The 144,179-nt window shown below is 36.0% G+C and overlaps 2 protein-coding genes across 4 annotated transcripts; one reads left to right on the top strand and one right to left on the bottom strand.

Moving 5' to 3' along the window:
• Positions 1-62,779: 62,779 nt before the first annotated feature.
• Positions 62,780-75,696, top strand: LOC149826689 (uncharacterized). Its single transcript, XM_090018948.1, has 4 exons — positions 62,780-63,120; positions 74,779-74,829; positions 74,911-75,044; positions 75,137-75,696. Exons 1-4 carry the CDS (start codon positions 62,833-62,835, stop codon positions 75,213-75,215), a joined length of 552 nt encoding a protein of 183 aa, XP_089875074.1. The 5' UTR covers positions 62,780-62,832; the 3' UTR covers positions 75,216-75,696.
• LOC149826690 (1,4-dihydroxy-2-naphthoyl-CoA thioesterase 1-like) lies at positions 63,492-101,961 on the bottom strand. Of its 3 annotated transcripts, none has more exons than XM_090018945.1 (4): positions 101,786-101,961; positions 101,490-101,681; positions 89,945-90,084; positions 63,492-63,750 (listed from the first exon to the last, which is right to left on the bottom strand). In XM_090018945.1, exons 1-4 carry the CDS (start codon positions 101,909-101,911, stop codon positions 63,603-63,605), a joined length of 606 nt encoding a protein of 201 aa, XP_089875071.1. In that variant the 5' UTR covers positions 101,912-101,961; the 3' UTR covers positions 63,492-63,602. The 3 variants fall into 3 exon arrangements, with proteins under 3 accessions (XP_089875071.1, XP_089875073.1, XP_089875072.1); XM_090018947.1 differs by lacking the exon at positions 63,492-63,750 and adding an exon at positions 64,909-65,260; XM_090018946.1 differs by lacking the exon at positions 63,492-63,750 and adding an exon at positions 67,348-67,917.
• Positions 101,962-144,179: the final 42,218 nt, after the last annotated feature.

Here is a 144,179-nt window from a genome sequence, read left to right on the forward strand (position 1 = left end):
GCACATTTACTGTTGTGGAGCCTGATTCAAAGTTTTTACCCTTACAGGAGGAGGGTCTGGGGGCTCCTCCCAGCGTGGGTAGCATCATTCAACTTGAAGAGTTGTGGAGTCTGATTTAGAGTTTTTACCCTTACAGAAAGGGGGGTCTGAGAGCTCCTCCCAGTGTGAGTAACATCATTCAACTTGAAGAGTTATGGAGTCTGATTCAGAGCTTTTACCCTTACAGAAGGAGGGTCTGAGGGCTCCTCCCAGCGTGTTCATGGCCTTTTGCCCTTACAGAAGGGGGGATTTACATTTCGTAGAACACCCGTCACCGGAACGAGATGAACACCCGTCACCAGAACGACGGCTCCGCTGAGACCTCCTCGCTAGGGAGAGGAAGACGACGTGGTGGAGCTTCTGCTGGCCATCCTCAGCGCGACTGCACCGACTGGGTTGCTGTCGAGGAGGAGGGCGAGAACGGTGACTCTTAGCTTGGGCAATCTTTCTTTTGATGATTGTGGTTGTAATGTATCATTGAAGTTAAAATGGGGAATGAAATGACAATATAAATTGCTGAAAATTTACAGAAATAAACTAGACTCAATAACGAAGGCACCACTTTTTACGAATTTGGAATATGACCTCCGGTTAGGAAGATATGGCTCTGACAAGTTGGTCCTAATTTGCGAAAGACACTACAAATCGCTATAGCGATTTGCGAAAGACACTACAAATCGCTATAGCGATTTGCGGAAGACACTACAAATCGCTATAGCGATTTACAGAAGACACTACAAATCGCTATAGCGTTTCGCGATTTACGAAAGACACTACAAATACTACAAATTGTTGTAGGAAAGCCCGATAATACTACAAATCATTGTTGGAAGGCCCAAAAAAAATTTGGTCAGAGGGCACTGCCCCCCGAGCCCCCCGCCAGGGGCGGCCCCCCCTGGACCCCCGCCCGCTGACCGCGCAGCGGGATCCGCGCCGGGGGGGAGCCCCCGGACCCCCCTCCTGTAAGGGCAAAAACTCTAAATCAGGCACATAAGTAGAGAGAGAAGGGAGAGAGAGTGAGAGGGTTGGTGTTCATGGCCTTCTATAGGAGGAACCCTTTACCTCCCTTGATTTCTTCTCTATAGAGAGAGAGGGTTTTACAGTGTTTTACGAAGAAGGAAGAAGAAGAAGATGACGATGAAGCAATGTAGGATCGTCTGTTGGATGTGCACAGAAGTAGAGAGAGAAGGGAGAGAGAGTGAGAGGGTTGATGTTTATGGCCTTCTCCAGGAAGAACTCTTTGTTTCCCTTGATTTCTTCTCTAGAGAGAGAAAGGGTTTTACAGTGTTTTACGGAGAAAGAAGAAGAAGACATGTTTGTCCTTTTTTTGAACAGAAAAAGAAGAAGACTTTGAAGAGTCAACATCATCCTCGACTTTCTGGATGGAGGACATGTTTGTCCTTTTTTTCAACTATTTGTTTTTTCTTTTTTAAATAAAGGGCATTTTTGTCATTTTTTCAAACCATCACTTTATGAGAAGAATAGCAATAAAGGGTACTTAAGTCTTTGCAACAACACCAGAGTCCGATGCAAAGTTATGTCAACATACACGGGAATACGAGCCCCATGTGCATGAATACGTGGCGCTCATTCGATCCCCCGAACACGGACGTGGGATTCAGTGAATCATCGGGGGCGAACATACACAACCCTCTCGTATATGGCATACTAATTTCTTCATTCTGTACTTTTTTCCCCATAAAGTGGCAGTCAATTTCTATGTGCTTCGTTCTTTAATGAAAGACTGAATTTGTTGCTATATAGATCGCCACTTGATTATCACAGTGCAGAGGAGTAGGAGACAAAAACTTGAGCCCAATTTCTGCCAAGAGAGTTCTTACCCAAGTGATGTCACTAGCTGTAGTGGCCATGGCCCTATATTTTGCCTTAGTGCTCGATCTAGAGACAACCTTTTGCCATTTTCTCCTCCATGAGACCATATTATCTCCCACATAAATGCAGTACCCAGTGGTAGATCTACGATTCAAACTCCCTGCCCAGTCTGCGTCTGAATATTCTCTGATGTCAACATGATTATTTCTCTTGTACCATAACCTTTGACCTGACGCCTTTTTGAGATATCTTAAGATCCTTTCTACTACATCAAAATGGTGTTTGCATGGTTTATGCATGCGCTGACTCACCCAACTAACCACATAGGTAATATCTGGCCTGGTCATTGTCAAATAAATGGGTCTCCAACTAGCCATTGATATCTAAAAATGTCAGATATTGGTTCATCCTCAACACTTTTATCCTTGTAATTTCATTCAATAGGAGTATCCATTGGCTTACATCCAAGCTTCCCTATTTCTTTCAGCAAATAAAGAGTGCACTTCCTTTGTGACATGAAGATCCCCTTTTTTGAATGAGAAAATTCAATCCCTAGAAAGTATCTCAGCCTTTCCAAATCCTTTATATCAAATAATTTTTTAAGCAACTCCTTGGTAGCATTTATATAGCTATCATTACTATATGTGATGATCATATCATCTACATAAATAAGCACCAAAACCACATCATCTCTATTTTTATAAATAAATAGGGAATTGTTGGTTTTACTTCTAATGAAGTTGTTTTGCTCAAGGGCCTTGCTTAATTTCAAATGCCATGCACGTGGTGACTTCTTTAACCCATATATTGACTTCTCAAGTCTGCACACCATGTTTGAAGACTCTTGGAGATGTTTTGGCGGCAATCTCATATATACCTCTTCATGTAAATCACCTTCCAGAAAAGCGTTTCTAACATCCAATTGAGACAACGGCCAATTATAATTGCAAGCAATAGAGATAAGAATACGCACCATATTCATTTTTGCCACCGATGCAAATGTCTCCTCATAGTCCACCCCTTGAGTTTGTGTGTATCCTTTGGCAATAAGCCTTGCCTTGTGCCTCTTCATAGAGCCATCACTATTATATTTAGTCTTGAACACCCATCGGCATCCCACAACTCACTTTCCTTCAAGAAGTTTAGTTATATCCCACGTATGATTCTTGTGTAAGGCATTTAGCTCTTCTTGCATCACCTTCACCCAGATGGAATCATTTTTTGCCTCTTCATATGTGGTTGGTTCCGGCTGGTTCCCAATGGCACTTAAATAGGCAAAGTATTCGCTTGAAACATTTTTATAATTCATATGTTTCTCAATCGGGTGTGAGATAACACTATAGGTAACATAATCACTCAAATAGCTTGGAGGCTGGATGACACATTGAGATCTTCTTAACTCAAACATGCTAGGTGCTATCTCATGACTTTCATTTGTCCTAGGTTGACCTTCAGTGTTGTTGGGAACAATTTTAACCTGTTCACTAATAACTGGGTCATACAATTTGAAAATTGTCAATATGTTATCATAAGAGTTCATGCTAGGGAGCACAACCTTCCCTCATCGCTAAGCTTTTCCATAGTAATTTTTGAAGAATGGTATAGATTCATCAAATTTCACATCTCTTGAGATATAAACACGCTTCTCCCACATGTTGTAGCATCCATATCTTTTCTTACTTGTTGAATAGCTGACAAACATGCATTTTCGAGCTTTTGGACTAAGTTTGTCATGTTCAGTTTTGTCAACCATTACATAAACTGTACTCCCGAAGACTCTTAGGTGGTCTATATTAATCTTGTAGCCCTTGAGAATTTGAAGAGTTGACTTACCTTTTAACCGACTGCTAGGCAGTTGATTTATGAGAAAGCTTGATGTCATGACCGCATCACTCCAAAAATGCTTAGGCGTATGGGATTGAAAGAGCAACGACCAGACTGTTTCGAGAAGGTGACGATTCTTCCTCTCGGCAATCCCGTTTTGCTTAGGGATTTTAACACAAGTAAACTGATGTTCCATGCCATTATTGTTCTCAAAACATTCAAAAAAGGTGTTTTCAAACTCAGATCCATTATCCATCCGTAGAATTTTTATCCAAGTGTCAAATTGAGTTCTTATTATATTGTAAAAGGACTCAAATTTTTTAAAAACTTAATCTTTGGATTTCAACAAATAAAGCTAGGTTACTTTAGAACAATCATCAATAAAAGTAAAGTAATATTTGAAACCATTGTAGGACTCTAGAGGAGTTGGGCCCCAAACATCAGCATGAATAAGATTAAACTATTTTTCAGCCACATTATTAGACAAAGTAAAGGATGGTCTAGACATTTTTGATTACTGACATACTTCACAAATACTATGATCAGAATCAGAAATATGAGGCAGCAGAATTGAGAGAGTTTTATTTGACGGATAGCCCAATCGTGAATGCCATAGCTTGCCATCCTTGGACATACGAGTTATCAATGCTATGGAGTTTCTTTAATCTACCACGTAGAGGCCATTTTTAATCTTTCCTTCACCAATCATCTGGTTCATCGACCTATCCTAAAATATCACTCCAAAAGGTGAAAAATGGCATTATAATTTAAATCTTGAGTCAACTTTGATACCAATAGGAGATTTGAGGCCATATCTGGCATATAATAGACTCTCAACTTATTTTCAAGTAGACAAGTTTTACCTGTTCCCTTGACATTAATGGTGGATCCATTAGCTATGGTTACCAGTTTATGGCTATTTACATCTTCCAAATTTTCAATTTTAGCATTTGAACATGCCATATGTTCTGAGGCACCAGAATCAACTATCCAAGTATTTAAAAAAAGAAGAGGATGAAACCATACCAAACTCAATATTATTGGAGGCCGATGTGACTGTCATAGCTTGTGAGTCATTGCTACTCTGTCCAAGGTTTCTAATTATTTCTACAATGGTAGCCAAAGTTACCTCACTTTCTTTCTCTTTTGTTCGGACCATATGAGCCTTCATCGGTTCCTTAGACTTTTCATTGCTACTATTGTTGGGTTTTCCATGCAATTTACAGCACCAGTCCTTCATGTGACCTTCTTTTTTGCAATATGTACATGTAGAAAGTTTTCCCCTCCAATCTGTGGTATTTTTTATATTTCTGGTTTGGGCTACTATAGGCATTAAAGACCACCTTTTCACTTTGATCTTCAAATGTTTCTTGTTTCTTGTTTCTTGTTTCTTGTTTCTTGTTTCTTGTTTTCTGTTCATAACTCTTCTACGGGATTCCTTCCTCATAATCATGGAGTAAACATTAGTCAAAGAAGGAAATTTAGGGGCCATTAAGATTTGGCTACGCAAATGTTCATAATCGGTTCCTAAACCAGCCAGCACTTGAAATGTTTTCTCCTTCTCTCGAAGTTGTTTGAGAGGTACAAAATCATGATAAGAACTAGTAAGAACCTCTAGCTTGTCCCACATGCTTTTTAATTTTCCCAAGTATGCACCAAATGACATCATTCTTCTTATGTTCATGAATACGCTGTGTAAGTTGGTACATCCGCGTTGTCATTTTTTTCAATATATAGATCTTGCACAACATCCCAAATTTCTTGGATAGTATTCAAGAACTGAAAATCTTCTGCTATAGATATCTCTATGGAGTTCAATATCCATGACATGACTAGATCATTAGAACTCTGCCATTCTTCATATTTTGGATCGGTATCATCCGGTTGTGGGCGTTTCCCAGTGATATAGCTTAATTTGGATTTACCACTGAGGTAAAGCCTCACCAATCTCGCCCATGACAAGTAATTTGATCTATTCAACAAAATAGATGTGATCTTAAGATTTGGCATTACCTTCTCATGAATTATAAACTTTTCACCATTGCTGCTATGATTATCCTTAGATCAGCTATTGGAGTTTTTTACAGCATCCGAGTTTGGTGGAGTATTGTTTGCCATCGAAAGAAGAAGCAGATAACGACACCAAGAAAATGATTTGCCTCGGAAAACAACCTGCAACTCTGATACCATGTTGAATAAAAAATCAAAAAGAAATAACGAAAGAAGGCAGCCACAATTAACGTAGTTCGGATTTGTGATCCTACATTCACAACCATGCAATCACGCAAAAGCGTGGTTGTTTCACTTCATTAATTTTTTATACACCCATTTTATAAGGTATATATAGAAAGGCTCACAATGATAGGAATGTAGGCTATCAATACAAAGAAGGAAACTAAAAATGTGAAAACAAAATATATTATTGATAACATAATGGAAACACCTAAACTGCTCCTCCGTGATTGCCTGGATACACAATCGACTTTCCATCATTTATCTTAATAATATAGTAGGCTTTCAAAGTTCAAAGTACATCATCTAATAGGTGGAGGCTAAGAATGCGTTAATAAATGAGATCCAACCAACCATCGAAACCAATTTTCCACTCTAGCTTTCTAAACTAGGTTGTGTCTTAATAATGAGAGCAGTACGCACATGAGCCTGAAATTTGTCAGTGGAGATAAAAACTCCCAAATATTTAAATAAAAGTTTTTTTTAATGCCAAGTCTAATTAGGGTTCCATGCTTAATCTTCAGCAGTATGACCAAACGTATACATGACATGTATTATATGAAAGGAACCCCTACGCTGACTGGTTATGCTACTTGCTTATCAAGCATTATTATTCCACCTAAAACTAAACAAGTGAAAGAAAAAAAAAAGAGAAGTTTTAGTTAATTGAGTATGATTATGAGTATTAAAGCAGATAATAAATCCATTTTTCAAAAACACTTGTTATATATAATTAGCATCATATAAACATCACACACGAGGCTAGAAATATCTTCATGTCAAAGGTTTTCGCCATCTAGTGACAGTCACGACTAAAGTTTATATGGTAATTTCTTGTTTTTTCAAGATACCGAAGAAACCTTCGTTAAGACGGCAACGGAAGATGAAGAAATTCAACGAAAGGATAGAATCGCCGTGTGGCAAACGATATCAATGAAAACATCATCTGTCCGACGTATATTATTGTGGATATTAAGGGTATGCTTAGTTTTTAAGTAAAACGCTGCCTTAGTCATGAACTCCATCATTTGTTCATCATCTAGCATAACCTTTCAAGTTGTTCATGGCTCGCATTTACCAAACACACTACAGCTCGAGCTTGGAATTCATGCACTTGGTCATCTTTTTATAGGAGGAACCCTAGAGTTCATTAACTTCCTATTTTTCTATTGAGGAAGGTTGGGTTTCATAAATATATATGGTCCAAGTTTCATGTGATGCTCAACTCAATTTAGTTTGGTTAAAACGTTTGGAGTCAGTGAGCTTGATCATGCTTAATTCCAAGGAAGATACACTAGAGATTCCAAGGAAAATATCTTAAAAGTTCATGAAATTTGGTTTCACTTAACGCAACATCGTGCAAATTGGCAACTTGATGAGCACCCGAAAAGCTGAATATATATCATGAACTTGGTCGAGCTTAACTTTCCATATATGTTATTCACAAACTTGGTGCCATTTCATGGGATGCCAAACACACCTCAATTCAGCCAACACCTCAACATCATGGTCATTTAACTGGTACCCACCCACCACCCCCAAATGGTATATGACTATACTGTCACGGGGCCTTCACTATGACCTGTATGTGAATGTGGGTGGTGAAAGTCAAGAAAGGGAGGAGAAGAGATGGGCCTGCCGTGCAGCAAACGATAGCGGCGCCCACACCTTCACTCCAATGCTACACAAACATCACCACATGACTAACAGTTGTTGTGGGGTGGACGTAAACAAAGTCTCTCAACTTCCATCTCAACATAGAAGAACCAGTGGACTTCTCTTTTTCTTCGTTTACTTGAATTTTCTTATGACCTGATTCTTTTGTGTGCCTGTCTCATTCCATGCCCTATAACATGCTATAGTATTTTCTATTTGATATATTCTTCTTTCTCTTGTCTCTTATTGTTGCATATATTTAGGGATTATTATTAGGATCAGAATACAAAATATTTTCATATATGTGCATGGGATGTTAGGTTAGCCACTTGGAACATAGGATCTTTAACTGGTAAGTTGGTAGAGTTAATAGATGTTACACAAACATCACCATAAAATTATCGCCGACCCCAATTGTTTTGGGATGATTTTCTTTGTTGGTTCATATCGCCGACCCCAATTGTTTTGGGATGAAGGCGTAGTTGTTGTTGTTGTTGTTGTTGTTGTTGTGCATGGGATGTGCATGGGCAAGAAAGAGAATCAATACTCGTAAGGGCTGCTCATTTGGTAGTGGTAACTTGTGAATGTCACCAAGTTGACGAGACGTCACAAGTTTGAAACCTACGGGAGCATCCTTTGCTGCAAGGTGGAAGCTAGGTATTCTTTCAGATGGCCAGGGGAACCTCAAGGGTTTTACCAACTGGAGGTCAGCCAATGTGTGGCGTTGCAATGCACCTAACCTCTGTTCTTTCATGATCTGCTAAGACCTGGTAGACCTGTTAATTATGTTATGGGTGGATTTGGACTGGCCACTCCATATCAACCGATTCTATTAGTTACCATGTTCGGAAGCCACAACAAACTCTTAGCCCAAGATTCTGAGGCATATTACCTTTTCACATTGACAATATGTTTGCATAACCCCAAAAAGAAAAGGGAAAAGGACGAAAAAAATAATTAATATGTGGGCTAAAAGACTTGGGCATTCATCTAGGAGGACCAATTACAAGCCGTATCGTGCCAACTCTGTCAGGATCGTGTGACCCACTGAGCCCACCCGAGCCCTGACACAGAAGTGGGTCCTGGACCGAGTCAAGGTCTACCCAGGTCCCAGTTAGGTCTAGATCCCTGAAACTTTGCTTTCATTTGATGGATGAAAGTTGACAAAGAAATATTTCTCTTTTCGTTATCAATTAAGTGCTCATCAATCGGTTAACTAATTGTTATAGTTGTTGTTGGTACCTAGATGAATAGGTTGGCACTATCCTAGGCATCTCCAGTTAGAACCCCACTTGAGGCTGTGCTACTAGCTTGCCTAACAATATTAAAATTGACCACCGAGGTGGTATCCCATGTGGTAAGCGGGGTCCTGTGCCAAGTTGAAGGCCCAGGTTCGAATCCCTCTGCCACATGGGGGGCTTAAGAATTATCTGGTAGGGGTCTGCCTAACCCCAGCTTGCCTTTTCGATATATATATATATATATATATATATATATATATATATATATATTAATGACCTATGGCACAAGTCACAAAATTTTTTTTTAAGGTATAAGCTAGGGTTAGGCAGACTCCTGCCAGTTATACAACTGTATACCATTGGGTTTTGAACCTGCAACGTCCCAGTACAAGGTGGCGTGCACTAGCTGCCCCTACCAAACAAGGAGGGCCCCCCGGTTGGTCACAAGTCACGTTTATACATACACAAGTTAAGACATAACTGCTTTACGGTGGTAATTGGTCAGTCGCACCATCGTTGTACTTTCAAGAGAAATTTACAAAATTCCGACTGACTTATCTGCTATTTTCAAAAAGCGAATCAATGTTTCATTTATTACATTTAAAATGCCTGCACTGCAAAATTGATGTTTTTGTTATTTTCAGGTGAAATAACTCAGCTTCCGCTCTTTCAATTTTAGCCATTTGGTTTGAGTAAACTAAGTCAAACTTAATTATTTTAAAACTAAGCGTGTATTTCAAACATAAATACAAAAATGAGCCATTGAATGTAACAATCAAAATGTTAGACACTTTTTTGTAAATAGCTTTTAAGTTAGACACTTTTTGTAAATTATTACTCAAATTTGCCCTGGCCATATCTGGTGTAGGATAGGGCATTGGGCGTAGCTTTTTGCAAGCCACTTTGCTGCCCATATCTGCTAGGATAAAGCTACATGAAAAAAATTGGAGTTTGGTTTAGGGATGGCAGTGGACCCGGGGAAAGCGGGGCCCTGCCCCGCCTCGCCCCGTTTGGACCAGGGATGAAGGGTATGAAACGGGGATGGAGGCGGGGACGAAGGTTAAAATCCCGGGGGTGGAGGCGGGGATGGACATGCACTTTTCCCCGCCCCGATTCCCGCCTCATCCCCGTTTGAACAGGGGATGGAGGACATGAAACGGGGATGAAGGCGGGGATGGAGGATAAAATCCATTCCCCGACGGGGATGGAGGCGGGGGTGGAGGATAAAATCTTGAGGCGGGGCGGGGGTGGAGACCTTGTCCCCCACCCCACCCCGCCCCGCCCCACTGCCATCCCTAGTTTGGTTTACGAAAATGGAAAATGGATTGTGACCACCTTACTACATTTGAAAAACAAGCATCCATCAGGCATGTTGCAACGTAGACCTTTCACTACAACAAAGCAGTAGATTAGCGACGACCACATTCCGTCGTTAATCCGTCGCTACGCATGTTAGCGACGGATTAGCGATAACGAGGCAACGGTATGCTTACGTTGCGAATATTTCAACGCTAACTGGCGACGAATTTATTCTGTCGCCAGGTCCGTCGCTAATTGCGACGAACTAACGAGCGCTATATTCCGTCGCCAATCCGCCGGTACTAAACGGCGACCACGGCTTGGCGACGGATTTACTTCTGTCGCTGTGCCGTCGCTAGATTTATATGAATAGCGACGGATGGTTTCGTCGCAAACACGAAAAAAAATTAAAAAAAAATTATTTGAAAATTAAATACCGAGAACGATACAATTTATATTTCCTGTAAATAAAAAACAAACCACACAAAAATTTCATATAACAAGAATCTACAACAATTAATCGTTTCACCTTAAAATTAACAAGTTTAATTATTTACAATTCAACAATTACAATTAGGAAACATAAAAAAATAAAACTTCTTCAACACAGTTCTCTAATCATCGCCAAAATTTTATGCATCTTCTTGTTCATTGTCTTTATCTGTCCCTTCAGCTCCACTACGCTGATTATCGCTAGCAGCCTACACAAGAAAAGAACAGTCAGTATTGATAAACAAAATATAATGAAATAAATTACACACTATATGTGATTTTATCATGTGCTCATGTGTGATCTAAGGCAATAAAAAAACTCTATATGTGATTCTATCATGCTCATATGTGCTCTAAGGCAGACAAAAAGTTATATATATATATATATATATATATATATATATATATATATATGTGTGTGTGTGTGTGTGTGTGATTCTATCATGCTCATATGTGTGCTAAGGCAGTCAAAAAATTGAATATGTAATTATAGCATGTTCATATGTGTTCTAAGGCAGCTAGAAAAACTCAATATGTGATTCTACCATGCTCAAATGTGCTTTAAGGCAGGCAAAAAACTATATATGTGATTCAATCATGCTCGTATGTGTGCTAAGGCAGTCAAAAAATTGAATATGTGATTATAGCATGCTCATATGTGCTCTAAGGCAGGCAAAGCAAAAAAATGTATATGTGATTCTATCATAAATGATATATGTTCTAAGGCAGTAAAAAAACTCTATATGTGATTTGTGCATGCTCATATGTGTTTTAAGGTAGTCAAAAAACTGAATATGTGATTATAACATGCTCATATGTATTCTTAGGCAGTAAAAAAACTGAATATGTGATTATAACATGCTCATATGTGCTCTAAGGCAGGCAAAAAAACTTTATATGTGATTATAGCATGCTCATATGTGCTCTAAGGCAATAAAAAAACTCTATATGTGATTCTATCATACTCATATGTGTGTTAAGGCAGTCAAAAAACTGAATATGTGATTATAACATGCTCATATGTGTTCTTAGGCAGTCAAAAAACTGAATATGTGATTATAGCATGCTCATATGTGTTCTTAGGCAGTCAAAAAAACTTTATATGTGATTCTATCATGCTCATATATGTTTTAAGGCAGTCAAAAAAACTTTATATGTGATTCTATCATGCTCATATGTGTTCTTAGGTAGTCAAAAAACTGAATATATGATTATAGCATGCTCATATGTGCTCTAAGGCAGTCAAAAAAACTCTATATGTGATTATAGCATGCTAATATGTGCTCTAAGGCAATAAAAAAACTCTATATGTTATTATAGCATGCTCATATGTGCTCTAAGGCAGGCAAAAAACTCTATGTGATTCTATCATGTTCATATGTGCTCTAAGGCAGACAAAAAGTTATATATGTGATTCGATTATGCTCATATGTGTTCTAAGGTAGACAAAAAACTGAATATGTGATTATACCTGAGAGGGACCTGGAATCGAAGATCCCCTGTTCAGAACAAGATTGTTGATCTCATTTCGAAGAAAGGGGGCGACAGTGTATTGGAAGTAGTTATTCAGTAATTCATTAACGATCTGGCGTACATCATCATCGGAAAGAATAGTCGGCTGCTTGGAGCTTATGTCGGCGCAAGAAGTCGGTGAGCCGTAACTGGAAGAACCAATAACTGGTGAAGTGTTCATATTACTCCCAAACCCGAACACGCGACCTTTTTTGGGTTCACCTGCTGCAGTCACCCATGCTGTAGGATCAAATGATGGATGCTGAGTAGCATCATCGCCATATCGCTCTACCATCTGTTGCTCATATGCCTCCTACAAAATAATGTTTAAAGTATTCATTAATAATTAATGATAACATTATGATAACTTGCATATATATTGCAATGATTATTAATAGAATTAATACATACTGTTGTCGTTCTCGCCTTCTCTGATACGAAGACTCCCGTGGTCTTCCGTTTATGTATTTCAACAAACACATCCTTATATGGTACACTGTCTCCTTTTTCTGCTTCCTGCGAAGTTAAATAACAAAAGATTTAGTACACAAGTTTGCAACAATACTTATAAAATTAATATTATATATTAATGAGTTACCATTTTCTTCAGGTGGCTCCCAAATGTCCTAGATCCATCTGTGTGTAAATGGGCTTCGGGCATCTTCGATCGATTTTGTGCAGCCTTCGCAGAGCGATTTCTAAATGCATCTCCCGCCCACTTATCACATATTTCATCCCAGTAATCTCTCCTGATAGTAATAGGACCATGGCCCTTCCACAGTTATGGATCATCTACTACGCCAGATGATTTTTTTGCTGCAGTCTTCATAGTGTGCAGCATGTCTGCAAATCGATTGACAGTCACCTTCTGCCACACCTTCCTTGCATCATTTTCTTCCACCGTAGTTGCAAAGCGATTCGAAGCCTACAAATATTTTCAGAAAGTTAGTAGACATTACTTAAATAAATTAAATATGAAACACATTAACTATGAGGAACAACTGTATACCATGAATGAGGACCACAATCTGTCTAACACCTCCTTTGGGTACTCTTTCCATTGAGCAACTGGTCCTGGTAGATGTTGAAGAAGTGAATTCCTAATCTCCCGTACTACTTGTTGTGGCTCAAACCTCGTGTTGCACATGAATTGTTACATAGTAAATATCAATATAAATATTTAAAAGATATGCAATAATTGAAAACAAAATACTTACGGTCGATTATCGATATACACTATTCGAATGAGTCTTCTTGTGCCAGCCTGAGAAGACTCTGTTTCCTGTGTTGGCTCTTGACTTGTGTGATCAACTGGTGTAGGTGGGTCGTGTACAGGCGCAACATCATCTGTAAAAAAATATATTAGAAATTCTCAGAATGCGCATTTGAACTAATCAAGCATCCAATTAGTTATATGATATACCTATCACAGGAGCCCGTGAAGATGAAGGTTGAGCCTGGCTACTACTGGATGAGCGACCACTATAACCTCCACGAACCATATTCTAACAAATAACATATGTCATACAATACATTCAAATAATTGACATCAAGTATTACAATGCATTCAAGTCATTCACATCAAGCATTGCAATGCATTCAAATCATTCGCATCAAGTATTACAATGCATTCAAATAATTCAAATAATTCACATCAAGTATTGCAATAATTCAAATCATTCGTTGCATAAATTATAATACATTCAAATAATTGAAATCATTCACATCAAGTATTGCAATGCATTTGAATCATTCGTATCAAGTATTACAATACATTCAAATAATTCAAATCATTCACATCAAGTATTACAATGCATTTGAATCATTCGTATCAAGTATTACAATACATTCAAATAAAATTTTTAATCATTCACACCAAGTATTGCAATACAACTCACATCAAGTACTCCAATGCATTTAAATAGAGGTTTGTAGTATAAGATTTTGTTCACTAGCTTGAGAATTCTTCCTCGTCACTAGTTTGACTTTCTTCTTCTTCTTCTTCTTCTTCATTGTTTGCCCATCCACTTGGTACATCATTTGGATCACATTCCTCTATGAATGTTTCATCGGCCAATGGAGATATGACATGCATATCATGCGCAACATCGTGACCATAAGCGAAGTCATAGACATCATCTGATTGATAGTAATCGTTGTCTTCAGCTAACTCATCTTCCTGTAACTGATCATACTCGGGGTATAGTTTGGACTTCACCTTGCAAACTGCCCACCATTCATTTCTATCTGACTTTTTTATACTCGGATATGAAGTATAATAAACTCGTTGAGCTTGTGAGGCTAATATGAATGGTTCATATGTTCCAAACCTGGATTTATGATTCACCTCCACAATGCCTGAAGCTTTGTCGAGTCTTGTTGCAGTTGGATCAAACCAATGACACTTGAATATCGTAACCCTGTTATTCATGCCTATGTAAGTCAACTTTATTATTTCCTCTATAACACCGTAGTAATCATGTTCATTTTCACCGTAACTGCTACCCTTGACACACACGCCACTATTTATCGTTGATTTGTTTATACCGTAGTCTTTTGTATGAAATCGATAACCATTTACGATATACCCGTTGTAGCATTGCACAACTTTGGTTGGACCATTTTCTAAATCACATATTCCTTGATCTTTAACATCACCATGGCGAACCTATGCACAGACATAAACAATGATTGTGATCACGATCAATTAAGTAACTTAGTGTTGTTTATAAGTACAAAATTTATGTTAGCTTCTTTACCAACTGTTTCAACCACTCCACAAACTTAGTTTCGCGTTCGTTTTGTACTTCTGCATCAGTGAGATGTGAAACTTCGCTTTGCAACTCCAGATCAAATCGTCTGCAAACCACAAATACTTATATTACCGAGCCATGTATCCACACATAGAACATAAAAGGATTTATAATTGAGTTGCATATACATATACTTACTCGATGTATGGGTCGATCGCTGAGCAATTAAAAAGAATATAGATGTGTGTTGCATCTTGCCCTCGATCTGTCAATAGCCTTGATCAACAACTACCAAATGCATGCCCAAGTGGTTGAAATATCGACAGCTTGTCAGCTACAGTTACTTTTTCTCCATCATCGTTACGGGGCGGGCATGTGTAACGTGTTGGAATATGAGGTTCGAAGTACATAGATGAGAAATTTGAAATCTCTTCTAAAGTGTACACCTCACAAATAGAGCCTTCTACTCTTGCTTTATTACGAACCTTTTTTTTTAGGTCGAACATGCATCTGACAAGAATATACATTTCAAATTTTAAATATCTGTCATTAAAGAGACAAATATAAAAAAACATATACCTTTCAAATGGGTACATCCATCGATATTGCACAGGGCCACCAACCCTTAGTTTATATGGCAGATGTATGATCAAATGTTCCATAACATCGAAAAATGCTGGCGGAAATATCTTTTATAGCAGACAAACAGTGGTGATGACAGAGTCCTCGAGATTCTTTACATCTGATACAACGACCTCCGATGCGCACAATGTTCTAAAAAATCCGCTCAACTCAGACAATACCCCCCATATAGGTTTGTCTAACATATCATGGAATGCTAGGGGTATCAATCGTTGCATAAAGATATGACAATCATGGCTCTTCAACCCATATAACTGTCCATCGTCAATCTTCACAGCCCGAGCAATGTTAGAGACATATCCATCTGGAAATCTCAGTTGTCTCAACCATTGACATACATGTTTTATTTGATCAGGTCCGAGCATGTACTTCGCCTTTGGTTTCAGTACTTTGCCATTATACTCTTTGAGTTCCAATTCTGGTCTTTTACATATTAATTTTAAATCCATACGGGCCTTCGGATTATCCTTCGTTTTTCCTTTAATATTCATTACTGTATTGAACACATTATCAAACACATTTTTCTCTACATGCATCACATCCAACTTTGAGTTCCAATTCTGGTCTTTTACATATTAATTTTAAATCCATACGGGCCTTCGAATTATCCTTCATTTTTCCTTTAATATTCATTACTGTATTGAACACATTATCAAACACATTTTTCTCTACATGCATCACATCCAAATTATGTCGTATCAATAGGGTCGGCCAATATGGTAGTTCCCAAAAAATAGATTTTTTCGTCCAATTGTGATCATTCCCAAATCCACGGAAGGGTGTAGAACTGCGGGCATCTGTTAATACATCTGGAAAGTATCGCAATCTTCTTAGAATCTCTATGCCGGACAATCTTGAGGATGAACCTTCCGTTTCAGTTGTGCCTGCTTTAAATGCATTCTTTTGATGTCGGAACGGATGATCGCTGGGTAGAAATCGATGATGGCACTCAAACCAGCAAGGCTTCCTTCCATGCCTCAATCTAAAAGCTTTGTAATCCTCCATGCAGTACGGACAAGCCAACCTCCCATGTGTGCTCCAACCAGATAACATACCATATGCAGGGAAGTCACTGATTGTCCATAGAACAACGACCTTCATGTTGAAATTTTGTTTTTTGTGGGCACCATACGTGGTAACACCGTCATCCCACAGTACTTTTAGTTCATCAATCAATGGCCTTAGATATACATCAAGATTTTGGCCAGGTGAGGTCGGACCAGGGATCAACAGAGACAAGAAAAGATTTGGACGTTTCATACACAAGCTTGGTGGAAGGTTGTATGGAGTTACAAATACTGGCCAGCATGAGTATGGAGTTGATCTACCCCCAAATGGATTAAATCCATATATACATAGACCGAATCTAACATTTCGCACTTCCATTGCGAAGTTCTGATGAGTACGATCAAAGTGCTTCCAAGCTTCAGTGTCAACAGGATGCGTGATCTTGTTTTCATCGTGTCGAACTTTATTTGCATGCCATCTCATGTGTTTAGCTGTGCTTGAAGACATATACAATCGCTGCAATCTAGGAGTGATAGGAAAGTAGCGAAGCGACTTATATGAAACTTCCTTTGATCTCGTGCTACCATTGCCTCTTGTCTTTGGCTTGAACCGAGGATGCCCACATGACGGGCATGATATGTTGTTTTCCTACTCCTTGAAATACATGCAGTGATTTGGACAAGCATCAATCTTTTTGTAACCCATACCTAGAGCGTTGACCATAACTTCCGCACGATAGAAATTTTGTGACAATTTCTCATCTTTGGGCAACATACTCTTCACAATCATGCACAAACGGTCAAAACATGATTGACTCAAATTATACTCGGACTTCAAATTCATTAGTTGAAGAACTGCAGACAAGATAGTGTGACTCTCACAACCGTTCCAAAGTGGCTCATCAGCATCTCTAAGTAAATCATAAAATCTACTAGCTGCATTGTTTGGTGATTCTTCATCTACGGCAGTTCTTATATCACTAGAACTCATAGCATAACTCAGTTTTGTTCCTGCGGCATCAAATATCAAATTCGTATATGGATTATCGTGCACCACATTCACCCGTGCATCAAAATCGTTTCTAAATTCTTCTTCATGAAACGTCCAGTTCTGATAATCACTCACAAAACCCTTCCTGTATAGGTGATGTCTAATGCCATGAGGTTCTACAAATCGATTATTCTTACAAATCTTGCAGGGACACCTAATCCGACCTGTGGGATCTACTGTACTGACACTTGCCGTTGCAAATTCAATAAAACTGTCAACACCATCCATATATTCATGCGATAACTCATTGTCCACTATCCTACGATACATCCATTCACGGTTTGTAGTCATTTTGTCGTATGATATTACGAATAGTATCCTAACCAGTTAAAAGAGAACCATCAGAATGCTATGATGAAGAAAATATCAAATTTATCATGCAATATATGATGTCCTACAATCACAAGAATTATGATGCATGCATTGATAACTTAATATTTTCATGTGCAAACTATTCATGACACGATACATTCATTTGAAGCATGCTTTCAGTATACAATTTCACATGGAAGACATAATCAAATTGAAAGTAACTACATGTAAGCATGAATACAATCACATCAAACATTGCAATACATCGAAATAATTCATATCAAACAAATGTCAAACATGTACCTGCAGCAAACACACTTCAATATCCCACTAACTACTACCATGTCTAGCATGGACTCCGTACTCCAAAAATAAGAACACTTCCATATTCATACATTAAAATCATGCTCAACATGATCTCCGAACTTCAACAAAGCAGTCCTAGATATCAACAACTAAGTGAGTGTGTGAACAATAAAGTGTTACATTCAATAAATTAAATAACATGTGATGCGCTTGCATCACTTACTCACCACGGGTATTTACCCAATTTGCATTGTTTTTGTCACTTACTTACCACAGGTGGCGGGGCACAAGCGAGTTCCGTTGAGAAATCTGCAAAAAACACTGTGTTAAAATGAATATTGAAGCTAATTAGGGAAACACAAACACTTATGCAATGCAAAAAACAACTAAACTGATGATGATATATCTAATGATGAAATGCGATGAAATAAAGTGTGCAAGTAATGTAGTGCAATGAATATTGAAGCTAATTAGGGAAACACAAACACTTATGCAAAGGAAGCAAAAAGACTAAATAGAACTTTTACAAGAATGAAAAACTAAAAGATTAACAAAAATTAGCAGAACAAGAAATGCAGACAAAGAATTATCTAAACATGAAATGCAATGATGAAAAGCAAACACAGAAAAATGAAACAAGAAAATAACGAGAAAAACACAATTGGAAATTGAAATACTGGAAAACAGAAAAATGAACTTGTAAAAAAATTCAGGAAAATAAAATTTGAATGAAATAGACATAAAAAAATCAGATAAAAGCATGAAACATAAAACTGGACAAACAGAATTTTGAATGAAAGAAAAGAAAACAGGTAAAAATTAAAAGCAGGAAATTAGAACCAGAAATTAAAAGCAGGAACAATTAGCAACAGAAAAAAAAAAACTAAAAACTATACCTAATGTAAACAGTAAAGCAAACAGAAAATTACTGAAAATTCAGAAAAGAAAATCAGGTAATGCAATGCTGAAAAAGAAAGCAAACAGGAACCGACTCAATTGAAAAGCAGGAAATTCAACAATGATAAAAAAATTAAAAATTGACATCAAACAAGACATAAAATGAAAATCAGATTTATGCTAAAGATGAAAACAGGAATTGGAATAGTTTGAGAATTAGGAAACACAAATCTATTACGATGACTGAATCATAATGCAGAAACACTGAATTAAAAACAAATAGAGACAATTGAATGTAAACTGAAAGTGTAATGCAGAAAAAAACACAAGAAATAAAAAAAATATGAAATTGACGTCTGTAAAACAAGAAAAATTAACAATGAACAACAACAATCGACAAACAATGAAAATAAAAACTCAGATCTATAACCGATTAAAAAAATTTGCACATGCTTAAGACGGGAAACAGAGAAACAAATGTTAATTCGATCTATTGTTTTTTTCTTTTCTTTTTTATTTCTCTTGTTTTTGTTTTTTATTTATTCTGTTTTATACAGAATTAATGGAAGAAGAAGAAAATGCAGATGAGGAATTAGAGGAAGAAGAAGAAGAAGAAGAAGAAGAATGAAGATGACTTACCTTACCAGAAATGATTACCTGTGCGTCGTCGGGCGGTGGCGGGAGGCTGACGGGGAGCGGCGACTGGCGAGCGGTGGACGGCTGGCGAGCGACGGCTGGCAAGCGGTGGACGGGGAGCGGCGGCTGGCGAGCGGCGACGGCCGGGTGGTGGCGAGAGCCGACGGGCGGCAGGAGGGAGAGGGCGGCGGGCGGGAGCAAGACAGCGAAACAGGAAAAAGAGAAAGAGGGATGGGATTAGGGATTTACGCGACATTTAGCGACGGCTTAGCGACGGAATTATTCCGTCGCTAAGCCGTCGTAAATCAAAATACCAAAACAGCGACGGAATATAGTTTGTTGCTACGTCGTCGCTAATTAGCGACGGATTAGCGACGATAGAGTTCCCTCTCTAAATCCATCTCTAAAATGGTGTTCTTGTAATAAGAATTAGCGACAAAAAATTGCAGTCGCTAATCCGTCGCTACGTAGCGACGGATTAGCGATAAAAGTTGTTTCCTCGCTAATCCGTCGCGAATTAGCGACAGATTGTTTCTCTAGCTAATCTGTCGCTAATTCGCGACGGAAAAAATCTGTCGCAAATTTCTGTCGCTAATTAACAATTTTCTTGTAGTGTTTCTTACTAAACATTATCCTTTGAGCTGTTTGCTAGCTCACAACACCATTGATCTACATGCGGCAATACAACAAATTAGGCATGTTTTGTGCATGAAAATTGTCATTGTACACCCAAGTGCATTATGTGCATGAGAATAATTGGTAGGAGCCAAATGATACTTGTTAAATGGGTTTTGCTGCTCTTCTGGTATGTTTTTTTGCAGTTCCAACCCCATAAATGTGTTGGGCATGGTTGATTTACGAGGAATCTACACCTAGATCATGTGTTTTTGATAAAAAAAATGATATTTAGAGCCTCAAAAATTTATAAATATTTTGGACCATTGATTTTTCAAACCTTATAAAAACTCACCCATGTGTCAGAATTGAATGCTTCAGGAGCTGATCCTTATAAAATTAAGTACATAGATCACATCTGTATGGTCAGAATTTATAAATAAAATGAAAAAAAACTGAAAACCTCATTTAGCACGCTCATCCTAACCTGTAAGCTGCTACCAATCACTTTTGTGCATGATATGATATACTTTAGCATATTTTTAGCACCATCATGCGTTTGCAGGTATGTAGAGGTAGGCAATGGGCTGGGAGGCCCGTAGGCTGGCCTGGCCCAGCCCAGCTTGCCACAGGCGGGCTTGGGCCCATAAATTAGGCCCAAGCTTGGCCCCAACCAGGTTGACACAGGCTTGGACCCATAAATTAGGCCTGGCTCAGCCGGCATCTCTCTCTCTCTCTCTCTCTCTCTCTCTCTCTCTATATATATATATATATATATATATATATATATATATATATATAGTGATTGGTAGTTGTACAACTCTTAGGTGCACAGCTACCAATGAAATTATTTTAGTCGTCCATCATGCACTGTCCCAAAAATGCAAACAAGATGTTAAAATGTATTGTTTATGCATTTTAGCACCTTTAGTGGCACTTTAAAGTGCCGTTAAAGATCTCAATTTTGTTGAGACCTTGAGCGAAGCATTGTAAAAGTCTTTTTACAAAAGGTGTGTGTCCCTTGTGCCCAAATAGTGACGCTAAAGCTTAAAACTCACAAAAATAACAGCATTTAGTGAGTTTTTTTTAGGCGTTGGCGAATCCCACCATGTGACAGATGGGCAGGCTCATTCCACTGTAGTTGCACACATTTTTTTGTATATATATAATCAATCGATAGATAGGTTGTAGGCTTTACTTACTCATTTTTACCCTATAGATGTGTTTATCATGGGCAGCTTAATAAAAAAATTTATTGGAAGAATTAGTGACCAAAAGCATGATTTAGGAAAATCGAGATCCCAAGCCTAGAAGCACGTTCTTAAGATCGCTATCTTCAGAACTTCAATCACACCACTTCAAAAAATTCGAATATGCGAAAAGGGTTTGTTATGATTGAGTTTCTAGGATACAACTAGGCTTGAACCTCAAAAAAGTCATTGCTTCGCAAGTTCAGGTGACTTCTTCCACACTTAAACTTGGTAAGCTAAATCGAGAACAAAAGAATAGAAAGAGAAAGCTTGAGAATCAAAAAATATGATGATTCAAAAGACAAAAAAATGAAGAAATTTAGACTTTAGGAAGGCCAAGATATTTTTGTGATAAATGAAATTAAAGGCATAAATCTAACGGTTTGAAAATTGGATGAAAATGACCCTGAACGGTCACCCACCTTTGACTAACGATCAAAGACCTCCAAAATCATTCAAGAGTCATAATGCCTCATAAATGCTATATAAATGCATTTTTAAAGTGTTTCAAATGGTCAGACCATTCAAAAAATAGAAAGTCAAAAAATGGCTTGGTCAAACCGGACCTCAACATCTTACATGTGTCGTTGCTCCATTAAAATGTTGTATTGTGCCTCAAGCGCCCTTGCACACACACACGTGTGTGGATTCTTTGTAAGGTTCAAAAAATCAACAATCTAAAATCTTTGCAAATTTTTTAGGCTCCAAATATCATTTTTTCATCAAAAACACATGATTCAAGTATGGATTCTTTGTAAATTGACCATGCCCAACACATTTATGGGGTTGGAATTGCGAAAAAAATACCAAAAGAGCAGAAAAACCCATTTAGCATGTATCATTTATCACCTAATGTGTGAGCAGCTATCAATCTCTCTCTCTCTCTCTCTCTCTCTCTCTATATATATATATATATATATATATATATATATATAATGATTGATAGTTGTGCAACTCTTAGGTGCACAGCTACCAATGGAATGATTGTGGTCATCCATCACATATTGTCCAGAAAATACAAAAAGATGTTAAAACGTATTGTTTATGCATTTTAACACCTTTAGCAGTGCTTTAAAGTGCTGCTAAAGGTCCCAATTTTGTTGAGACCTTCAGCAAAGCTTTGAAGCATTGTAAATGTCTTTTTACAAACGGTGTGTGTGTCCCTTGTGCCCAAATAGTGACGCTAAAGCTTAAAACTCACAAAAATAGTAGCATTTAGTCAGTTTTTTTGGGCGTTGAAGAATCATGCCTCGTGATAGACGGCCAGGCTCATTCCACTGTAGTTGCACACCTAAGGGTTACACATCTACACAAATATATATATATATATATATATATATATATATATATATATATATATATATATATATAATTGATAGATAGATAGGTTGTAAGCTTTACTTACTCATTTTTACCCTATAGATGTGTTTATCATGGGCAGCTTAACAGAGAAAACTGTTGGAACAATCGGTGACCAAAAACAGGATTTAGAAAAATTGAGATCCCAAGCCTAGAGGCATGTTCTTAAGATCACTATCTTTAGAACTTCAATCACACCACTTTGTGAATTTTGAATATGCGAAAAGAGTTTGTTACAACTGAGTTGCCAGGATACAACTAGGCTTGAACCTTAAGAGAGTCACTGCTTCACAAGATCAGGTGACTTCTCCTACACTTGAACTTGGTAAGCCAAATCGAGAACAAAAGAATAGAAAGAGAAAGCTTGAGAATTAGAAAATCTGATGATCCAAAAGACAAAAAAATGAAGAAATTTATAGACTTTAGGAAGGCCAAGATGTTTTTGTGATAAATGAAATTAAAGGCCATAAATCCAACAGTTTGAAAATTGGATGAAAATGATCCTGAACGGTTAACCGCCTTTGACTAACGATCAAGGACCATCAAAAGCGTTCAACAGTCACAATGCTTCATAAATGCTATATAAATGCATTTTTAAAGTCTTTTAAATGGCCAAACCATTTGAAAAATGAAAAGTCAAAAAATAGTTTGGTCAAAGTGAACCTCAACACCTCACATGCGCCGCTGCGCCATCAAAATGCCATATTGCACCTCAAGTGCCCTTGCGCACACACACGCATGTGGGCAAATGACGCATTTGTTCCTGCATAAAGTGCAACAATGTCCGCAAGTCACCCTAATACACAAGGTTTACCAAAGTAAAGAATATAGAACAAACACTCTATTTAAACCACACACAAAAAAATCCCCTCTTAGATATGAGATTAAACATTTTCAAAGCACTTTTGGTGGAAAACAATAAATCACCAAAAGCTTTACAAATATACTATATTTTGAAACTTTTTCCAACAAAAACATTCTTTCGATTGAAGTGTTTCATGTAAATCTTTTTACTCTTTAAATCGCATCAACACTTTCTTGATCTAAATGATTGATCTTCACCAAAAACCCTTAGACATCGCATTTGGAAATTTAGATTTGCAACGTTTAATAGAAATTTGTGAAAATCAATGGTTACATCATAGAATACACCTGTCACAGGGACACGCCATTTTGGTTGTGTCCCCGGTGACACAAGCAAACACACTTGGACACACCAACACATATGACATTTTTTTAATATTATTTTATTATATTTTAATTTTATTTTAATAAGACATTTTTTAATGTTAAAATAATCAAAAACAGGTTTTTATGTCTTAACAAAATTAAAAATTCTTGTATCCTCTTGTTTTATTTTTGAAAAACAAAAATCAAACTTTCTAATCAAATCAGAATCATGTGTCCTCGAGCTCGCAAATTATTGTGAATAGACACACACATGCACACCCACACAAAAATGTTTGCTATTAATAAAGGTAAAAGTAATGATCTAAAAGTCGTAGGTGCACGTTGTAACAACTTGATCTGACCATATAGATATAGATGTGTTCAACATGATTTTATTGGCAAATGAAGCACTTAAAATACCTCCTTATAGTTGCAATCACATCATTCTAAACTCATTTGTAAAAAAACATGTAGATCACAACTGTGAGGTCTGATCTACAAAAAGGTGATTAAATTGAGGTGGTTTTTACTCTATAGTTTCATACCTTCGTTAGTATCAAATTATTTGACATGTAGCCCAGAAGGGGTTGGCGTAGTGGGGTTGGACCTTGGCTATCAAAAAAGGTGGTCAAGGTTTGATTCGAGTCACCCTCTCGCGCAAGCCGGCTCCCAGCATAAGCCCTTGGGCGAGGGTCCTAGCCTCATAGTTTTACGCCTCTAAGACAACGGCAGCAGGTGTATCTAGCTGAGCCAACAGTTTTCTATCTGATACACTGTTTCTTTGAGTAATAAATCGGAAAAAAAAAACTTGTATTTTTTTTTAAAGGCAAGCTGGGGTTAGGCAGACCCCTATCAGTTATACAACTATATCATTGGGTTTTGAACCTGCAATGTCCCGACACCTAGCTGCTCCTACCAAACAGTTGGTAGAAAAAAACTTGCAGGCCGTCATGCAGGTAAGTGTTGTATTGATGTAACGGGTTCACCATGCAGGTCGTCAAAGCGTTGACAACTGACGGCTTAGGTCCTCAATGGAATCCAACGTTTCATAAGAAAAATATGGCCCACGTAACTGGAGAGATTGGTGGAAGAATAAGATGTAACATGAACATGCAAAGGACAACCATGTTTTGTGTTTTACTGTAGTTGAGCTAAATAGCATAATTAGAACTCTAGAGACTCTTCACGGACGTCACAAATGCAGCCTATGACATTCTTGTAAGCAGGGGTGGAACCAGAAATTTAAGCTAGGGTGGCATGGATCTTTGATTTTTGAAAAACAAAAATACAAGTTTTTCATCAAAAAATATTTTAGCAAATGGATCTGAGATCTGGATTCAAAGTTTAGAAGGTAATGAGAACTGTTCTTGGAAAAATACATAAAACAAATACAATATGTAAAAAGGGATAGAATCTCACTATGGGCTATGGGTCGCCCTCCTATAATCGATGAGTGCGAGAACATGAATGTCACGAACGGGTGTGGGTTCCAAGAGATAATGTGAGATATAAAGGATCTGGGTTCTTAGCTAGGCTAGGTCCAAGTAGATGAATCCTAGACTAGTCAACTAGGCCAAAGTTGGCTAGGATATATTTAGTCTTTTGGCAGCATTTCAGCAGAGTAACAGTACTAAGAATGTAGGGGTCGTATCTCCTTTTTCCAATAGGGGAAAAGGTATCCCTATTTATAGATTGCTAGTGGATCCAGATATATTTTTTATATATCCAAGATCCAAGATAAGATGAATGGTTCTCATTTAGAAGGATTCGAATGAGAGGCTAGGATTAGATTTAAGGGGTGTTTATTAGGATGGTTTATTAATTTTGTAAAGAGGATTAAGGGGGAAAGATATTCGAAAACTATTTTCGAAAGTCCAGTGGCGTGGGTGAGGGTTTAGGCATGCATTTTTTAAACTCATAGATGAACCGGTGAGGGTACTGCACGAGGCGATCAACTACTTGAGGCAATTTCTTCATCTGCTTTATGGTGGCTGGATAGGGGTGCCAAAGGCAAAGGATAGATAGAAGGGAACCTGAAAGTAGGATGTAAGATACAACTTTCTGGTTGGGAAAGATAAAAAAGATTGGAATGGAGCAGCATCTATAAGTTGGTGGGATTGAATGCCCTAGCTCTCTCCTAAAAAAAGTTGAACTCTTTTTTTGGGCAGGAATGTCACTTGAAAAGGTGTTTATTGTTAAACCTGATCGTTAAAAATAATTTATGGGTGGGCTAGACAATAACTACAATTGATGTGTTGTTAAAGATCCTCGGACAGCACAACCAGAAAAAGGACAAAGATGACACATTATGGGGGGTTTAATGATAATTCCATGAGTAATAATGATAGTTCAGGTACATTAACGATAATTCAAGATTTATTAACAATTCGTTAAATCTTGAAACTTGCTTTGGCCATAATTTTGTCTCGGTGTCAGATCAACCTGATTTTTTGTGCGTTGGAAAGCTAAAAGCATTCTTTTCAACTTTTCTTTTGATAAAAAATCTTGAAAATGAGGTTTTGAATATCCAAAATCAGATTGAAATATGCATTGATAGAAAATAAAGATTTTTGGTATGACAAATTTCTCGTTCCAAATTTGGGTGTCTATAGGTAGGCACAAATGCATAGTAAAAAGAAAAATAACTTCTATGACAATAAACTATACTCGCAAGTGCAAAAAAAAAATTGAATAACTACAAAGTGTTATATTCATAACCTTGCTTGAAACTAAACATATTTTCAGTAATAAAGAAAATTATTTAAGAACTGCAATGTATCATAATAACATGCTTGTATACTTCAAAATTTAGCTTTGTTTGATATAAAGACCAAAGAAAGTACATTCCATGAATAATGCATTATCTAAGCTCAAATTTCGATCTTGAAATGCAATAAACAAGACATGACAGGAACATAAACATCCTAAAAATAAATAATCAATTAATTAGTTAATCTTCCAAAAAAATCTACAAAAGACATCATCAATGTTTTATAAATAATTAGAAAAAATATAAGCCACCCAAAATGAAGAGGAACATTAAACATATTTAACATCAATGTGCATTTTTTATTTATCATTAACTACACACTTACTTTTTGATAAAAAGACATTAATGTGCATTTTTATATTAACGTATTTAAGTGAAACCTATTTAATTATTTCTCAAATCAAATCACTAGCCAACAAAAGTTTTTCAAATTTCTAAAAAAATTGTATACTAATGATTACTAACAAGTAACAAGTATTTAATAACTGAATAAGAAGTGAATTATATGAAACAAATACGTGCTAACTGAAACAAAAAATAAATGCAAAAAAAAACTTAAATTCTTATGTATGCTAATTCAAACAAAAAAACATAAAATTTTAAGTTCTAACCAAATTCAATTATTAAAAAAAAATACATAACAACCTAAAAGCATAATTCAAAAATCATGTCATTTAAACAAATACAAAATTGAAACCTTAATTCTTACATCATCATTTTTGCATTTATTCTATTCAAGCATGTAAAATCATGTTTAATGTTAATTAAAAATATAAAATACCCATATTAAATATTTATCATATTTAAAAATAAAATAAAATTTTAAATTATATTTAAAAAATATAAAAACTCTAAAACCTAATTAAATACTCATGCTATTAAAAAAACTAAATGAAAACCTCAATCTTAGCAAACATCATTCATAGTTTTTATACATATAGTAATTGAAATAAAAAATAACAAAACCCACAAATTTTTTACTAAAATCAAGCATATGGATTATGTTGATTAAAAAATATATAAATAACTAATTAATATCCATCTCATTAAAAACCTAAATACTAATTGAAAAAAAACACAAAAAACCCTAAACTTAAATGCTAATTGAAACCCTAATTCTTACATAATCAATTATGCACTTATGCTATTAAGGCATGTAGAATCATGTTTAATGTTAATTAAAAAAATATAAAAGTACCTAAAATATATATTCATCTTATTAAAAATAAAATAAACATCTAAATGCTATTAAAAATATAAAAAAACTCTAAAACCTAATTAAATATTCATGGTATTTAAAAAAAAACTAAATAAAAATGTCAATCCTAGCAAACATCATTCATAAATTTTATACATAAACTAATTTAAACAAAAAATAATAAGACCCCCAAAATTTCTAACTAAAACCATCCATGTGGATCATGTGTAATATTGATTAAAAAATATAAAAATACCTAACGAATATTCATCTCATTAAAAACCTAAAATTAATTAGAGAAAAAAACACAAAAGCCCTAAACCTAAATGCTAATTGAAACCCTAATTCATATATCATCAGTTATGCATATATGCCCCAAACACAAGAGAGAGAGTAGACCTCATGCATGTTGTGGCAACAACGTGCATGGTGTGCTAGTCTGTTGGGGGGAGGGGACCACAGAGAAAGTTGAGAGAGAGAGAGAGAGGTAGGGGTCAGCTTGTCATTGTGGGTGTGTGGCTTGTGGGGCCGCGGGCAGGGAAAGACCCTTAGAGAGAGAGATGGGCCTATAGGTGGGGTCGTAGAGAGTATGGAGTTGCAGAGGGAGCGTTTGTAACACCCCAAAATTTTTATCCCAAAAATCATAATTTTTTTTTCAAATGGTTTTAGAAATCACAGTGGAAATTCAAAACAAAATAAAAGCTTTGGCATATTACAGATCCATCATATCATTCACACATAAACTTAAAATTTAACATCCACATTTAATAAAAGTCCATTACAAAATTTTAATAAATAATATCAGAGTATTATTCAAAGTCCTTAAAACAAATGTGAATGTTCACAATTCAAAACAGTAGAAAAAAGGGAAAAGATTTGGCTCGGTTTCTGCCGCAACCTTCCACCATCGCATTGGTCCTCTAATCGCTCTCTAAAAAACAAGTTAATAATATGGTCAAACTTTATAAGTCCATAATATGAAAATGCTATTCAATACACATAAATTAAAACAAGCATGCAAAGGAATATTTCAATACTCACACGTACATATATCAATCAACACTTTAAGAATATATATGATGCAGTGCTTTATATGATTTTCAATCATTCACACTTACATAATTCTTTCAATAAGAAGCAGTTACAGATTCATAAACATTTAAACATGCATGAACAATTAATTAATGCATGCACTTACCATTACAGAACGATCAACCCCTAATGCATGAGTAACTTTAACATCTTTAATTAGATTTTTTTTAAATAATGCATGTCATGCTTAACTAAATGCACAGTCAATTTAGGTTTCAGTTCTTAGCCCTATGGGTACTAACATAGGCACTAACCAAGATCAGAGCCATAGCACAGGTGGTGTTTTCATATAATTATGGCTTTGGTCTGGCCGGACACCTTTCACTAGTGTCAGGTAAGGGATGGCCAAAGTGAGAGAAGCTTTCAACACCTCCAATCTGATGCATCAAACTTTACTCATGAGATTATGTCATCCATGTTTTAGTCTAATGTAAAGGGTTCTCTTATCTTCGTGGTTGGGGATTAAAATTTTTATAGATTGAAGTAGACACTCTGATGAAGATGTTACTTTTTATGGATTATCGATATGATCTTTGGTGAGGGAGATATGACCTCAGAAAGATGGTCCTGGATTTTCACAGTGTTTTCCCAGTTTAAAAAACAGGTTCCGACTTTGATTTTTGAAAATGGGGTTACAGACTTCAAAAAAATATGATTTTTTTATTGAAAATCGTGGGAATATGCATAATTTCACCATAAAAATTTAAGATTTAATTAACAAATATAGACTGGTAAAATAATTGCATTAACAGACGACCAGAATTGAAAATATGGAATCTAAAACTCTAGAATGAAATTAAACTAATTAAGCATGCTAAAATCACTAAAAGCGTGTAACTAATAATATGGATCATGATTTGATGCATGAACAACTGAAAATAAACATGAATATGATGAATCAAAGATAAAAAAAATTAGGGAAGCATGGTCACAAATTTGATTTAGAAATTAAAAGAGAAATTTGATCCATAGAAGGGTTGAATCTTGTTCTTTTCGGGGATTAACATAATAAATGAATTGCAAACATTATTCATGGATCAAAAATGTGTAAAACACATTAGATGATCAGTGGATCATCATCTTGAATCATGTGCAGGGTCTCTTGAACAAAAAATAAAGAAGAATATGCATAGAAGTGGGCAACAATGGTGATTTTGATGGAAAAATAAAATTAATAAAAAGAAGAGAATAAGAACTTACCTTGGGCTGCAATGGAGAATCTACTAAAGCAAGGAGAGGAAGAGCTAGAAAGAGGGCTGAGAGAGATGAGAAGGATCCAATGTGGGGGTCGACCACCCCTAAAGGGTATTTATAATTTTTTTTTCAAGCTTTGTTTCCTTTAGAGTTTCGATTTAATCAGAACTCTATTAATTAATTAGGGATAAATCAAAGAAGGGTGATTTTTCTAGGGTGTACTAACCTATTAAAATTCTAACTAATTAATCCTAATTGAATCCTAATTAAACCTTGAAAAATCTCAAATGTGGCGCCACCTAATATGGGCCCACATTTGGTTTTTAAAGCCCTAATTAAAGATTTAAAACAAGGTTAAAATACTCAAAATAAAGGTTGAGTTTTAAAATCAATTAAACTTTGACTTTTCAAAACTTATAACTTAATTATAACTCTAACTAACCTAAACACCTTCAAATGTGGCGCCACCTAATGTGGGGCCCATTTGATTTTTTTTCAAAAATGATTTTAAAACTTGAAAATAAAGAGGTTAAAAACAAGATTTTCAAGAAAACTTTAAAAGACCCCTACATTTATGAATTTTTTGTATTTTTGAAATAGGAAAAATATGAAATAAAATGAAATTGAATAAAGATGGAAAAATTACGGTTTGGTGCCCCCTGCAAAGTGGGCCCTACTTGAAGAAAGCTGTAAAAATTGAAAATCAAGTTTACAACGAATCTAGCTTGCTTTTCTAAAGAAAATGTTTTTGGAATAAGAAATGTAAAGCCCTGAGGGTTGGCCAAATGGAAAATATCGATCTAAAACCCAGGTTTTTGAAATTGATTTCGAAAGAAAAGTTTTAAAATCGAATCTGAATTTGATATTTTGAAAAACCAGAGTGTTGGATCTCGAGAATGACATGCAATGACATGAAATGCAATAAAATGATGTGAATGAAAAGAAATGACACAAAATGATACAAAATAATACAAAATGATATGCGAAATATAGACCCTGGATGAGGGTTTTAAAGTCCCAGACCCCTGGCAGAGACAAAGAATTGTAAATTCCTATCTGCGGATGAGAATTGATAATTGAACATCAGATCCGATATTGGATCTGATCCAAATGTGAATTGGATCTTGGATATATCTAAAATTTCAAAAAAAGAATTGATCCAAGCTCAGAATGATATTTGCACCAGCTTGGAGAATGATATAAATGATGTTTAATAAAATGTTCTGAGAAATGATTTTGCCCATGTAGGTCATGGAGTGACAATGGAAAATGAGGTTTTAACTGGTTTTGACTGGTTTAAACTGAATCCTAGGGTTTCTAAACTTGGAGGAACTAAAAAGACACTGACTCAACTGAACTCCTGGTCTGAATGATTGAGAAATGGCCCAATTCTCAGAGAAATGGTGAGAAATGAACAATGGAGTGAAGCGGGTGACAGAAATATACTAGGTTTGAGCTGGAATGGAAGTCAGTTATACTGATATGAACTAAATTTAGAGCTCAAACACTAGTTAGACCGATTGGACTTAGCTCAATTTCAGCTGAAATGGACTCCAAGACTATGGGAAATGGATTTAAACTGAAACTGGAATACTTGAACTCTCGGTGAGCTCAAGTTAAACACAGGAGAATAGGATTAACTAGAATTGACTGACTCAAGAATAATTGACTGAAATTCAAGCTAGAAATGAGCTTATTTCTCAAGAAATGAGCCTGATTCAACTGAAATGGTCAGAAATAAACAGGATTTGCTTATCGTGAGCTTAGGTGAGATAGAAATGTCTGACATTCTAATTGTTCTGAACTTTAAAATGAGCTTTGCTTGATCTAACTGATAGGGATCTAAGGTTACCTAGGGATAAAATGGTAATTTTTTTACAAAAGGGGCAAAATGATACCTAAACTGGGATCGACCTAGGGCTAGACTTCTAAGGGAATTGGCATCTGCTGAAAAAGGGTGTCTGAGAATGAATAAGGAAAATTTGGGGTGTTTAAAGATATTCATCTTTGCTACTAAGCTGGTTGAAAGTCGTGCTTAGTGGCAAAGAAAAACACACCAAATTTGGGCTATAAAATGCCCTAGTTAGAAAAATTTGACTGGTTATGAAAGAATTAATTCTGGTGATAATGGTAGATATGGAATGAAGAATAGATAAAAAGATTCACTTCATCAGAATGAGGATCAGACTTGACCCTTACCTGAATGGGAAGAAGATACCTTACGGAGGAGGCTCAGGTTTAACCCTTACCTGAATGAGAGAAAATAGAATCCTCGAGAGAAAAGATTGAGAAAACCATGCTCAGGTTTGACCCTTACTTGAATGGGAGGCTAGAGTGGAGTCCTCGAGAGAAAAGATTGAGAAAGCCACGAAAAATAACTCATAGAAAAATGAGGTATTGCAAAGAAGGCAATGAAAATAAGGTTCCCTAAAAGCTTTGGAAAAGGGAGTGATCTTGAGTGCCTCATGACTGAAACTAAATAGCTTTTGAAAGATGGCCCTTTTGCAAAAAATGATTTAGGTTTGACCCTTATCCTGAAAGGGAAAAATATACCTCATGGAAGAACGAGGTTCAGGCTTGACCCTTGATGTGAGTTTTGGAAAACGGATTTGAAAATGATATTTTATATAAAAACAGTGTGAAAGCCAGACACCAAAAATATAAAAACCGGCTCGCACAAGTGGTGGAGTCTGGGTCGAACTCAGGGAACGGAAAATACTCGTATTCAAACACACAAGCTAAACTACTCTTTATTGCCAAAAATAAAAGAATTAATTAAATAATTAAATAACTAAGGAAGTATTTTCCTACGTAGAGGGCTTAACCAAAATAAATAAATGATTTTATTACAAACCCAATTAATAAAATAAAATAAAACCCTAATCTAAAAAGAAAATAAAAGGCTTCAGTGCTTCGAGTCTTCTGGTCTCTTCTTGAGGTAATATATGTTTTCTTGAACTTTTGCTTTTCTGAGGGTTCCCTGAGGGCACTTCTAAGAGTCTGAGGGGACCTCAGAGGGCACTTCGGGGGCACGAAAAGAGTTCTACCGCACGTTCCAATGCTTACCTGCGAAAGAAAAAAAATGCAAAATAAACAAGAATGAACAAATCTACACAGAAACTATAGGTTAGTTCATTAAATAAAATTCAGCAAAACAAAGATTGAGATAAGAAGTAATAGACTAACCCTACAGGACGAAATAGCAAAACTAACTTCTAACAAACTATATGTAAACAAGAAACCAACTAATGTAACAACTTATGAATACTAAACTAAATTCAAAGAAGGATGAGCTAACTAACAAAAACTATCTGATGAACATGATTTCAAACTAAGTTAATCTACCAAACACCATGTAATAATGATAAACTAACTTACGAATAAAGACAATGCCTACATGATTTTCAAGAATTTCAGATATTGAACTAACAACTATTCTAATGGCTAACACATGACAATGTATTGTATGTAATCCTAATAATTTCACTAATGGTAAACTGAAAATAACAATGCAGCCTAACTACAACTAATGGATCTAGTTAATAACAATGAATAAACGTCTAATGAGTTGAACACTTAATAAAATAAATCACTAATAAAATGCAGCAAGGTATGTTATCAAAATTAAAAACTTTAGTATAGAAACAATGCATGGACTAAACGATTATGACACACATATGAGCTAATCAGCTAATGCAATATGCTATCAACTAATGAAATACTTAAAGGAAGATTAAATAAAATAACTATTAATGCAATGCAATATGTCAAATATACCTTATCCTAACCAAAATAAATCATCATCAAAACCTAACTTATAACATCAATTAAAGTCAATGGCTAAGAATCCTAACTAAACTAACGTCAATTGCTTGATGCCTATATTAACTAATCAAACAAAATTGCAGGACCTATGTTAACTTAACTATAGGCTAAACCTAATGGAAATTAACACTTGCTGAATACCAAAAAGAAATCAAAACATGTAATCTATTTAAGCTAATGCATGCATAAAAAAAATGAATTTTGTACCTAACCTATATGAAATAACTTAACTACCTTTATCAAAACGTTGACTAAAACCTCTTCACGCTGGTTCTTTGACAGTGTCACATAGAATGTGAAAAAGAAAATGTTGAAACTAAATAACACAAGAAGACGCTGAACCTAAATAAAATAAAATGTTGACTGAATAAAATAATAACACGATAAAGCTACCTTTTTTCCTTTTTTTTTGTTTTTTTTTAAGATGATGACAGATCTATATGCACAATGTAGAGATGTACAGAATGAAATAAAATTATGGAATGCAATGCAATAAACTAAGTAAAGCTAAATGAGACAAGAAGAGAAGCAAATCGATATTTATTTTCCAAGAAGGGATTGAGAAGAGGAAGATGGAGATTCCAACTGCATGCACGCAATCCTGACGAAGATGAAGAGGTTGTTGATGAAGAAGGGGTTCGAGGCTTGATGAAACGGAGGAGGAAAAAGAAGAAGGGGAGAAGAAGAGAGGAGGAGAAATCGGCAATAGAGGGAGAGAGAGTAAGGGAGAGAGAGAAGAGAGAGGCAAGATGGAGGGGGTGTGAAGGCTGCTGGAAAAACAGCCTCCATGGCTGGAAAAATATGTCTTTATAATGACCTAATTAGGTTAAAACAAGTTTTTCAAAAAGAGTCTGAAGATTTTTGCTAATTTCTAAAACAAGGTCTCTTATGAAAAACATGTTTTTCTAAAAATCAAAACATACTAAACTAATTAAAATTTAGCTAATACAAGCCTAAACTAATTGAACTACAATTAAGAAAATCTAATAAAAACACTAAAACAATAGGGAAATTTTTGAAAAACCTGATTTTCTGATAAAATTCAATTCAATGTGGCTTCTCAAAACTAACAATAAAAATGGGTTTTTAGAGCGATTTTAACATGGATCATGCATAAATAATGATTAATAAAATGCAAATATTATGCATGATCAACCCTTAACCTGAACGAGAAAACAAAATCCTTGAAAGAAAAAACCATGATGAAACCTTCGGATTTCGCACAAAGAATTCGAGAGAGGTTTGCAAAAGGATGAAAATGAGGTTCCCTAAAGCTTTAGAAAAGTGATTGATCTTGGGTGTCTCATTGCTGGGACTAAATAGCTTTTATGATAACTTTTTTGCTGGAAATATAGATGTTGGCTCGACCTCAAACTGAAAAAATGAATTGTCTATGGCGGGACAGTGGGAAACACAGAGAAGTGTGCAAAACTGAGAGTCGAGGTGCTCAGATTAAAAAAAAGGGAAGGATCTTGAAAACTCCTGTTATCAAGTCTTAAAGAAGGATAACAACAACTTCAGGATATATAAAAAATGAACATCAAGATCTCTGCTTTATTTCAGGATAGTTGGAAAATATTACTAATAAGATAAAAATTGCAGTTGATTCAAAATGATTGAAAATAAACATATCTGTGAGAAAATATGTTCCCTCTTATACCTAGAGTATTACCTCTAACTGGGCTAACTCCGTAGAATCTAGAATCAAAATTAATTTATTGTTGTTGAGTTTCTTCAAGAAAACTATCCATTTTCTTGATATAAAAAGAAAGGAATTTGCTCTTAATATCATAAGTGTTTTATGAAAGGATATTGATAAAAGAATTTCACATGAATAAAGATAATTCTTGGTAATTTAGGCAGTTTGATATCTAGGGTTTACCACTTATGATCTTTTTGCACTATTTTAAGACATAAAAAATTAAGCTCTCTTGGGATTTGGCAAGAATTTTATCACATCAACCTTCAACTCGGTGATATTCTGATTTTTCTTGGAAGGACATATTGCAAGCTTTTTCAACTTGGAGATGATTTGAGTCTTCTTTGGTCCTAAGAATTAGATTTGGTAATATTGTCTCTTGGATTGAAATCTCTTCATGATCTTTTGCATTTTTTTGAGACATGAAAATTGAGCTCTTTTGAGATTTGGCAAGAATTTTATCACATTAACCTTCAACTCTGTGATGTTTTGATTTTCCCTAGAAGGACACGTCACATGATCCTTCAACTTGGAGATGATATGAGTCTTCTTTGGTCCCAGAAATTGGATTGATAATATGGTCTCTTTGGTTGGAAGTCTCTTGATGATATCATTGATCAAATATCTTTTAGGGATTGTTGGGAGGTTTATCGCATCAGTCTTCAACTTGACGATGATTTGAACTTTTCCTAGAAGGACACATTGCATGCTCCTTCAACTTGAAGATGTTTTGAGTCTCCTTTGGCCCGGGGTCTAACTCATTCATCAACCTTCATCTTGACGATGATTGAGAGATCCCTTTTGCAGATAATTAATTGCATCTTGAACGATTAGAGAGATATTGAGATTGAGTGGATTCTTTTTATCGTGCAGGATATTTTCACTCCCTTATTACTAGAAGAATGGTCTTTAAAAATGTGCCATAGCTATGATCAACATCAGTTCACTTGTGACTTTTCAACATCTTTGAATCTTCTTTTACCAATCATACCGAGGATTTTTCTTCATCCTTTTGGTTGACCAATAGAAAAAGCTTGAATTTTGATTCTTTCTTCGCAAAAGCTTTATCCTTTCGAAAGGAATAATATTGAAGGTAATTTGAGGTAAAATTTTGTGCAATAAGAGTTTGAGATCAACAATTATTTTTTTGATGACAAATTGGCAAAATATTCTTGAAATCCTTGGTGAAAGAAATTGCTTGACATCAAATTGATACATTTATGGTTAGATTCTTCTCTCCTTTCCCCAAATGAGAGACTCAGACTTGACTCTTACATGAATAGGTAATAAAAGATACTCCTCTCTTTCCTGAAGAGGAGGTCTTTGCAAAATGAGACTTTCGAAGAAAAATTCAGTTTTTGGTAAAACTCCCTAACTTTAGGCTTCTCTTATGCAAAGGTGGCCGATCGGGTATGGTCAATGAATTTTCACAGAGAAGCGAGTTCATCATACTCTCCCTAGAAAAGGGTCCTCGATGACGGGATGGCCTAACAAAAGATATTGGGGGGCCACAAGAAAAATGAGCTTCCGTCGAAACTCTTCCTGTAAGAAAGGTTCCTTGTGTGACAATAAAGATTGTTTTGCAAACTGTTCTCGAAGTCACGAGTCCCTTCAAACTCTCCCTAGAAAAGGGGTTCAACAAATAAACAATAATTGCATGCGAAAGGAACGATCTCCCTCGAACCCTCCTTGGAAAAAGGGTCCCTTGCAAGAAAGATTATTGATGATTGATATTGGGCCAATTGGCAAATGAGTTTGACATGAAGGTCGAATCTCGGAGGACCATGATTGGCAAACACAACCCAAAGGTTGGAAAATAATTGACTTTGATAGAATTGATAACCCGAAGGTTGAACTCAATACTAAAGTTGGGTTTGGCGGAAGCGTCTACTCTGAAAATATTTGAGAATTGTGACAGGAAATTTTTCAATTTTGCTTTCACTATGAGTTGTCATAAATGACTGTCGAGATCTTAGGATTTATCCCTTATCCTGAATGGGTATCAAATCAATGCAAAATGATGTAAATTGATGTGAATGAGTGTCGATCAATGCAAATGGATGCAGTTCAAGGCGAATTGATGTTGATCAATGCAAATGAATGCAGATCAGGCAAATAAAGGGCTGATCAATGCAAATAAATGCAGATCAGGAAAATAGGGGCCGATCAATGCAAATGAATGCAGATCAAGCAAATTGAAAGACAATGCGTGATAATGAAAGATGATGAAGGATGGTGAAAGATTTTGTTTGATCCTGCCTGCATACATGATATTTGAAAACAAATTTTCAAAAGATGCCCTAGTATAATAGGGGAAGAAGAAGAAAGATAATTGACATTGATGAATGCTCTCTGAATATAACAGATTTCTTGATTGATTTGAGAAGTACTCAAAAAGAGGTCACTCCTCGCAAAAAGATATTTTGCAAAGAATGAGAAATAAAGAAGATGGTGCCAAGCTATGAGGAAGATTGATAATTTTATTGAGAAAAGAAATAGGACCACGTCATCCCTATAAAATGACAAAAGCAAAATGAAAGAAATAAGAGAGTATTGGCCTTGTCGCTCTTAAGGTGTTGATGAGCTAGACGCTTTGTCCTCTTCTTTGCCTTTCACAAGGAGATTTTTATCAATGTAGTCTTGAATGATATTCTTGAGAACGAAGCAGTGCTTGGTATCATGCCCCATTGCTCAATGAAACTTACACAATTGATCCTTAAACCTTCCCCTCATGACAGGAGGATCGTCGACTTTTGGAAGCTTAATCATCTCCTTGGCCAGCATATACTCAATGATTTCTTCACACGGCTGATCTAGGGGATCGTGAAGTCACGGTTAAAACTCTAATTGTCGTGTTTTAGCTTTTCTTGAGTTTTTGACTTCTGATGAGAGCTTGACTGGAGAGGCCCGTCATTCTGCTTGAAGATATCACTCTTTCTACTTTCCTTGTCGCTTTTAGCGGTATTTATGGTGATGAGTACATTTTTCTTGGTGTCTTGACAGCTCTTTGAAAGTGTGAGGCTCTCATATACACCATTCTCTATCCCCATTTTGAGTCATTCTACTCGTTCTATTAATTCAATGAAAGATCGCGAAGGTGTAAATGAGGCCCCTCAGAGGTTGAGAAAAATTATTTAGAATGATTGACAATGCATGTTCTTCTGATATTGGACTCCTCATTTTATTGCAGGTAGATCTCCACCTGTGAATGAAGTCTCTAGCCTTTTCGTCTTCCTTCTGCTTAAGGTTGCAGAGGTGGCTGAGGGTTGGCAAGGCTTCAGTATTGAAAAGGAATCGTTCGATGAACAGGTTGACCACCTTATCAAACTCCCACAACTCCATTAGATTGATGTGCTCAGAGTACCATTTGGTTGTTGCGCCTTCTAAGTTGCGTGAAAAGCATCTAAACAAAGCTCGATTATCTCTCTTGAATCAGTTGCATTCCGCAAAGAACATGGTCAGGTGAGCCTTGGGATCACCCGTTCCATCAAATTTGATAAATTTGTGAGAGAGATCTTCCAGACTATCGTCTCTTTCAAGGCCATCATAGAAATCCTCACTGGTGTAGACTTTCTTGCTCTTATCGTGGGCTTGTAGGTCCTTGACCATCCTGAACATTTCCTTCAGCTGAAGCTGGATTGGATCATCAACTGTTGAGGTTCGATTCTTTAACTGGTTAATAGATTCAGGCTCTTGAATAAACAGTTCTTGTTCTTCTTCAGAATCTTCTTCTGCTGAATCTGCCTTTTTTGACTCGTTGTCCTGTTGAACCTTCCTCTAGGCAATTTTGATGCATTTCCTGATGGTTTTGCTCTTAGTCTTCTTCCTGGATGGCACCTTTTCTAAGCTAGCCTCAGCTTGCTCTGATTGCATCTTAGCCATCATTTTCTGGAATAACTCATACATGGCAAGATCGATGTCATCACTGTCGTGTTGACCCTGTCCTCTGGCTAAAATTGGGGAACTCATTTTTTCTTCATTGTTGATATCGCTGATGTGCTGATATGGTGCATTCTTCTTGCCTGATCTGGTCTGAACCATTCAACAATGTTGATGCTTTCTATAGGACAAAGGGGATGATCAGAATGATAGAAAAAAACTTTGAGGGCAACAATTTTGATGAAGTGGAAAGGAGGAGAATGATGAGATTTGGGAATCAGGTTGACAATTTTGGGAGGATATCCCATTACCAGAGATTAGGTCATCGTTAGAATTGCAATAATTGTGTTGTTACTTCGATGAAAGAAGTATGCAACTAAGATAAACTCAAAAGGGAAGGTGGATGGATAATTTCTCACTGCAATGATCGGAGAACTCACTAGACAATACGAGGAAAATAAGGTGAAGAAAATAGATAACAAGATTGAAATCCAAGAGAAAAATACATGATTTTTTAGGAAAATAGCAGGTAGGATCCAAACAAGACTGGAAATTTGAGATCCAAAGGAACGAAAGAAAAAAAATTTGCCTAGAGTTTTGAAGGAAAATAGAGGAAAAAATCATCTAGGGTTTTTAGAAAAATTATTGGAAAAATATAAGAAAATAAAAGGAATAAAAGGAAATAACTAAGATACATTCAATCACATCCTGCATAAACAAGTATGCGCATACAACATTCCATAAAAGGCTGACTCTGAATGCACAAATTTTGAAATAGTTGTAGGACCCTAACCCTAAATCTAAAGCTCAGATCATCTTTGTTCAATCATGCTATGCAGATATACTCGAGCCGAGACTCGATGTACGTGGCATAAAAATATTTTCTCTAGTTCTAGGCTCATATTTTCTAACATCCTTGAGCGTCTGTCGATATACTTTAGACTATGGCTCTCGGTACGTGGCAAAGGGGGGGGGGTCAACCCAAATAGGTGGCCCAGTTGTGAGGCTTTGTCCCGAACTATGGTTCTGGAAGAAAGCACAGCAACGTAATGGCCAGGTAAAACAGGTGGGGTTGTTTTTTAAATATGATCAACATGCAATAAAACAAAAGGCTCTAATAACTTAAAGAAATAGAGTTTTGAAAAATTTATGAGAAGAAAACATTGTTTTCAATCAGATCCTAAATTGAGGAGGATTGTATTTGACCTAAGTCTATGTGAACATGAATAATGCCTCCTCAATCGGTCCTACCAAACCATGTCTAAGTCTACGTGCAATCTATGTCAGATGGGTTTGATTCTAGGCTCCTATGTTCACAAGAAATAGAGCTGACATTGTAGAACACGATTTTGACAAATTGAATAGAGCAAAGCACTAGATTGATCAGGCGAAGACAGGTCCCATCACGATCGCCAAACATGTTATCATTGCAAAATTTTACTTTTGCAAGTCAAACTGACCTTTTGAAAGAGATTTTGAAAATAACTCACCTCTATTTTAAAATACGGGAAAATTTCGAGGAATGGGACTCGCCTGTCGGTACGAGGTTCAACCGTTCTTGGCATCATAACCAGGGGTAATCGAACCAAGGATCAATCATGCGCTTTATTTTATTCAACTATCTAAATCATTATTATAATTCCTAAATGCACAAAGAATCAGGCATGTGCTATGAACTTTGAAAAATTTTGACTGAAAACATGATGTATGCTTCGAATATTTGGAAATTCTTGGAAAAAGGAGATGATTGGAAAATCATTTTTCACACTTGAAAAAATATTTTTGAAGAAAAGGAAACTTGAAAAACCATGAATTGGACTTAGAAAAGGGAAAAACCTTGAAAATTGATTTTGAGGAAAAATTGGCTAACTTTAAGAAAATTGGTTTTTCTAAGATGGAATTCTAAAATAGACCAAAAAGGATGGACGTGTGGCCCTGTGAACTCATTTCATGATGCAATCTAAACCTATATGGTGCATGGATGCAATTTATAAAAATATTTTCTGAAGAATTTGAGAAAAATCATGAGAAAAAGGATTTATGTGCCTTATAAAATTTAGATGAAATAAATTTATCATATATCCATGACTATGGCCACAAATATTTTTTAAATATGTCTCATTTGATTCTAAAAGAAAAAATACTTAGAAAAGTTTTTGAAAATATGCAATGATTTTGAAGATAGCCTAAGAGTGTAGGCCGTTTGTAACTTAAAAAAGATGATAAATCTGAGTTTTATTCGTATTCTGCCTATGGCCACAAATGTGAATTCCATTAAGTTTGTCAACACCGTAGAAGCAGGTGCACGTGACATTCGTGTTGACCATTATGTATTTGAAATATGCATGAATCATCATCCATCATAATTAACATGATTGAAAATAAACTATATGCAAATATAGCCCTAATCTATGCAGAAAAGGAAATTCTTATTCCAATGTTATAATTATAATTTACATCAATATTTGAAATAAAATAAAGAAAAAGAAAAGGAAAAATAAAAAAAAAATCTAATCTTGATCCTTCCTGCAAAATTAGCAAACTTGTTAGTAGACAAATGTCGGCTTTTCTATATTTATCCAACAATGTCTGAAAATTGAGAGATTTATTCGAATATAAGCCATTTTCCATGCTTCCTTGAAAAAAACACAATAAGGGATGATGCAAAACTGAATGAATAATAAAAATAAATAACTTAAAAAATCAGAATTTGGATAAAAATAGCTAAAATGCCCTTAAAAATTAACATTTATTTCAAAACAAGGTTTAAAATAAGGGTTTTCAGAAAATATTTTTGTAATTTGCTTAATTCGGGTATCAAACGAATTTAAAACAATGTCAAATCGGGTGGAGAGCACCCTAATATGATTATGAACATGATCAAACCATAAAAGTATGAAACTTTTCACGAAAAGAATAAAATATTAGAAAAATATTGATTTTTGCTTGTGTTTCAGTTGAATTAGGACTCTGCGGGCATCATGTTTTTATGAAATAACTAAATAACATATCAAATGACTTCCAAAAATCACAAAAATAGACATGGACACTTTTAATAACTCTAAAAAGAAGCTGCAATCGAAAAATAAAATTTTAGGATTATTTTGGATATAAATATTAAATAAAAAGATGAAAAATATGTGATTTTACCTACGGTTTTATACCTATCACAGTGTTAGATTAGAATCAGATATCAAACCGCCATAAAAATTTGTGAAATTTGACATAAAGAAACTAGACAAATTAATAAAGATAACCCTTTTTAAATATCTGGAATATGATCTTTGGTTAAGGAGATACGACTCTGACAATACGTACCTGATTCGGGCCTATACATAACGATGCAATAAAGATAGATCCAGTTTCAGGTTTAAGAAAATATAACAAATAACCATCAAAATTCATAAACTTTTACAGAGACAAACTAGAGATCATGATTAAAAGAACCTTATTTACGGATCAGAAATACAATCTCTGGTGAGGGAGAAATCATTCCGGCAATATGACTCGAGGTTCGAATCATGACTGTCAACCAAGAAACACAGATTCTGATTATAGGCTCCAAGAAAATAGAAATCAGAAGTGAAAATTTATAAAAATCACGTCACATAAAGTAGACATGCATACAAATAAGTGGATTTTTACAGATCATCGATACGATCTTCGGTTAGAGAGAAATCACTCCGGCAAAATGACCCTGGCCCTGAATTGTGTCTGTCGATTCAAAAAACACAGGTACTGTTGTCGGGTTAAAGAAAATGGTAATCTAGCATAGAAATTTGTAAAAATTTCACAGATTGAAGTAAACACTCTGACGAAGATGTTATTTTTTACGGATCTATCGATACAATCTTTGGTGAGGGAGATATGATCTGAGAAAGATGCTCCTAGATTTTCACAGCATTTTCCTGGTTTAGAAAATAAGTTCCGACTTTGATTTTTGAAAATGGGGTTTCAAACTTAAAAAAAAATGATTTTTTTATTGAAAACCGTGGGCATATTCATGACTTCACCATAAAAAATTAAGATTTAATTAACGAATATAGACTAGTAAAATAATTTCATTAACAGATGGCCAGAATTGAAAATATGAAATCTAAAACCCTAGAATGAAATAAAACTAATTAAGCATGCAAAAATCACTAAAAATGTGTAACTAATGATATGGATCATGATTTGATGCATGAACAACTGAAAATAAATATGAATATGATGAATCAAAAATAAAAAATCAGGAAAACATGGTCACAAATTTGATTTAGCCATTAAAAGAGGGATTCAATCCATAGAAGGGTTGAATCTTGTTCTTTTTTTCGGGCATTAAAATAATAAATGAATTGCAAACATTATTCACGGATGACAATGGTGATTTTGATGGAAAAATAAAATTAATAAAAAGAAGAGAAGAAAACCTTACCTTGTGCTGCAATGGAGGATCTGCTGGAGCAAGGAGAGGAAGAGCTAGAGAGAGGGCTGAGAGCGATGAGAAGGATCCAATGTGGGGGTCGACCTCCCCTAGAGAGTATTTATAATTTTTTTTCAAGCTTTGTTTCCTTTAGAGTTTAGATTTAATCGAAACTCTATTAATTAATTAGAGATAAATCAAAGAGGGGGGAAATTTTCTAGGGAGTACTAACCTATTAAAACTCTAACTAATTATTCCTAATTGAATCCTAATTAAACCTTGAAAATTCTCAAATGTGGCACCACCTAATGTGAGCCCACATTTGGTTTTTAAAGCCCTAATTAAATATTTCAAGCAAGGTTAAAATACCAAAAATAAAGGTGGAGTTTTAAAATCAATTAAACTTTGACTTTTCGAAACTTCTAACTTAATTAGAACTCTAACTCGCCTAAACTAACTTAAACACCTTCAAACGTGGTACCACCTAATGTAGGCCCTATTTGATTTTTTTTTAAAAATGAGTTTAAAACTTAAAAATAAAGGGGTTAAAAACAAGATTTTCAAGAAAACTTTAAATGACACCTATATTTATGATTTTTTTGTATTTTTGAAATAAGAAAAACATGAAATAAAACAAAATTGAATAAAGATGGAAAAATTAGGGTTTGGTGCCCCTGCAAGGTGGGCCCTACTTGAAGAAAGTTGTAAAAATTGAAAATCAGGTTTAAAATGAATCCAGATTGTTTTTTTGAAGAAAATATTTTTGAAATAAGAAATGTAAAGCCCTGGGGGTTGGCCAAATAGAAAATATCGATCTAAAACCTAGGTTTTTTAAATTGATTTTGAAAGAAAAGTTTTAAAATCGAATCTAGATTTGATATTTTAAAAACACATAGTGTTGGATCTCGAGAATGACATGAAATGCAATAAAATGATGTGAAATGACAAGAAATGTCATGAAATGATACAGAATGATATGAAATGATATGCAAAATACAGACCTTGGATGAGGGATTTGAAGTCTGAAACCCCTGGCAGAGACAAAGAATTGGAAATTCTTGTCCGAGGATGAGAATTGATAATTGAACATCAGATCCGATCCAAATATGAATTGGATCTCGGATATATCTAAAATTTTAGAAAAGGAATTGATCCGAGCTCAGAATGAAATTTGCACCAGCTTGGAGAATGATAAAAATGATGTTTAACAAAATGTCCTGAGAAATGATTTTGCCCCTGCAGGGCATGGAGTGACACTAGAGAATGAGGTTTTAACTAGTTTTGACTGGTTTAAACTAAATCCTAGGGCTTTTAAACTTGGAGGAACTAAAAAGACACTGACTCAACTGAACTCCTGGTCTGAATGATTGAGAAATGACCCAATTATCATAGAAATGGTGAAAAATGAACACTGGAGTGAGGCGGGTGACAGAAATATACTACGTTTGAGCTAGAATGAAAGTCAGTTATACTGATATGAACTAAATTTGGAGCTCAAACACTAGCTAGACTGATTAGACTTAGCTCAATTTCAACTGAAATGAGCTTAAATAGACTCCAAAACTGTGGGAAATAGATTTGAACTGAAACTAGAATACTTGAACTCTCAGTGAGCTCAAGTTAAACACAGGAGAATAGGATTAACTGGAATTGACTTACTCGAGAATAATTGACTGGAATTTAAGCTGGAAATGAGCTCATTTCTTAAGAAATAAACCTGATTCAGCTGAAATGGTCAAAAATGAACAAGATTCGCTCATCTTGAGCTTAGGTGAGCTAAAAATGACTAACATTCTAATTGTTCTGAACTTTAAAATGAGCTTGGCTGGATCTAACTGACAGGGATCTAAGGTTACCTATGAGTAAAATGATAATTTTTCTGACAAAAAGGACAAAATGACACCTAAATTGGGATCGACCTAGGGCTAGACTTCTAAGGGGATTGGCATCTGCTGAAAGGGGGTGTCTGAGAATGAATGAGGAAAATTTAGGGTATTTACAGTAAGTTGAGCATTTTGAAACATACCCTGCTATGTCTCACTTCATTCTACTCCACCAATAACTCATTTGCAAGTCTTTAAATATTTTGGTACTACCAGGGTGTATGGTAAACTTGCTCTTATGAGATTCCCTAAGCACCTCTTCCTTTATTCGAGGGTTGCTAGGTACCCATACCAGATACTTCCATCTTCTTGGAGATGTATGGCTGACTCGTTATCCTGGCAAGCAGCAACCGTTTGAACGAATTTTGGATCATCCTTTTGTTTTTCAATGATCTGCTCCATAGTCTCTATCATCACAACCATACTGCGATTCTAATATTTCCATCATCATATCCAAAAGGTCTCCACTCAATGAGATCCTGCATCAAACTCCACAGACCTTTTAAAACTCCTCCTACTTTGAGAATAAGGGTGTCTGCGATGACGTTCACCTTCCCTTAGTGGTAAGCGATTGTGAACTGATAATCTTTTATGAATTCAAGTCACCTTCTCTACCTCATGTTCAATTCTTTCTGCACAAAGAAATACATGAGGCTCTTATGATATGTATAAACTTTAAATTGCTCACTGTATAGATAATGCCTTTAAATCTTCAAGGCAAGGACTACTGCCACCAATTCCAAGTCATGAGTAGGGTAATTTCTCTCATGAGATGCATAGGCAATGGTTTTCTAATGTTGTATCAAATACACCTCAGGGCAGTACCTGAGGCATCCATGTACATGACAAAGTCACCTTGCTCTGACGGCAAAGTCAACACTAGAGCAGTCGTAAGCTTTTCTTTTAATGAGTGAAAGTTCTCATCTCACTTGACCTCCCATACAAACTTCACTCCCTTACAAAGAAGCTTCATCATCGACAAGGTGATCTGAGAAAAATTCCGAATGAAGCATCTATAGTACCCTGCTAATCCGAGGAAATACTTAATGCCACCGATATTCTTGGGTTGCTCTCACTTTAATACAACATCCACCTATTAGAATACCAAGATTTTATCTATTAGAGTCCAAGAAATTTTAGAAATTTCTCCTAAGATTCATAGGAAAAGCCACTCACCTTAGATGAATCCATTAAAACTCCATCCTTAGAGATGATATGGTTCAAGAACATCACATGATTGAGCCAAAACTCGTACTTAGAGAACTTCACATCCAACTGATGTTCTCTCAGGATTCTTAAAATGATCTTCAAGTGCTCTTCGTGCTCTGACTCACTCTCAGAATAGCTAAGGATGTCATCGATAAAGACAATGACAAACTTATCCAAATACACTTTAAAAATCCTATTCATGAGACCCATGAACGTTGCTGAGGCATTTATGAATCCAAAGGGCATAACCACGATCTCATAATACTTGTATCTTATCCTGAAAGTCATCTTAGATATGTCCTCATCCTTAATCTTGAGCTGGTGAAAACCCAATCTTAGATCAATCTCGAAAATACCATTGCCTTTTGGAGTTGATCAAATAAGTCTTTGATCCACAGTAAAGGGTATTTATTATTGATCGTGGCTTAGTTCAACATCTTGTAGTTGATGCATAACTGCACAAAATTGTCCTTCTTCTTGACAAACAACACTAGTGCTCCCCATGGAGACACACTTGGCCGAATGAAGCCATTGTGTGTCAATTCTTGGCTCCACATAAGTACATGTCACAGATCTATTATCAAACTCCACATGAGTGCATCACGCCGCATTCCAGGCTCTATGTGATGACATCATGTCACAACTATCTGGCTCCACATATGTACATTATGCTGTGATTCAGGCTCCACATAAGTATAATATATCGCAAATCTATTATCAGGCCCCACATGAGTATAACATGTCACATTATAGGCTTCACATGATTACTTCATGTCATAACTATTAGGCTCCACATGTGTATATTATGTCGCGATTCAGGCTCTATATAAGTACAACATGTGGCAGATTTATTATCAAGCTCCACATAAGTGCATCATACTGCATTCCAGGCTCCACATGATGACATTATGTCATAACTATTAGGCTCCACATGTGTATATTACGTTGTGATTCAAGCTCTACATAAATACAACATATCACAGATCTATTATCAGCCTCCACATGAGTGCATCATACTACATTCCAGGCTCCACATGATGGCATCATGTCACAACTATCAGGCTCCACATGTTGCATTTCAGGCTTTTTACTAAGACTTCCTCTGTATGGGAACTCTCACCCAGAGTTTTTGCAGAATTAAATAAGCAATTTTGAATGGGTTTTTATGACTATCAAAATAATTTGTGAGAACAACCTTATAACCAGAGCCAAAAAATAGTGCTATATTATGGAGGGCATAACCCCCTCAAAACAGACTCAATCAGAGCAATTCAAGAGGCTAAAGTCAAGTCCTGGATGTGTAAAATATTTCACTATTTTTATTTTTTTTTTATTCGTATTTTAGGAGATATAGTTTTTTTTCTAAAACATGTTAGGTTAAAAATGAGACAGTTTCACAGTCAGTCATGTTATCGAAGCCGAAAACTTATGCCTTATTGCAGAGGTTGTTTGGGCATCAAAACTTACTCAAATAAAATAAATAAGGGGTCTAAATTCAAGCCTCAAATGTGTATAATACGATCATATCCTTATTTATATTTATTGGACTCATATTCATTGAGTTATCAAATTTTTTTAAAATATATTAGATCTAAAACGTGAATAGCATAACAGAAATTTAAATATACAAATCCTTCAATAATCAATGTTAAGAATAGCATAAAAATTAATCTAACATGCTTGTTAATTAAACTAATATGATCATAGTATAATACAATCATTAATCATAAATTTTCTATGCTAAACTAAATGAATTTGAGTACTACTCATTCATAATTCATAAAAATAACAAAAAAATTTAATTTAGGCATGCCTTTTAACAAAATCATAATCAAACTAATCATACAATCAATCAAGCACCATTCACATACTAACAAGGTTTGATTTCATAAATTTACAGATCTAAACAACCTACATATGCTTCTGTTTCATGGATCAAAACTATATATTCAACCACACAAACCGATTTCACTAAAATCCCTTTTCAAAAATTGATTTTGCATAAAATATACTTAGGTGATGTATTTTCACCAAAAATGTTTTCTAAAACTTACGTAAAACCAAATTTTTAATCACTCTAAGGTTTGCTCCACCTTGGATCAGATCTGGAAATTGGTCGCATGTATATTCCATGCGATGAGATCAATTTACACCTATGTGATGGGTGAACCTACCTCTTTCGGTGTTTTGAATTGGTAAAACCATCGTCTCTTGTCTTGGATTCGCCAACAAAGGTTGTCAAGCTTGGATGCAACCTCCAATGGCTGCTAGACTAGCCTCCACCAAGAAGAAAAAGAAAGAGATGAAGAGGGTTGGATGGTTTCCTTGTTCTCTCTCTCTCACAATCTCTTTTATTTTATTTTCCAAACTCTCTATTTTCCTCAAGAACTCTCTCTTTCTCAACAATGGGTTGAGAAAACCCTTGCTTAGGTCTGGAAAATAAAGAGCAAGGAGGGTGGGTCGTGACCCCCCCCCTTCTTTCCTTACTCTTTCTAAAAAACCAAGGCAAGAATACTTGCCTTTTTCCTTGTTTCTTCATTTTTTTTCCTTTTCCTTAGTTCTTTCTATATCTTTTCTAGCTTGGGCCGGGGGTAGGGATGCTCCATGTGGTCCCATCTCAGCCCTAGCTTGGCTGACTAGAGTTCCTTGACTCTTGTCTCAAGCCAAGTCAAGGCTTACCATGTTTTTTGGTAAGACTTGACTTAGCCATTTTTTTCCAAAATTTCTTTTAAACTTTTTTTTTTCTTATTTTGACTTGGACGTGCTTTATGGAAAGCATGTCCATAAAGGGTGTGGGCCCACCTAGGGGGCATCCCACCCCTCACTTCCCAATTAATTAATTTAATTATTAATTGATTTTCAAGAAACCCTAAATCATCCCTATGGGGTTTTAAAATTCTAATTTAATTCCAAATAAAAATCAAACCCAAATTTAAAATTCAAATTTGTTTGAAATTCAAATTCACCTACATTTCATTCAAATTTCATTTAAGTCCTAATTTACGTAAAAATAACCCTGAATAAAAATTTAAATTTTATTTTAATGTTCAATAAAATTTCAATTTAGCTAGAATTTCATTTTAAATCAATGTACCACATAAACTATAATTCTCAAGCTCATTTAAATAACTAAAAATCATATTTAAGATAATAAATCATCTTTAGTTATTTAAGTAATTGTCAAAATTTTGCAGTTATTACATCCTACCCCCCTTAGAGTAATTTTGACTATGAAATTCGATACAACTACTACTCAAACAAATAAGTGTACTTTTCCCGCATCCCAGCTTCTGGTTTTCAAGTACATTTCTCTATACTGTGATGTTGCAAATGTACTTTCACCAGAGGAATAGTCTTCGACTTCAACACCTTTTCTTACCATCCATAATCTCGATTGGGTGCTCTTCTGTAGTCAAATCCTCTCATAACTCGACATCCTCATACTAAATCACATGTGATGGATCAGGTACATACTTTCTCAGCATTAATACATAAAACAAGTCATGGATCTTTGCATACTGATGTGGTAATTTCACTCGATAAGCTGCTCCATCAATCTTCTCCAGAACTTTAAAATGTACAACATATTAGGTACTGCGTTTTTCTTTCTTGCCAAACTTGAATACGCTCTTAGTAAGAAAAACTCACACAAATACAAAATCATTAACCTCAAAAGTAAGTTATCACCTTTGTTGGTCTGCATAACTTTTCTGCCTACCCTAAGTTATTAGTAATCTATCATAAATCTTGCACACTTGCTCAGTGTAGTGCTCTACTTCGCGTACCAACCTCATCCCAATAGACCGGTGATATGCATGGTCATCAATATAGGGCTTTGTAGGGTGCCATGCCAATACTCGCAAACTTTGCTGATACAACATGTTTATCCCACTCACCCTTCTAGTCTAGTACACATGCTCTAAGCATGTCCTTCAGTGTTTGAATCGTCCTCTTCGACTGCCCATCTATCTAAGAATGAATAATCGTACTAAACTTTAGTTGAATCCCAAAAGCTTTTTGTAATTGACCCTAGAGCTTTGATGTAAATCGTGGATCTCGTTTAGAGATAATTGATAGAGGTACTCCATGTAGTTGTACAATCACCTTGATATACAAACCCGCTAGACTTTCTAATGATTGACTAAAATTGATTAGCAGAAAGTGTGCCGATTTAGTGAGTCTATCCACAATTACCCATATCACATTATTACCTTTGCAAGTCCTAGGTAAGCTGACTACAAAATCTATATGGATTCCTTTCCATTTTCATTGTGAAATCTTAATCTGCTGTAGTAATCCGCCAGGCCTCTAATGTTCTATCTTCACTTGCTGGCAAGTTAAGCATTTTGAAATATACTTTGCTATGTCTTGCTTTATTCCGCTCCACCAGTAACTCTTTTGCACATCTTTAAATATTTTGGTACTACCAAGGTGTATGGTAAACTTGCTCTTATGAGCTTCCTCATTCACCTCTTCCCTGATTTGAAGGCCGCTAGGTATAAAACCTGATATTTTTCTTTAGTAATTAAAATGAATAAATGATGAATTATTGGTGCTTCTATAACAATATTGTGAATTCTTGATTTTCTTAATTTCAACTAATTATGAATTTTCATCTCAAGTTATGAATAATATTACAAAAATAATTATAAAATTTAAAAGTAAGTGGTTTTAGATCTTAGACCTTGGTTTTGGATCTATATTCGACATTTGAATCTGAGGTGGTATTTGGATTAGATCCAATTTAAAATATTAATTGGATCCAATGGTAATGGATTGGACCCTCATAGGGGATGTCCTATGTGGACCCCTATTTGGATCCAAGAGTTCATATGGGTTAAAATCTTATCTCATTTTAATTTAGATAAATAAATAAATAAATAAATAAAAGAAATAATTAAGATTTTAATTAAGAAATTTAATTAAATTATTAATCAAGATATTAAAGAGGGTGGGACATCCCACACCTTTTGAATAGATAAAAATTTAATTAAAATTGTTAGTGGTTAGTTGTAGAATAGTCAAACTTAGGATCTTAATTAAAAAAATTTAAGAAAAATCAAATAAAATATAAAGAACGAGTCCAGAAAATAGAGTCCTCCTCAGAAAGGACTCCTCTCTCCTTCAACATGATTTTGGAGGGGAGAGTCCTTCACCACTTTGGGCTAAGGCATGGTGAGAGGGTTATTTATACCCCCTCCCATACGCCCCTCTCATTTTTTGAAAAAAAAAATATTTTTTCTCTCTTTTCTCTTTTTCATTTTGGTTCTTCTTCTTTCTCTTCTCCTAAAAATGTCTAGGAGGTTTAGAGTTATGGTGAGCAGCCATTAAACCTGTAAAACCTTTGGTGGTGGTGTAGAAATCAACCTACTCAATTTCCTTTTTGTTTAGAGGACATATCAATTTTTCTGGTAAGATTTACGTAGTAGATGCTTTGTACATACACTAAGCATGCATAGATGAATAATATATTGTTTCAGAAGTATATTTACATGTTTAGATCTATTATACATATTTTTCTTTATGAAGAAACTGTTATTTGTATTTGCAAAGGGTGAATCATGAGTTTTTCATTAAAACGATTTTGAAAAGCATGTCTAAATAGGGTTTCTTTGTTGGTTTGGGTTAGATTCAGTCATAACATGTTTATTTTTTGTGATATTCATAAGTTAACCCTTATTATATCTAGTTAAATCTAAAATACTAAGATTTCAAAGGTTTTATGGTCTCAAGAAATTTTTTAGCAAAAACATTTTATGAGGAACCTAAGTTTGAGATGGCTAATATATTATTATTGATCAGTTTTGGAAATAATTCGATATCTCTTCAAATATCATTCCAAAAAATCTAAATAAAAATAATGGATTAATCTACACATCTTGAGCTTGATTTTACATCTTGTTTTATCTATTTTGGAATCGTATTGAAGAATAAATGTCTGTCCTAACAGAGCTTCAGTTTCAGACTATGGTTATAGGACTATTTCAACCTATATCTGTTGAAAGGTATAAACGACAAGCAAAATCACTCTGAATATTTTATTAAAATTTTGGGTAAAATGTAATCTATAATAAAAGACTTTATAAAAAGGGCCTTGCCAAAAATGTTTTCTATAAATTTTAAAAGAATCTTTAATCTGATAAAAATCTTGCAGTTTACAGATTTTGGATTAAAACTCTCTCAGATAGGGTTCAAATAAATATTTTTAATTATTTTTCTACTCATGATGTTTAAGATCAGTTTGTTGGATTGTATTATTGACATGTACAGGCAGCCACAGTAAAAATATAGTGATTTTATATATGATCGGTTATTTTTGGTAGATTTTACAAAAACAAGTTATTAGGGGTCCAAATTTCCCTGACGACTTGTATTTGGGATTAGATGGGTTCGTGATTGGATATTATTGTTTTACTATTTTTTCGGTTATTTTTTGCATATTATCAGTGTTAAGACACCCTATTAAATCATAAACAAAGGGCCAAACACTGAGAAAGAACTGAATTCAAATTTGTGCAAGTTGTATTTGAAAGATATTGCCAAAGCTTGATTGTTATGCAATTTAACTGTTTTGGTTGATTCCAAATAAGAGTGTTTCTATTTATATAATTATGTTCAACATGTTTAGCTTGTTGAATAACTGAAATCATATTGAACTTAATGAAAATTGAATGGTTTGTATATAAGAGAATCAAAACTCTGATTTCTCAAAAATCGATATAGGGTTTGGGCTCTTTCTTGGAATTCGATTCTTATAAATGCATATGTTGCTGATATATGATTTTTTTAAGTTATGTATAACACGAACTGAATTAAATTATGTGTATTTACATTGATTAAGCATTGCTATAATTGAACATAATTAAAAGCATATAAGCCTTCTGATTTTGGCTTATGGAGGCCTGGACCAGGAAAATCAACTTATGTATTTTTGTTATAGATTAGTTGTAATAGATTCATTGTTTTGATCTGATATTATGGATATTTTAGTCAGGTCTGATATGATTTAGAGTACTATAAAATTAATATATTAATCGAAGTCATGCCGATTTTCTCGGTAAGGGTTATGGGAACTCTAATCGAGAAAGTCGGGTTTCGTGGTTGTAATTATGTATTGATGTTTTTTTTTTAAAGTTTACAAATTCAATTTTAAGTTATATCAGATCTGATATAAATATTTATAATAAACATAAAGGTGAGTTTGATCATAATTGGTAAGTTATGGTTTTGGTGTAAGGACGCTCTGTTTCTTAGAAATAGGCTCCTACACAAATTAAATTTGATATTCTTGATTAAATCTATTTATGGCAACTTAAATATGTTTATTTTTATAATAAATTGAGCATGGGCATGACCATATTTGCAAAGCATGTGAAATATGAATATGGACATGTTGATTACATTGTGATTTAGCAAAACATGTTTCAGATGTGTGGTTTTGGGCTACTCTAGCTACAAAACCTAAATAATTTGATAGTGATCTAGAACTATGGTTTATAGATTGATTTGTATCTATGATAATGATGCATGCTAATTTTTATTTATTCAAATTATGTGATACTGCATGAATAAATTATTGAATAGCATGTTTACATGATTTATTATTTATGAGAATACATATAATGCTTTGAGATGCAGTATTTGTGAAATACATGCAAGATGATAGAAATTCTATAGGATTGCATGAGCATTTGGGTGTTCAATAAAATGTTGATTAAAGGTTTCAAAGAGAGAATAGTGAAATAGCAATGCACTAGCCTAAATGGTAGATGTATTTACCTATGTCATAATTAAGAAGATAACCCTTAGCAGAATTCTGGGTATGCCTTTATCGAGGTATGCTGAACCAGAATAGTCTTTGGTCTACCTTAGAGAGGGTAGGCGATATGAAACTCTCTTGGGCTTTTCTTTCTTTTTATGCTGTCAGGGGCAATACCTCAACGGTCCCCCAGTTCAGAGAATTTAGGGGGGCAGGACTGCCTCTTTGTCCTAGGTAGGCATGTCCCTGGGTCTTCTACAGAAGTGTGTGGTCATGATCATCGTATAGCATGAAGTCATTCCCCCAAATAGATTGTCTCTGAGCATGCCGCTACGTCTCATGGCCTCACTCCGCCCTTGGAGTGATGACTCAGTCAGTTACTCAAAAAATCAAAATACATAGCATAATAAAACACCTGAGCAATATAGACTGTTTTATAGAGGGCCTATGCATACTCGATACGATCAGAGTCCGATTGATGGGCAGTTCTGAGTTTTTTTCGGGCATATATTTCGGCATCTCTATTTTCTGCAACTTTTATTTCCTACATTTTTCTAGTTTTTGTTTTTGTTATATCTCTACTTTTCATAATCCAAATCTGAATCTATAAAATGGATTGTATTCATGAATGAATCTAATTTCTGTTATGAAATTTTTATTCATTTTTAATTTGTTTTACTAGACTAAATCTGTTAAATTTCAGAAGCTATCAGCAGTTTTGACAATAATTTGCACAGTTTTGAAGTTGTTGTTCATTTGTTAATAAATCAAGTTCTACTTTGAATTTTTCAATTCTGTAAATTGGATTCTCTTCATTCATGTTTTCAGAACATATCTGAAAAAATTGAAAAGGATTGAAATCTAATTGCTATCTGATTCTATCAAATTACATAAACCTATTCTCACAGAAAATTTTGTAATAGCTAGTGGCAGAATTATAATTTCAGGTAGAATTTCAAATTAGTGTATATTTTGCATTTCATGTGTTTTTGTATTATTTTTGCAGGAGGTGACACCATTTGTTGATTTCACATGATAGAAATGAAGTGGATTTGAAGTTGAAGTGAAGAAGCAAAGGCGAAGAAGCTTTATTTTTAGTTTTTTTTAGCATTTTCAATTCCTAGTTAATTAAGGCCGTTTTTGCCACATTTAAGCTTTATAATTAATTTTAATTTCAGTATTATTTGGGGTCTGTAATAATCCTTTAATTCTCATTTTATAATTACTTTTAATTAGTTTAATTTTTCTTTTTAAGGCAGTAAATAAATTCGCTTTGAGTGGAATACAAAGTTTTATCAACCTGTTCATCTAGTTCGATCCTGGTTCTCACTACTTGTGAGAGTTGGATTTTTAAAATTTGGTAACCAACTTTCATAAATATTTTCATCAAAATATCCTTTTTAAAAATACATTAACAAAGGTAACACCAAAGATGATTGACAATAACAGTAATACCTTCCCTTCGTCTGCCTTGGTTGCTCGGTCTTGCAGTCATGGTAGCATATACCTGTCCGTTATTCCCCCTTTATGCTTGCTGCTAGGGAGGTCTCTGTTGTGGTTGTAGTTGTTGGGGCTGAACTCCTATGATTGCCTGCTTCTAAGCATCAGCCGCCTTCTTGTGATATTGTCAAGCATAATGACCCATATGTTAACAGTAGAGACATGTGCCTATGTTACAAGGACACGATTGTCCATTGTGGAAACGGTTGCACTTCGAGTATTGTTGATTAGGCCTCTGTTGTTGCTTGTGCTTCTTGGCAGGCAAGGTGAACTTCTCCTCTGAAAATTGTTGCTTGTAGGACCCACCATTACTAGCTAACCTCTTGGATTGATCCACCTTAGATCTCTCACTCTTTAGAAAGAGTGGTGGTTGCTTTAATCGCATTATTGATGATCATCGATCGGTTGGTCATCGCCCGATACCTCAATCCGTCCTTGAGCTCCCGAACATACTTAGTCACCCTAGCCTTGTCATTGGTAAATATGTTGGGACAGTAGCGCTCGAGACTCCGAAATTTGGTGATATATTCCACCAAACTCATACTTTCCTACGTCAACTCCAGGAACTCTTGTTCCTCCTTGTCTCGGGCATTCTACAGAAAATAAGTTTTCAAAAATGTCGCATGGAAAAGTCCTTAGGGACTGTAGTCTTCCGTGATGAACCTCACCTCTAGCACTGTGTCCCACCATTTTCTGGCATTACCCTTACTCGTAATACTCGCTCGATCTCCTGGAGCCAACTTTCAACAACCTCAGTGTTAGCTTTCCCTGAATAAGTGGGAGGGTCAAGTTTCAGGAACTTATCGTAAGTAACTACACCAAGGTTATAGTTTGCACCTACGGGTTGAGCAGCTTGGCTATGAATATGATTATTCATAGCTTGTGTCAGATTATTGAGGGCATCCATTACAAACCCCTCTGTATCTCTTTGTGTAGAAAGAATTGAACATGAGGCAGAGGAGGTGGCTCAAATTGATAAAAGATTATGAGTTCATGATCACTTATCACCTAGGGAAGGCGAACATCATTGCAGATGCCCTTAGCTGCAAGGCAGGAGGAGTTTTAGCAGGTCTATGGAGTTTGACATAGGATCTCATCGAGTGGAGACCTTTTAGATCTGATGACAGTAAGATCAGAATCGCCAGTATGGCAATGATAACAGAGACCATAGAGCGGATCATTAAAAAATGAAAGAATGATCCAAACTTCACTCAGATGGTTGTTGCTTGCCAGGACGACAAGTTAGCCTTACATCTCAAAGAAGATGGGAGTATCTAGTACAGGCTGAGATTATGAGTACTTAGTGTAACGGCCTGGCAGATTTCAATCCAAAAATACCAGTAATTTTTTTTGAAAGGTAATACAATGTTGATTTTCTTTTTTCTTTTCTAATATATAATAATGCAATGGTCTCACCAACGGACATGTTTTAGCCATACCAAGTACTAGACGACCCGCTTGAGCGCAAGCACGATCATGTCTTAGCCACCTAGTATCAGATCCAATATGGAACCATTGTTACCAAATCTAATTAAACCATTACATAGAAGAAATTTTATCAATTTAAGTGTTTCATCATTAACATTGACTTAACCAAATTAAGCTCTAAAGAGTCAGACTGCACATGCATTGGTGTTTAATAGCTCCTTAGAACAAAGTTTGAGATAAAGGCATCCAAATGACAAAATCCTTATATCATTACTTATGTGAGTAAACACAACGAAAAATATTAATTTGAAATCAATCTAATAAGCTAAATTTTTGGTTAAACCTCTTGGACACATTACATTTAAAACACACTCACTCAACCATCCATGAAAGAGATTAATTGAAATACTTAGCAATTTATCAACTCAATAAACCATTCATGCATTCGTTCAAAATCGATAATTAAATAATTAAATAAGTATCAAATTTAAAATTGGATGAACAACTCCCAGGATCTCGAAATCATCAATCACTTATATCCCCCTCATAGCATCCTGCATTCGCTCCACAGATCATATGTTATCTGAAAAACATTTTATTTTGAAAACATGAGACTTTGAAGAGTCTCAGTAAGATTCACACAGCTAACGCATGTATAAAATACATTAAGCTTGCATAACATGTATCAATTACAATCTACAACATTCAACATTTAACAGGTAGATGATATTATAATTTCAGGTATGCACAATTGCAATATAATTGACAACAAGATATTTAATCATATGCATGAATCCACATAATCATATAAGCATAAATAAAAGTGCAGAAAAGTAAAGTGAGCAAGTATTTTAAGTTTCACTTGATTACCAAAGGATGAATACTTATAAATTCATGAAAATGAGATCTGATCATTTAACTAATCTAATTATAAACTAGAAACAAAAATACAAAAATTAAAATATAAAGTACAATATGAGATGGATCTATCTAATGCTTTAATTGAATGGAGATCAATTAAGCATAGAATCACATCTTGTTCTTGTATTTTCTTAAGAACAAAAAGGAAAACTCAGATTAGATTTAGATTCATTGCTTGGATCTAATCTAATCTGATCTAATTTCAATTAAGAAACAAAAATAAAACCAAAATTCAAAAGAAAAACAACTAAGCTACTTTAATTCACAAAGAGAGAGGTAATGAAAACTCACTAGATCATCAAATCCAATGAATTTGAGGAATGGGGGTTAAGAAGAATGACCTTCGATGATTTGGATATGTCCAACACTCTTCTGAATTGACTCCCAAAGAAATCTCCATTGCTGAAAAAAGAGAGAAAAAAGAGAGAAGAAGAAGAAGAAAAGAGGAGAGAGAAAGAAGAGGGAAAGAAGAGCAAAAAAGAAATTCTTTGGAATTTAAAGAGGAGAAGAAGAGGTTGGCATAAAATGGACTGAAGACCCTTCCACGCCAACCCTAATCTGGGTATTTATAAAAGTCTTGAAAAAAAATACAATTAAGTCCTTATTTTTACAAAATTCCAAAAAAAGGTTTTAAAATAAAAATAAATGCTAGGCGCCATTTTCAAAATGGATTTTTCTAAAACTTTAAAATGGATTTGGTTAGAAATGTTTGCTGAACATATTAGACTTGGATCCAAGATCCAATTAATATGTTTTGGACTAGATCTTGGTCTGAATTGCATTGGGATTCACTTAAAAAATCGTAGAATGGTCATAACTTTCTCATTTTAACTCTGAATTTTGTAAGATTCAAACTGTGACTTTTTTAACCCTAAAACCACATAAGCTTGAAATGTAAACCAATAAAATATACTTAAATGCATGATTTATGTGTTAAGAATAAATACATTATCATGCATTATCAATCTTGTATGAGTTATGTTTGATTCTGGTATTAATCATTCCTTTATTCTCTAGATTGCTCAATGGATCACCGTCTAGTTTAGATATTGGACTAGAAATGTGTCTTCTTTAGGAATATATTTCCTAGATTAAGTTGGTGATTGGTGGATAAGAATTGTCTACTGATCTGATTCTACTTGATATAATTATTTACAATATTAATTTGGGTTTGAGAAAGTCATGTTTGTAGGATATGTGATCTCGAAGATTATTAAGGGCGTCCATTTGCATGACATGCCATCTACAATTCAATCCAAAATATACATTAGGGTTAAGCTTATTGTGTGATGTCCCTAGCATATTTTTTTCTATGTTATCGATTGAACACAATAAGTTTTCAAACAATATCTTAACATATATATCAAAATCAAATAATTTAAATTGGAACATACTTACATAGCGATGTTGGGTTGCTGGCCGAGCCATGAACCAAAATTTTTATCCCAATGGGTGCTAAAAGTACACCAAGTTATGAAAATAAAATCATACATGCACACACAACAATTTGATTATCGGCATTCACAAACAATATGCTCAATTGTTTAAAGGTTTTAGAGCATACTGAATGAGTTATGGAAATGATGAACTAATATAACTGTTTAACTACCATGAATGGGTGGTACGAAGCTCATGTCATGAAAGGCAATGTGAAAGTTACCCTAGAAGGGTACTTGATCTATTGAGCCATGTGGTATTGAATAATGCATAGCACATGTGATGAATGCAAATGACCTCATTAATAAAAATATCTAATAACCTATCCAGATTCGGTCTTACCTTGGAGAGGGTAGGTGGTACAAAACTCCGTTAAAGTGCTATTTGTTTTGAGATCAATAACATTCGTGGTCTTCAATCTTCAAAGTTAAGGGGTCAGACTACCAATTTGTCATAACCAATATATTTTTTTCTTCTACAGAGGTTTATAATGCATCTTGTTTATTTAGTGACCACTGATGGATTTTTTCTCAGAATTAAACCGTCTTCAGTTGATCCATCTTAGTAAGTCACTCGTGAGAATTAAATTACATAGTGTAATAAACACCCAAGTGGTCTCTTTTGATTTGTGACAATGACTTGCAAGTACTTACGAGAATGGTAAAAAGAGAAACAAAAACCTTACACTTGAACACATTTATTCTGTGAAAACATGCCCTAATAATTCATATGCATATTCATGAATTTATTCTTGTTCTGTGATATGTTACATAAAAGCATTGATTATGCATGTTCAATTTAATGTCTTGTAATGATTATGTGTAAGATACATGTTCTTAATAATGTTCAATGTCATGCATTCCTAGTTTCGTATATGTATGCATGGTTATTGTATTTTATATTGCGACTCATTGAAGTTTAACTCCTTATTTTTTATGCATATAGGTAATGAGTGAACGAGTTGGAGTAGCTGTGGGATGTTGTGATGGTGCAATGTGAACCAACTATTTGAATCTCGAGGACTTTGCTTGAATAAATTATTTATTATTCTTAAGAGTGATTGTATAAATGATTCATTTATTTGATGAATGATTTAAATTGATTTATAGATGAACGATGATGTACTTGAATACATGTAACCCACCCAAAGTTTTATCTAAGTTAAAATAAATGTTTTTCGTTGTGTATTAAAAAAATCTTGTATTTTCAGGTTAAAATTTTGATCTTAGAACTTCTCTATAAGCACGTTTGGAAGCTTGAAAATTTCTCATAAGAAAAGTTTTTCTATGAGAAGTTTTGATATGATCTTTTCTAAATGATTTTTTTTGCATGAGAATAACAAAGTAAAAAATGTGAGAAAAATAAGAGCGAGGGTCTATTAGTCCCCTCTTAAAGAGAGAGTGAGAGAGGGGGAGGGAGTATCAACCCCCTCTTAGATAGAGAGAGTCAATCAACCCCCTCTTAAAGAGAGAGTTAATCAGCCACCTCTCATAGAGGGAGGGGATATCAACCCCCTCTTAGAGAGAGAGAAAGAGTCAATAAGCCCCCTCTCAAAGAGAGAGAGGGGGGGGGGGTCGATCAACCATATGAGAGAGAGAGAGAGAGAGAGAGAGAGAGAGAGAGAGAGAGAGAGAGAGAGAGAGAGAGAGAAATGTTGGTGGGTGGGAGAAAAATAAAATGGAGGAAGCTTTTCTTGTGGTAGCCCATGAAATGAGATATGTTGTGAGTGAACGACAATTGTAATGGAAAAAGAAATGTTTATAGTTTTTTTTATCAAAAATCACACTTAATAGAAAAACTTTCCTTTCAAAATTTTTCTTTCATTTGGAATGATTGAAAAAGTTGTCAATTTTCTTTCCTACTTGCATTTTCTTATCATTTTCAGGCTTCCAAACATGCCTTATAAATGCCCAATGTTTATGAATAAGATTTCTTTCTTTAATAGTTTGCTAAAAAAAACTTACATGAAATCTAAGGCTTCATATGCCTATATGAACCAAAAGCTTAATCAAGCTTGACTCGTTTATCTATATCAAGCTTGACTCGCCAGTAGAAAAACTTTACTTTCAATTTTTTTTAGCTTGCAATGGTTAGAAAATTTGACATTTTTTCTTTCCTACTTGCATTTTTTCTATTATTTTCACGCCTCCAAACGTGACCTATAAATGGCCAAGGATTTTGAATAAGATTTCTTTCTTTAATAGTTTGCCAAAAAACATATACGTATATGAAATCTAAGGCATCATGTACCTATATAAACTGAGCTTAATACCTATAAGATATCAAGCTCTGCTCGATTATCTATATCAATCTTGGCTCGTTTAGTTTTTGGATGAGTTCGAGCCGAGCTTAACCGGGTCGAGCCACAGCTTAGCATTAGCACGAGCTAGATCACCTCGTTGTGCAGCCCTAACTCTCTCTCTCCAATTCCTTACGCTGCTTTCGCTTCAGATACCTCCTCCGAAGCTCCGCGTCACTCATCTCCGACACAAAACCAGGACGCGGTGATGACTAGTGGCCCCGCTGATTTGCTTCTCCCAATGCAGCAAGCGCGGGAGCTCTCTCTCCCCAGTGCTCTTCCCTTCCCGGCGTTTTCTTCTCGCCGGAAACTGCGTTTTTCGGCGAGCTGTCTTGCGCTCGGAGGCAGGCCCGCCGCTTTTGGAGCTCTCCGCTCCGACGCAAGGATTCACACACACTCGCTCGCATCCTCCACCAAAACCTACCTCGCCAGATGCTTCGTCTCTCGCACTCCCGTCGAGCTGGGCCTTCTCTCGCTTCTCTTCGTCATCTCCATGGTATCCTTTTCTTCCTCTCTCTTTCTTCTTCGTCATCGCCCTCATCGGCACGTAATATGTCGTATTGCCAATATGCTGCTGCTGTAGTTGTTGCTTTTGGGTGGTGTTTGTTGGTGCGTTCTGGTAATGCACTTGGTGCGAAGTTCGACACGAGACTAGAAATTAGATATTTGGTCTTTCAGTTTTTATCAAGCCATGGGGAAGTTGGGCTGCATTTGCTTGTTCCTTTGTTGGTATCTCTTTTTTTTTTTTGATAAATAGTCTTGATATCGTGTGAAAATCATGGAAAGGAAAAGGAGAAAGATTGCATGATTGCTTACCACGAGAACATAGTTGTTATAATTGGAAATCTCTCTCTCTCTCTCTCTCTCTCTCTCTCTTTTACTCTGTTAGTAGGTCTGTCTAAGGCTGTTGCAAGGACGGGTTATGGTTCTTATGCATTGCTGTGGGCTAATAACAATGGACTGAAAGTGATGAAAAGGCTAATGATAATGTACATGAGAGCTTATGAATCGATCGCCGCAAGTTTTCTTTCTTGCAATCGCGTGAAAGGACTGAGAGGGCAAACAGAGATTGTTTCTAGTGAGTCTATTACTGATGGAGTAGGAGAGGCTTTGATATGTGTTCCTCCTGGCGAAAGGTAAAACAACTTCGAAAGTAAATGATCATTCTGGAATCGAGGTTAAATGAATCAAATTGAAATCGAGGTTAAATGAATCAAATTGACCTGTATTTGTATTGATTTGATCAAATTTGAACAATATAGAATCACACTAAACAATAGGCAGATGGGGAAAAATAAAATTGGCTCTAGTAGTTATTTGTTCATGAGATATTCCTTTCATTATGGTTCTGCAGTTTCAGCAGCTTCCTTAATTAGAAATGCTTGGCTTCTCGAAGCAACACCCTTTTGGCTCAAAATTATGCCTATTTGAAACCAAGGTTTTTGGCTAAATGACACCTTTTGCCTAGTTATTTGGAAAAGCATTTTGGAGGGAAAAAGCCTACTTTATGAAAATTGTTTACATATTGATCATCTTTGGAAAACTCCATGTGTTGATAATGAGGTGTGTTGCCTTATAGGGCAAGGCCCTCAAGGGGCATTAGATCTTGGGCTTGTCAATAGATTATTAATTTTAATATCGACATTGATTTGGATTTGGATTTGGATTTGGATTTGGTTCGGTCCCGGTCTTGGCCCTGATCTTTGACCTATCTTTTTACCACTCTTTTTGGACCTTTTTGTCCCTCGAAAATGAGTTGCAAATTTCCTTCTTTTGTGTCCTGAGAATTTTCTTTATGAGTTGAGAAATTCCTTACTAACCTAGCATAAAACTCCAAGTTCTAGATAACCTCCAAATATTTTTGCTAAACGATCAATCATCTTGCCAAATAATAAACTAGAATCTATATACCAACTGCATAGCATGAAAGTTTCAGCACAAGTGGCTCCAATATCCACCTATATAACTTCATACTGTACCACTATTAGTGTGAAGACTTAGCAATATATTGATGAGGCAATTTCTTGGAACAAGTCCCTTATTCTAATGTTATAAAAAATTTGATAGCAAGAAAAATAAATCCATGTTTAACTTGTACTTTCCAAGACTAAATAATTAGCAGAGGGGTGTCAATCATATGGCAAAATTAAGCAATCACATGGTTTAACTTGTACTTTCCAAGACTATAAATAATAAGCAGAGGGGTGTCAATCATATGGAGAAATTAAGCAATCACATGAACAACAATTAAATTGAAATAGTAAAGAAAATGAAAAGACCCCAACCTTCCTCGATACTATCAATGTTTCATCATATTACTTTCAAAATATTACGATCATGAACACTTTGTGGTGCATGTGGTGACAATTATTCTGCAGATGAATTCTAGATCCGTTGTGACATTTGTGAGAGGAAGTGGATGAACTGCTACAGTGGAGTAGTTGATATCGAGCCCCAAAAGAGGAAAGTGAAACATTAGTTACCTGAAGGTAGTGAATTATCTAAGAAATCAACAAATAAGGATGATGAAGATGTGACTTTTGAGACAACAGATGCATCTGTACCCTCAAAAGAATGCAAAGAAAAACCTCATATTGGGGAGTGCTGCACTGGTCCTTCCTCTAGTAGAACCGCTCCTATAATACACTATAATATGTGTTAATCAATTATTACATGTCATTACAAAAGAGTTGATCACTTCTTGTACATTCATTAGTTGCATGAATAAAGATATTTCTAATTTTCTAAATACTGCACAATAAAACAAAATGTAAAATTATCTTTCTACTTGTTATCGAGATTTTTCCTGCATTAGAAGGGACAATGTTCTAAGAAATTGCCTCATCAATATATAGTTCAGATTTCTGAGACCAATAGCGGTATTGTATAAAGTTGTATAAGTGGATATTAGAGCTGCTTGTGCTGAAACTTTTCATGCCTACAGTTGGTATACGATTTTTGCTTTATTTATTGACATAATGATTATTGATTAACAAAACTTATTGGACTTTTAAAATAGAACACAGAGTTTCATGCTAGGTTGATCAATCTAAAGGTGTTCTGTATAGGGACCCAAAAATTAACTATTCCATAATCCTTTTCATATAGACAGTATTTGCAATCACAAGTCATTTATTTGAGTTTATTTGAGTTCTTTTCACAAATAGATGGGAGGTTTAAGCTTGTAATGTATTTGAAAGTATCAAGTCCCTACTTGCCATTTGGTTGTAATTCTGGTGTGCCTTTGCTTTCTATGGATGTTTGAACTTTGATCCTTGAAGATGAAAATATTTCATATCTTTTTCTATCTTTTGCTCTCTTTAGGTAGTTAATCTAACAACATTTATTACCATATTTTGATACTTGGAGGATCGGTCTGTACTTTATATTGTAAAGACAGAAAATTATCTACCTCTGACTGCTATCATATAAACAACACTAGTTGAAGGGTTTTCGCTTTGTAATATCTAGTAGTCCACTGTATCATGTCATTATATTATGCCTATATAATGCAACAGTTTGGTTATGCAATTTTTTCAACTTGTTTTGTAAATAAATCCTTTGGTATGAGATATTGTTTCATCTAGTTTATAGTTGCATTTGTGAGACTTGTATGAACTTTATTGCCACAAGCAAAACAATAACTTAACTGCAATGAATGTGAACGTTTGAAATTTTAAGAGATTGAGAGAGGAGGGGTTATTTGTAAGGAAATTTCATAGCACATTAAATTGAATATATGTACATATCCAACTTAATATTTACATGGATATACAATTGTTTCTCATTTACATAAATGGACAACTGCAAAAAGAATAGAATTGCATGAAGCTTAAGAAACATGATATGTGAAAGAAACTCTTCCCTTAATTGCTTTGTCTTGGGTTATGCCTTCATGAATGATTTTACTTCAAGAGCATCTAATGCAAAATCAACCTTCTTTTCCAACTTCATCAAAAGATATAAAGCCTTCTTTAGATCTACATTCATCTTTGCTTTCATTTTCATTTGGAAAAATTGTAGTATTGTCGCTTCAAGCTGCTCTAGAAGCTTAATTGAATATTGGTACTTTTTTCAGAACTTCTATCATGGTAGCCTTTCATGTTTCTGAACAAGTTTCATGCCAATACTTCCTACTCTCAAGTCCCAATTCTTTGTCAAATTCATTGATTAACTCCATTTGATGAATAAAATTCTGTAATGAAACTTTAAGGCTTTCAAGGTAAGCCTTGAATTCCATAATCTGGACTTTTGCTTCTATTAAAGAATGCAAAAGTTATCCCACCACAGCTCCTAAAACAGTTTCACTAATTAGTTCCAATGCTATATTTTTTGCAACCATTAAAAAAAGGAGTAATGGTTTCAGTTAAATTTTTGAGAGAGCACAGAAAATATCAACAAAAAGATAATCATGAACGACCAAATGTTTAATATACATGATTGCATAATTAGGGGCCATAGTTGCTGGAAGCGCCTCAGGGGGAAGCACACTTCCCAGGAAGCGAGCTTTTGAAGTGGGAAGTGTAGGGGAAACTTGCTTCCATTTATGGGAAGTGTGCTTTCCAGTCACTTCTCAAACTGCTTCCCTCTTGCATCCTTTTCTTTTCTCATTCATTTCCCCCTCAAGTCCCACTTATTTCCTCGTTTTTTGTGTTTTTCATGTTATTATTTATTTTTTCGCTTTCCTCTTGCTTCTCTTTTTTTTTTCCCTCATTTCCTTCATGTTTCTGTTTTTGCTTCTCACACGCTTCTACAATCACCATCAAAATGAATCCTGCTTCACACTTCATACTACTTTTAACACTCACTTCCCACTTTTGCTTCATTGATCACTTCTTGTATCCATTTCTGTCCTGGTAACTATGTGAGGGATCACTTCTTGTATCCACTTTGCTTCCCACTTATGGTTGTCAAAAACAGAAAATCCTATAAATCATTAATGTGTTCTACTATAAATGTCATGCCCCAAAACCAGCCCTTAGTTGGTCCAGTCTTGGGTGTGACTCTTGCACTGTTCATATATGTCTTTGGGTCTTAAATAACCCAACAAAGCTTTACTAAAACAAGAAAATGAACACTTGCAGAGCATTCATATAACTCTGTCTAATAACTTATCTTTAATTAAAATCTCCAATACAAGACAAATTATAACTATGAAATGATTAATCATGTCTTCCAAAAGATCAAACTAATAGCTCCATCGAGGTCTAGATGCTTGACTTCCTTGTCAATGTCCTTGTCGTAACATTCTGCGAGTGTCTCTTTAAATTCTTGTTCTATCAAAATTCTCACCCTGAAAAGCAATAATAACATTTAATGAGCTACATGCTCAGTAAACAACTAATTACAGTCTTAATAATTCAGTTTTTGAGGTTTTCAAAAAGAGACATTTGAAAAGGACATTTTCGAAAAGCAACATAATAGATCTTTAAATCACTTTTGCAAACTTCTCATTTGAATAGCAAAACCATATTTTCAAAATGCGGTACATATATAAAAAACAATAACACTTGTTAAACCACTTTGCAAACTTATAAAACTTTCTTTTCAAAAGCTCACATTTTTCATTTCTCTAAACTTTTATAAAAACGCTTTTAAAAGATTTGATTCACATTCCCATTGAAGGTTCGAAGGGCCGATAAATCCCAATTTTAGTTGAGCTGATAAAATCTCTTTATACTTCAAAATGGCCAATAACACTAGCGGTGGTCGGTTCCACCATCAATTGGATATCCAATTGGGCCAAAGATCTCGTTGCAAACACCCTAATTTTGATTGAGTCATTTCACGTCATGAGTCATATGCCAAAATCTAGTGTTTTTATCTCATTTCAGAGTTGTTATAAATTCAACTTAAATTTTGGCCTCCAAAACGTCATCCTCAACTTTTTTGTCTAAAGGATCAATTAAACTAGAACATCTTAGCTTTCAAACAAGCAAAAAATCAGGTCAATCCATCATCAGAGTCAAAAGTTATGACCAAAACAAGGTGACTTGTTTAGTAAAAATTATGTTTTTTAGGTAGGGTTCACTTTGCGCAAATTTTTTACCACCAAAAAGATCGAATTTGGTTTTGCACTTAAAAGATTAATTAAAGTTGAGAATGTTAGCTTTTCAACTCACTAAATTATGTCTCAATTTGACATCTGAATAGGTAGTTATGGACAAAACAAGTTAGCCTATCATAATGGATCCGAAGTACGACCCAGTTTGAAATGTGGAGAGCTGAAATTCCTATATCCAGTCCATAAAAAACTTTTGGAGGCCCCATCCATGCCTTTAGATTCTTATTTTCTTAGAAAACCCTAGAAGCTTCCCCCTTCTCTTATAGATGAGCCTTCCTAATTTCTTAGGGATTGTTATGACCAGGGTTACCGGAAGCGCCTAGCTAAAAGGGGAAGCATGCTTCCCCGAAGCGCGCTTCGGAAGCGCGAAACGTCGCGCTTCCGAAGCGTGGGGGAAGCGTCCCCCTTTTTTGGGAAGCGTGTTTCCCTTTAATGGGGGACGCGTTTCCCTTTAATGGGGGACGCGCTTCCCTTTAATGGGAAGCACGCTTCCCATCACGCTTCCCCCTCGCTTCCCCCACGTTTCTCCCTCGCTTCCCCCATGCTTCCCCTGTTTTTTTTTTTCAATTTTTTTGTATTTTTTATTTTTTATTTTTATTTTTTTCGCTTCCCCCTCGCTTCCGAGACGCTTCCTAGGTCGCTTCCGAGACGCTTCCTAGGTCGCTTCCGAGACACTTCCCGAATCGGTCCTAAGTGGTCCCACGCTTCCCCGCTTCCTAAAATTTTGAAAGTGCCTCGCTTCCCGCTCCCGCTTCCCGTATCGCTTCCCGCTCCCGCTTCCTCAACTGGCAACCATGGTTATGACCTTAGATTCATTGAACTTGGTCAATCTTAGGTTGCTTAATTCCCTAAGCTAGGTAACTCCAACCAATAGGATTCAACTTGAAAATCAAGAATCAATAAAAAAGAGTCCTTCAAACCACCAATCAATAGTATCATGTCATATCATTAGAAGTCGGATCTGGATCTTTAGATCTTGGATCCATAAGATTAAAATCCACACATGTCTTAAAATCTATAAATAAGGACCTCCTCTCTCTAGTTCATCATCTAGAACCTAAGTAAAGAAACTCTGCTGCACCTACCACCCAACCTAGCATCCTAGAGCCTAGCATCCATACTTTGCTCACATGAGTCTAGCCCAATTGAGCCTACCAAGCCTAGTCTATGTCTAGATTCTTTGTCTCACCTAGCTTCTTGGAGACCACGCTTAGTTGAAGTGTTGTCCGAGTTCCACGACGCTCATCATCATCAATCATCAATCATCAATCACCAATCACCAATCACCAATCACCAATCACCAATCACCAATCACCAATCACCAATCACCAATCACCAATCACCAATCATCAATAATCATCATTCATCATCATCATCATTCATTCATCATCATCATCATCATCATCATCATCATCATCATAGGAAAGGGTTACCAAGTCCAAGGTAAGATTTGACTCCTTTTTATATATTTATTTTATTTATTCCATTATTATAAGTGTGGATTTTCTTAACTTTTGCATACTTGTTCGTGTTTTCATGTTTTTCTCAAGCCTTGGTGGTGTTTCACACCATCAAGCTCATTTCTTTCATAGGATCCGCGTATGAGGTATGACCGTTTGCAAGTTAAAGCCCGACATTAAACATTTCGAGCTTCTGGTGCGGCTGATCCCTTCTCGATGGAGGAGGAAAGGCACATAACTTGAAGAGCGGATCCCATATTTTTTGTTTCTAATATTCAGATCTGTTTTTTTGAATAAATATTTTTTTGATTAAACCTTCTTTTTTGGTTTTTAAAATTTGGGGATCCACACCCATATCCCTTTTAGAAACTCTAATGGGCCGATAATGGTGGGGGATTTCACCTCCCATTGGTGACGTCAAAGGGCCATGTGATTTCTCAGGTCACTAATTCCAATGACAAGCCAAATGGGCAATTACCCCCTTCAAAAGGGGTTTGTAAACCTCGATAAGATTGTCGGGGGTCGATATACCATCTGGCCTGCGATCTGCTTACACTTGTGTGAAGTGATATTTAATTCCAAACACTTAAAATCAAGAACAATATGCTTTCAGTCGAAAGGACTTTGAAAACATTTTAAATGCAATTAAGGAATGTTGAATGCATGGATGTGTTGGAAGCGATAGATTCGATGAATCTTGACTTAGTTTGTGCAACTGAACGATCAATTAGTGGTAGTAATAGAGAATCGGATGATATCGATGATGATGATTATACCATGTCGATGGAAGAGGATGAAGACAATGATGACATGAGACAAATAATGGCGGGTGAAAGCGATGCACAAATGACATTTGAGAAGTTGAAGCCTTGGTATGTTGTTGAAGTTATATGAACTAAGGAATGTTGAATGTATGGATGTGTTGGAAGCGATAGATACGATGAATCTTGACTTAGTTTGTGCAACCGAACTGTCAATTAGTGGTAGTAGTAGAGAATTGGATGATATCGATGATGATGATTATACCATGTCGATGGAAGAGGACGAAGACAATGATGACATGAGACAAATTATGGCGGGTGAAAGCGATGCACGAATGACATTTGAGAAGTTGAAGCCTTAGTATGTTGTTGAAGTTATATGAACATTTGTTGGGCATAAGAACTGTTTTATATTTTTACATTAATGAGATGTTGAATAAGTTCTCGTTCAATGGATTCTCATACAATGAAAAACAATTGAAAATCATTGAAGCGGAGGCATCTCATTTGTATGAGCAATTGTGTAACAAACCACTTAATAATTGTGAACAATTCAGTCGCTAACAACGAGCTCAAACGATCGAGAAATTGCTATCGACAAAAGCTTTAATAATCTTCAGCATTGTTGTGAGTTTCTGAAAGATCATGTGATCAGAAACAACTATAAAACAAAATTCCTTAAGAGCTGCAATAACAGAGTCACTGTCGTATGCACGAGTCTGAACCCGCAGACTCCAGTTGTTTGCTTGTGGAAGATCCATTACACAAATGTGCGCAGAGCAGGGTTCTTTCAAATGAAGAAGTATCAAAGTGAGTATATATGTGGTTGATCACTGGGCAACCTTGTGGTGAAAAAAGTATCTTCCAAGTGGATTTCATATGTTATTTACAAACACATGCAGGATAATCCAAAGATAACTCCAAGAAAAATCATGAATGAAATCAGTCCCGAGAAAGGAGTGGAGGTCACTTACAAACAAGCACAGACTAAGAGGACACTTTATGATTCATTCGAAGAGTCCTTTGTGATGATTTCGTCTATTTAGATCATTTGATGAAGGCTACCCTAGGATTGCTAGGGGAACTTTCATTTGATTTTCAGTGCCAAATCCATTTTTTTAAGTAATACAGTTTCAAATAAACTCTAAGACAATAAAACAAAACCAAAATAACACTTAAAACAATAATTAAATTCATAAAGATACAACTAATCACTTTTGAAGCAATTTCGGAAATCTAATAGTTTTTCAAAACTATTTTAGAAAACCAGTTTGATTGAAATCTAACGGCTTTTCAAAACAAATTTTGAAAACCCAATTTAACTAAAATCTAATGGCTTTTCAAAATGTTTTTAAAAATCTAGTTTAACTTAAAAGAGGTTGTAAAACCATATTTAATAACACTAAAACCTTGTGATGTTTGAAAATTCTGTGACTTAATCAAATATTTGGTTTATGAGATTTATTTTCAAATTATGTAATTAAGAGAAAAAATGAACTTTTGGACAAGTGGACTTAAGAGTCAAGAATAGGAAACCCCTCAAAAGGGGTGATGCTGCAACAATCTTGATAATGTGGAGCAAAACCTAGCTCTCCAACAAAGTTGTTTAATAAGGATGATAGGTTATAGGGGTGGCAAAATCTGACACGACCCACCAACCTGCTTCTTAGCCGGGTTCGGGTTTGGCTTAAACGGGTTCGTGTCGTAAACGGGTCGACCCGCCTAACCCGTTTATTAAACGGGTCGGGTTCGTGTTAGGGGTATGCCAACCCGCCAACCCCGCTGACCAGTTTAATAAACGGGTTAGGCGGGCGGGCCAACCCGTTTACCCGAACCCGACCCGCCAACCCGTTTACCCGAACCCGCTCGCCAACCCGTTTACCCGACCCCGACCCGACCCGTTTATTAAACGGGTTAACCGTGTCGTGTCGGGTTACCCGTTTAATAAATGGGTCAGGTTCGTGTTTGCCACAGCCGACCCGTTTAATAAACGGCTTGGGTTCGTGTTGAGGTATGATGACCCGCCGACCCGACCCGATTGCCACCCCTAAAATTAGGTTATGGAATTTTATGAACTAGGATTATGCTTCTACTTCTTAAAGGTACATATAAGCACCTCTATAAAACTGGATCTGTGTTGGATGTTGGCAGCCACCCTACAAGGCTGGATCAAAATTTTTACTTAGAGTTTACCTAATGATAAATGAAGGTTAGGTTTCATTATCAAATGTCATTTGAGGCATCATCTTTTCATTGGTTGAGATATCAAAGATAAAACTAATTGTGATGGAGAGAGTGAAAACTTTGGAAAATGCCCTAAGGCTAATTCCACAATATCAGGTGTTACTAGAATCATCATACATGGTTCAACTGTCGCAAGTTACCTACCTTGGCTAAGCAAATCATTATTAGCATACACACACATATGGCCACCTCCCACTAGTGACACATATTGCATCTCAATCGACACAAGATCTATCAATGCTAGAATGACATGGAGAATAACTTGATGAGAGGTTCCCCAAAATAAGCTGATTTAGGCATGGATGCCAAAAATAGGAAGTATCCTTGACACTATTATGGTGGGTTTAAAATAAGAGGTGCAACATCCATGCCACTTGGATCAACTTCAAATAATCTACTAACCTTACAAAAAATTAGTCGGTTGCTATCATATGGTTAGGGATGTTTCAAGCTTTATGTATGACACAACATTAAAAATGATAATTATTGATCTCCAGAATATCACAAATATTCCTTTATCTATTAGAAATCTAAAAGTTTTGTTATATCTTGATGCTACAAATCCATGTTTTTAATGTCAATTGGGGCACCTTCAGTCCCTAGAACACATATATACATGCATAAAAATGCAATGCATGCATACATACACAATACATACATATATATATATATATTTATTTATTTGTATGGATATATATTATATATAATATGCTTTAAATATGTTCATGTATGTATGTATGTACGTGTGTTTTATTTGGTAAAACTGATAGTGACAGAGAGTGGGTACTGTGGACAGAAGTGCTACAATGGTGGACAAGATCCAACTTGCAACCAAACAATGCAAATCTGCACTGATTGCCATTCCGGTCTAGCTACTTACAACTCAAGTGGTGTTAATCACCTAAGAAGGGGCTTCACTTTGATATGGTTAGAGCTAGATTCTGATAGTCTGATAATAATAGAATTTCAATGTTGTAGTTTCTTGCTGGAATCATCAATTCTTTTTCTTCAAGAATTTAGTTTTCTATGGATGACATAAAATTGAATAGGTGCTGCCAGTTGTCATCTTGAGCAGATAGGGCCAGTACTGAATTGATGTATGCTTCCAAAATAATTTGTATTTTAACTGATTCAGCAGTTGATTTGGATAAATCAGCCTTCTAAGTTGCTTAGGCACTGGAGTTCAATAATGTCAATTTAGAATGTCTAGATGGTTTGGCTATTCAGTGTTGGTTTTATGTAGTCTCTCTTCTAGTGCAACTTTGCACCACAATCATGAGGATATTGGTATCTCTTCCTGGCATTCAGCCTAAAATAGATTTAGGATAGACAATGCTTTATTCAAAAGAAAAGAAACTATAAAAAGTTCATAGGAATAGAGGATGAAATGTTGACATATGCAAAGATGATGCTGATGGTTCAGTGTGAAAGTAGTATAAGCCATCATCTCTGCCAATCATCCCAAAGTCGTGGTGGTACAGGACCAAAGTACGGCAAGTCTTTTTTGAATATTGGTTCAGGCTTAATCTGGAACTATGATGACTATTTACTTGAATATTTTAATTCTCAAATTGATTTTCCTTCAAACAATTGCCCAATGTGGACTAATATCATCTCATATGCAGGCTATGGGAGCATTTTTCTCAGTGGCCATAATTTCCCTTCCGACTATGAATGTGAGATGGATTATATGGAGTTTCATAATTCTTATTTGAATCACACTTTTCTTTCACGTACTTATCCACATCCATGTTCAGGCATTCAGAAGGCTGGCGGTGTCAATGGAGAAGCTGTCAAAAGTAGCATCATCAGAAGTTCCAGGAACCTTGTCTTCACTTAAACTTTCTGGAATGGAGATTAACGATCTGACCCAACAACTAAGTAGCCTTAGGTAAGATCAGTATATTGGTGGTTGATGGCATCTTTTGTGCAAGTATCAAAGATTTATGAGTGACTGCTTTTGGTTTTGGTCACTTACTGAAGGCGAAGATTGACTGGCAAGAAAGGAAGAAGAAACCAACAGGCAGTTTATAAGGAAAATGAAGATCCTACAATGAACTAGCTGATTACCTTGCAAGACGTTTGGCAGTTGGTTTGCTTTTGGTCTGCTGTTATCAGACAAAAGACACTGCAGCTGCATATCTATGCTGTCCACTTGAGAAACAAACATTACATCTATGCCGTTAGACTGGGAAGAGATGAATGAATACGTTCGTAGTGTAAAATGTAGTTCAAATTTTGAAGCACAACCTATCTCGTAGTGGATATGAATGAAGAACTAGTACTGGGCTCTGTAATCGAAACCAAAATCCAATGAACCTGACAAAATAGTCAACCCCTTGACTTTAATCATTGGATCATCTTTTTTTTTTCTTCTCTTTTTTTGTTAAGCATCCTTTTATTAACATGTGGATTTCTTCTGTTTCTAGTTGATGTGTGCTAGATGAGGTCAAACATCAGTAGTGCACATATCAAACTTCTTTTATTGGACCATCCAATTATGTGCTAAGGTGCCGTTTACTAACTCATGTATTGCATTTTATTTTTTATGTTTTGTTTGGTCATATGTTTTATGCTGTGCTGAGGTTGAGCCAGATGGAGTATGATGGCTCAAGAAATTTATTACCGCAGAATAAGGCGTGGAGAAAAGTAGTGCATGAAGAAAGCAAGGTAAAAAGAAAATCAACAACAAAATATAGTCCGGATCGGGTGCAATATGATTGCACAAATATTTGTGCATTAATCTCTTTATTGCCCTCCATCAACCTTGGCCCCACAACTGACAGGCCCTGTCCCGAAGATGGATGAAGGGTGATCAAGTGCTTAATGCACAAATATTTGTTCAATCATATTGCACCAGATCTTTTCACCAAAATATATGGTTCTTTTGCCATTTTGTTTTTTTCTTTTTTGTGTCTCTTATGTTTGTGTGGTATCATGTCCAATTCCAAATAGTTCCTTAGGGGCTTGTATGATGGCTTGTTCAAGATAGGAGGAAATGAACAAAAAAAAAATGGACAGAGCACTGGTTCTGTTTGTTCCGTAACAATTGTACAAGTCCAATGTTTATTTGGAATGTACTCGGAAGTGTTTCAAATGCCCATTGTTTGATGATGATGTGGGGACTTGGACAAACATGGATAATGGGTTGGATTATGTCAATTTGGATCATCTGACCTGATTCACCTACCATTTTACATGTTTTAACATGTTTTATTAAACTGTTGATGACGGTGCCCCAGGCGATCCCGACCACAATGTATGAGAACATGGTTACGAGTATATGATCCTAAAAAATAGATGCTATTATACAATTTATTTTTGGCATATAACAAATTTCAAAAAGAAATCAAGTTGATAAGGAAATTTTCACTGCATGAACCCTCCACTCAAAGAAAAATTCAATCTTTTAAAATCTTTCGACAACTCAACAAGCGGAATCCATGAATGTTTCAAATTCATCAAAACTGATAAAAAAAGATCAAGCTAAACACCAACTTTATTTTATACATACTATCATGTTCAACATAAAACCAACAAGTTCTCATTATTTACCCTCAGTTCCCAACCACATAGCACCACCACGATGAAATCAATCAAAAAACCCCATCAAATTCACACCCAAAACAAACCTTAGAACAAGAACCAGGCCCAAAAAACTCACAAGCTTCATTGTGATGACCTCGTTTGTTTCAGTATGCATCGTTGACACAAATTAAAGTGGCAGAAAAAAGAAAGAAGAAGAAGATCAGAGAAGCATGAAACCATCGATCCAAAACTAGAGAAATGAATGTCACCAAGGTATATCTCTCCAAAGGATCCGATCTCTATCTTCCAACCTAGCTTGAATTTCTCCTCTACAATCCTTTCCATCGATCAGACGTCGAATATCATCAAATTCAATGCCAAAATTAGGTCTTCCATTCCCTCTTCAACCAGAAAGAGATGTAAGATCGAAGTAAAGAAGAGAACAAAGGATTTGAGGTTGGATATCGTAAACGGCCTGCTTTAAAGGGGGTTTCTACTCACACATCACATACATCAGTGAGTAATCCCTTCTCAATAAAATAGAGAAGGGTTGCTGGGATATTTACCTCCCTTTGAGTAGCCGTTTACCCCAACAACTGCTTTCTGTTTCACCTGGAGCTTATCCAAAATGAGAGGATCATTCTGGATAAGGCCACAGTCTCAAACGTTAGAGAAAGAGTGGGCCCTCTTCTCTCTTTAACGATTGAAACAACTTCGTGAAATATGGCCACGATTACTTACAAGAGAGAGGGTTAGGGCCAAAGCAAGAAGGGAACTCTATGCAGAGAAGAAGAAAGGGGAAAGGGATGTTGAACAATTTGGAGTTGCACACAAATCTAGACGAGCAGGAGAAGAACCTTTCTCTAGTCCTTTTATAGTCCCCACCATGATGATGGTGCCCTAGATGGTCTCGACCACGAGGTCGGAGGTCGTCACCTTGATCGTCTTCATCATCAACATTTCATCATTGGCTAAGTCCTTACACTCCGACGAATCCATTTCTCCCAAACTCTAACTTTTCACCCGAGGCCGGTGACAAACCGCCACCGCCATCATGGCCTTCGCCCCTTTGCCCGTTGGATAGGATAGGGGGGTCGGGGTTGGGTGCGCCCGTCGAGAAACAAATTTTTTTAATATGTTCCTCCCATCTCTATTATTTTCGTAATGGGGGTGGAACAATTTTAACACACTTTTATGAAAATGGCAGACGACGTTCTGCGCATCCGCTGCATTCAATGTTTGCCATAAACTGTGGTCTTGTTTAGCTTTTTTGTCTTGAGTGATGTGCAGGATGTGCCATCAAACAACGCCTAGAGCATCTGTTTGCATTGGTATATCTATTAGGTAACATTTGCTTCATATTTGTGTCTATCTTGATAACACCTTAAAAAATCTGAACGAAAAAAGTGCCTTAAGACGCAAAAAGCATGCCTCGTCCCAAGGCGAGGGCCCTCGTGCCTTGAGGCGCGATTGAAAAGTATGAATGCCTTGAGATGTACACCTCATATGCTATGAGGCATACACCTCATGGCGAGGCGTGCCTCAGAGTGGGGTGCACCCTTCTTATATATCGGTTTCGACCCAAATTAGGAGAAAAATAGAAGGTGGTTTCGATTAGGGTCTTCAACATGCCATAAAGTTGTATTCATGCACTTGGGACATTACATTAGTTCTTTTAAACCATTTGCTCATTCATGAGTATTCACATATGCATGCATGATTTTTATGTCAAAAATACATTATAATCACAAGCCACATATCATAGCATCATGTTGCATATAATAACATCGTGCTGCATATAATAACATCATGTTGTATATCATAACATCACACTTCACATCATAACATCATGCTACACATTATAACAACATAACTGAATTTATATCTTTACAATATTTTTTTTTTATATAAAAGATAACACTATGCCTCAGTAGACCTACGTATTGTACATCAGTATGTTACATGTTCATTTAATCCACTTCTAGAACCATATCATGCATTCAAATACAATCTTTTAATTCAGGATTGATAACACTCAATTTATCTGTCATTGTAAATTCTTTCATAAATCACACAGAACGATTTAGATTCTAGAATTTTAACAGAAGATTCTTACATATGTTACATGCATACATGTAAAAAACTAGACTTTAACTTGTTACATAACAGGAATTAAAATTTCTGTAACACAAACTTTTTTCTGTTCACATAACAGTCTTGTCCAATTCTGCCCTTTAAATAAAAAATCAATTATAAATAATACAAAATGAATTAAATGTTAAGATTTTTACTGTTGGTGGCTTGATATGTCAAGCCCACAAAACCCAGAATTAAATTTGATTCCAATAGAGAGCTAAAAAATCCTATAACATATGTTGTTTCTGTTATTTAACAGAACATGCTTAAGAAAATTATGAATTTTGCACTGATTTCCATAAATTTTTATTTTCAAACCGTGAGGAATTAACCTCCAATATTTTAACCATGTGATTTTCAATATCTGAACTAATACACCTTAAAATATTAGTCACAGATCCTAAGTATTCTGAAGAATATGATTTTTTTACAAAAATATACAATCTCTATAGGCTCACTGTCAGGACAGGATTCTTGTGCCAACTTGCGAAGAATATATCTCTTAATCCATGACTCATCTGAGTCTAGGATTTGACTAGAATTGCTTTCATATGTCTGAAACATGCCCATGATTTTTCAAGATTTATGAATTCACGGTTTGGGAGAACTGAAATCATTATTTTGACTGGTTACAATAAAATACACAAAATGAAATACAAGAATCAACCAAGAACTTCATGCTTTCAATAAGAACATCAAGAAAATTCATCCAATAATTTTTAAATCCATCAACTCACACTATATTCATGCATACAACCAAGAAATCATACTGTAAATACAGAAACACAATACATACATGAATCTAACATCCAAAATCATATGTTTCTCAAAAGAAAACATGTTTTATCTATAAAATTGGTTTTCAAAAAGGATTTTGGGTTTCAAAACCTTTATGCACAAAATGATATCATTATTTATGTGAATCTAGGTTGATGTGTACTGATATGCATCATAGGACCATCCCACAACATGCTCATATATCTTAGCACTATACATATGTATAAAATTATGTTGTACCTACCTAAATTTTTTTGGACTTTACAAAGTACTCTCCCAAAATCGTATTCAGCAATCGGCTTCTTTTTCTCAGTTGCACACTATGGAGATGCAAACTCTCTACTCCAGGCATCTACTTCAGAGAGAGGGGCGTGTGAGAGGAAGAGAAAAAGGAAGAGGGAGAGAGAGATAGGGAAAAAGAGAGACTAGGAGGGCGTGTGGGATGAAAGAGGTAGGAGACTCTTGAAATAGTTTTCTTCATGGGTTTTCATATTCAATAAGGAAACTCCATTTAGTCTTATCTCATTTGAATTTCAATTAAATTATATGTCAATTTATGAATCCTAGCTAATTAAGATTCCAACACAATAAAGAAACAACTAAATAGCTTGATTAAGCTAAGAATGTGAAAATATGAAAGTAGATGGGGATGTCTCCTCTTGGATTGACTTGACTTGATTGAGTCGTTCCCATCTTGGGCTCCAAGATCCAAGAGGACCTACATAAAGGGGTGTCCCACCCCATGGGTCTAATTAACATAACTAAGATGACATAAATTTCATCTTTTATTTCTTAGAAAATTATAAAAAAAATCTCAGGTGTTACACTCTCTCTCTATCTCTCTCATCTCTCACTTTTCCACTCTCTCTATCTCTCCTTGCTCTCTCTCATCACTCGCTCTCCCTCTATGTCGGTTGAAAGGAAGAAGAAGAAGTCACTTGACATGATTGTACGACCTTTCCACTTTCCAGGTAATGACAACTATCTCTCTCTCTTAATGTTGCTCTGTCTCTCAAATAGTGGCTTTTGTATGTTTGTTAATTTTTTGGCATTCTATTACGTGTGTGGATGCAAAAATGTGTGTGTCAATTCTTTTGATATAGTGTTTGGTGAAAAATAAATTTTAGGGCTTTAAAATAGGGGATTTTGTCTGTTAATATTCTGTCATTCTTTTGTGTGTTTGTTAATATTTTGGCATTCTTTTATGTGTTTGTTAATTTTGTGACATTCTATTGCATATATACATGCAAAAATATATTGGCTGGCCCTCTTGATAAAGTGTTTGGTGAAGATAAAGGGATTTTAGGGCTTTAAATTAGGGGGCTTTTGTGTGTTTGTTAATATTTTGGCATTCTTTTGTGTTTGTTAATTTTTTGGCTTTCTATTGCATTAATGATACTTTTACATGTTAATCTCATATTTTTTTATATTTATTTGTGATTTTCTATTTCTTATTGGTTGTTGCTTCATCAATAAAGCATTTATTTATTTATTTGTATTTTTTATTTTTTTAAAGTTTTCAAAATTTATGTTGTCTTTACGCCTCGAGGCTTATGTCTCGCCTTAGTTTTTGGTGAAGCACTTTGCTATGTGCCTCAATGCTTTTTATAACATTGAATTGAATGTATTAAAAAATTCTTAATGTCATTTTTTTAATGGGATTTATGTTGTTTTTGCTTTACCCATTTTTGTATTGCAAATTGCTCAATCTGGGAGCCTTAGGTTCAAGTACCTCCTTTGAGGATTAATCCGATCTGAAAAATTTTCATGTACTTCCTGTCGAATGACGCCTAACCTGTCCCTATATGTTTATTGTTTCCCCAATTGGGGAATTCTTGTCCATGATTTTGCACTAGTTTTTCAACTCAGCGATTTTTTTCATCTAGTTCATATTTTCCTCTCTCTGGCTCAATTATTCTTTGCTAGTGATTGGTCCCATTTTAGATATCTAATCCAACTGTTCTGAACATGGTTCTACATTTTTTAAGGCACCTACACGGATACATTGTTTTTCCCCATCCTCGTGTTAAAATATGTTGATCCTTAAATGTATATATATATATATATTTATATATATATATAAAGATACGTATACATATATATATATATATATATATATGTATACATATCTCTATTTATATATATATATATATATATATTATCTTCCTAAAATACCCTCAAGGGTATTCTTGTAAATTAGCATTTTATGCATATTCCAATTGGAATATGCAATGTAATTTTTGTTTTATTTTTATTTTTTATTTTTTGTTTTTTATATTTTTGGGTTTCGTACCACATTGGGGGCCTCCCAAAAGTGACATTGGGAGCCCCCAACGGTCACAAATGTGACCGTTGGGGGCTCTCCAACGTCCCCTTTGGGAGCCCCCAAGGTGGTCCCTTTTCATGCTTATAAATAGGGGATTTCCCCTTTGTATTTTGTATTCTTGAGGGAGCTTATGCTCCATTGTAATGGGGTTTTTACCCCTTCTCCATTATTCTTCAATGATATGCAACTTATGACTTTATGTCATATTTTCCCCTTTTTATGGGTTTTATGTGTTAGCACATTATGTGCTTATGTTGTTTCCCTTTAATGGGTATATTTGCACTCCACGTGCATAAGTATGGGTTCATTATTGAACCCAATGTATTCCAAGTCACTTTCTAACATGGTATCAGAGCGAGGTCACGATGGGGTTGTCCTTTGGTGCAACGGAAAGCGTGTCGCTCAAGAAATGGTGAAGTATTCATTGCTCTTCCTTTTTGCTTTGAAGTTATTCGGTATGTATCCCTTTTCTTAAAGTATTATGCATTTGAAAATATGTTTCTTGCATATAGTTTGTTCGTTTAATGGTTATGATAGTTGAATTATGTCTTTTCACATTTCGTGTGCTCGTATATTTTAAAATTATCTCCCTCAAATTTGGTGAACTCGTTTGTTGTTCAAATATATAATTTGTGTTTATCGAACTACTCATCGCATATAATAGCAGTTTATGTTTTTTTTTATTACCTTCAATTATGTGAGATTTATAATTCTTACATAACTATCTCATGATTGACCTATAAGTTAATTTTTAAAATTATATATATGATTTCTTTCTAAAGTAATGATCTTTGCTTAAAATTTCTTAACTCTCATATGAACCCTAATTTGATTTTAGTTCCTCTTTTGATTATGAATTTTAGTGCATTTTTTGAAAAATTTGATATAATCCTTATATGAAAATCTCTCACATCTAAAAATCTTTGTTGAATCCTAAAGTAGTTCTTGTTAATGATAACTTATAAGAACTCCTAAAAGTTTTTCAATGTTTCTTTTTTGAAAAATTGTTTATGATAAACCATTAGGAAAGATTTTTTTTAAAAAGGAATTTCTCACACTACATAGAGTGCATAGTTCATCTTTTGCATCCTTTTGGTATAAATGATTTCATTTTTTATCTTTATAAACTTGTTGGTTTGTATTTTTCATAAGGTTTCAAAACCTCTTAATAATATTTTAAAAAAAAAATGCCTACATTGGCCATAATATGGTTTTCTTTGTGCTCAATTGCAATTGTTAAAGTTTGAGAATTTCAAGCATTTCTCTTTTTATAAAGTGCATACTTGCTCACTTTTGTGTATTTTTGTGTTTTGTGCACATTTGTTTCTCAAATATTTGCGCTTGTATGCATTCTCTCTTTTTTATGAAATACATGCCTTAGTGCATGTTTGTTTACACCTTGGTGTGTATTTGTTCAAGTATTGTATGAGTGCCTTCGTGCACATCTTTTATAAAGCCTTTTGTGCTCACATGTGTATTGTCTCTTCGTAGACATTTTTGCATTATGGAGCCTTTATGCACATTTATTTTTGTGAAAAATATAATGAATTTAGATATTGAGTCCTTTTTAAATCATTGTAAGTGCTTTTAGCACTTTGAATGTTTCCGCATATCTCATCACAATCAAAGGTTTTTTTAAAATTGTTGTATGGGATTTAATCCCAAATTTATAAATTTTCAAGTGTTTTAAATATTCATTCCTTGAGTATTGTGTTAAAGCCTTCTTTGTGAATCATTACGGTTCTTATGATTTCTTTAATTAAAAGCTTGATTGTCTTGATGAATTCTTTAAGTTGTGTTTATTGCTTAATAAGTCCTTTTTGGTATAAATGACTTGTTTGAAGATTAAGCATAATTTGTGTTTATGCAAAATTGTTGTTATAAAGCACATTATTGATTATTGGACCTTTTGATTCAATTTTTTAATCGGTCCTCTTTTCTTTGAAAAATGATTCCTTAAGTGTTTATTGCCTTTTTGTGGCATTTATATTTGTCCATCACATGTTATTTAATGCATCTTTTATTTGGCCTTATTATTGTTATATTAGAGATGTTTGTTGAGGTGAGTTATGGGCACCTCGTGTTATATCATTTTAGTTTGTCCACCTTCCATATTATAGATGGTTGTTTAGGTGAGTTATGGGCACCTTGGGACTCTAAAATGATTTGTTGTATGATCTCTAATTATGATTGTGTCACTCATTTTTTCTCTTGTGGCCATTGATATTATGAATGCTTCTATGTAAATGTGATGGACATATGGTGTTTTAAAACCTTAAATGTTTTAAGGTATATTAAAAACCAAGGGTTTTGGGATTATTGCCTAACCTTTTCTTGTTTATGAATCTTATGAGTGCATTTGCACATTTATGATTTTGTGTTCTTGTGATTTTGCACAAGTATTCTAAGTGTTCTTGGTGTGTGTATGTTCACACATTTGTTCTCAAGGATTTTATTTTATCGATTATAGTATCTTGTTGAAGATATTTTTTACATGCATGTTATTGTTATGAGAATTCATTTTAAAAGGAGTATTGTTTTATTCGAGGTTTATTTTCATTACAAGTTTATTGCCTCAAAAGTCTTTTCCTTTTATGCCCATTATCTAAGTGTCATCATATGTAGACAAGAATTTTATTACACCTTCGTGTGTTTTTAGCCCTTTGTTGACTTTTGCTCTTTTAGTCTAGTAGCTGAACACACTTGTCTTGAGTGTTTTTATATGTAGACAAGGCACGTTGATTCACACCATGGTGTGTGATTTTTAGCCTATGTTGGCGTTTGTGTCCTTGTTCTAGTCGCTTAAGATGTATGCCCATGGTTGGCTTATTTCACTCATTTCAAGTGCTATCATATGTAGACAAGAGATGTATTATGTTTTAGCCCATGGTTGGCTTATTACTCTTGTTCTAGTAGCTGAACATACTTGGTTTTAAGTGTATTTTTTACGTAGACAAGAGATACTTTTTAGTCCATGTTGGCATGTATTCTCTTGTTCTTGTCGTAGATGCACTTATTTCAAGTATTATTATATGTAGATAAGAGGTTCTTTTACACACCTTTGTGTGTGTCTTTGGCCTTTAATGACTTTATATTCTTGATCTAGTAGCTTATACACTTGATTTATTGGTTTTAGAGGACTAATGAGGAAGATGTTTGTAATGGATAAACTATTGTTGAAATTTGCAAAATTTCATTCATGACTTGTGTTTTTCAAGCAAATCATATTTTTGATATGCATATCAAGTTGATTTCTTAGCATTTAATCTATATATTAAGTGCTTATGGTTTTTGCCACACTTATATGCAAAATGTGTATTAATTATGTCTTTCATAAATGATTTTAAAACCTTGTGAACTCTTGGGTTTATTTTCCCTAAAGTATGCTTGGAGACTTTGTTTCTCTTGTTTGACACTTCATTACATGTTTGAAGCATGTTCATTAATGAGTTCTTTGAGTATTAATTCATTTCATGATAAATATATGCATATGCTCTTTATGGCCTTTTTGGGCCCTCATTCAATAATGTTTATGTATATCATGCCTCTTCGTAGGCTTATTGTGGTGTCCCTTAGTGGACCATTTTGTTATTCCCCATTATGGAGTTATATTTGTCCAACGTTGGACCTTATGAATGCATTATGCATTCTTGCAATTTATTTCTGCATAATTTGCTTCCGCTCATTTTGTTTTAAATATGATATATGATTTTGAAACTTTGGGGTTATTTTTGCATAATTTGCATCTCTTCTAACCTGTGCTAGTTAGAAATGTTCCATTTGAATAAAAGTACAAAGATTTGTTTTACTTATTTCTATGTTGTTATTTCACAGGATCTTGGAGATAGGACAAAGAGAAGTACCCTGGATAGTTCGGGAAATTTGAAGACAATGGGAGGAAGGCCTTTTCAAGTTCCATTGCATCCTTGCCGGAGCCTTTTAGAGTCTTGCCTTTTGTTCAATCTTTTCGTTTCCCCGCAAAGATTGAGGGGGGGTGTTAAAATATGTTGATCCTTAAATGTACATATATATATTTATATATATATATATAAATATACGTATACATATATATATATGTATACATATCTCTATTTATATATATATATATAAATATATATATTTTATCTTCCTAAAATACCCTCAAGGGTATTCTTGTAAATTAGCATTTTACGCATATTCCAATTGGAATATGCAATGTAAATTTTGTTTTATTTTTATTTTTTATTTTTTATATTTTTGGGTTTCGTACCACATTGGGGGCCTCCCAAAAGTGACATTGGGAGCCCCCAACGGTCACAAATGTGACCGTTGGGGGCTCTCCAACATCCCCTTTGGGAGCCCCCAAGGTGGTCCCTTTTCATGCTTATAAATAGGGGATTTCCCCTTTGTATTTTGTATTCTTGAGGGAGCTTATGCTCCATTGTAATCGGGTTTTTACCCCTTCTCCATTATTCTTCAATGATATGCAACTTATGACTTTATGTCATATTTTCCCCTTTTTATGGGTTTTATGTGTTAGCACATTATGTGCTTATGTTGTTTCCCTTTAATGGGTATATTTGCACTCCACGTGCATAAGTATGGGTTCATTATTGAACCCAATGTATTCCAAGTCACTTTCTAACACCTCGGTTATGAGTTGATTAGTTATGATGTTATCTTGATAATGTTAGAGCAATAATTTGATGATTCTAGTAGAATTTTAAAAACATCAGGATGATCTCTTGTTCTTATTGTTTTTGGAGAACTCAATATGAAACGGTTATTTTCTTTGTTATTGATGCACTATAGCAGATCGGGTAGACTCCAAACGAGTCCAATGGTGGGATTGGATATGGGACTTAGGTATAAGTGTCATAATCATAATTGAAAAAGATAAAAATGAAAATGAAATGGGCTGTAATGGGCTGGGGGTGTTGTAGGGTCACTTTGGTCTTTTGGGTAGTTTAGAGCCTATATATAGGCCAGTCTCTCATATGTAAGCATTCCTTGGCTTGTACTTTTGGGTTCTCAATTGAAAATAAGGAGACTCTAGATTACTTGGCTAGTTTGGAATGATTTACCAACATGTTGATGCTTATAAGCTTGCTCAAAATAATAATATTTTTTGCAATCACTTTCTTCTAGATCTAACTTCAAGAATTATATATATCTCATGTTGGATTGTAAATCCATTGAAAACTAAAGATGACCGATTTACATGTTCTTGCTAAACCGTTGAAATCAAAACGAAAACATAACTTAATGCAAAAGCGTACTTGAATTCATAAGCGCTCCTATCGATGTCAAACTGAGGACAAGATTATATGAAAGAATCATCCTTCCCCATTGATATCACTTCATGTGTCATGCCCTTTGGCAGCAGATACCCCCAGGAGGAATCATGGGGGTAAAGCACTCTGGCAAAAGGACCATGTGCCACACACAGTTTGGACAACTTATTTGGCGTGTAAAAATCATCTGCCTACCCAAGATATACTCATGTCTATGGGCATTCCCTGGCTTAACGGTTGTTATTTATGTAACTCTAAAGAAGAGACAACAATCTCTTTATCTCCTGTCCTATAGCTTCCATGCTGTGGAGTTTTGTCTCTTTTAAATTTGCAGTAACAAGAATCTTGTCTGGACAATTAATGCTTGAAATTCAGAGGTGGTTCTCTAAGTCTTTGAGTCTTACTGGTTAAGAAGATGTTGGCTCAAGTCTTTCATCTAGTTGTATGAAAACTGTGGCAGTTCAGGAATCACTTTAGACACAATGATAGCATCCTTATGGTCCTTATGTTGTGGGAATTTTAAGTTGAAGTAGTCTATAAAAGAGAAGTCTCGTCTAGCCATTTAGTTAAAATTTGGGATAATGCCACATCCTTGGCCGACATTTAATATACAAGGTATTCATATTCAGATTGTCTCATCCAGTTCCTCAACAGTTGCTCTTGCCTTTGTGATTCAGAAGACTAATCGGGAGTTTATTGTGGCAGAGGCTCAACGTATATCCCCAGATCGCCTCTTAGTAGAAATTAAAATGTTGAATGATGCTTTAAGTCATGCCTTTCCTAGGGATGCTAATATTATTAACTCTAGCAATAGTAAGCTTTTTAGAACTTGGCTTCGTCAACTCAGTGATGAGAGAAGATCTGTTGGTAACAACTTCCCAACTCTAAATCAGCTTTCTCACAGGTGTTATGTCACTTGTTGTAATCTTTGTTTGGAGGTTTGTAAACTTTTGAAATCTGTTCCTCAGGTGGGAGATCTTGGCATCAGATTTGTATGACTGACCCTCTGGTGAAGGAGGGGGTCGTAATTCTCCAGTTCTGTCATGGAAAAAAAAAACTTCCATCTCTCCCTCTCCTTTCTTGGCTGACCACCCCTTCCATCTCTATCTTCTTCCCTTAGCTAGCCGACCCCTAATATCTTTCTCAATCCATTTCCAACTTCATCTAGCAAGAATTGTGATACTAGTTTGGGTTGGTATCATCTTGGTATGAGAGCCACCAATCCTTCTCGGATTGTGGTCACCATAATTCCAACTCCAAGAACCGCCATTTTGAAGATTGAGTGCTTGTGTGCAAGATTGCATCCAATTAAAGATATACCACCAGATTGGGAGGATTCTGGTGAAGGCCAAATGCATGTGAAGGAGCCATCAGAGATCAAAACTCACATGCAGAGGAGCCAACCAACCCAAGCAGTGGAAGCGAAGAATATGGTTTTTCTTAATGCTTGGGTCTTGAGATCGAGTAAAGAAGATCAAGATCAACGAGTGAGTTGCAAAAATTCAGGTGAGAACGACATCAATTCTGAGCTGGTTCAAGATCAATGAGTTGGACCTCACAGGGGCTGGTCATTTTGATCAAATCCGAACCCATGAATCCACATGGTCAATTTAGTAAGTAGGAATGGATCAATGGATCATGTTTCTTCATCCTAAAAAACATGACTTTTTGAGGGGTGAAATTTTGGTACATTGTAGGCCATTGATTTTTCAATCCCAGGAAAAACTTGCATACACTAAAAAATAATGATCCAAGGGTGTGTCCCTACTCAACCAAGTATGTAGATCAGATCTGAAGGGTCTGATCATAAAAAACAATAAAAGAAATAAAAAATAAAAGTTAAATGAAAATGAAAAAAAGCTTTCTATAAAAATGAGGTAGAAAATGCCAAGCAATTTGAGGATTGGTGGGCATCCCCAAATAACTCCCTCAAAAATCAGTCTCTTGCTTAATTAATCCACATCATTTGAACGTTGACAAAAAAGAATAAAATGGTAAAATACCATGGTATTAACACAAAATGCATCGTGATATATTTAGATGATATTTTAGCAAATACACAGGTTTAATGCCAATTACCTATTTATCTCGATAAATCAGCTATAAATGAGCGACACTGTTGCCATGGTGCATCTACCCATGTTTTAGTCATGCTTTGCTTAAAACCAATAATCACTAATTGTTACCTAAATTTTTTTAATCAAAACCAGATCCACAACTACCTAGGTTACAAAACCATGTTTGATAAACACTTTCTTGGCAATACCAACTTTGAAAGAAGTAGAATACTTGCAGCAGTGGGCAATTATTTCTGTTTCAAGAAAATAACAGGTTGATAAGAGGTTGTTTTCAAGTAGTCATTAACTATTACCAACAACGAATCCACCAGTCATCAAGATGAATGCAATCTCATTTTTTGAGAAAATACAGCAAAGCATCTGTGGGTACAATTTCGTGAAAGATGAATTTAAGACGGTTCTTGTTCATAAATTTCATATAATACATATTTTCTCTGCTCTTCTCCCCGGTTTTCCAGAAAAACTCGTTAACCATCTTATTCTCAACTCAAAAGAATACACGTTTAGTTAATATCATCATATTGGTGATGACCCATGAGGTAGACAAAGGCCACTACCCTTATTTTTATCCATTGGGGACACACCCACAAAGAGAGAGAGAGAGAGAGAGAGAGAGAGAGAGAGAGAGAGAGAGAGAGAGAGAGAGAGAGAGAGAGGCTACAGTTTAGCATACTTCCTCAAAGTAACAGAAGCCTGCTCATGTACGCTTGACGAAGAGAGTATATTATTCAAGAGGGTAACAGTAGATGAAGAGATGAGCACGCTTCTATCGTTTGTTGAAGGGTCAAGTTTCCATAGTTGCACCATCCATACCTTCATAAGCACAGCAATGCCAAATTCAGTAGGGACCTCACATGCACTCAAAGCATCAAGGACAAGTACTGCTTTAACTTCAGTGAGTGGAATCACAAGTAAAAAAAACGAATACATAGCAAAACCATTGCACTACCATTTCCCTGACACCAACAGAAAAAAGCTTATGTATAGCAGTTTGCGTATCAACTTGCATATGTACTCTATAATTTACCAAGTAAAAAACATACTTTATGAGGTGTTTTGTGTTTTTAGAGCCACAAAAACTTAATTGGAAAATCACAAATATCTGAATTTCATGCAAATTTCCTCTTATATATACAAACTTTCTCTCAAATATGTGACTGTTTTTTGCAAAACAATCTTTGTTCTCAAGTTTGTTTCTCTCTGATCAGATGTCAAAAACTTATGTTTTCATAATCGTCGGAAACTTGAAACACAAGTCTATAACTTTCACGTTGAGTTAGAACTGAAAACCCCTACAAGATTTCTGCTTTAAAGTTTCAAAATCGAAATAGAAACATGTTCTACATCGTCTAGGGTTGCATATTTTTCGTCTGTTCTATGTTATTTTCTAGTCACCAAAAATCCAAAAAAACATAAAAAAGAAAAAAGATAGATCAAGACATTAGCTTTCCACTGCCATCAAGATCACCTTGATCTGATGAGTGGTTGGGGAGAAACCACATCTGAAAGATAGAGTGCTCCTCGTAAACATGCAAACAACGAACATAGGCGAGGATGAAAAAGTCTACATAAAATATAGGTGAACTTGAGAAAATCCACATAAAATATAGGCAGACTTTAGGAAGTTCATATATATTTTATGCGAACTTGATGAAGGACTTAAGGAACTCCGCATAAAATATATGCAAACTTGATGAAGTCTGCATAAAATATGTGCGGACTGCCTGAAGTCCACATAAAATATGAGGACTTGAGGAAGGTTGCATAAAATATATACATACTTCCTCGTTTTGTTCAAGTTTAATAGGAAGTTCACATATAATTTTATGTGAATTAAATAAAATTCACAAAAAAATATGCGAACCTCATTTTAAGTGGGTGTATGCGATACTCGAGGAGCGGAGTGATATTTCACGCGAACTTCATCAGTGTCATGTATGCAAAGGGTAAAAAAGACATTTCAATGTTGGTTATTTATGATTTTGGACATGAGGATAATATCGTAAATTGTGGGGTTTTTAGGGAAAGACATCATTTTTTACCATACAGTAAACTTAATAGCTTACATCACATAAAAACCTGATGCTTTGACTTTTAGTAAATAAATAATGATAAACACATTTATAAGTTTATATTAAGCAAAAACCCACTGTAATTATATAATTTTGAATGGTTTCAAAATAGAAAACAATTTACAATAAATTATATATATATATAACCATACTACCCCTGAGAACAATGATATTTCACAGCATAGCCAGAAGATTTTGCAATATTCTTCGCATACCCAACCACCTGATTTTCGTTGAATTTGAGAGAATTTTTTATGATTTTACCCTTTCATCAAATCATGATTTAGCGAAACTCACATGAGATTTACATATACATCAAAATAGTGAAAGTCAGTTACGAAACCTAGTCACAACAAAACTAACAAATCTCAGTTGTGAGATTTTTTTTTACTATTTCTTTCCACTCCACCACCACCATCCTCATCACCATCACCATCACCATCACCATCACCATCACCACTTCTCCACTATTATCACCACCACGACCACCACCACCATTGCCATTACCAACATTGCCACCAACACCATTTATCACCATTTCCATCACCAATATTACCACCGTCACCACTATTATTACCATTACCATAATCATTATTTTCACGACCACTATCATCACTATTGCCTCAACATCTATCTACCATCATCACCATTGCCACCATCACACCACCAGGTTTCACAATTGAGTTTCACTATTCTACCACAACTAAGTTTCACTATTATATTGTAATCGAGTTCTGCTATTCTAATGCAACTGAGTTTTGTCGGCGAAAGTTGAGTTTTACTAAAACTTTAAAGTCTAATGAGTTTCGCTAGATCGATAATGGTGGTGATGAAAATGGTGATAGATGGTGGTAGTGGTAACAGTGATGATGGTGGTGGTAGTGGTAATGGTGTGATGGATGGCGGTGATGGTAATGATTATAGTGGTAATGGTGATAGTGATGATGGTGGTGGTGGTGATGGTGGGGAAGTGGTGATAGTGATGATGATGTTGGAGAAGTGGTAGTAGTAGTGGTAGTGGTGGTGATGGGGTGGAGTGAGAGAAAAGTAGTTAAAAAAAGGTCTCATAACTAAGATTCATTAGTTATGTGCGAATAGGTTTTGCAATTGAGTTTCGCTATTTCAATGTATAGGTGAATCTCAGTTTTGTTGGCGAAAGTCGAGTTTCACGCTGGTGAAAGTTGAGTTTTGCTTGATCAGTGATAGCAAAAATCAGATGAGTAGGGGTGTGTGAGGAATATTGTGATATCTACTAGCTATTTTGTGAAGTATTATTATTTCTTAAGGATAGTACAATCTTTTTTTGATATAATATATATCGTTCATCAGATCAAGGTAATCTTGATAGCGTTGGAAAGCTAATGCCCCGATCTATCTTTGTTCTTTTTATCATTTTTTCAAATATTTGGTGTAGGTGGCTGACAATTAGTATAAAATAATTAAGATAGGTACAATCGCGTTTGTTCATCTCCTATTTTAGAAATGTTGCCAAGGTTGTATCTCAACACCCATTTATCATTTTTCAGCGAATCAAGTATCATTGAAAAGATATTTTTGTTTAGTTTCTTTATTTTCTTTATATTTTTTTAGAATACATCATTTTTTACATCAAAAATCAGTGACAAAGTTTGTCATAGATCTTGGATGCAATACTTTGGATACATGTTTGGAAGAAAATTTGCATATCTAGAAGAAATTCACTCATGTGAAGGTTAAGATTGTCCTTTTAATGTTGGACATTTGCGGTTTTGAATATCGGGTAGATTTTAAAAAATTATAAGATTTTTTTGAAAAATACATCATTTTTGTCATACAATACATTTATTTTTCGTATATATATAGAAGGAGGACCATCCAACCAAAGGAAGGTCTAAAATCTATAATCGATGACGTTCTTTCTATAGCGATTGAGTTTTTCATCGATTAGACTTTACATATTGGATTTTCATCATTCATTTAGTGAGCAACATGTTTTGGATTATGAGTTTTCGATGTTTAGATGTGTTTTTTGAAAGCACTAAAAATCAATGCCCCACAATACTTTGTATTTTAATGTTTTAAATGCATTGTGAGCCATCAATTTTTCATGTTTCGAAAAACATTGCTATATGTCTTAAAGTCTTCGTGAAAAACATATTTCTTACTAAATAAATTATAAAGAAAAATTATAAATTTCGATAGATAAGATGTTCAAGCATTGGAGAAGGGAGCCATCCGATCATCATAGGTTGTAGATTTTGGACCTTTCTTTGGTTGGACGATCCCCCTTCCCTGTATATATATAGAGAGAGAGAGAAAGAGAGAGACAAAGGAGCAACGATGAATGCAGGTCGAACGTGCCCAGTGCGGCCATTTCTTTTTTTTTTATGTTGTGTTGACCTTTAGCAGTAGTTACAACTACCACTAAAGATCTTTATGGAAAATGGCAATTTAGCGATGATCGTGACTGTTGCTAAATTAAACATTTTCCACCATTGATCTTGTGAGAGCAACGATGGAAAACCGTTTTGTATCATCAAATACAAACATTGAGTGTTTCATGATATACTCATCTCTCTCTCTCTCTCTCTCTCTATATATATAGTCACTAGAATATAAGAACTAGAATATGAAAACTAAAAATATGGGCATTTTGAACATTTTTTTTGCAAATCCAACCATGTGGATGTGCTTGGCATGGTGAATTTGCTAAGAATCAACTATTGGATTGTGTATTTTCAATGAAAAAAATGTGATTTTTGAATGCTTGAATAATTATGAACCACCATTGATTTTAAAATCTTAAAAAAAATTGTTTATGCATCAAAATAGGATGGTTCAATAGCGGGTTCTTATAAAACCAAACATGTAGATCACATCTGTACGGTTAAATTCAAGAGAAACAAAAAAAAATCTATGAAAATTACGATTCACACATTAGTTCTCATATTCTAGTGATTATATATATAGAGTCTCATAGAGCATAGGTGCTTGAACATTAGGTGTTTGCGATACAGGCTTGATAGGTTTTACAAGTTTTTTTTTGTTTTATTTTTAAATTTTGACCGTATAGATGTGATCTATGTACTTGATTTTATAGGAATCAGCTCTTGAAGTGTTCGATTCTGACACGTGAGTGGGTTTTTTTAAGATTCAAAAATCAACGATTCAAAATCTTTGTAAAATTTTTAGGCTCCAAATATCATATTTTTTCATCAAAAATACATGATCTAGGTGTGGATTTCTCGTAAATCGAACATGCTTAACACATTTATGGGGTGGGAACTACGAAAAAACACTGAAACAACAGAAAAACCCATCAAGCACGTATCACAAGCACCTAATGTTCAAGCTCTCTCTCTCTCTCTCTCTATATATATATATATATATGTGTGTGTGTGCTAAAATCTTTTGTTTGTATCTTATCTTGCAAGTTGATTTGACTTTTGGATTAACTCTTGGATCTTGTTCTTTTGAGTCAATGAATTTTGGTGCATAAATCATCATCAATTTTTGCATCACTAGAAAAACTTCCTTACTCATCAAATTCCGGCAATCCAAATGTTGATCCACACTAAATGAACCATGAAAATGATGATATCTATAGGGTTAAAAATGCCAGCAAAGACAAAAAATACTGAAAAAATGGATTTTCTCAATCATTTGTACACGCAAACAATTGTAGCAAATCTATACCTTGACACATACACACATAGGGAAGGCGACCGTCCAACCAAAGGAAGGTCGAAAATCTACAACCTATGATAATATACCACGTTGTTGTTTTTTACTTATCCGACTTTTACATATTGGATTTTTATCATTCAAGCGACATATTTTGGATTATGATTTTTTATGTTTAGATGTGTTTTTTAGAACACTAAATATCAATTGCCCATAATACTTTGTATTATAAAGTTTTAAATGCATTGTGAGCCATCAATTTTTCACATTTAAAAAAACATGCCTATAATGTAGTGAAGTCTTTGTGGAAAGCATATTTCTAACTAAATAAATTATAAAGAACAAATATATGAGGTCCAATCAATGAGATGCTGAAGCATCGGAGAAGGAGAGCGGTATGATTGTCGTTGGTTATAGATTTTACTGTTCCTATATATGGTGGTTTTATACCATGATATCTTATGGTGGTACGTACTCTTGTTTGCATGGATCTAGCCACCAAATAGTAAATCTAACCATACATATGTGTTTAACATATTTAATATGTTAAATGATTTTATGGTGTATAATACATCAAGATTTATTTTTGAGATGATGAAAAATTAACTAGTCATAATTCATGAAAATAAGGGTAGTTTAGAGATGATATAAAACATCCTATTTTTAGTAAACTTTAACACATGAAAATGGTAAATAGAACATACTAAACATGATATAAAGGTCAGATTTTTCTTTTGGAGCTTCGATCTATGTAAATCAAGTGTGTACCGCCCAAAGTTATGGTGGTAAACAACCACCATAGGAGTACCCTAGTAGCTGCGCAACCCATAGGTGCACAACTACCAGTGGGATAACGTTGACACTAATATGATTTTCTAGGTACATTTTAAACTATCCTCATCATCATGATTTGTCAGCCACAGTTATTTCACTATCTTAAAGGTTGAATCTTATATGTATTGGATATGATTGATTAAACATTCATTATCTTGAAAATTGAATTGTAAGATATATCGGAGATGATTAAATCATTTGTATAGTTAGATCCAATATTTGGTAGCTAGATCCATGTAAATAAAATAAGGTGTACCATTGACTCTCTCTCAATAAATCAAATATGCTAAATGAAACATGATAAATGAGTCTTTGTGTGCAGATGTGATCTACATATTTGATTTTATGGGGATCAACTCGTGGAGCATGACACATGGGTGGGTTTTCTTATAATGTTTCAAAAATCACCTAACATTGTAAATTTACAAGGCTCCAAGTATCATTTTTTTTTCATAAAAAAACACATGAATTAGGTGTCGATTTCGAGAAAATTGACTCTATTTGTCGAACAGGGGTCAAATCGCCCTACAAATTTTGCAAAATAAAATCTCTAGCAGCAGGTGAAACAGTCACTAAAGAGCATCTTGTAGCACGACGTGTGCGTGCACATCCATTGGGCTGTTTGCTTAGCTATAAAGCAGTGTAAGTTCAAATGGCTTAGCTACGAACTAGGTATAGATGAGGTATTTTTTAAAGTTTTTTCCAACTTTTTTTTTAAATCTGGCCATACAGAAATGACCTACATGTTCGATTTTGTAAGAATCGACTCTCAAGTAGGGGTGGCAAAACCTGACACGACCCGCCAACCCGACTCTTAGGCGGGTTCGGGTTTATGCTTAAGCCAACCCGTTTAATAAACAGGTCGACCCGCCTAACCCGTTTATTAAACGGGTCGGGTTCGGGTTAGGGGTATGCCAACCCGCCAACCCGGCTGACCCGTTTAATAAACGGGTTAGGCGGGTGGGTCAACCCGACCCGCCAACCAACCCACCAACCTGACCCGCCAACCCGCCCGCTACCCGCCAACCCGTTTTCCCGACCCAACCCATTTATTAAACGGGTTGGCCGGTCATGTCGGGTTACCCGTTTATTAAATGGGTCGGGTTAGTGTTTGCCACAGCCGACCCGTTTAATAAACGGGTCGGGTTCGGGTTGAGGTATGCTGACATGCCAACCCGCCAACCCGACCCGATTGCCACCCCTACTCTCAAGTTACTCAATTAGGGTACGGTACATGAACAAGTTTTTTTAAGTCTTGAAAATCAATTGCCCATAACTTGATTGAATTTTTTTAGTTTTAAGGCATGTATTTGTGTTCTGATATATTCATGAAACCTTTTTGTTAATCATCTTACTTTTAATAATATTTCTTTTCTTGACCCTTAAAACTAAAAAAGGGGTTGGAGTGGGTCTGATCTAGGCATTATCTAGATCGACTTAATCGGGTTTGAATTCAGAATAAAATGAAATTAGATAAAACCAAATCCAGATCCTACTAGCTTAAAGCCTAATATTTATACTTAATCAGATTTGAGTTTGAATGCAAAACTCGATAATGAACCTGAATCCCATTATTTATAGGATCTGAATTCAGCTACTGAATCCGGCTAGTATACACTTGACCCTAGAGCCGAGCTGGGTAAAAAACAGATGAAAAATAGTACTTGAAAACTTATTGGAAACATTTTGTCACTGTGCCTAGGAACACCCAGTTGTATCACGAGTTGAAAAATAGTGCTACACGTTTTTACCCACTTTGTTGGGTCTCCTTGCTTACGGCTCTTTTGTTATTCTGGTTTTCTGTATTCATGCTATATTGGGCACCACACCTCATTGCACCATGTGACAAATATCGGGAGATTTATGAAAATCTTGCGATAATATCATGAGAAATTGCCTGAAAGTTTAAAACGGTAATTTCTCGCGAGATTTACAAAATATCACGAGATTTATCAAAAATATAAATATCGTGATTTAAACGTGATATTTACATTTTAAACGGCTATTTATAGTGAAATAATTGTTTATTTTTATTTTTAAATGTTTTTTATTAATATTTTCTTATAAAAAATATTTTATATATTTTTTAATTAAATTTTTTTATTGCCGAGATTTTGCAGAAAAAAACACGAGATTTATGGATTTTTTTTTCGATTTCTCACGAGTTTTTGAAAAACAAGAAATTGCCGATAAAAAACGTTTGTCACTATGCTACGCACCTATTGTGACTCGATTTGCTGATTAATATATCTTCATTAAAAAAAAGAATATATGGGTGAAGAATGTGATTTTTATGACATGATTCTAGCAGTTGGGATGCATTTTCTTGGAAGGCTATATGATAAAAAAATACGACATTGGATATGACTGAATTTCTCTTTCAAACACCTTTGCCAATTCCAGTACTGATAATTAAAGGATAGAAGGAATGACACGACGCTACCTCTAGCTGACTAAACAACACAACGTGACAGCTTCACCTACCGAGTTCCAACCACAAACAAACAAGGATGGAGCAGGTGCCCTTACTTGTCCTACCCTATAAGGGTTGCTTCACACGACCACCTTCGTTAATTCTCTAAGTATTTTTTCATCTTCTACTCCTAAACCAAAACTGTCCAAATTTGGAGGGACACTTTAGGATCCTTTAGTTTTTTTTTTTTTTGGACAATACAGGGAACCCACCCAAAAATCACCCATGACTTAAACCCTTGAGGTCCCTCCACCCTACCAGAGAATACACACAGCTTTTGACCTTGGAGCAAGGAACACCACCCGTTGTTTTCTAAGTTATGACATCCGTGACATTAAATGACAAGTTGCCTCGGCCGCCCATGTGGACTTCAACTTCTTATTTTAGTTCTATTATTGCAAATGTGACATTTCCACCTGGTCATTTATCTTGTCTTTTTATAAGATTTGTCTATGATAAGTTTTGATGCGATAACTTTTCTTAATGAAAAGTTTTTGTTTGTTTAGAATGAGAAAAACAAAGTTAAAAAAATGTGAAAATGAAATAGGGAGAGAGAGGGCAACCCCCTCTTAGAGAGAGAAAGAGTCAATCAGCCCCTCAATGGTTCAATTATATATATATATATATATATATATATATATATATATATATATATATATATAGAGAGAGAGAGAGAGAGAGAGAGGTGGTCGACGGTACCCAAGAGAAAAAGAGGAAGAGATTGAAAATGGTGGTGGGCAGCTCTTAGAGAGAGGTAGTTTAACCGGATAGAGAGAGGGGTGGTCGACCATGCGAGAGAGAAAAAAAGATATGAAAATGGTGGTGGGCAATTCTTAGAGAAAGGTGGCTCGATTATATATATATATATATATATATATAGAGAGAGAGAGAGAGAGAGAGAGAGAGGTGGTCGACCATGCTAGAGAGAGATATGAAAATGGTGGTGGGCAAAAGGAAGATGAAGATCAATAAAGCTCTTCTTGTGGCAACCTCCGTGGAATGAGGTGTGTTGTGGGTAAATGGTTGCTCTAATGCAAAAATAATTTTTGATAGGAAAATTTCTTTCAGCCCCTCTCACGAATTTTTCCAAATAAAAATTAAATCTTTTAGATTTTCTGACGGTTAGAGAAGTTATTTTTTTTTCTTTTCTACTTGCATTTTTTCGACCATTTTCTCGCTTCCAATCGTGACCATAATGAAAAGAAAGAAGGAATTAAATTGATAGCTTTACCCACGTATGTTAGTTTTCTAAAATTAAATTCATTAAATGTGGACCGTTTAGGCCAAGTTGACCGAATTCATTATGACCCCAATTTAACACGAGTTTACATTGTGTTTGGGAGTAGGGTGTCGAAGGAGATGAGAGTGTCCAAGACAGTTATTTGAGTTGAACTAAGAAAATATTAGAGGATGTTTGGGAGAAGGAATTTAGGGAATCGTGAACTTAGACTGGATTCAGGATGTTACTAATTAATTCTCACGTTTACTCTCTTTCAACTCCTTTTTATGATAACCAGGTATTTACAACTCTTTACTTTGAAGGGATTTTGATGGGTAGTTACCAAAAGAGCTTCACTTCTCTCTCTCATGTTAGTCATTTCATATTCATTTGGATCTAGGTAAACCAAATCTTACACAAACATTGGATTTGGATGAGAAACAATATTGACTCATGCATCTTGTTTGGATTTGGAGTCATATTTGGACTTATAATCTCTAATTTAGGTTGAATATCAATAAGATATTTTTTTATCAAATTTATTGGATATTTGACCCATATCTAAAATTTTTGACAATCAAATAATTTTTTTTGTCAAAATGGAGGATGAAGGATAATGTGCTTAATGCACAAATATTTGTGCAATCATATTGCACCTCATCTTTTCACCCACAAATCACACTTAATGAAGGTGTGACTATGCCTCAGTTTCTATATGCAAGTGTGATTGAATGATGATCAATTAATTATATATATATATATATATATATATATATATATATATATATATAGAGAGAGAGAGAGAGAGAGAGAGAGTAGAGAGTGCTTAATGATATATGCTTAATGAGTTTTTCTATTCTTTTGGTATTTTTTCTGCAGTTTGACTTCATAAATGTATTGGGAATTGCCGATTTTATGAGGAACCATACACGAATCATGTGTTTTTTGATAAAAAAAGAATATTTAGAGCCTCGAAAATTTACAATGATTTTGGACCATTCAATTTAGGAACCTTGTAAAAACCTACCCATGTGTCAGAATCTCACGCTTCAAGAGCCTATCCTTATAAAATCAAGTACATAGATCACATCCATACGGTCATAATTTAAAAATAAAATGGAAACCCCATTAAACACCAGGGCTCTACTATATATATATATAATAATGGGTCAGTGCTAAACCACAGGGTAAATAAGTTTTTCAAGCTTTTTTTCATTTTATTTTTAATATATATATATATATATATATATATAATGTGAGAGTAACTGTTAATGTAACCGATGATCAATTAATTATGTATACAATGTGAGCTCTCATTCCACGTGGCAGGTCTGAGAAAAAAAAAAAAGGCTATCCACACACTCGGGAGGAAGTGTTTGCACTTTGTGGGACCCTGCGGTCTGAACTCGACACGTGTTGGATGGTCAATCAGGACATTGAAGCTACAGTTTTCGTGAAACGTGAAACACGCAGTGACAAAATTTTACAAGCAGCCGAATAATGCCAGTCAAATTACTGTGAGAAATTGATTTTTTTTTTCCTGTCGCGGGCAAAAGTTAAAAAAATGTATAAGAAAAGTCTCTAAAAAATAAAAAAATACATACAAAATACCAAATACATCAGATGTGGACGATAAATGTAAGATGCCTATGTAAGAGTGACACCGTGTGTCATGGCTGACTCAGCTCCATACGTGTAAAGTTTTTTTTTTAATATTGTTTAATAGTTTTGGTCAATAGTTCTTAGTAATACTTCGATACAAACATGCATTTTTATAAGTTAAAAAAATATACAAAACAGTTTTTTTTATTAAAAAAAAAAATCGAAAGAATTTTCTGAGCTCGCGTGTGGGGGTTATCTTATGGCCTTGTGGGCATGTTATCCAAGAAGTCGACAACAAGACGGAAAAGGAAAAGGGGAAGCCGGGAAATTAAGAGAAAGGGGGGGAAGGACGGACCTGGACTCGGTTGCCCTTGTTGATCGGGGTAGCCTCGGCCTCGAGCATCTCTCCCAGCTGGGCCGGCTTCATATGGTTGATGTTGAGCTGGATGCCAGCTACCCTCTTGAACCCCGCTGATACGTGCGCCCCCATGCTCGCCAGAGCCTCCGCAATCAGCGCTGAAACACCTCCATGGATCACCTTGAACGGCTGCACACGCTCGGATCATCATCATCATCATCATCATCATCATCATCATCATCATCATCAGAAGAACACTAAATTAAGTAAAAGGAAGAATAAGGAACCCAAACCTGGCAGCAGATCTCCGTGACCCTCAATCGGCCGCTGACCTTCTCGGCCGAGATGACATCGATCTCGAAGCCCATGGCGTGCAGGGGAGAGTCGAGGGCCGCGGTCTTGTTCTCTGCCTCCATCATTTTCGTTCCGTTTTTTTTTTTTGTTGCCCTCTTTTCTCTTTTGGATAATGGGGAGAAAATGAGGATGGTATTTGTAACCGGCCGGTAGTCGTTTAGAGGATTTTATGCATACCCACTCCAACTTACTCGGTTTTAATTTGAAAGGCCCAACTTATTATAAATTTTACGTGACCACCCAAGAAAGGGTTTAATGATGCCTCACCTCACCGACAACCGGGTCGCTTAATGGGCCCGTCTCCATGTAAGGGCGACGTTGAACAGTTAAAAACAAGTTTTTTTTGTTTGTTTTTATAACAAAGGAAATGCCTCATCGACGACTGAGTCACTTAATGGACCCGCCTCCATGTGAGGTAAAACTCCCTGTTTGACACCACACTAGGGGTGGCAATCATGTCGGGTTGGTGGGTCGACCCGACGGGTTGGAGGGTCAGCATACCTCAACCCAAACCCGACCCGTTTATTAAACGGGTTGGTTGTGGCAAACACGAACCCGGCCCGTTTAATAAACGGTTAACCCGACACGACCCGCCAACCCATTTAATAAATGGGTTGGGTCGGGTAAATGGGTTCTCAGGTTCACGGGTCAGGTTGGCGGGTTGACCCGCCCGCCTAACCCGTTTATTAAACGGGTCAGCCGGGTTGGCGGGTTGGCATACCCCCAACCCAAACCCGACCCGTTTAATAAACGGGTTAGGCAGGTCGACCCGTTTATTAAACGGGTTGGCTTAAGCCCAACCCGAACCCGCCTAAGAGGCGGGTTGGCGGGTCGTGTCAGGTTTTGCCACCCCTACACCACACCACCCAGCCTTAGGTGTCCCGCCCATGACAACTAGGTCAGAATTTTTTAATGTAAAAATGATAAATATATATATATATATATATATATATATATATAGTTTTATTGGGTATGGTATGGGTTTGATTCATGTAGTTCTTATAGAGTCTGGTATGTTTCTTTACAGTATACCCAATTAGATCCGGATTCGAACCTGATACCATACCCACAAATCTAATCCAAGTCTGGGTCAACTTCTTTTGTTTGTGTACCCCAATTTATAAAAAAAAATTCACATGACCGCCTGGTTATCCTCAGTTATTTGAATGATATTTACCTGTGAACAAAATGATAAAATGATGTAATTACCCTTGCTTGTGGTTGGACACATCAAATCTTCACTGCCCCTAATTCCTGTAGCACATCAAATCTACCAAACCCGATTTTGTACATGCCGAGCTGGAAGACCATATCAAACATTGGGTTTTCACTTTTTTTTTTTAATTTGAGCCAACGGCTCAACCATATCAAAGAAGGAAAATGGTATTTTTCATCATTCTATTTTGATCTATTGGAACAAAAAGCGCCTAGGTGGGATCTTTTTCTCTTTTTTTTAGGCCTTGCTTAGCCTGTATTTGCCATTGAAATGCCGAATCTGGATTTGGAAGCCCTCAAAATTGACAAATTTCATAGCTACTTGGGAGCTCGGATTTGACAACCAGCTGGATTTGGTAATTCTTACCAACTACCAGCTACCAAACAGGCAATATAATCTAAAAAGGGAGTTGAGAAGAGAGATGGCAAAAGTGTCTCAGGCCTCGTTTGTCGGGTAGGTGCAGCTAGTGCACGTCACCTTGTGATGGGGCGATTGCAGGTTCAAAACCCAATGGTATAGTTGTATAACTGGTAAGGGTATGCCTAACCCAAGCTTGCCTTTAAAAAAAAAAAAGAGTGTCTCACGTTGTACTTGCCAATTGAAAGTAATAAAGGTCGTAGTTGGATTTAAAAGATGACCTGTATGTAATTCAGGTACTTATAATTCATTAAACAACCAATGGGGCTCTGCTTGTCTGGGAGTAGTAGTTAGAGCACGTCACCTTATGTTGAGACGTTGCAAGTTCAAAACCTAACGGTAAGGTTGTAACTGGTGGGGGCCTGCCTAACCCCAGCTTACCTATAAAAAGTAAAAGGAAAATCATATAAACATAAGGCATTAAAATGTAATCATGGGGTGGTCAATTAAAAATCTGAAAAGATGAGTAGTCTTTTGTAATTTGTTACTTTTTATTTTGCACTGATAGCTTGTGTTAAAGACTGACGTACATTCCGTCTATTTTGGTTTTGATTTGTGGACACTCATTGGCCAAAGCAGGTTATATGTTACCCCGGGCATCTCATATTCGGGGGTTTCAAAAAGCACCACGTATTTAAGTATGTGCGTCTCGTATCCCCATGTTTGTCAGCATTAATTAGCATTGGAGTTTGATGTGATTGCAAAGACTTAAGTACCCTCTCTTCCATTGGTACAAAAAAAATGACGATACTAGAAAAAGAGTGGTTATAAAGACTTAAGTGCCTCAAAGATGATTATTTAAGACCCAGTCTCTGCACTGCAGGATTATTCGAAAAAGAAATCTCTCCTGGAGGAAGCCATGAGTATCAACCCTCTCACTCTCTCACTCTCTCTCTCCCTTCTCTTTCTGCTTCTGTGCACATCCAGCAGAAGATCCTACATTGCTCCATCAAGCACTGACTGACCTGCACATTGACTGTTGTGGAGCCTGATTCAGAGCTTCTACCCTTACAGGAGGAGGGTTTGGGGGCTCCTCCTAGCGTGGGTCGCATCATTCAACTAAATGAGTTGTGGATCCTGATTCAGAGTTTTTACCCTTACAGGAGAGGGGTCTGGGGGCTCCTCCCAGCGTGGGTAGCATCATTCAACTTGAAGAGTTGTGGAGTCTGATTCAAAGTTTTTACCCTTACAGAAGGGGGGTCTGAGGGCTCCTCCCAACGTGGGTAGCATCATTCAACTTGATGAGTTGTGGAGCTTGATTCAGAGTTTTTGCCCTTACAGGAGGAGGGTTTGGGGGTTCCTCCCAGCGTGGGTAGCATCATTCAACTAAATGAGTTGTGGATCCTGATTCCGAGTTTTTACCTTTAGAGGAGAGGGGTCTGGGGGCTCCTCCCAGCGTGGGTAGCATCATTCAACTTGAAGAGTTGTGAAGTCTGATTCAGAGTTTTTACCCTTACAGAAGGGGGGTCTCAGGGCTCCTCCCAGCATGAGTAGCATCATTCAACTTGATGAGTTGTGGAGTTTGATTCAGAGTTTTTTCCCTTACAGGAAGAGGGTTTGGGGGCTCCTCCCAGCATGGATAGCATCATTCAACTTGATGAGTTGTGGAGTATGATTCAGAGTTTTTGCCCTTACAGAAGGGGGGTTTGAGGGCTCCTCCTAGCGTGGGTAGCATCGTTTAACTTGATGAGTTGTGGAGCCTGATTCATAGTTTTTGCCCTTATATGAAAGGGTTTGGGGGCTCCTCCCAGCGTGGGTAGCATCATTGAACTTGATGAGTTGTAGAGCCTGATTTAGAGTTTTTGCCCTTACAGGAGGGGGGTTCGGGGGCGCCCCCCCGGCGCGGGTCCCGCTGCGCGGTCAGCGGGCGGGGGGGCCACCCCTGGCTGGGGGCCCAGGCCTTGTATAATTTTTTTATTTTCTTTCCCTCTTTTAATTATCGAAAAAGAGCAATAAAGCATTTTGTTTAATCATGGGGCTCATGTTTCTTTCAGTTGTTTCTTGCTCGAGGTTTTCGTAACACCCCTTCCAACGAATTTTCTATTTTTCTTTTTCTGTTTCTTTCCCATAATTTTTTCAATGACTCCCCTACAATGATTTTTAGTGTTGTCGGGTCTCCAGCGAGCCCCACAACGATTTATAGTGTTGTCCGGTCTTCCAACAACGATTTATAGTATTGTCAGGCATTCCTACAATGATTCGTAGTGTTTTCGGGTCTCCAACGAGCCCAACAATGATTTATAGTCTTATCTGGCCTTCCAACAACGATTTGTAGTATTGTCGGGCCTTCCTACAATGATTTGTAGTGTTTTTGAGTCTCCAACAAGCCCCACAACAATTTATAGTGTTATCCGGCCTTCCAACAATGATTTGTAGTATTGTGGGGCCTTTCTACAGTGATTTGAAGTGTTTTCGGGTCTCCAACAAGCCCCACGATTAAACAAAATGCTTAATCACTATAGGAAGGCTCGACAATACTACAAATCGATGTTGAAAGGCCGGATAACACTATAAATCGCTATAGGGCTTGTTGGAGACCCGAAAATAGTACAAATTATTGTAGGAAGGCCCAACAATACTATAAATCGTTGTTGGAAGGCCGGATAACACTATAAATCATTGTTGGGCTTGTTAGAGACCCGAAAACACTACAAATCGTTGTAAGAATGCTCGACAATACTATAAATCACTGTTGAAAGACCGAAAAATACTATAAATTGTTGTGGGGCTTGTTGGAGACCCGACAACACTAAAATTCGTTGTAGGGGAGTCATTGAAAAAAATCGTGGGAAAGAAACAGAAAAAGAAAAATAAAAAATCGTGGGAAGGGGTGTTACGAAAACCTCGAGCAAGAAACAACCGAAGGAAACATGAGCCTCACGATTAAACAAAACGCTTTATTGCTCTTTTTCGATAGTTAAAAGAGGTAAAGAAAATAAAAAAATTATACAAGGCCCTAAAAAAAATTAGTCTGGGGGGCACTGCCCCCCGAGCGCCCTACCAGAAGCCCCCCCCTCCCCCCACCCTCCTGAACCCGCGGGGGGGGGGGGGGGACCCCCCGAACCCCTCTCCTGTAAGGGCAAAAACTCTAAATCAGGCTCCACAACTCATCAAGTCGAATGATGCTACCCACGCTGAGAGGAGCCCCCAAACCCTCTCCTGTAAGGGCAAAAACTATGAATCAGGCTACACAACTCATCAAGTTGAATGATGCTACAGTCAGTGTGTAGGTCTGTCGATGATTGATAGAGTAATGTAGGATCGTCTATTGGATGTGCACAGAAGTAGAAAGAGAAGGGAGAGAGAGTGAGAGGGTTGATGTTCATGGCCTTCTCCAGAGGAAACTCTTTGCCTCCCTTGATTTCTTCTCTAGAGAGAGAGGGTTTTACAGTGTTTTACGGAGAAGAAAGAAGAAGAAGATGACGATGAAAACTTCAAACAGACATTTTTTATGGCTCAGGTTCGTTTCGCCGGATGACCATTGGATCGCCGGCTCACCATCAGATCGTCGACTCACCATCGTTTCGCCGGATCAGCATCAACGAAACGATTAAGGTTCGTTTCACTGTGTAGACTTTGAAGAGTCAACATCATCCTCGACTTTCTGGATGAAAGACATGTTTGTCCTTTTTTTGAACTGTTTGTTTTTTCTTTTTTGATTGAAGGGCATTTTTGTCGTTTTTTCAAACCGTCATTTTATGAGAAGAATAACAAGAAAGGGTACTTAAGTCTTTGCAACCACACCAGACTCCAATGCTAAGTGATGTCAACATACATGGGAATACGAACCCCATGTGCTTGTATACATGGTGCTCATTCAGACCCTCGAACACAGACGTAGGATTCAGTGAATCATCAGGGGAGAACATACACCACCCTCCCTTGGCCGCTGTCTTTGACTTCTCGTAAGAAAACATGTGGTTTGTGAGGTTGATGGCTGGGCTAGACCAACCTCTTGATCGATCAGGTCAGGGACGACCATGATTGTATATTAGAAAGTGTCCCAAAGATTAACGGCATCCAAACCACCATGACTGAAATGCTCATCTCCTAAATGGAACCTTTTTTTGTTTGATTTAATCGGTGCATATCGATGAATGACATTGGTGTAAGAAATAGTGTATGCGGAAATGCGGATTTGGTGGTTTGAAGCATGCTCAATTACGCTCTGGATCGTCAGTCTTTCCAACCCTCTTACACTGTGAAGTAATTCTCTCAATTTTCTTGCACACTTGTTTGCTTAAGATTTCTCATATCCAAATTTTGGTTTCAAAGAGTCCTTTTGTAAACCTGTAAGGGGTTTATTTGAGACATATCTCTCCAAAAATCCCTTCAGCATAATAGACTCATCTCTTGTAACTGGATTGTATTTTAATGTAGGTTAATTATCTTATTTTAATTTGATTAAGTTTATCATTAACATGAACAATTAAAGCCTTTTGGAAGATAGAGTGATCCGTTGGGGTGGCCTCCCAACAGTCCTCTCACTAGAAGAAAAACTCTAATTAGCGATGAAAATTTGTGATAGATTTTTTCCGTCATAATTTTGCAACGAATTAACTAGAGAAAACTATCCATCGCTAACATTCAAATTATTTACGGAATTAGCGATGATTTTTTTTTTGTGAATCCGTCGCTAATTAGCAATGGATTTGCGACATAATAATTCTGTCTCAAACTCCATCGCAACTTTAGCGATGGATCAACAATATAAATTTTCTATCACAAATCCATCGCTAATTAGCGATAAATTCGTGACAGAATTTTTCCATTACTAATCCATCGCTAATTTTCCCCGTAAAACCCTAATGCGAGCTCCTTTCTTTCCCTTTCTATTTCATTCCTTGCTAGTCGCTCGTCACCTACCATCCATCGCTAATTTCCCCCGTAAAACTCTAATGCGAGCCCCTTTCTTTCCATTTCTGTTTCATCCCTTGCCTGTTGCCTACCACCTGTCGCTCATCGCCCGTCACTCGTCGTCGGTCGCCCACCGCTCGTCGTCCGTTGACCTCCCCCTTCGACTTAGTCCACCTCTCACCTCCACTCCTCTCTCTTTCGCTCTCACCATTTTTTTGGCTAGCGAGCCCCGTTCGACAACCCCCTTCCAACCTCACCCCGTCTCCCTCTCCCGACTCCGGTCTCTCTTATCTATCAACACCAATGTTGGCTCCTTTCAGGTAACCCCCGACTCCCCTCTCTTTTCCCTTTTTTTGTTGGCCGACAAGCCCCTTTCTTTCCCTCAGTTTCCTTTTTCACCAGGGAGGGGTCGAGCCCCTTAACTATCTCTCGGTCTTACGGGATGCGAGGGAGGGGCTCGGCCCCCTCCCTGTCTTACAGGATGCAAGGGAGGGGCTTGCCCCCCACCCTATTCTATTTTCACCAGGGAGGGGCTCGCCCCCTCCCTGTTCTTTTTTAGCCAGAGAGGGGCTGAGCCATCTCCCTATCTCTCTGTCTTACGGGATGCAAGGGAGGGGCTTGACCCCCTCGTTCTTTTTTCGCCAGGGAGGGGCCGAGCCCTCTCCCTATCTCTCTGTCTTATGAGATGCGAGGGAAGGTTTTGGCCCCCTCCCTGTTCTTTTTTCGTTAGGGAGGGGCCGAGCCACCTCCCTGTCTTACAGGATGGGAGGGAGGGGCTCGACCCTCTCTCTGTTCTTTTTTCATCAGGGAGGAGCCGAGCCACCTCCCTGTCTCTTTGTCTTACGGGATGTGAGGGATGGGCTCGTCCCCCTCCTTGTTCTTTTTTTTTCAGAGACACCACAACAAAGCAGTGGATTAGCGACGACCACATTCCGTCGCTAACTGGCTTAGAGATGGATTAGCGACGATGAGGCGACAATATGCTTACGTCATGAATTTTTTGACGCTAACTGGCGACAGAATAAATTCGTCGCCCGATCCGTCGCTAATTGCGACAGAATAACGAGCGACGTATTCCATCGCCAATCCGCCGGTACTAAACGACGACCTCATTTGGCGACGGATTTACATCCGTTGCTAGATTTATATGCATAGCGACGGAAACATCAGTCGCTAATCTGTCACAAACACGAAAAAAAATAAAAATATTTATTTGAAAATTAAATACCGAGAATGGTATAATTTATATTTCCTGTACAATTTATATTTCCTGTAAATAAAATATAAACTACACATAAAATTTCATATAAAAGGAATCTACAACAATTAATCGTTCCACCTTAAAATTAACAAGTTTAATTATTTACAATTCAACAATTACAATTTGGAAAAAAAAAATAGAACTTCTTAAACACAGTTCTCTAATCATCGCCAAGATTTTGTGCGTCTTCTTGTTCATTGCCTTTATCTGTCCCTTCAGCTCCGCTACACTGATTATCGCTAGCAGCCTACACAAGAAAAGAACAGTCAGTATTGATAAACAAAATATAATGAAATAAATTACACACTATATGTGATTCTATCATGTGCTCATATGTGTTCTAAGGCAATAAAAAAACTTTATATGTGATTCTATCATGCTCATATGTGCTCTAAGGCAGGCAAAAAACTCTATATGTGATTCTATCATGAATTATATGTGTTTTAAGGCATTAAAATTTTTTTATATGCGATTATATCATGCTCAGATGAGTTCTAAGGCAGCTAGAAAAACTCTATATGTGATTCTACCATGCTCATATGTGCTCTAAGGCAGACAAAAAGCTATATATGTGATTCGATCATGCTCATATGTGTGCTAAGGCAGTCAAAAAATTGAATATGTGATTATAGCATGCTCATATGTGTTCTAAGGCAGACAGAAAAACTCTATATGTGATTCTATCATGCTCATATGTGCTCTAAGGCAGGCAAAGCAAAAAACTTTATATGTGATTCTATCATGAATGATATATGTTCTAAGGCAGTAAAAAAACTCTATATGTGATTTTGGCATGCTCATATGTGTTTTAAGGTAGTCAAAAAACTGAGTATGTGATTATAACATGCTCATATGTGTTCTAAGGCAGTCAAAAAACTGAATATGTGATTATAGCATGCTCATATGTGTTCTAAGGCAGTCAAAAAAACTTTATATGTGATTATAGCATGCTCATATGTGCTCTAAGGCAGGCAAAAAACTTTATATGTGATTATAGCATGCTCATATGTGCTCTAAGGCAGACAAAAAACTCTATATATGATTCTATCATGCTCATATGTGCTCTAAGGTAGGCAAAAAGTTATATATGTGATTCGATTATTCTCATATGTGTTCTAAGGCATACAAAAAACTAAATATGTGATTATACCTGAGAGGGACTTGCAATCGAAGATCCCCTGTTCAGCACAAAACTGTTGAACTCATCTCGAAAAAAGGAGGCGACAGTGTCATGGAAGTAGTCATTCAGTGTGTCCTTAATGATCTGTCGTACATTATCACCGGAAAGAATAGGCTGCTGCTTGGAGCTTATGTCGGCGGAAGAAGTCTGTGAGCCGTAACTGGAAGAAGCAATAACTGATGAAGTGTTCATATTACTCCCAAACCCGAACACACAACCTTTTTTAGGTTCACCTGCTGCAGTCACCCATGCTGCAGGATCAAATGATGGATGCTGAGTAGCGTCATCGCCATATCGCTCTACCATCTGTTGCTCATATGCCTCCTACAAAATAATGTTTGAAGTATGCATTAATAATTAATGATAACATTATGATAACTTGCATATTGCAATGATTATTAATAGAATAAATACATACCGTTGTCGTTCTCTCCTTCTCTGATACGAAGACTCCCGTGGTCTTTCGTTTATGTGTTTCAACAAACACATCCTTATATGGTACATTGCCTCATTTTTCTGCTTCCTGCAAAGTTAAAGGACAAAAGATTTAGTTCACAAGTTTATAACATTACTTATAAAATTAATATTATATATTGATGAGTTACCATTTTCTTCAGGTGGCTCCCAAATGTCTTAGATCCACCTGTGTGTAGATGGGCTTTAGGCATTTTCGCTCGATTTTGTACAGCCTTCGCAGAGTGATTTCGAAATGCATCTCCCGCCCACTTATCACACATTTCATCCCAATAATCTCTCCTGATAGTAATAGGGCCATGGCCCTTCCACTGTAGTGGATCATCTATTACGCCAGATGCTTTTTTTGCTGCAGTCTTCATATTGTGCAGCATGTCTGCAAATCGATTGACAGTCACCTTCTGCCACACCTTCCTTGCATCATTTTCTTCCACCGTCGTTGCGAAGCGATTCAAAGCCTATAAATATTTTCAGAAAGTTAGTAGACATGACTTAAAAAAATTAAATATGAAACACATTAACTATGAGAAACAACTGTATACCGTGAATGAGGACCACAATTTGTCTAACACCTCCTTTAGGTACTCTTTCCATTGAGCAACCGGTCCTGGTAGATGTTGAAGAAGTGAATTCATAATCTCCCGTACTACTTCTTGTGGCTCAAACCTCGTGCTGCACATGAATTGGTACACAGTAAATATCAATATAAAATATTTATAAGATATGCAATAATTGAAAACGAAATACTTATGGTCGATTATCGATATACACTATTCGAATGAGTCTTCTTGTGCCAGACTGAGAAGACCCTGCTTCCTGTGTTGGCTTCTGACTTGTGTGATCAACTGGTGCAGGTGGGTCGTGTATAGGCGAAACATCATCTGTAAAAAAATACGTTAGAAATTCGCAGAATGCGCATTTGAACTAATCAAGCATCCAATTAGTTAAATGATATACCTATCACAGAAGCCCGTGAAGATGAAGGTTGAGTCTGACTACTATTGGATGAGCGACCACTGTAACCTCCACGAACCATATTCTAATAAATAACATATGTCATACAATACATTCAAATAATTCACATCAAGTATTACGATACATTCAAGTCATTCGTGATTTTGCACATGAAAATATTAAGTTATCAATGCATGCACCATAGTTTTTGTGATTGAATGACATCATATATATATATATATATATATGTGTGTGTGTGTGTGTGTGTGTGTGATATATATTAAATCATTATATTCATCATGAATGCATGATAAATTAGATATTTTCTTCATCATAGTATTCTTATGATTTTCTTTTAACTTGTTAGGATAATATCCGTACCATCATAGGACAAAATGACTGCAAACCATGAATAGATGTACCATAGGATAGTTGACAATGAGGTATCGCTTGAATATATGGATGGTGTTGACAGTTTTATTGAATTTGCAATGGCAAGTGTCAGTACAGTGGATCCCATAGGTCGGATCAGGTGCCTCTGCACGATGTGTAAGAACAATCGATTTGTAGAATCTCATGACGTTAGACATCATCTATATAGGAAAGGTTTTGTGAGTGATTATCAGAATTGAATGCTTTATGGTGAAGAATTTTAAACTAATTTTGACGCACGGATGGATGTGGTGCACGATAATCCATATGTGGATTTGATATTTGATGTTGTAGGACCAGAACTGGGTTCTGCTATGGGTTCTAGTGATGTACAAACTGGGGTAGAAAAAGAAGCAACAAACGATGCAGATAGTAGATTTAATGATTTACTTAGAGATGCTGATGAACCACTTTGAAATGGTTGCGAGAGTCACACTATCTTGTCTGTAGTTCTTCAACTAATGAATTTGAAGTTCGAGTATAATTTGAGTCAATCATGTTTTGACCGTCTGTGCTCTATTGTGAAGAGTATGTTGCTCAAAGATGAGAAGTTGCCACAAAATTTCTATCGTGCGAAGGTTATGGTCAACGCTTTAGGTATGGGGTATCAAAAGATAGATACTTATCCAAATAGTTGCATGTTGTATTTCAAAGATCAAGAAAATAGCAGATCATGTCCGTCATATGGGCATCCTCAGTTCAAGCCAAAGACAAGGGGCAATGATAGCACGAGGTCAAAAAAAGTGTCATACAAGTTGCTCCGCTACTTCTCTCTCACCCCTAGATTGAAACGATTGTATATATCTTCGAGGACAACTACACACATGAGATGACATGCAAATAAAGTTCGACATGATGAAGACAAGATTAGACATTCTGTTAACGCAGAAGCTTGGAAGCACTTTGATCATACTCATCAGACCTTCGTAATAGAAGTGAGAAATGTTAGGCTCAATTTATGTACAAATGGATTGAATCCATTTGGGGGTAGATCAACCCCATACTCGTGTTGGCTAGTATTTGTCACCCCATATAATCTTCCTCAAAGCTTGTGTATGAAGCATCAAAATTATTTCTTGTCTCTATTGATCCCTGGCTCGACGTCTCTGTGCCAAAATCTTGATGTATATTTAAGACCATTGATTGATGAACTGAAAATATTGTGGGATGATGGTGTTCTCACGTACGATGCCCATAAAAAACAAAACTTCAATATGAAGGCTGTTGTTTTATGGACAATTAGTGACTTCCTTACATATTGTATGTTATTTGGTTAGAGCACACATAGGAGGTTGACATGTCCATACTGCATGGAGGATACAAAATCTTTTACATTGATGCATGAAAGAAAGCCGTGTTGGTTTGATTGTCACCATCAATTTCTACCCAGCGACCATCCATTTCGATGACAAAGAAATGTGTTCAAAGCAGGCACAACTGAAATAGAAGGTCTACTTACACGATTGTCTGGCATAGAGATTTTAAGATGATTGTGATACTTTCCATATGAACTGATAGATGCCCGTAGTGCGGGGCCCTTCCCTAGATTTGTGAAGGATCACAATTGGACAAAGAAATCTATATTTTGAGAACTACCATATTGGTTGACCTTATTGATATGACAAAATTTAGATGTGATGCATGTAAAAAAAAATATGTTTGATAATGTGTTTAATACGGTAATGAATGTTAAAGGAAAAATGAAGGATAATCCGAAGGCCTGTATGGATTTAAAAGTAATATGTAAAAGACTAGAATTGGAACTCAAAGTGTATAATGGCAAAGTACTGAAACCAAAGGCAAGGTATGCGCTTGGACCAGATCAAGTAAAACAGGTATGCCAATGGTTGAGATAGTTGAGATTTTCAAATGGATACGTCTCTAACATTGCTCGGGTTGTAAAGATAGACGAGAGACAATTATATGGGTTGAAGAGCCATGATTATCATGTTATCATGCAACAATTGATTCCCCTAGCATTCCATGATATGTTAGACAAACCTATATGGGGGGTATTATTAGTCTGACACACGATGACTCATTCAAATAGTATATATCGATAGTCGACCGTAAGTATTTCATTGTCACTTGTCCAATATTTATCTTATAAATAATGTATATCAACAGTCGATTTCTAATGTGTATCAATTCATGTACAACGTGAGGTTCGAGCCACAAAAAATAGTATGAGAAATTAGAAAGTCACTACTGCAGCATTTTTCAAGACCGGTCGCTTAATAAAAAGAGTACCCGAAGGAGGTGTTGAACATATTATTGTCCTCGTTCATGGTATGTAATCGTTTATCATAACTAATATGTTTCATATTTAATTTTTTATTATAGTCATGTGTGTTAACTTTCTGAAAGTATTTGTAGGCTCCGCATCGCTTCACGACTGCAAATGAGGAGAAGGACGCGAGGGTAGTTTGGCAGAAGGTGACTGTCAATCGATTTGCCGACATGCTGCATAATATGAAGACTGCAACAATAAAAGCAGTTGGTGGGATAGATGATCCACTGTAGTGGAAGGGCCATGATCCTTTTACTATCAGGAGAGATTATTGGGAGAGAATGTGCGATAAGTGGGCAAACAATGAATTTCAAAACCACTTAGCAAAGGCTGCATAAAATCGAGCGAAGATGCCCGATGCACATCTACATACAAGTGAATTTAGGACTTTTGGGAGCCACCAGAAGAAAATGGTAACTCATCAATATATATTGTCAAATTTATAAGTATTTATGTATACTTTTTAATTAATTTTTTTTATCATTTAACCTTGTAGAAAGCAAAAAAAAAAGGCATTGTGCCTTACAAGGATGTGTTTGTTGAAACACATAAACGTAAGAGCACATGAGAGTTTGTATCAGAGAAGGCGAAAGCGATATCGGTATGTATTTATTGTATTAATAAATATTATAATATACAAGTTACTATGAATTACATTATCATAAACATTGTAATTCTTAATTATTAATTCATATTATAATCATTACTTTGTAGGAGTTATACGAGCAACAGATGGTAGAGCGATATGGCGATGACTCCACTCAGAATCCTCCTTTTGATCCTGCAGCATAGATGACTGCAACCAGTGAACCCAAAAAGGGTCGTGTGTTCAGGTTTGGGAGTAACATGAACACCACATCAGTCGTTGCCTCCTGCAGGCAGGGCTCTCAGAGTTCTCTCGCTAGCATCAACTCCCATCGTTCGATTGACCCTGCTATGTCTTGGGATGGTGTCTGTTAGCGTCTTGAGAACAAAATGCGTGACTTTTTACATGAAGCCATTCCCAACCTTGTCTATAATGAGTTGTGCAATTTTTTTTTCAGGACAGGAGAACTTCGTCTGAATTCAATATGAGCTATTTTGCCTATCAGGTATAAAGATTAATGTAATTTGTTTCATGTCGTTAAATTTCAAGTTAGTATATGCATGATTGAAAACATATAAGCATGATTTCATCACTATAAAATTTTTGGACTGCCTTATAACACATATATGCATGATTGAATCACTATGAAAGTTTTTTGACAACCTTAGAACACATACAAGCATTCTTTCATCACTATGACAACTTTAGAACATATATGAGCATGATATTAGCATATATGAAAGTTTTTTGACTGCCTTATAACACATATATGCATGATTGAATCAATATGAAAGTTTTTTGACAACCTTAAAACACATATATGCATGATTGAATAGCTATGAAAGGTTTTTGACTGTCTTAGGACGCATGTGAGCATGATTGAATCACTATAAAAGTTTTTTGACAACCTTAGAACACATATGAGCATGATATTAGCATATATGAAAGTTTTTTGACTGCCTTATAACATATATATGCATGATTGAATTAATATAAAAGTTTTTTGACAACCTTAGAACACATATATGCATGATTGAACCACTATAAAAGTTTTTTGACAACCTTAGAACACATATAAACATGATTTTATCACTATAAAATTGTTTTACTGCCTTAGAACACATATATGCATGATTAAATCACTATGAATTTATTTTACTGCCTTAGAATACATATATGCATGATTGAATCACTATGAAAGTTTTTTTACAACCTTAGAACACATATAAGCATGATTTCATCACTATGAAAGTTTTTTGACTGCCTTATAACACATATATGGATGATTGTGATATGTAACACATTTATTTGACAACTTATAAACATTATATGCATGCGTGAATCACTGTAACATTTTTTTGACAACCTTAGAACACATATCTGCATGATTGAATCACTATAAATTTTTTTTGTCAGTCTTAAAACACATATCTGAATTCTGTTATTGTCCTTCACTTTATTGCTAGTCTATGTGTCATTCAGCCATTTACTTTGATTGCATTAGACTAGGTGCATTGCATATAAATTATTTCATTATATTTAATTTATTTATCAATACTAACATTTCGGTTCTCTTTTAGGATGCAGGAGATGATTAGCGTAGAGGAGCTGATGAAGGCATGGATGGAGGGGCAGATCGAGACAATGAAGATGATGATGCCCTAAATCTTGGCGATGATTAGATTCATTTGTTTAATTTGTTTCACATACTTGTAACTAATTAAAACTTGGCAAGGATTATACTGTAACTTATAACTTATGTTAAATTTGTTTCACCTGCTTTGTATATGTATTTTTTATGTGTACTTTATTTTTTATACACAGGTTATATAAATTGTATAACGAGAATTTTTCTCGATATTCATATTTAAATTTTTTTTTTTAAATTTGTGACGGATTAACGACATATATTATCTGTCGCTAATATCCGTTGCCAATTTAAATCAATCGATGTTTTGTGATAGAATTTAATCTGTCGCTAATCCCTTGCTCAATTGGCGATAGACATTAGCGATGGATACATATTCATCGTTAAATTTTAGTGACTGATTAACGACGAAATACATTCTTTCGCAAAACCAAATCAGTCCTTATTTAGTGATAGATTAGCAACAGACATTATCCATCGTTAATCCGTCACTAATTAGCGATGAATTGATGACATATAAATTCTATCACATTTTAGCAACCGGGATTATGCGACGACCGATTTTCGTCGTTAATTCATCACTAAACATGTTAACGACAAATTAACGATAGATTAATGACAGATAGCGTTCGTCGCTAATCTGCATTTTTCTTGTAGTGACTTGAGGCCACTACGTTACAATTATAAGAGTTTAACATGGACATTCACATCAGTACATATTTTTAGATGTCAATATACCATTCATCTTTGAGATCAGTCACCTCTGATGGTGTAACCGTCTGGGTCGCATGTGACCTGTTCCACACTCATCAACCCATCATCTGGCTTATGGATCTATAGTGTTGACTTTTCAGGGTTTATAGTTAGGTCTCACTATCATAATCAAAGGGTATCGGGTTCAAATCTGATGTAAACCCGATACAAGATTTGCAGAAATCTACCAAATTATGTCTATTGCTATGATCGATATAAAAACTATCTAACTTTATCTGAAAAAAGCATGAAAATATACGAAATAAATGGAAATTAAAATAACTTATCTCATCTCAACTTTGAGATGACATTTAGATTTCTTATTTATTTAAACATGAGAGTTTTCTAATTTTAATTGAGCCACATTAACTAATTTGATAACCTTCCAATTAAAACAAACTATGAATCACACACAATCATCCAATCAGTGCTGTTAAAATCGGTCTGAATTGGCAGATTCAGATCAAATCCACCCTTATAGCCAATTAAAAAAGGGCCTATTCACATGCTATTTCAATTAATATATTTTAATATTTTTATGAGGTTAAACAATTGTTTAATATTTTTTAAAAATATATTTTATTGTTTAATGACATGTTATCTGATGGTAAAAAGTTGTCGATCCACAAACGATTCGATTCAATTCAATTCTTGAGTTTTTTTTTTAAGAAATCAAGTCACCTAGTGAACCGATTTTAACAACATTGCATCCAATATCCAAATAATAAAAAAATCCAAAAATAATAAAACAGGTCTGAAGTGACTATTTTGGACATGGTTCCCAAGCGGTGTTCTTGCATCAAAATCTCACGAGGCTATCTCTCAGTTTGACTAGAGGTACGTAATATCTAAGAAATGAAATGCAAGTACAAATTTGACATTAATTAATATAATCTCACTACTAAAACATTTTAAGTAGATCCGATAATATGGATGTATTCATTATGGTGCATTTACAATGAAATATGTTCTCAATCAGCAATATTAAATAGTAAAATATATGTATTAAATCTAACATTAAATTAGCTGTGTTTAATATTATATCAACTTTATTAAAATGACTAAAATATTTTTGAAAGAATGGTACTTTTTTTTGTTACTTTTTTGGGTATTACACGTCTTTTGAATTTGAAAGAAACTGGAAAAAGTCAAATACCTTTTAAAAAAAAAGTAACTTTAAAGCTATTAAAAAGCAACCATGCATTTTTTAAAAAATAATTGTTTTAAGGGTATTTTAGTTATTTTAATAAAGTTGAATCTATCTAATATTGAACACAATTAGTTTAATATTAAATTAACCAAAATATATTTTAAACAAAAAAGAAAATTTAAAAATATTTATTCACAAATAAAACATGAATGAGCACTATAAATATTATATTATGAACAACTTGGCGTAGGTAAATGACATTCTATTCAATTGATAGGGAAGCACATCTTGTATATAGAGATCCAATTTTTGAAAACAACATACTCCAAGATAGCATTTACTAAAGTACAGTGGAAGATTGATCAGATGAGCTACTGAATTAGACTTGCCACAGTTTTATGAGAGGATTATGAAAGCAAAGTGGTGATCTAAAATCCTGCTCATTGCTTCATTTGGATCTGCAATACTCTTATCTTGTAAATAGCACATAGAAATTATACAACTTTGAATTTATCATGGGATTGAGGATGAGAACCTTCATAAATCAAGTTAGCCTCTGTTTGGGGTCTGGTAGTTGAAACGGGATTTGAGGATTTGGGTTACAGTTTGGTCAAACTACTGTGGTGGTAGTTGTTGGAGAGAATGAGGTTAAGACAACAATTTGTGAAAATGAGAAATGAGGTGAGACGTGGTCTCGTTTGCACTTGCGCCACTCAAAACCAGAAGTTGTAAGTGCCACCCCTTGCAAGGGGTAGATCCCAATTCAGGAATTGATGGCTTTCATTTTTTCAAATCTATAAATTCCTTCCTGACTGCATGCTCCTAAACGAAGCAATAATAAAGGTAAAATCCATTTTATTGAGCAAGTATGCAATGGTAATTAATACATTACTAGAAAATGGCCCGTCCATATGAACGGGTAATACTGGAAAAAGTATGAATGAAAACAAAAAATATTAATTGAAAGAACTAAAAGGAAATTCTAGATGTCTTAATAAGCCGTTATACATACAAGAATTATTATTAAATGTTTATATATACATAGTTATACACACTGATAATTTTATTAAGCATAGTTAAGTAAAGCCCTTTCGAGGCCATAGAACTCAGCTAATTCCACACCATAAGTGAGGATAGGCTCCTATTGTAAGAGGTTAATAAAACAATGTATAGTGTAAAAACCATTTAAAAGAATGAAAGCTTGGTATGCCAATGGAACAAGATCTTTTAGAACAAAAGAGCCCAAAAGACAACCTTATATAAATATGATTAAGAAACATAAACCACGATGGGAAGAAAAAATATAAATGATTGGTTTCTCACATACATGAAGCTAACAAACGCTGGACTGCAACAGAGGAACCGTAAAAGAGATGTTATTGCAAACAAATACATAAATAAATAAAACATAAGCAATTATAAACTAACTAATAAAATTTCTGCATTCCCATGAGTGTCAAACAAATGAACATAGCAATTGAAACTGTTAATAGTTCAAATCCAAATCTCACGATTCACCGATAAACTTCAGAAAGACCACCACTTTCCAACATACAAGCCTTCATATGCATCAATGCCAAACAGACAAGATACTCAAATTTACTTTGATAAAAAAAAAACTCCTATGTTCCCTTAAACACAAATTTCTTGCAGGAAATAAAACCAAGATCCCAAACTTGATTCCATAAGCCAAAATTGAATTATTATATTATATATGAAATTCTGCATATATCCACATAAAGAACTATAAAAGATTTACCAAAGCCAAGGTTTCCCCTTGATTCAATTTGATTTCAATGAATGGCAACAAAAAACAAAAAAGAGCCAAAGTGAAATACACCAACAACATTAAACATAATATGATTTCCATTCGGGTATTGTTTTTCATTAAAGGAACTTAATCAAAAGCAGATTAGGTGGTTGACTACTACTCCATCGATCAGCAAATTCATCTTACTCCAATGGATTTGACATTTAGTATCTTCTCGTTTTTTCTTTTATCTTCACGGCATACTTCCCAGCCTTTTTCCTCTTCTCTAATGTACGAGACTAACTCGGTGATTTGTAGTATGGATTCTAATAAACTATCTCACCACCAAAGCTACCACTAAATATTTTAATAAGGTTTAAACAAAACCTTGGTCTAAGCTCTATAAGAGTTATTTTGTATAAGTCACCATGGACAACTTTATCAACATCACCGTGTGGAATAGAAATCTGGTAATTCCGAAACCATATATGGTCATCAACAATTGAGAAAGCAAAGACACCACATTCAACATCAAATATTGATATCTGTGAGCTTTTCTATCAGAACATGTGACCAGAACCTTCTCCTGATTCCTGAAAGCTGAAGGGTTGTAGCCATCCGCCTGGCCTTCTTCCTTGTTCTGCTGGTCCTTCCACACAAAGAGTGTGCGTTGGGGCATTGCTGGTTTGCTTTCTTCATCTTCTCTTTGTCCCTCACTGCGTTCTTCTGCTTCTTCTTCTTCTTCTTCTCACTTGCTCGCTCACCACGTGAGCTACAGAAGTGCACACATGAAGCAGTTAAATAGGTTTTGAACCAACATAAATAGACAGTTCATGAAAACCAAAACAAATTTTCTGCAACTATTGTAAGATTCATCAACCGTATAGTTTTCTGTAAAATTTTAACTGAAAATTTTAGCACATAAAAACAACAGGAAATTGACAGTAATATCACTTATCTGACAAACTAATAAATGTAAATACAATATAAAAGTGGTATTCAACAAGGATAAAAACATTAATATTGTAAAAGAAAAAGATATTGTACATTCACTTGAATGTGTAGGTAAATATTAAAATTTCTTAAGACAAACAAGTAAATAAACAAATGACAAGTTTGTAATATGAACCGACAATAACGGCCTTTCTCTTTTAAAGTAAAAAAAGAAAGGCTAAAAGATTTATTCAAATAAAATGAGCACAAATCCTATACTGCCCTTCTCTTTTTGTCACAAATGCAGGGATAAAAATATAAAAATAACATTATATTCAAAGTCCCTTCAATTCCCCTCTCTAATAAGAATAAGACAAAATAATACTTCCTCTAAAAGAATGACAAAGTCAAAGTCATAACTCACTATCTACCTTTAGAAGTAAATTGACAGATTGCTTTATACTCGAAGACGAGTTGGTCCGGGCGAACAAAACATATTCGCCTCTTGCGATACTCCATACAAACATAGTGCTCGTGCAACCAATCCATCACCAAAATCATGTCATACCCGTTCATATCCAGAATGATCAAATTGGCAAATAAGTTCTGCCCCAAAATCAGCACCTCTACCTCTGATAGGTACTCACAGGCAATAGTCCTACCACTCGAAGGTGTAACTATCTCTAGGGTATAACCCAACGTAACCGACAAAATATCCAACAACAAAGCAAAATGTGTAGCAACAGAAGAGTGAGTTGGTCTAGTGTCGAACAACACTCGAGCACTAAAACCAACTATAAAAATAGTACCTTCGATAACATCAACATCATGATCCAATTTGGCTACTGTAGTAGCATACACTCTCCCCATAGCCTTTCTCTGCTGCCCCTGATGTTGACATTGCTGTCACTGCTGCTATTGAGGTTGAGGCTGGCCTCCCGCCATCGTTCCTCTGCTGGGGACACTCCTTCACAAAGTGACCCATATGTCCGCACTAAAAGCATGCACCTGTGTCAAAAGGACACAACTTTCCTAGATGATAATGATGACACCTAGAGCATAACACTCCCCGCTCTTTGCACTGATATGATTTCTTGCCTTTCTTGGCAGGTGGTGCAAATCCCTTTCCGTCAAAATGCTTTCGTTGATTACCAGAATGTTGCCCAGATTGCTTCCCCTGAGACTTCAGCGTCTCTACCCAGTCATCCTCCAACAGAGTGGCCTCCTTTAGTGACCTCGGTCCTTGTGTAAGGACCTTAGTCCTCAGAACTAGCTTCAGGCCTCGGGCAAACTTCATAGCTTGTTCCTGATCCTCAGTATATAAATTAGGGCAAAAGCACTCCAAACTATGGAACCTCATAATGTACTCTGTCAGAGTATCGATCTGCCTTAAGTCAAGGAACTCATGTATCTTCTTGTCCCTCACATGCTTAAAAAAATATGTCATATTAAAAACTTTGCAAAATTATGCCCAAGTCATGGGCCCGTTTTGGAAACAAACTTCATGGGTGGTCTCCCACCATCTCCCTGCATCATCTGCCAGCCTGTAGGTCCCAAAGTCAACCTTTCAGCCCTCTGGAACTTGAAGAACCTAGAAGATATGCTCAATCTCCCTAATCCAAATCTCTACTACCTCAGGATCTGTCTTCCCCGCAAACAAAGATGGATCCATATCCATAAATCACTTATAAGACATGACGCCACCCCCAGTGACCAGCCTGTCTCGAGCCACCTACTGCAGGTTGGCTCTCATGACCAGCATGGTCTCAGCCAGCTGGCCCACAACCCCTGTGAGGTTGTTTAGGGCTTCCATGATATCGTTGCATCGACTAGCCCACACTATTTAGACCAACAAGAAAAAACCTAGTAAATTTCTAACCAAATTTCCAAGTAGTGTCCCTAGCATCTATCTAGGTTCTTGCATTAAACTATAATTTTCAAGCAATAGTAATCAAACAATAAAAAATTTAAACTTGGTTCATACTTACAGTGATGATTGAATGCTCGATGGATTAAAAGACATAATTTCTTTAATTTAAGCTTTTATACCAAGTTTGTAACACCCTAATTTTTCAAATCGAAAATTTAAGGATTTTTTTATATCTCTTTACACAATTTTCAAGAAACACAATGGAAACTCTTTTTAAATATGTTTCAAGCTTTGGGCGGGTTACAAATACAACACACACAAGTAAGACTATAATAATTAAATCAAACCATAGTTTGTATTTAAATAAATTAACTACGAGTCTCAAATATGATCAGAGTTAACATGACTTAATCAAATAACCAAATAATAAAATATCAAGTCCTCTCGAAACCGTAAAGAACTGTGACCCTCTTGGTGCCACTCTGAGCCTACGATTATCACCTATCAGCCTACTCATTACCTAAAATATTATAAGTAGAGGCATAAGTCCATAGCCTCAATAGATAATCACCAAAATACATGAAAATAATTATTCCAATCACATAAATAAACATTGGCACATTTTCAGATAACATATAAGTCATACAACATCACAATATCAGAATTAAGCATAACTCATATTTACATAACTAATCATGCTTGCATTCATATTTCAGAAATTAATATGATACAATGCATCATGCCAATGGAATAATAATTTATGCACAACAAAAATATTTCAATAATTCTATTCTAATTTCTTATGTGCCACTTGTTTTCACGCCCGATGGTACACGTTCGGGTTCCTAACTTTGATTCAATCAATCCAATGAGGGGTATATTATGCCATGTATTTTATTAACCTCATTAAACTGAAAGAACCTGTTAACCCCTCAACGAGGTCCTATTGGAGTTAAGGGTGGCAATCGGGTCGGGTTGGCGGGTCGACCCGGCGGGTCGACCCAGCGGGTTGGCGGGTCAACATACCTCAACCCGAACCCGACCCGTTTAATAAATGAGTCGGCTGTGGCAAGCACGGACCTGGCCTGTTTATTAAACGGGTAACCCGGCATGACCCACCAACCCATTTAATAAACGAGTTGGGTCGGGTAAACGGGTTGGCGGGTTAGCGGGCGGGTTGGCAGGTCGGGTTGGTGGGCTGGTTGGGGTCGGGTAAACGAGTTGGCGGGTCGGGTTCGGGTAAACGGGTTGACCTGCCTGCCTAACCCATTTATTAAACGGGTCAGCCGGGTTGGCAGGTTGGCATACCCCTAACACGAACCTAACCCATTTAATAAACGGGTTAGGCGGGTCAACTCATTTATTAAACATGTTAGTTTACGCCAAATCCGAATGGTGGGTCGGGTTGTGTCAGGTTTTGCCACCCCTAACTGAAGTGGTCCGTAACCGAGAGAAACTCTTAATGGTCCTACACAGAATTGATTCCTACTCTGTAGAGATTTTGAACCTACCACCTAGGACACATGATAGTCTGAGCCCCCTACAACCGAAGACAAGGGACCAGGAGACGCTGTCACTCTCCAAAACAACATGTCGATTTCTCGGTCGTGTGTTACCCCACTCTCTCCAAAGTGGGTCACAGTCTAAAGGACTACATCTGAATGGGTCATGACTGTTATTTAATTATTAGGCTCATAAATTATATGTGCATACCACATACACACCTGGGCTTACCAACCCCATCTCCCCACTGAAGATTCCATAAGCAAGTCTATTTTGACCCATCAAATCCCATAGTCAACACTCTAGGTAGGCCTCCACGAGGCGATTAGGTGATTATGTGTATGAATATCTTTTCTTTCTCTAGTGCATTACAGGCACCCATAGGTTTCACTGAACCTTGGCTCGCACTCGAGCTACACACATGCTTATACCATACATCATTATCACCATGTCATATATCCACATGCATACATAAAGGCCACAACTACATGAAATTTATGATCATGCTTAAACAAGCAACAACATGCGTAACAATTCACTTTACACTGATCATGACTTATGATATTCAATATTCATTTACAATGCATGTCATATAAATGATTATAAATCAAGAAAAATATAAAATACATTCAGTTTTCATGCATATAAGCTTAAATATCAAGATAAACATCTATAACCTTGCTGCATAATGTAAAATACACCTTATCATCCATACATGTCTTAATGTATAAATCTGGATCCCTGGTAACCCATTTTTGGAAAACCCACCAAAAATCACAGAGACCAAATTATACCTTTTCAATTTTGCTGGCAATGCCCCTATGACTTACAGAAATAGTTCAAGAAACAGAACCCAAAAATTTATTATAAATAAATCATGAAACTTTATAGATTAAACCCTGTTTAGAAAAAATATAAGTCAGATCCTATCATCTACAGAAATTTATCCTGGTTTGAGGAATTTCTCAGGCCTTACAGAAAAATCTTTTTACAGGATCTTCTTATATAAATCCTTTCACCCAGATTTTTCTCAATTTATTTTGATCAGTCTTGGTTGGGGCTTTAGAAGCAACAAAATCATGGGTTAAAACAGTCCTACATATAGGGCAGAAAACCAGTGCTTTATTGAAAGTGATGTTTCAGCCTCAATATTGTGCCAAATAAAGCAATTCAAGATTCCAAATTCAAGACCTAGGTGTGTAAAATACTCCAGTATTTTTTATTTTTATTTATTGACTTTGGTTTCATAGAGTTATTGATTTTTGTCTAAAATAGGTCGAGATAAAAAAATGAGGTCAGAAAAGCCAAGATTCAAACTCAAGCAAGATTCATCAAGAAAGAACAATATTCAAGGTAAAGATCTATATAATCATGATTTTTTATGCTCTAATCATGTTTACATCACCTTACAACAACTTTTGGAAAAGGGAGTCTTGCAAATTTTGAAAACTTTATGAACTTTTTAGTAATTTTTCTAAAATCAGGGATAACCCTAATAATTTTTTATAAATACCATCATTGAGAGAGAGGGGGGCATTTTTCCCTCTTGAGATCCATGCCTCCCCCTCTCTCTCTCCTCTACCTCTTCTCTTTTCTCTCTATCTTCTCTCTTTCTTCTCCAACTGATTTCCTCCCATTTTCTTCCCCCTTCTTTTATTCTTGTCCTTATCGTTGCTGGTTTCTCGTATCCCCATCATCGGAGAGGGTGGCACACATGTGATCGCTATGGAAGACCGTTCTTTTTCTCAATCCTTCCATCGAAAGAGACTGTGAGGTACATTTCTTCTCCCCCCATCTCTTTATTTGATTTAAATTTAGGTTAGATTTATTTCAAATTCGTTAAATACATAGAATAGTTTTTAGTTTAGAAGGGCATATAACAAAAATTGTTCTCGGCTTGAATGCTTTATTTAGCGTAGAATAAAATTCAAATTTCTGCAATATTTACTTAGTTGATCTTTAGTTTTCATTATTCTAGTTACTTTTAGGGATTTATTGTTTGCTTAGAGCACGCATAGTGTGAAACAGTCAAACAGCCAATGAATGAACCTGCATGATTCACAAATCATGCAGATTTGTTTGGAGGTGTGTGCTTAACATTAGGCGTGAATCAGTGTGTTAATGTGAATCTCGATCATCGTGTTTTTAAAGCCTTTTCTTTTACTGATCAGTCATTCGAGTAATGCCAATCACATAAAAATGTTGGTGTGCGTGATTTCTTAAATCACACAGATTATCGTGATTTCTAGATCATACCTGTTTAGATTTCTTTCTAAACAACATGATCTGTAGGGTTTTCATGCATAGTCTGATCGATAAATACGTGCATTGAAGGGACTGGACATTTCAAAATTTATTTTCTAATCAAGAGGGAAGCCAGTTCATTCACGCAGTTTATAAGAATAGACTTGATCAGATTCACGAACTCAATCAGACTAGTAAATCTCAGGCTGTTGAAACCAATTTAAACACACAGGAAAGTTATTTATTTTATCTGTTGGACTTTCTGCAGACTACATGTTTCACGCAGCAATCACGAGGTGTGTGAATGGTTCATGCTGATTAACATAGATCATGCAACAACGTGATTAAAGTTAATATTTTTTTCCAGCAAGTGTGCTCTAGTTACTTAGTTTATTATAGGTTCTTAATCTGTTTTAGTAGTTTGAATATTACTCCATTCCATTTTGTTAGATTAGATGTTATTTAGTGTTACATGGGAGATAGTTAATGTGTTTTGAGGTTTTTCGTAAATAGTATTTTAGTTTCACATTTTTTTTAACTTAACTCCATAGTTCAACGTTAGTTTATTAGAATTAGTTAAAGTAGTTTCAGATTATTTAGTTAGATTAGATATTTTTTTGTTCTTTATCTTTAAGAAGTTAACGCTTTTCTTGAATAGTAATTAAGTAGATTGTTTTAGTTTGTTATACTTTAGTTAATTTGTTACAAGTTAGTTAGTTAGCTAGAGTTAGTGAGTTTGATTCTTGTTTCTTTACATACTAACATTAGTTTTAGAAAATAATCCTTTCTTTTGTTTCATGTTTTCTTTTCTTTTTTATGTTTTGTAGGAGGGCTCAAGTTTGAAAGATAAGAATGCACTTGCAAAGGGTTGTGCACGCATTACGAGAAGAGGGCTAGAGCACTTAAAAAAGAAGCCCTATAATTTTTGCTTTTCTTTATTTGTTATTTTTTGGGCCAGAGGGGCATTTTATTAATTGGGTTGTAATAAGGCCATTTTATTCTTTGAGCCTTTTGCAGAGGGTAACTCTTGTAATTAGTTAATTATTCTTTTCTTTTATTAAAAGGCAACAAAATTCATCTTTGTGTGGGGTAAAAAAGTGATTAAACTCATTTCCTGAGTTCGACCCAGACTTCACCACTAGTGTGAGCCAATTTTTATAATTTGATGCACGGTTTAAACAAACACTTTTATTGAAAAATATTATTTAAAATTTTTTTATTAAAAAAGTTGCATCACTCTGCTAAGGTGTTCGCCTTTTGCTTGAAAGCCTTTAACAGGAGGCTTGACATGCAGACTACAATTCGAAGGTTGTTGCACTAACCTTGGTGTTGTGTTAAGATCATTAGGGCTTGTGCCTTTGGTGACCTTCTCACATGCTGTGGTTGCATTTTGAGAAGGTACCCAGTGAAGACTAGAAATTTCAAAGTCTTCATTGCATAGGGGACCTGTGTGAGCAAAAACTCCTCTCGGGTCAAATGGAGAGTCGACACACACATCATCCAATTTTACACGTTGCCAAGTATATGATTCATGGTTCCCAAATTGCCTAACTACATTGCCAATCATGCAAAATTTGTTTGAGTAGAAGAAATAAAGTCCTAATTGGACTTTCAAGTCATCACCATTCAAAGGGAATGACTCAGCCCACTCCTTTTCGGTTCTAGAGAGCTCCTTGTCATGGTGAACACAAGTTGCAGCAACCTCAGAGCTTTCACTACAAGAAATAACAAATTTACTTGCACACGAGTAAAAGTATCTTTTCATTGGTGCTATTTTGCCTTGAAATTTACTTGCAAATTACATAACACCACTACAATTTATTTATTTTTGGCGCATTGTAAAAGTGCGCCACTGAAAACTCAAGTTAAACCTCTTTTTTACTGGCGCACTACAAAGCTGCGTCAGTGAAGATTTTTTTTTGCCTTTTTCTGTGATGATTTCACGGTTCTTTTCACTTCCTCTCGAAAACCCCAAATCCCGGACGCCTTTATCCTCCTCCTACTTCTGCCCCACCTTCCTGTGGCACCTTCAGAAGCTCTCTCATTAGAAGCCCTTTTCCTCAATTTTCTGCTGATTCGGATGGTGGTCTCGGAAGTCACCTCGTCGCCGTCCCCCACCGCCCCTTCCCTGCCGCTGCCCTGCCCCAGTGGACCAACCTTGTCTACCTCCTCTGCTGCCATCCACAACCTGGTCTACTTCCTTCGCTGCCTTCCACAACCTTGTCTACCTCCTCGAGCTGAAGGTCGACGCTGCCCACCTGAACAAGGCCAGAACGATCGCCACCATCGACACCCTCCCCACCAGGTGAGTCTTTTTCTTCTTATTGTGGGGATGGTTTCTTGGTTAAGAAGGTGCCCTTGTTCTCGCATGAAGAGATCAATCTGAAGGACTCCGTCAGGGGCAAAGCGATTCCCTTTGTGTACTAGGAGGCGACCGATAATGAGGTTGAAGAAAGCAGGGTATGAGCCTTCTAATAATGATGAGGATGACAAGGATGAAGACGACAGTGGCGATCAAGCATTCACAAAATCAGATTAATCCCTCCGATCCTAGAAACATCGAAGATCCCTTTTCTTTTCTTGTCCCCCCATTTCCATCCTTTTTCCCATGGAAAAAAGAAAAAGCCATACGTTTCTCTCATGGATCACTGTTCCTTTATTTGAAACCCTAATTTCCCGAGTGTGAAGGCAAAGGAGTCTTTTTTTCCCATATCTCACTCTCGAATCCCCTGGATTCCCGGGTCCGATACCTGATTGAACCTAGATCCAGGATCATCAGGTATGGTTTTGAATATGGGTTGTTGATCGTCGAGGATCTCGTCGATTGTGGATTGATGTGAGTGAGAGTACTTGGGCCTCGATTGTTGTTCCCTGTGCAGTGCAATCATTGGCAAATCTGGCATTTGATTCTTTGTGTTCACATTGACCGCCACATTGGTGCAGGCTATGTTAGGGAAATTGAGATGCTAGCGGGCGACAAAATTGATAATCGTGGAAGTGTAAGAATTATTCTGCCGATTCATTTGCTGCATTTGTATTTTGCTTTTAGTCATCATAACCATGGTTTCTGTTTTATTGGGTTGGGAGCATGTCCTTGTCTCCTATTATCAAAAAAATTTATGTAAATTCTAGATTCGGACTGTCAAAACAGTATCTTTGAATGAAAACATTGTGTTTTGGGCACATTGGGTCTTGTTTTTGCCTCCGCTGATTTGGATCCAACGAGAACAAAGGTGACAGAGTGCTGCATGATAGAGGCAATTGCTTTGATGGTCAAACCATAACTCTGATTGCAGATCGAAACTTGCAGACAATGTTTCAATTAGCTGTTCTAGTGGCTGGTTCACAAGTGGTGTTCATTTTATGCATATTATCTTACTTAAGATGTTATTAAGGGCTATGACCACTTGGTTTACTATCAGTAGATTATGAAGTTGGATTGCAGTTAATTAGTGGACATTCTTTTCTTTATGTGCACGTCTCATCACCAAGATTCTTTGTAATCAAATGTTGATTTAGGGGATTGAATAGTGATGAGGCTTATTGGTTTTACAGTTGTATGACATCTTGATTTACATTTGATTGATTAATCTGATTTTGTGAATGCCTAAAGAAGGTGCCCTTGTTCCCCAAGTGTGTTTTCATGTCTTGTTTTTTTGGGTAGAATTTCAAGCTATATTTCGGTTATGCACTATAATTTTGCTTTTCTTGGTGACTTCATCCATGTTTGTAGAATCCTAGCTGACTCTCTTGTATCATAACAGGATGTATTGTTCCAATGCCTTGTCCTTGCTTGGAATGATAACGCTGGCATACAGAGAGCAGCAAAAGACCTCATGAAAATAAGTGTTTGAAGCTACCCCTGTGCCATTTTCCATGTCTCTTTTTTCTCTGTTATATTGTCATTTTGGACTTTTGTTTGTGATATCATTCAATAGGGTGCCATGTCCAGAATTGGCCTTGAGGCCATACTTGCAATGTGAAGAAGTATGCAAAATCATCATTTCTACTAATTTTTATATACGTGGCCAAGTAGCAACTCATGTTCTCCATCCCGGTCTTCATATTTGATGTTGCTCTTCTTTGTTCTGATAAATGCTGCTGCATAGGTGAGAAAAATGTTCAGTTGAATAGTCCTTATACTCTTTAATGACAAGATTTTCATGTCATTACTGTGTTGTGCTATATTCAGATTCCAACAGTGTCATGACAAGGAAAGTTGATTGTTGCCCATGGTAAGTTACAATTCATATTTATTATCTATGTGGGTTTCTGTGATTTTGACATGATATGGTATGTCATAAATTTATATCTTTGTGGATTTCTGAGATTTAGCATGATGCATCTGAGAACAGTCATGATTCAGAACAATGATAGTGGTGATAATGTTATGCTTTCTTTTTTCTTATGGTGATAATATCAAGTAATATTGCAGGAGAATGAAAAAATCCAGAGAGGCTGCAATTTTGTGAGGTAGCAAAAGGAGAAGCTTGAGTGGACCAAGCTCATCTCCCCATCACTGCATGGTGTGAGTTTTATGAAAATGATTTTGAAAATGATATTTTTATGTAAAAACACTATGAAAGCCAGACACCAAAAATATAAAAACCGGTTCGCACAAGTGGTGGAGTCTGGGTCGAACTCAAAGAACGAAAAATACTTGTATTCAAACACACAAGCTAAACTACTCTTTATTGCAAAAAAAAAAATTAATTAAATAATTAACTAACTAAGGGAGTCTGGCCCTACGCAGAGGGCTTAAACAACATAATTAAATGGTTTTATTACAGACCCAATTAATAAAATAAAAGAATTAAGAATCCTAAGCTAAAACTAAAAGAAAAGGCTTCAGTGCTTCAAGTCTTCTCGTCCTTTTTTTGAGATAACACATGTTTTCTTGAACTTTTGCTTTTCTAAGGGCTCCCTGAGGGCACTTCTGAGAGTCTGAGGGGACCTCAAAGGGTACTTTAATGGCACAAAAATGGCTCTACCGCACGTTCCAGCGCTTCCTTGCAAAACACAAAAACACAACAAAAAACAGTACGACGAAGACTAAACAAGAAATTAATGGCTAATGGCTAGACATATTCAGCAAAAACCAAGATTCAACTAACTAAAACTAAACTAATAACAAAAACTAAACTATGAAGTACTTGTAACAACCTACACTAAATGACAAAATAGCAAAACTACCTAACTAACTAGAATTCAAGAACTAATTACTTAACAAGCTAAGATTAACTAATTCAAGGAATCTAGAGATTAACTAAACTAAAAGCTCACAAATATAATCAGCTGGAGTTAATGTGAAATACTTACTAAGTCTAATATAACTAACAACCAATCAACGTGAACTAATTCAATACATGAACTACTTAAATAAAATATACTACTTAGGACTATGAAGTAAATTAATCAACAATCAAATCCACTATAATATAATGACTAATGTAAACAACTATCACGGTATGGAATAACTAATAATAAAAAAAACTAATGAGATCAATAACTAACGACTGAATACTAATTAAATAATATAACCTAATGTATGCTAAAACATGAAATCTGATCTAACCTTAAAACCACGGATGCAACACTATCAAACTAATTGGTGACTGTGTAAAACATAAGTCAACTTAAAACTTTTTTTAAAAAAATACCTAACTAACAAATGCAGCAGATGTCTCCAAGGTGCAGGCTTGGGAACGATCAACGAAGCATGCAGATATGCGTGCTTGACAAATCTGGTAAACTATCGGTTCAACATTCCGCTTCATGTATAGACAGGACGTGCAGATCAAAGACTTTTTTTGTGTAATCACTATGAACAAATCTTAATCTTATCACCCACACTCGATTGGGTTACAGCGTGTTATGCTGAACCGATTTTTCAAGAAGCAAATCGGGTGGTTCTTGAGCCGAATAAAAAAATTACCAAGTGCATGATCCTGCACTCTCAATACCCCAGATTGCTGAGATCAACGTGACTGGATCAAACATTTGATCTGTCCCCAAGAATAAAGTTTATGCTGCATTTTTTTTCTTTTTTTCTTATTTTTTTACTTTTTATTTTTGTTTTCAGGTAATAGAATGATATGCAGATCTAAATGCATGATGCAACGACGTAAAACAATACAATAAAATATGATGTGATGCAATGAAATGCAATATGTGAAGAAGAGAAAACAAAAAGAAAAGGAAAGGAGAAAGACGCAAACCGTGATTTGCTTCCGATAGAGGGATAGGGAAGAAGAGGGTGATGATTCCAGCTGCGTGCACACGATCCCAACGAAGAAGAAGAGGTTGCCAATGAAGAAGGGGTTTGAGGCTTGATGAAACAGAGGGGGAAAAAAAAGAAGGGGAGAAGAAGAGAGGAGGAGAAATCGGCAATAGAGGGAGAGAGAGCAAGAGAGAGAGATAAGAGAGAAGCAAGATGGAGGGGGTGTGAGGGTTGCTGAAAAAACAGCCTCCATGGCTGGAAAAGATGAGTTTATAATGATCTAATTAGGTTAAAACAGGTTTTTCAAAAAGAGTCCGAAGATTTTTGCTAATTTCCAAAACAAGGTCTCTTATGAAAAACATGTTTTTCTAAAAATCAAAACTTACTAAACTAATTAAAATTTAGCTAATACAAGCCTAAACTAATTGAACTACAATTAAAAAAATCTAAATCTAATAAAAACACTAAAACTGCAGGGAAAGCTTTGAAAAAACTGATTTTCTGATAAAATTCAATTAAATGCGGTTTCTCAAAACTAACGATAAAAATGGGTTTTTATAGTAATTTTAACAGATCATGCATAAATAATGATTATTAAAATGCAAATATTATGCATGATCAAATACCCCCATGCTTATCGTTTGCTAGTCCTCGAGCAAACTGAAGCAAAAACAAAAATACTAAACTAGTCACAATAAAAACGTAACTCACTTTCGTAGGAATCACGGTTGCATTTAGCATATGCAACAAGACCTTTCAACTCCTGGGTTACCCCATTAGACGAGTAAGGTCTCGTGAGGGTTTGCAGTGATGCTACCCACAAACATCTATGTCCTGTATGCATAAAAAAATTAAAACACAAAGCATTAGGCAGTTAAGGAGTTTATTTTTACAAATATTTCATGTCATTACATTATCAAAACATGATTAGAGTATTTTACCTGCCACCACAGAATAAAATATTTTCTTTCACAATTCTAAATAGCATAATCATTTATGTTTCAGTCTCAGAAATTCACATACATACATGTCATTATTTACTTATCCTCACTCATATGTGTTCTGCACAGGTTTTCTCAATATTTGCTTCTAAGCAGTGAACTTTTCTCTTTTTTGCTCTTTTCTTTTTCTTGATTTTCAATTTTTCACACATTTTTTTTCTTTCTTTTTATTGAGCACTATATCAAATTTTCAGTTTTCCTGACCCGTGTAACGAGCTTTGGGTCAGTGACTCCCAGACCAGACGACCTTAGGGCACCAGATAAAAAGTATCCCTCAGACTTAATTGCTCGAGTCACTAGACCTTCAATTTTTTATAGTTTACGTATAGTCTACTTCTTTGTCATGTGCAATGTCAATATCTATTAGGCTCTCTATAAAGTCCATGTAACGGGCTTTCGAGCCGGTGACTCCCAAACCAGATGGCCTTAGGGCACGAGGTATAAACACCCCTCAGACTCTACTTGCTCGAACAAAATAGGCCACATATATCAACGTAGACAAAGAATTGACTTCCTTCGTTAACCTTTTCGACATGAAACTCAAACACTTTAACTTGTGTCTAAGCCCAACTACTAGGGAGTATGAAGATATCAAATAACTAAACATATGCGCTTTTTCACTTTTTGAGCTCATAAATGAAATATTGTTCATTTGCTTAGTTTTCAAAAATAAAACTATGCATATTCATACTTATGATTCAAAATAGACTCTAACATGCATCTATAATCATTTCTTTGAAATCCATATAAACAACCATGGTTTTCTAGATCTGTGTCAGAAAAAAAAAATCGTGGGGCCTAAAAAATTCTCTAAAAATATTAGATTATGTAAAGCATTCATATAAGATCAAACTCATTCCTTAAAAGCCCATTTTTTATGAGTGGACATAAAAAAAATGCAAGTACAAAGACATAAAAAGTTTAGGTGTGCAAACTACACCCTCCCCCATGCTTGAATGACACTGTCCTTAGTGGCACTCCCCCATGCTTGTATGAAACTATGAGAATGCATATGAAAACAAAAATAAATGAGAGAAAAAGGAGTAGAAGTCACCTGAGTCACTTTGTGGAATCTTATCTGATACGACATGTGAATGAGTCTACAAAGGTTCCACCTGTCTCACAGTTTACAACTCATAGAAATATGCAAAAGAATACAATGCATACATGATCTAGGCTTGACACTCATGAAGAAAAACTACCTAAAAAAACAGAAAAATATTAAAGCTACTAATGGTACATCACAAATATGGGCTGCCTCCCATAAAGCGCTAAGTTTTACGTCCTCATCCAGACAGATCTCTAGAAGAATCCTTCATCGTCCATGAAATCAATGGACATGAAGTCTCGCTCAATCGGGCTCTCTATGAAAAAGAGTGTCATCTGTGACACTGCGCACTATATTCTCGCCCACTCAACCCCTAAAAATAATATCATGACTCTCGCTACAGGAAGAACAGAGGTTAGTCTCTTCTAGGAGACTACTCTAAAAAAGAGAGTCTAGGACCGATCGACTATCACGAAATATAGCATCAAACAAGGGGTGGTTATGATCCTGCTTGACTAGGTCAAGCATCTTTTGCATTCGGATCTCTTGCTTGTTGTAAGCAATTGATGGTCCTAATGCTTGGGAGACTGGGGCTCAAGGGATATATGATGATAATGCATGCTGTGGGCCTTGCCCCTTCTCCTGAGGCCTAATAGAGGAAATCGACTCGTCAATGGGTATGATATTGGGCTTCTGTGTCGATTCTTGAACGGGGTGACACGCTTTCCCATGCTGAAGGGATGTAACAACTTTGACTTGTGCATGTTGTGAATCAGTGGAATGCAAGTCAAATGAAATATAATCCTCTCCCTTGGATGAGACAACAGACTGGCTATGAAGGTTCCCCTGGCTTTGTCTACTCAGTGTCTGAGCTAACTGTCCCATTTGAGTCTCTAGCTTGGCTATTGACTGCGTATGAGAGCAAAGAGTGACCTTGATATCAGCAAAGGCCTCTATCATCTTCTCCTAGAATGATGGACTCGAAGTGGGCTCTTGAGGAGAAGGTAGACTAGACTGGGGAAAAATGGGATGTGAGTAACCTTGTGATGGGTTACTGTGTCTGGGAGGGCTGATGGGATGGGAAAATGGAATGGTTTCGCCAACCTGAGTTATATGATGGTGTAAATGAATCAGGCATGGGTCTAGCGAAACCTTGGGCAACATTCACATGCTCATGAACGAACTCAGGATATAGTGGTGCTGCCGGACAATCAAAAACACATTGTGTAGGGCTAGCACAAAGCTCGCACACTCTTCCTACTGGACTTCTCGAAAAGTTTGCTAGGAATTGATCTAACTTCCTATTCAACTGATCAACCTTGGTACGCAAATCTAACTCAGACCCAACTTCGAAAATCCCAACTTTCTTAGGACCACTAGACAATTGTGTAGTCCTATCGAGCTGTGAAGACAAAGCATGATGCATTGTGTTTTCACTCAAGGTCTCAAATAGAGACCACGCCTTGTCCTCACTCTTGAGCGTAAAAGTGCCCCCACACGACGAATTAATTATTTGATGGTTCTTCTCAGTAAGACCGTCATGGAAATATTGCACCAGTTGCCAACAAGGCACTTGGTGGTGGGGACACTTGCAGAGAAGATCATTCATCTTCTCCCACGTTTCGTGAAATTGTTCTCCCTCAATCTGTGAAAAACTGGTGATGAATTTGCAAAACTGATTCGTCTTACCAATTGGGAAGTACTTTTTAAGGAATTCACGTTGCATTCCTTCCCAAGTGGTAATCTGAACCGTCTCAAGAGCCTTTAGCCAATGCTTGGCTTTATCTTTGAGGGAGAACAAAAACAATGTTAACCTTAACTCGTCATCTCCAAAGTTGTTGATTCGCACAATCGAGCAAATCTCGAGGAATTCATCGAGATGATGGTAGGGGTCTTCGTTGCTAAGGCCATAAAATAAAGGTAGCATTTAGATAACGCTGGCCTTAATCTTAAAATGGCTTGCTCCTATATCAGGTCTCGTGATGCAGGAAGCGGGAGTATACATATTTGGCATGAAGTACTCCCTCAAAGGACAGATCAAATGATGATCGTCAGCCATTGCGTACACCTTGGAGTAGACCAGTGTAGCACACATCCTAACTTGAGGTTTTCTACCTAACTAACGTGCTAGCAGCCAAACCACAAAGCGTGTAAACTAGAAAAACAAGAACTAAACAAACACCATGCAGTTGCACATAGCAGGGATTATGCAAAGAAAATGAAATCTATGTGTACGGTACCAATCGTACACAGTCACCTCTAAGGGGACCCTAGTGGGTGGGCTGTGCAGAAAAGTAAGTTTGTCTCTACGGTATGCACATACGTGGTTCTAAAACCTAAATGCAAAATAAACACTAGGCAATAAAGTGAATACTTGTATTTTCCCGTTCCCCGACAACAACGCCAAAAATTTGGTGTGAGTTTTATGAAAACGATTTTGAAAATGATCTTTTTATGTAAAAACATTGTGAAAGCCAGACACCAAAAATATAAAAACCGGCTCGCATGAGTGGTGGAGTCCGGGTCGAACTCAGGGAACGGAAAATACTTGTATTCAAACACACAAGCAAAACTACTCTTTATTGCCAAAAAAAAAATTAATTAAATAATTAACTAACTAAGGGAGTACGACCCTACGCAGAGGGATTAAACAACATAACTAAATGGTTTTATTACAGAACCAATTAATAAAATAAAAGAATTAAGAATACTAAGCTAAAACTAAAAGAAAAGACTTCAGTGCTTCGAGTCTTCTCATCCTTTTTTTGAGATAACACATGTTTTCTTGAACTTTTGCTTTTCTGAGGGCTCCCTGAGGGCACTTCTGAGAGTCTGAGGGGACCTCAAAGGGTACTTTAATGGCACGAAAAGGGCTCTACCGCACATTCCAACGCTTCCAGCAAAACACAAAAACACAACAAAAAGCAGTACGACGAAGACTAAACAAGAAATTAATGGCTAATGGCTAAAAATATTCAGTAAAAACCAAGATTCAACTAACTAAAACTAAACTAATAACAAAAACTAAACTATGAACTACTTGTAACAACCTACACTAAATGACAAAATAGCAAAACTACCTAACTAACTAGAATTCAAGAACTAATTACTTAACAAGCTATGATTAACTAATTCAAGGAATCTAGAGATTAACTAAACTAAAAGCTCACAAATACAATCAGCTGGAGTTAATGTGAAATACTTACTAAGTCTAATATAACTAGTCTAATATAACTAACAAGCAATCAACGTGAACTAATTCAATACATGAACTACTTAAATAAAATATACTACTTAAGACTATGAAGTAAATTAATCAACAATCAAATCCACTATAATATAATGACTAATGTAAACAACTATCACCGTATGGAATAACTAATAATAAAAAAAAACTAATGAGATCAATAACTAACGACTGAATACTAATTAAATAATATAACCTAATGTATGCTAAAACATGAGATCTGATCTAACCTTAAAACCACAGATGCAGCACTATTAAACTAATCGGTGACTGTGTAAAACATAAGTCAACTTAAAACTTTTTTTAAAAAAAAACCTAACTAACAAATGCAGCAGATGTCACCAAGGTGCAGGCTTGGGAACGATCAACGAAGCATGCAGATATGCGTGCTTGACAAATCTGGTAAACTACCGGTTCAACATTGCGCTTCATGTATAGACAAGACGTGCAAATCAAAGACTTTTTTTTGTGTAATCACTATGAACGAATCTTAATCTTATCACCCATGCTCGATTGGGTTACAACGTGTTATGCTGAACCGATTTTTCAAGAAGCAAATCGGGTGGTTCTTGAGCCAGATAAAAAAATTACCAAGTGCATGATCCAGCACTCACAATACCCCAGATTGCTGAGATCAACGTGACTGGATCAAACATTTGATCTGTCCCAAAGAATATAGTTTACGCTGCATTTTTTCCTTTTTTTCTTTTTTCTTTTTTCTTTTTTACTTTTTATTTTTGTTTTCAGGTAATAGAATGATATGCTATGCTATGCATATCTAAATGCATGATGCAACGACATAAAACAATACAAGAAAATATGATGTGATGCAATGGAATGCAATACATGAAGAAGAGAAAATGAAAAGAAAAGGAAAGAAGAACGAGGCAAACCGTGATTTGCTTCCGATAGAGGGATAGGGAAGAAGAGGGTGATGATTCCAGCTGCGTGCACACAATCCCAACGAAGAAGAAGAGGTTGCCGATGAAGAAGGGGTTTGAGGCTTGATGAAACAGAGGGGGAAAAAGAAGAAGGGGAGAAGAAGATAGGAGGAGAAATCAGCAATAGAGGGAGAGAGAGAAGAGAGAGGCAAGATGGAGGGGGTGTGAGGGCTGCTGGAAAAACAGCCTCCATGGCTGGAAAAGATGAGTTTATAATGTTCTAATTAGGTTAAAACATGTTTTTCAAAAAGAGTCCAAAGATTTTTGCTAATTTTCAAAACAAGGTCTCTTATGAAAAACATGTTTTTCTAAAAATCAAAACTTACTAAACTAATTAAAATTTAGCTAATACAAGCCTAAACTAATTGAACTACAATTAAAAAAATCTAAATCTAATAAAAACACTAAAACTGCAGGGAATGCTTTGAAAAACCCGATTTTTTGATAAAATTCAATTCAGTGTGGTTTCTCAAAACTAACGATCAAAATGAGTTTTTATAGTAATTTTAACATGGATCATGCATAAATAATTATTATTAAAATGCAAATATTATGCATGATCACTGCACATCAAAATGTGGGGATTAATCACCTAGTAAGCCTCTGTTCGTGTGGCTGTTCCACCAGGCACACCAGTGATCATAGAGTACTACCTAGAGGCAGGCGAGTCAAGAATTATGCATCACCGTATCAGTTGGACCTTTTTGAGAGAGTTATAAAAGCTGTTTTTGGGATGTCTAGTGTTCTTGTTAGTCTTTCTTTGAATCACCGTGACAAGAGATAAACCACTTTTTAACAAAACTAATATGGTTTAAGAAACAAACATGTGCTCGTTCTTTATCTATTTTCCTGTTGATAGAAAAGGAATTTGTCTATGTTCCCAGAAATATGTGTAAGTTGGCCTCTTTGATTTGTTTTGACAACGAGAGTGCTGTTCAAGTTTTGTTGTTTTGGGTATTATTAAAAGTGTTGCATTTTGATTATAACCGTGGCTTGTTTTTTTGGGTTGTTTACTCAGATCGAAGCAAGAATATAATTGGTGAATACTGAAGTGGGTTTGTGTTGTAAGGAGGTCCAATTTGTTGTTGTTCCTCTTATTTCCACAATCCTTTTATTGTATCATGTGCTTCATATCACAAAGTCTAGGTCGTGAGTTGCTTATCCTTTTTGCATACAACACATCATGGCACTTTGCTTATTCTCTTTGCATCCCTTGGACCTGATCCGCTCTCCAGGTAATGTCTAAGTCGTGAGTTATCCTGTCAAAGATTTAAAGATAATATAATATATTCTAATATTACATTTTAAGGACAATAATCTCCCTATGATCCAAGACAGAAAAGGAAGATTATGTTATATATTTAAAGAAATTAAGACGAAGGCAATAGTTTGCCATCACGTTTTCCGGCCTTCCACCAAACTTGATGATTTTGGAATTCATCGAGGGTGAACTAACTTGGCTTTGGTTTCACTTCAGATTTTCTCTTATACCAATTGTTACGTTCTTGGTGGGCCCACAAAAATATGGGTTTGAACTTAAGTCTGGGTTAAGTTTAGGACTGGTTCTATTTGGGTCTAACAAGTTTTAGGAGAAAAATGATTTCTCCAAAACTAGTTGAACATTAATGATTGATTTTTTAGGACAAGTTTCTAGACACATGAGGGAAGGTCCTGTTAACTGGGTTCAAGAGTTATGAACTCATGAATAGGCTGTAGGGTACTAAGTTCAGACTGAGTCTCGAGTTTCACAGCGTTAAGTAAAAAGGTTAGTTCTCTTAACTAGGTTATGTTCTGAGGACAATTTTTGAAGGGTTGATTTAGGACACGTGGGAGCTCCTATGGTTAAAATTTTAAGGTTGGATCATGTCGGTTAGAGAGATCTTACTCAAAGAAGTTGGGTCAAATTCAACAATTCATGGCAAGGAGAATAGGTTGGGTTATGAAACCAGTTTGAGTCTAAGGAGTTTAAACGTAGGTTTGGGATTAGGTTAAGGTGAGTTAGACTTACATGGACCTAGAGAGGAGTTTTGAAAGGTTAGCTACAGGTCTGAAGGTCTAGAGGGTCCTTTCGATGCAGGTTGGTGCAGCAAGAGATTAGACCACTGTTGAGCTCGAGTCCACCATACTTGCTTGGGATAAGGTACCAAGGTTTAAACCAAGGAGGGTCTGAGCTTGATGCAACCGAGTTGCAATGAGAGAGGGCCTATAAGCCAAGGGGCCAAAGAGAGAGAGAGAGAGAGAGATAGAGAGTCAATTTCTATTTTAAATTTTTACATTCAAAAGGGGGTACAAACATATATATAAGCTCAAGAGGGGACTTTACACATCTTTATATGTTTCAATACAATTTGTAAATCCAACCTATTTCTAAAAAACACCTACTAGTCTAAATACCAAAATTAGATGATACCCAAAGCCAATTCTAGTAAACACCTCCCAAGCCCAAAAATAGTTCAAGTAAAACCTCTTGGACTCAATCTAATTCTAGATAAGACCCTCCTTGAGTCAATGTAACACCTAGGGACCTTCTTTGCACATCCATCTAGACTCCTCCCAAGGGCAGGTCGACCTCCATGTGGGGCCAATTGGCCCCTTCCAAGCTCACCTTGGATCCAGGTCCTTCCTAATCTGCTCCGTTCAATGCCATTTTTGGCATGGGTTCTTCTGAATATGTATCATCAATTAGATCAAATCAAGACCCTTGGTGTATTGCATATGGATCTAGATATGGGTATTATGGTGATGGGTCTAGTTGGGCCTTGCTCGATGGATTCAAATACGATTCCAAAAAGATCCGTATTAGGTTCTAAACACCAAAAAATTTATGATGCCCAATTACTAACATCTTTTGGAGACAAGTGTTTTGCAAGTGTTAAGCAGGAATCAGAAACCCCTCACACTCGGATGACAAGAGAGATTTTGTCATCCATCTATAAGAAGTCTCACTAAATTGTTGTAAGTCATCCACTAAGGGACAACATAATGGAATGTCGTCTGCTATGGGATGACACAAGCGTTTCACCGTCCGTTGCACTGAACATACGAATAAGCCATTTGGCTTATCCTTATCTCCTCTCAATGTCCTGCATTTTCTCAGGGTGAGAGGATTCCTCTTGGAAGAACTTCCTTCTTAGAGGACTCTCTTGGATAGGTTTTATCCCCACCCGGGGATAAACTCAAATCCAATGAGATTGGATTTGGATAAAAAAAACTTAGTGACCCATATCCCATTCTGAGTTCTATAAATAGGGGTTGACACCTAGGACCCAGGCATTTGGAATTTCCCTACTTAAGCTTTGATCATAGAGAGAACGAACCTGAGCCTCTTCATATCATCCTCTCTCGAATTAGCCTACTTGTATCAAAGTATTGTTGAACCTGCAACCGTTTCCATCCCAACACAAGAGCATCATAAGGATCAAGGAAGAACATAAAATCTTAATGGGGCCCCGAGCATGAAAAAGGTGTTTTTTGGATAATTAATTCTTTTATTTTAATTTTTATTATTTGAAAGAACATATATTAATACACTTTGATCTTTATTGCATATTTGAATGTCTCGACAATGCAATCTGGGCTACGAAGATTAAAAAACTTTTCTACATATTGCTTTTCCATCAAGCGAAGGATAATTGAGGCTCACTACAAGAAATCTGTGGATTAGCGATGACCTAAATCCGTCGCTAATCTATCACCAATCTGTCGCTAAACAATTTAGGGACAAATTAGCGTCAGCTTAGCGACGAATAGCTTCCATCACAAAATTATAGTCGCTAATTAGTGATGGAAGCTATCTGTCATAAATTTTGTCGCTAATTTATGATAAATTAGCAAATGCCATGATTCATCGCAAGGCCGTCGTTAATATACGAAGATTTTGGTTTGGTGACGGATTAAAATCTATCGTAAAAATATTGGCTGATTCATATTTATGATGGATTAATATTTGTCCCTAATCCATCGCTAAATTAGACGCCGATAGTAAATAGCGATGAAAAATATCTGTCGCTAATCCATCACAAACAAGAAAAAAAATTAAAACAAAAATTGTTTAAAACATAAATATCGAGAATATCGAGAAAAAATTCTCGTGATACAATTTATATTTCCTGTGTATAAAAAACAAAGTATACATAAAAATACATATAAAAAACAACTAAAGCAATTTATCGATCCACTATAATTTTCGCCAAGTTCTAACTATTTACAAGTGAACATTTATATTTTTGAAACAACAAGTAGATACAACAAATTTAATACATGAATCTAATCATCGTCAAGATTCTGTGCGTCATCTTCTTCATTGTCTCGATCTGCCCCTTCAGCTCCTCTACACTGATTATCTCCAGCAACCTACA

This window comes from Nuphar pumila, chromosome 10 (assembly GCF_984573655.1).
Source record: "Nuphar pumila chromosome 10, dmNupPumi1.hap1.1, whole genome shotgun sequence".
Classification (NCBI taxonomy): Eukaryota; Viridiplantae; Streptophyta; class Magnoliopsida; order Nymphaeales; family Nymphaeaceae; genus Nuphar; species Nuphar pumila.

What these genes read in the sequence shown, in the direction of transcription:
- LOC149826689 (XM_090018948.1), top strand. Translation starts at nt 62,833, where the DNA reads ATGACTAGTGGCCCCGCTGATTTGCTTCTCCCAATGCAGCAAGCGCGG. An exon ending in TTCTCTTCGTCATCTCCATG is followed by an intron (nt 63,121 to 74,778) that starts GTATCCTTTTCT and finishes TCTCATATGCAG; the next exon opens with GCTATGGGAGCATTTTTCTC. An exon ending in TTTCCCTTCCGACTATGAAT is followed by an intron (nt 74,830 to 74,910) that starts GTGAGATGGATT and finishes ATCCATGTTCAG; the next exon opens with GCATTCAGAAGGCTGGCGGT.
- LOC149826690 (XM_090018945.1), bottom strand. Translation starts at nt 101,911, where the DNA reads ATGATGGAGGCAGAGAACAAGACCGCGGCCCTCGACTCTCCCCTGCAC. An exon ending in TCACGGAGATCTGCTGCCAG is followed by an intron (nt 101,682 to 101,785) that starts GTTTGGGTTCCT and finishes GAGCGTGTGCAG; the next exon opens with CCGTTCAAGGTGATCCATGG. An exon ending in ACAAGGGCAACCGAGTCCAG is followed by an intron (nt 90,085 to 101,489) that starts GTCCGTCCTTCC and finishes GTGCTTATGAAG; the next exon opens with GTATGGATGGTGCAACTATG.